Source organism: Dendrobates tinctorius, unplaced genomic scaffold (assembly GCF_039654945.1).
Source record: "Dendrobates tinctorius isolate UK_male_01 unplaced genomic scaffold, ASM3965494v1 ptg000104l, whole genome shotgun sequence".
NCBI lineage: Eukaryota > Metazoa > Chordata > Amphibia > Anura > Dendrobatidae > Dendrobates > Dendrobates tinctorius.
In genome coordinates this window covers 14,133,842-14,278,020 of record NW_027361772.1, presented here as the reverse complement: position 1 = coordinate 14,278,020, position 144,179 = coordinate 14,133,842, and the positions used below count along the sequence as shown (strand labels likewise).

At 45.7% G+C, this 144,179-nt stretch overlaps 1 protein-coding gene across 1 annotated transcript; it reads right to left on the bottom strand.

The window, feature by feature from the left end:
• Positions 1-35,966: 35,966 nt before the first annotated feature.
• NOTCH3 (notch receptor 3) lies at positions 35,967-122,502 on the bottom strand. Its single transcript, XM_073588789.1, has 34 exons — positions 122,340-122,502; positions 81,865-81,946; positions 66,590-66,732; positions 66,167-66,502; positions 65,941-66,063; positions 64,872-65,105; positions 64,365-64,520; positions 64,059-64,244; positions 63,830-63,943; positions 62,230-62,343; positions 61,530-61,763; positions 61,170-61,280; positions 53,077-53,269; positions 52,486-52,637; positions 52,246-52,359; positions 51,094-51,213; positions 50,655-50,807; positions 50,343-50,571; positions 48,237-48,438; positions 46,410-46,563; positions 46,139-46,323; positions 45,729-45,861; positions 45,251-45,502; positions 44,933-45,045; positions 44,210-44,763; positions 42,770-43,099; positions 42,493-42,656; positions 42,183-42,399; positions 42,017-42,101; positions 41,763-41,925; positions 40,152-40,450; positions 39,817-39,964; positions 39,619-39,716; positions 35,967-39,387 (listed from the first exon to the last, which is right to left on the bottom strand). Exons 1-34 carry the CDS (start codon positions 122,416-122,418, stop codon positions 38,116-38,118), a joined length of 7,242 nt encoding a protein of 2,413 aa, XP_073444890.1. The 5' UTR covers positions 122,419-122,502; the 3' UTR covers positions 35,967-38,115.
• Between the last annotated feature and the right edge of the window lie 21,677 nt (positions 122,503-144,179).

Here is a 144,179-nt window from a genome sequence, read left to right as displayed (position 1 = left end):
GTGCCAAGGGGGGTGCCTGACCAATTTAAAGCCCAGAACCAGATCTATGCTGGCTTTGCTTCTATAATCCCACAGGTGCAGATTAATAAAAATGTTGAATGGATCAATTACATATATTACAGTGAACAAAGGTTTGTCAATTTCAGCCAAGATGCCTTCCAAGGTATAGTTGAAGAATTGGGCCCTAACACTAGAATGACACTCCAAAATCGACTAGCCCTTGATATGATATTAGCTGAGAAAGGAGGAGTTTGTGGGATGGTGGGAGAGGAGTGTTGTACCTATATCCCTCAGAACGCTGGAGTGAATGGAAAAACCATGATAGCCCTTAAAAAGATAACTGGGTTAGCAGCAGAATTGAAAACTAATGCTGGAGTAGACACATCTTTCTTTTCCGGCTGGTTGGGTGGACTCAAGGGATTCCTTCAACAAGCTTGTATAGTACCGATTGCCCTCCTTGTAATTGGATCGATAACTCTTTGTTGTGTTATTCCCTTGTATAAAAAGGTTATTGCCAAAGCAACTCCGACTGGCACCTTCCTCAATCAAGAAGTAGACCCACCAGAGTACGATGGTACTGATCTAGGGGAGATCCCTAAGTATATTCCCCTCAAGAGAGTAGACAAAACCCCCCATTCTCAGATGATGTTAAGAGACTTAGTTTAGGGACAGCGGGAGAACTCCATGTGAGGTTAGTGAAGGGTTCAGCTGCCTGGAGGCCTCTCGCTAGGGGAGAGCTTCTGAGGTGTCTGGATGAAGAAATCCACCTCCCCTTTTCCCATCGCATGGACAGTCTCGAAGGATCTTTCATTAAGGGAAAAACTTAGTGTTTAGGGGGGATTGTCAAGGTGAAAATATATTTTCTTATATAACTTTTATACTGTGAAACAATAAGTTTTTCCTAATTGCTTGCTAATGCAAATGTAACTGTATTAAAGATGGCTGCCAGTGTTCACTTTCACTTAAATTTAGTGTCTAAAGAGTTAAGTTAAGTTTCATTTCTCCTAAAAAAAGATAACTCAGGAATGTGAAGAAGAAGTAACCATCGGGAGACTTTTTGACGAATCAGAGAGAGACTGGACACTAGATGTATACTGCATAAACCCCGCCTAATGCACGCCTTCCCCTAACACTCAATATAGTATTGTGTATTTGTAAATAAAGCCAGTTGTTGTACTGCTCCTGACAGGTGTGGATGCGGGACATTAGCTAAGACTGAATCAGCTGCGTGTCTGAGTCATTCTTAATTGGTACCAGATGTTTTGCGCTCGCACAATGATTTGGAATGACTGGTGAATGAGGATTTATTGTCGTTTACGACCCCGACACCGCCACCTGCAGAAGTGGGGAAAGTGTAAGGAAGTGTGTGGTAATTAGGGACCACCGTCCCCTTGCTCTTTTTTTTTTCCCCATCCCCTATCGTGTGCCATATATATGACCAACACAGTTTTTTAGGGTGGGCGTCTGGCAAGGGACAACTGCAAAGGGCGCACTCCCTGTTTTTCGCTTTACCAGAGCACTTCTTCCCCTATAGTAGGAAGAAATATAAGGGGAACACTGCATCAAGGCACATTCACGAAGATCTCTTACCCTGAGCAGTAGGCCTAGGTACCGGATCACGTGGGGGGCGAGCTGGATCCTTCAGCCTGGAGGAACTTCTGCGGCTGGATTGCCCAGTTAATTTTTTCAGCTGGGAGCTTGCCTGGGGCCTCTCTGAGGCACGTTCCTGCTGTCGGTCCAGCTGGGCCACGGGAGCTTCTGGCTCATCCATCGCTGCAAATGGGCCAAAGCAGCCCTGCAGCACTTCTGTGGCCTTTTATGGGACCTCCCCCACGGAAATCCGGGTCAGCAGGCATCATGGCCAGGGGCTCCGTTTCCCCCCTCCCGAGATGTCCATGGTCTCCCCCCTGTGCTTTGCCCCCCCCCCCGCCACCATGCTGGCACCCGCGCCGCCGCGACCGGGCGACGCACAAAAGAGAAACGCCAGCCGGCATCTGACTTCCGGCCCAGCGCCACCGGCCCCACCCCCCGCCGGCCGCGTCACTTCCGGCCTCCGTGAACGCGCAGGGATGCTCCATGCACGCCACCACGCCACTGCAGCCGGCCCAGACAGTGACCCGGACCGCAGGGCGACCGCACCAGGAGGACCAGGATTCGGGGTTCGGGGGGAAAATTTCTACTTACCTGCCGGCACTGGCCCTGGAGACGGGCATCCTCCGGACCCCGCTCCCACCTGCTCCGCACACCGCCGTGGAGCCCTGCCCGGGCCCACCGTGGAGCTTCCAGGGGATCCCGCACTGACCGAGGTAGGAGACCCCCCCGCTACCTGAGTCGGACAGCCGGCCTGGGGATTCCTCGTCCATGATTATTAATGATCTAGTGGATGGCTTACACAGTAAAATATCAGTATTTGCAGATGATACAAAACTATGTAAGGTAGTTAACACAAAGGAGTACAGTTTGCAGCTACAGACATTTGAGTAAATTGGAGAATTGGGCTGAAAAATGGCAAATGAGGTTTAACACAGATAAGTGTAAGGATATGCACATGGGAAGGAGAAACAGATGCTATAATTACTTACTAAATGCGAAACTGCTGGGGAAATCAGACATGGAAAAAGACTTAGGCATCTTAGTCAATAAGAAGCTAAATTGGAGTGCCCAGTGTCAGGCAGCTGCCACCAAAGCAAATAGGGTCATGGAATGCATTAGAAGAGGTCTGGGGACACGAGATGAAAACATAATTCTCCCTCTGTACAAATCACTCGTCAGACCACACTTGGAGTATTGTGTGCAATTTTGGACGCCGGTGCTCATGAAAGACATTACTGTACTTGAAAGGGTTCAAAGGCGGGCTACTAAAATGATAAATGGAGTTGGTTCACTACAATACCCATAAAGGTTATCAAAATTAGGTCTATTTACTCTAGAAAAGAGAAGACTTAGGGGAGACTTAATATATATGTACAAGTATATCAGAGGGCAATACAGAGATCTCTCCAATGAACTGTTTGTACCAAGGACTGTGACAAGAACAAGGGGGCATTCTCTTCGTTTGGAGGAAAGGCAATTTCTGCACCAGCATAGAAGAGGGTTCTTCACGGTAAGAGCAGTGAGGCTCTGGAATTCTCTACCTGAGGAAGTTTTATGGCCACCTCACTGAATGAATTTAAGAAAGGAATGGATGCTTTTCTTGTGAGTAACAGTATAGAAGGTTACGAATAACAGAATATTATAGGTAGATGGTTGACCCAGCTTAGGGGAAGGAATTTTTTTCCCTATGGAGAAAATTGGCTTCTACGCTGTGGGTTTTTTGCCTTCCCCAGGATCAACAATGCAGAACAGCTGCACTAAAAATAGGCTGAACTAGATGGACATAAGGTCTTCCTTCAGCCTTCAAAACTATGTTACTATGTTACTATGATGGTACGATCTGTAGGGAATCCTGTCCTCCAGGAACAGGAAACCAACTGATGTGTGGGAGAGGTGCCGCCCTCATGTATCTGTAGGATTTCCTGTTCCTGAAGGGCGGATCCCCTCTCTCAGGTGGTGCTGTCATGGACGACCGAATAAAAAGTGGTATTCCATATAAACCCCTGTTCCAACCCACGTCCTACAAGATATCTACATAGAGTGCAATGAGAAAAAGAGCACGAAAGAAAGAGGAAAAGGGGAGGGGAGGGGAAAGAGGAAAAAATAAAGTTTTACCAATATATAACCTAACGACAAATCAATCCATATATACATGGTCATTATTACAAAAATACTATAAGAAGAGATATTTCGTAATGCTGTAAAATAGCAATTAAATTTCACTTACTATATACACATTTCAGTATGATTGATATATTGTTCCAATATTTACATCTATAAAAAGTAAAAAAATCAATTCCATATTTTCATTGGTAAAGATGAAATTGCTCCATGTTTCATTGCATATGGCATACTGTAGGTCTCCAAATAGCTTCTTATTGTCCTTTTTTTTTTTCAAAACGGTTAGAGAATGTCATGAAGTGGATTTCAAAAATTGGTCTTGGACAATGTGGACATCTAAAACCTTACTCTGAGACAAAAAAATAAATGACAAGTTAAAATCAAAACACATAAAGGTGTGAATTTAAAAATTGAACACAGACGAACATTAGAGAAATGGGACAAAGCTTAGGGACTCGTTGAGTCCACGTGGGTGCATGGTTCCTAGGGTCCAAATCCATTTAGTCTCTAGGCGCGCCAAAGGGCGGCTTACCTCTCCTCCTCTTACACCCAAGACCAAACAATCAATCCCACGTACCCTTAAACCACTAGGATCACAGTGATGTTAGAGTTTGAAGTGTCTAGGCAGTGTACGTAACTGATTGATATCTACCTCTTCTCTGGCTACAGCGATATCCCGAACGTGTTCCCTGACACGTACTTTTAAGGCTCTGGTGGTCATACCTACATAGACTTTATCACATGGACAACGGGCATAGTCTATAACTGCCTTTGTTGAACATGTGATAGTTTGTGTGATTTTAAAACCCTGCGGCCATCAGATGAGGAGAACGTTGTAACTCTTTCAGTATTTGAACATCCCCATTTGGGCTTATGGGATTAAGAAAAAGGGAGAGTTTTTTGATCACTTTTGTTATAATGACTTTGGACTAAGGTGTCTTTAAGGTTCTTACTCCGTCTTGCCGTAACACTCGGTTTGGGAGGCAAATATACTCGAAGAGTATCGTCAGCCAATAGAATAGGCCAGTATTTAAAGATGGCCTTATGCATCAAATCCCATTGGGAATGATACGTAGTGACAATTCTCACCTTCTCAGTTTCTTGTCTCTTACTGCCCTTTGTGACTGGTGTGTAAATCAGGTCATGTCGATTAGACTTACGGGCTGTATTGTAGGCCAACTTAATTTGCCTATTGCTATAGCCTCGTGTTCTGAATCTCACCTTGAGTTCCTCAGATCTCTTTTCAAAATCTGCGTCTGATGAGCATATTCTCCGAACTCTCAGGAATTGCCCTATTGGCACGGATTTTATCACCTGTGCTGCTTGGGCCGATTCCGCGTGTAACACCGAATTTGTAGCGATCTCTTTGCCGAATAAATCTGTTTGTAAAACACCAAGCCCATCCCGTCTCACAGTAACATCCAGAAATTCTGTCATGTCCTGGTGAGACTTGTGTGTTAGAAGCAGATTCAGATTATTAACATTGAGGTCCTCAAAAAAAGAATCAAGCTCCACTGGACTTCCCTGCCAGATCAAAAACACATCATCAATGTACCATGCCCAAAAAAGGACACTGTCCATTGATGGGTGTCGATCTGACAAGAAGAGGTCCCTCCCACAGCCCCAGGAACAGATTGTCATAGGTAGGCGCAAAGGTCACCCCCATTGCTGTCCCCTGGAGCTGCAGGTAGAGGGACCCCCAAAAAAAGAAAAAATTGTGTTTTAGAGCAAAACCAAGAAGTTCTAAAATGAACTCAACTTCTTCCACATTGAAAGTAGACATAGATAGGAAATGGGCAACCGTTTTAAGGCCATCCTCGTGTCGAATGCTCGTATACAGAGCTTCGACATCGCAAGTAGCGAGTATTGCTCCTTTATCAATACTGAGGGAATCAATCTTTCGCAAGAAGTCCCCTGTGTCGCGAACATACGACGGCAAGGTCTCTACCAAGGGTTAAAGTTGGGCATCTATGTACTTGCATACATTCTCCAAAAAATTACCCACCCCCGAGACAATCGGCCTACCAGGGGGTTCCTACAATCCTTGGGAATTTTTGGCAATAAATATAATGTGGGTATTCGGGCTTCTGTCACAATCTGTCACGTGCCCCGTCCTGAGTGACACGACCAGCAGGCCGGTAACTGATACAGCAGGACGCGGCACGTGTAATTGTCCTATGTGACGCAGCCCGCAGGCCCGTAACTTATACAATATGACATAGGGGAAAAGGGGAAACCTGGGTAACAATAACAATGGTGGCCCTGCGATAGGGAATAGGGACGTGGAGACCTCCTGCACTCCCCTGAGTCAGTGTCTCTACACACCTAATGTTCCCTAGGCCGGTTCCACACCGGGCACCGATCAGGAACCTCAAAACCCTGACTCGCCCTGCACTTAAACCCTCACTAGGGAATTGGTCGGTGCGGAAACTAATCCCACCACTGCACTAACACACATAAGGAAAAGTGACAAAACAGGGGAAACACTACTTAGCTTTGCTCTGTTGCTTACGCTTCTAGCAACAGAGCCCACCACCTGCGTGCATCTTTTCCTCCACCGTGTCCGACATCTGGGTGCACTGTCCAGAAACAGACCTTCTCAGCATCATAATGCAGCCTTGGAGCAAACAGAGTCCACACCTGTGTGCAGCTGTCCAGAAACGGAGTCCCACAAATGAGTCCAGCTTTTCTGCCAAAAAGTCCAGCATGCTTGAGTCCAGCTCTCAGCAACCAAGTCCAGCACCGTTGAGTGCAGTTCTACACCACAACTGCCACTCCACCAAGCCATGCAGGCACTCCTTGCTGACACCATCGCTGCGACTCCACCGCGCCATGCCAGCACTCCTTGCAGACTCCATCGCTGACTCCACCAATCCACTCTAGGACTCTCTCTGAGCTGCCCGTGACTCTCCTTTAGCTCCATCCTTCACCCAGGCTTGCTTGCAAATGAATACTTTATCTCCAACAGTGATTAACACACCTGATACTTTCTTATAGAGCTATCACACCTGATACATAATTAAGTGCACAAACTAAGATAACCAGAGTGTAATGACCCTAATGGCCACCGGGGGAAAACTACAACTGAAATCACCACAGTGCAATGACCCTAATGGCCACCGGGGGCAAAACCACCTTTGGCACACAGCCAAGGGAAAAAAAAAGGTTACTTTGTGTATTTACTCTGTCAGATCCAACCTGGATCGTGACACAATCAATGCATCATGTAATTGTTTCGAAATTACCAGTTTATCATGTGCTTGATCCAGAATACCCATCAATAATTTTGAAAATGTTGTTAAAGGATTGTAGGTCAGTCTCTGGTAGCACCGTCTGTCCCGGAATTGGCGGTATGCCTCTGCCTCATAGAGTTTATAAGGCCACACAACAATGTTTCCACCCTTGTCTGCTGGTTTATAGATAACATCTCGTAGTTGTTTAAGTTTGTTGAGACTCCTCTCCTCTAATGTCAAATTATCTCGATATATATGAGATGGGATGTGTCTCAACTCCTCAGATACTAGATTAACAAACAATTCAAGATTTGGACATACGGACAAGGGTGGAAACTTACGTGACCTTTGATGTAAACTGTTATGATTGAGTCACCGTAGGAGGCAAAAACAGAAATGCTAGCTAAGTCCTGAAAACCAGAGAAGTTGGCAACTATCAGATTGCAGACCCCTGAACCTATCAACACAACTAGCAGTAGCCGTGGGGGGTTCCTACGATGACCTAGACCCCTCGATCACAGCCGGAGAGATACATAGGCTTAAAGAAGGAAAGGGGAAATCTAACTGCCCCAGAGCAGACCCCAAAGCAATAGGCAGCCCCCCACATATAATGACGGTGAAGCAAGATGAAAACACTTACACAGACAGAAAGACAGGCTGAGCAAAGACGGGGCCCAAAAACTACCTAGATAGGAACGGATAGGAAGGCTGCTGTCTGCAATCTGCCAAAACCCTATCAGAGACAAAAGCCAACAAGCTGATATAAAAATGGCCCTGAAGCAACTAAGCTTCAAAAACTAAATCAGCACTCAGGTACTTTCAGAAGACAGAGCTCACGGAACACTGCACACTCCAGCAGGGAGTGGCAGAATCCAAAAAGCAAGAAAAACAAAAAACAAATCTTAGATGCAAAAGGCAAAACAGAAAACTTAGCTTTAGGAGAGCAGGAATCAGACTGGTGTCCAAGAGTCCACAGAGAAATCACCCGCAGGGCAGAAAGGGCGTAGGTTGCCTTAAAACCAGTCAGTGACTCCACTCAGCCAATCGTCTTCATTAGTCCCAGGTGCCTGATAATCAGGCTCACTACCTTCCTTCACTAGAATAGGGAGTTCACCAGGCCTCAGTGACGGAGGGGAAAATGAACTCACAACAGTAAACACTGTGGTACCTTACCCATTTCAGCTCCTTCATGTTCCCTAGAAAGTTCCTCTAAAATTTGTAGGGCCGATTTTTCCTGACTCGTAGGGAACATCTTATGTAGTTCTTTCTTGTGGAACCATTTCTTAAACATTAAGGAGCGGCCAAAGATGTGCAAGTCCTTGATTACTGTAAAGAGGTCAAAACGTGCACTCGGTGAAAAAGTAAGACCCCTGGATAATAAAGACAAATCAAGGTTCAAAAACACATGGTCGGACAGATTAATTACCTTTAAATCATCAGTGTCCTTTTTTAGGTTGTTTTGGTTTATTACCCTTCTGGCGATTCTCCCACTGACGTACATTCTTCTTTTTGCCCCACCGGGTATTCATAGAGATCCCAGAGGGTATTGAGGCATCAGATTGTCCACTAACTGATGATAAAGATGACATGGAGACCGATCTATTTGGCATTGGATTATTGGCTACTTTCCTCCAACTATAGACTCTTTTTTGAGTATAATCCGATGTGTCCCTTATAAGTTTCTTAGATTGTGTGTCTTGAATTTGTTTCTCCCAATTATCCAGACATTTCTCCATTTCCTCATTAAAAGTAGCCAATTTCTCGCTGGACAAAGTGTCCTTGAGGCTCAAATATGACCCATCTAGTTCCTTTTCTATATCAGCAATCGCCGTTTGATTGAGTGCAATCAGCAGCTCCATAAATTTTAATGAGCTGTTGTTGCACACCTCCTCCCATTTCTGTATAAAGTTTTCATCCTCTACTGGGAAGGATGGGATGACTTGAACCCTGAGCCCACGCGGGATCATACGTTTACCCAAATAGCTCTCTAAGTATGCCTTGTTCCACCAAACTCTGCTACGCCTCTGTAATAGGCGTTTGGCATTCTCCTGTAATACAGTCACATTTCTCTGATCGTCTGAGTCAATAGGAGTCCCACTTTGAAAGACCTTGTCAAGCTTAGTACGCCAAGACACATCCCTGGCTTTATAGTCCATCAGACTGCAACAAAATTGCTGTGAAAAAAAACACAAAAAATAGTAAACCACAGATAGATTGTAGGCATACACATAAGGCACTTAAACAAACATTTGTAAAATTTGAGTGTAGTCGTGCCAAATCTCATTAGGACATCATAATTGATTTCGTAGAAAGCAATAGCATCCGAAAAGAAAATGTACACAGAAACTAGCTTTGCAAAGAAAGACATGTAAACTTTATTTAGATAATATACATAGATGAATTTAAAAAGACAGGACTCATTAAAAAGTGGGAAACCACAAAAATGGCACCATGACCCACAATGACACTATGGGGAGGCTGCACATACATCAAATATCCAAATAGTGCTATACACATGCTAGGATCTCATACCCCATTATAGAGGCTACTCACTCTAACAAGAACAGCGTATAGCTAACTAGTATATAAATAAATTCAGGTAGACCTTACCTCCCGTGGGTAGTGGTGCCAGCCCCAATGCACGTTTCGGCAAACACGCCTTCTTCCGGGGGTGGCATCACACCATGCAGGGTAAGGTTTTATAGTGCACAAAGACCAATCAGAACATGAGTGATAAAAAATAGTACACTAATTATAGTTGTGATATGTAGTTCTGGCTCCTGCCCAACCTATGTTAAAACAGAGGAGGGGTACAGAACTGCTATGCCAATAGGTCCAGAGGAATGGGGGCGTGGTATGACGCCATCTAAATAGTTGATATTAGCCTATAACAAGGCTGAACGTCAGAGGGTGGGCGTATCCAGGTCCTACTTAATCCCGCCCCTTAGTCGCCATATGTAAAAATAGATTATCTGCAGGAATCCACCCTGCTACATCTAGTTGCTTTGGCGCACATCGCGCTGACGGGTGTCCGAGGAGGACGCCGCAGCCGTGCAGCCAGGCCCGACGCCGCGGCACGGAGTAAAAACCCCGCCCACCGTAATGTGGAGGGGGCTGAATCACGTGACTGCCGCGTCATGGCCAAGTCACACCCCGAGACGCCTCCCCAAACACACAGCCCGGCGTGTGCGTTCAGCCTGGCGATCAGTGAGGAAGATAAGAGGCATCTTGCTACATCTAGTTACTTCAGCGCACATCGCGTTGACAAGTGTCCGAGGAGGACACCGCGGCCGTGCAGCCAGGTCTGACGCCGCGGCACGGAGTCAAAACCCCACCCACCGTGACCATATAACCATCATAGGTTTTTACAATCTTGGAACCAGTGAGTGGGCCTGTATAGAGGGCTACACATACTCACTGCTGTTTGGTGACATGGTGTGTATCACACTCAAAATGGAACAGAGGAAGCAAAGGAAAGAGTTGTCTCAGGAGATTAGAAAGAAAATTATAGACAAACATGTTAAAGGTAAAAGTTATAAGACCATCTCCAAGCAGCTTGATGTTCCTGTGACTACAGTTGCACATATTCAGAAATTTAAGCTCCATGGGACTGTAGCCAACCTGGACATGGCCGCAGGAGAAAAAATTGATGACGACGCGTTTTGAGGGACGCAGTCCCTCTTCTTCAAGGTCCCTCGAAACGCATCAGTTAGATTTGTCCCTAACAAGCACCCGTCCTTACTAGCTGCCAGCTACGTGACGTCATGCTCCCCTGCTTTCTGCCTCTTCTGGCTTCACAGCGGCGGTGCTTCCGGCCGTAGCCCGCCACTATCCTCTGCCTGTACGCACTCCTGCAACCTACTCTAAGTGCACCTGACATCTGCCAGCACCACAGGGGGATGCTCCGGTCCCTATGCTGCGGTCTTTTCGCTCACCAGCTTCTTGAACCCAGCACTTATCCATAGCCTGCTTATTGAAATAAGTGCCTATGTTTATTGCCATTCATTAGTTATGAGCATGAACTAGCTTACTCCAGTGCAAGATTGAGCTACATTGTTTCACATGTCGTTTTTTACCTCTCCAGGTTGTTTTAGGTTTACAAGAGTAAGCGCAGTGAAAATGTTTATCATTTGTTTTATCTTTTATGAGCTTTTAGCAGGTTTTGCACAGAACCTGTGTTTCACTTGCAGCTACCACAGATTTTATCAGCTTAGGAGCGCCAGTGTGGTTCTTATTGACATATCACAGGAGATGTTGGGACTGCAGTATATACATCACATAAGAGACCCTGCGATTGCTGTATATATATCATATAGGAGATGCTGGAGCTGCAGCATATATATCAAGTAGGAGACACTGGGACTGGAGCATCTACATCATGAGACACTGGGACTGCTCTATATACATCATATAGGAGACAGTGGGGCTGGAGCATATACATCACAGGAGATGTTGGGGCTGCAGTATATACAACACATAAGAGACCCTGGGACTGCTGTATATACATCTTATAGGATGCGCTGGAGCTTCAGCATATATCACATAGGAGAAGCTGGGGCTGCAATATCTACATTGACAAGCAAAAAGGTAATAATGTTTTGAACTTTTGAATTTCAGGCTCCATATTGCACAATCCACTACTGCTTTGAATGTTATTTTTGTATTCAGTACAAATAGGGTGTGGACCTCTTTTCACTGAGCGGGGCAGTTCATATATAGTCCTTCCAAAGCTGGGTGTCCTTTTGGGACCTGGTGACTCTCTGCCACTGTTCACACTAGGTAGGTTTTAACATTAGTGAGTGTAGTTACTGTCCCAATTGGGTATACCTTGTCGCAGTGGGACAGCTTTATGCTTTTCTTTTTTTAATCAAAAACAGTGTTTACTAAATACCCTATGTTAATTATTTAATGCACTTGTTTTTTTTACTTACCGTATTTTTCGCTTTATAAGACACACCTGATAAGATGCACCCCCAAATTTGTTGAAGAAAAAGAGGAATTTATTTATGTTAAATGGGAGGTCTGTCTTATAATGTCAGTGTCCGTCTTACAAATCATATATACAGTGGGGAAAAAAAGTATTTAGTCAGTCAGCAATAGTGCAAGTTCCACCACTTAAAAAGATGAGAGGCGTCTGTAATTTACATCATAGGTAGACCTCAACTATGGGAGACAAACTGAGAAAAAAAAATCCAGAAAATCACATTGTCTTTTTTTTTTTCATTTTATTTGCATATTATGGTGGAAAATAAGTATTTGGTCAGAAACAAGCAATCAAGATTTCTGGCTCTCACAGACCTGTAACTTCTTCTTTAAGAGTCTCCTCTTTCCTCCACTCATTACCTGTAGTAATGGCACCTGTTTAAACTTGTTATCAGTATAAAAAGACACCTGTGCACACCCTCAAACAGTCTGACTCCAAACTCCACTATGGTGAAGACCAAAGAGCTGTCAAAGGACACCAGAAACAAAATTGTAGCCCTGCACCAGGCTGGGAAGACTGAATCTGCAATAGCCAACCAGCTTGGAGTGAAGAAATCAACTGTGGGAGCAATAATTAGAAAATGGAAGACATACAAGACCACTGATAATCTCCCTCGATCTGGGGCTCCACGCAAAATCCCACCCCGTGGGGTCAGAATGATCACAAGAACGGTGAGCAAAAATCCCAGAACCACGCGGGGGGACCTAGTGAATGAACTGCAGAGCGCTGGGACCAATGTAACAAGGCCTACCATAAGTAACACACTACGCCACCATGGACTCAGATCCTGCAGTGCCAGACGTGTCCCACTGCTTAAGCCTGTACATGTCCGGGCCCGTCTGAAGTTTGCTAGAGAGCATTTGGATGGTCCAGAGGAGTTTTGGGAGAATGTCCTATGGTCTGATGAAACCAAACTGGAACTGTTTGGTAGAAACACAACTTGTCGTGTTTGGAGGAAAAAGAATACTGAGTTGCATCCATCAAACACCATACCTACTGTAAAGCATGGTGGTGGAAACATCATGCTTTGGGGCTGTTTCTCTGCAAAGGGGCCAGGACGACTGATCCGGGTACATGAAAGAATGAATGGGGCCATGTATCGTGAGATTTTGAGTGCAAACCTCCTTCCATCAGCAAGGGCATTGAAGATGAAACGTGGCTGGGTCTTTCAACATGACAATGATCCAAAGCACACCGCCAGGGCAACGAAGGAGTGGCTTCATCAGAAGCATTTCAAGGTCCTGGAGTGGCCTAGCCAGTCTCCAGATCTCAACCCTATAGAAAACCTTTGGAGGGAGTTGAAAGTCCGTGTTGCCAAGCGAAAAGCCAAAAACATCACTGCTCTAGAGGAGATCTGCATGGAGGAATGGGCCAACATACCAACAACAGTGTGTGGCAACCTTGTGAAGACTTACAGAAAACGTTTGACCTCTGTCATTGCCAACAAAGGATATATCACAAAGTATTGAGATGAAATTTTGTTTCTGACCAAATACTTATTTTCCACCATAATATGCAAATAAAATGAAAAAAAAACAGACAATGTGATTTTCTGGATTTTTTTTTCTCAGTTTGTCTCCCATAGTTGAGGTCTACCTATGATGTAAATTACAGACGCCTCTCATCTTTTTAAGTGGTGGAACTTGCACTATTGCTGACTGACTAAATACTTTTTTTCCCCACTGTATGTCCTTCATCCTGGTAGATATTAAACCCCCATCCTGGCACATTGCCCCCTTGTGCTGCTACACTGGCACATTGCCCCCTTGTGCTGCTACCCTGGCACATTGCCCCCCTGTGCTGCTGGCACGCATATGGCCCCCCCATCCCATCCTGGATATGCCCCCCTGTGCTGCTGGCACGCATATGCCCCCCCCATCCCATCCTGGATATGCCCCCCTGTGCTGCTGGCACGCACATGATAAAATAACAAACAGTTAACTCACGTGCTCCCAGCTCCCCCACGGCTCTTCCTGTGTCTGTGCTGACATTCAGGAGTTGCTCATACAGGCATTTCATTGTAGCTTTAGGACCTTCCATCACATGACCGCAGTGCTGCACACTGGGAGTCACATGACCGCAGGTCCTATTGGCACAGACAAAGGAAGAGCCAGGGGAGAGATGGGAGCACGGAGCCATCATCAGAAGGTGACTATAGTGACGGGGCAGTGGATGGAGAATGCAGGCGCATTCAATATGCGCTGCTCCCCTGTCCACCAACTCGGCACGGCTTCAGCACCGAGGTGATGGACAGCGGGTGCAGTGAATATTACATGAGCCTAATGAGCGGGAGCACTGACCACCTGCTGTCTCTGCAGCCCGCAGCCAGCCCAGCCCCCTGACACCACTCCAGAGCTGCCCCCTCCTCTACAGCACACATTCGGATTATAAGACGCACCCCCCACTTTCCTCCAAAATTTGGGGGAACAAAAGTGCGTCTTATAATCCGAAAAATTTTCATTAGGGTATATGCACACATTGTCTTTTTCTGGTTCTGCTTTGAATGTTTGTCTACAAAATGATGGTAGTCTATCATCTTGGCTATCTCATGCATAAATTTGACTTGCAACTATTTAGCATACGATTAGTAATGTAGATTCTTGTCATGTCACTGCACTGTTACTATTTTGCTCCTGGTGAAGGAAAAATCTTTTTTTATGCTGAATACTACAAAATACAAACAGTTCTCACATTCCCTAATATCAGTGTATTATTAGGCTGATTCCCAAGCGAAAGGTCACTGGTTCGAATTGAAGAGCAGCAATAAAAACGATTTCCCAAGAAAAGAGAAACATCATCATCCAGCTCCATCAATATCTAATGGCCAAGAAATTGCCAAACTGCATCATGTGAGTGCCATGACAGCTGGAAGAATCCTAAATAAAGTCCGTCCATCCATTCAAAAGCCAATAGGTAAACGTCCAGGCACTATATCGGAGTCAACAAGTCGGCTAATCCAAGGTTTATCAGTTCCGGCGCGACAAAGACGGCAATGGAGATGGCTCGTATGTTTCGTAGTAGTGAGATCACAGATATCGATGCACATAACACAAGTTTGGAATGGTGGATCAAAAAAAATGAAGAAGCCTCGACTTCATTATCATCATAAGAAGCAACCACTCGAGTTTGCAAAAAAGTATGACATGTGGATAACAGTAGAATATTGGAGATGGGTGATTTGGAGTGAAGAGATAAAAGTCAATAGACTAGGCTTTGATGGGTAAAAATGGGTCTGGGAAAGTGTCTAATGGATCAAGAAATTGAAGGAACTGTCAGGTTCCGTAGAGGAAGCCTAAATATAGGAGGTTTTTTCACAGCCAAAGGCGTTGGATATTTTACCAGGATCCATGGTAGTCTTACTGCTGAGCAATAGGCGAGTATCTTACAAGACGAGTTACTTCGTACACTCGAATACTATGGGTATGAAAAGGACGATATTGTGTAAAAGCAGGACAAAAACTTGATGAATACATCGAGACTGGCAAAAAAATGTTTCATTGACAATGAAGTAGAGGAGCTGGCCAGTATGCACCAGCTTTGGGAACATGTAGGAGACCGGAGATTAGATTTTGGTCGAGACATGTTTGAATCGGATCGAGAGCATGCCTAGAAGAGTTCGAGCAGTGTTGAATGCCAAAGGTGGATTTACAAAATACGAACAAAAATTTAAATTTCGAGTTTAGGAGCAAAACAGTAACAATGCAGTGACATGACAAGAATCTGCATAACTAATCATATGCTAAGCAGTTGCAAGGCAAATTTATGCATGAGATTTACTTAGAAACCCCAGTGTAAGCGCTTAGCGAAGAGTGCAGGATAAATGTGAGCCGAGCCTCAGGGCGCCGTCACACATAGCGATGCACCAGCGATCCCGGCAACGATATTACCTTGTCAGGATCACTGGTGTGTCGCTACAAACAGGCAGCTTCACCAGTTATCAGCACCAGCGACAAGTGGGTAACAAGCGACGCACGTCGCTTAGTTACCCACTGTGTACCTTAGTTACCAGTGCGCTGGTGCAGGGAGCTGGTAACCAAGGTACACATCGGGTTTCTAAGCTGCTGCAGCACTTAGAATCCAAATGTGTACCTTGGTCACCAGCTCTCTGCACCAGCCCACTGGTAACTAAGGTACACATTGGGTTTCTAAGCACTGCGCGCCGCTTAGAAACCCGATGTTTACCTTAGTTACCAGCGGCAGCTCGCTGGTCTCCCTCCTGTCACACACAGCGATGCATGTTGGCCAGCGGGAGACCAGTGATCAAAAAAATGTCCTGGCCATTCCAGGACAATCAGCGATACCCGGCAGGGGGCCGGTTGCTGAGAAGTGTCACACACAGCGATCTCGCTGGTGAGATCGCTGTTGCGTCACAACACTTGTGACTCAGCAGCGATCTCGCTAGCGAGATCGCTATGTGTGACGGGGTCGTTACTGCGATCTTTGGGAAGCAGAATGAACAAATCAACAGCAGTTGAAAAATTGATTTTATTTATTTTATTGACACTGTTCCCTGTGCAGTACAAGTAATTAGATGAGTTTATTCTTTGGGTAGGTGCGATTCCAGCGATACCAGATTTAGGCTACTTTCACACTTGCGGTTTTTTTGCTCTGCGCACCGTGCGCAGTGCAAACGCACATAAAAAACGCATCATGCATTTGTGTGCGTTTTTTGGTGCGTTTTTTGCGCATACGTGCGCATTACAATGTGCACATATGCGCACCCATAGACTATAATGGGTGTTTGGCTGTAAAAAAAACGCATTGCGTGCTCATGCGGTTTTTTTGAGGCAAGTCGGACGCACAAAAAATGCAACAGGATGCATTTTGTGCGTTCGAGCGCACACTACAAAAAAATGCATGCGTATACAAACGCATGTGTATGCGCACCCATGTAAAGGAAAAAAAATGCATGCTTTTTTGCGCTAAAAAACAACGCAAAAAAATCGCAAGTGTGAAACCAGCCTAAGATAGGTTTTTTACATTTGGATGCTGTCACACACTAAAAGACGCTTTTATTTTTGCAGAAACTAGTTTTTGCATCACTATATTTAGATAGCTATAATTTTTACTGACAGTCATGTTAGGGCTTGTGTTATTGAGGGACGAGGTGATGCTTTTATTGGTAACATTTTCTGGCACATTTTTTAAAATTTTACTCATTTATTTAGCGCTATTAATTCCATAGCGATTTACAGACATTATTGGCACTGTCCCCGATGGGGCTCACAATCTAAGTTCCCTATCAGTATGTGGGAGGAGACCCACGCAAACACGGGGAGAACATACAATGTTGTCCTTGGTGGGATTTGAACTCAGGACCTAACCACTGAGCCACTGTGCTGCCCTACACATTTTTTTTGTATGTTCCACATGTGGTAAAATTGGTTAGGCAGTTTTATAGTCTTCGGGTCAGTACGATTACAGCGATAACACATTGATATAATTTTCTTGTTTTGGTGCTTTTACGCAATAAAACTTGATAGAAAAAGTAATTATTTTTGCATCGCATTATTCTGAGAACTATAACTTTTATTTTTCTACTGATTAAGCTGTAAGATGGCTTGTTTCTTTGTGGGACAAGATGATCTTTTCAATTTTGGGATTTTTATTTACATCCATCCTTTTGATCGTGTTTTGTTCCACTTTTTGTTCGGCGGTATGATGGAAAAGCATTTTTTTTGTTTTTTTTAAAAAGTGGAGGGACAGTTATATAGGTTGGGTCGTTATGGACACGGCGATACTATGTGTACTTTTTTTCATAAAAATATTTATTAATGGGTATATTTTTTAATTTGTGATTTGAAAAAATAAATTTTTTCCATTTTATATGTTTTATTTTACTTTTTTACTTAGTCCCTTTATGGGACTTTCACTTTCAGCAGTCTGATGGCAGTTCTAATGCATTGCAATACACCTGCACTGCAATGCATTAGAACTGACAGTCCGCTCACACAAACTTGTTAGATCATGCACTGAGCATGATCTAACAAGTTTTCTAGAGCCTGGTAACCCAGATATCATCATGACGATATCAGGTAACCATGGCAACGATCAGGCCCCTGCGATGACGGCACGGGAGCTCTGATCGGAGAGAATCGGAGATGGCCTCCCTCTGCCTGCATTCTAAATGTTGCAATCGCATTTAGGGGGTTAAACTGCAGGGAGCGGTGTGGACCTCCTGTGGTGATCGCACACGTGCAGCCGATCGCCATGACGTACATATACTAGATTGGTCGGGAAGTTCTTCCCGACCATGACGTATATATATTGCAAATGTCGTGAAGGGGTTAAATCCTTTACTGGCTGCCTAGTAGGGCAGTCTTTAATGCCATGATGGAGCAATGACTAGCAGAAAGCTCTGTTTTTTCTTGAAATATAGACTTTTTCCTGTACCACTGCCAGAAGAAACTGTTTTCTAAAAATTGTCAGTAGGTTTGGAATATGACACCACTGGAGGATGATGGCTTCCCGGTCACTTCAAGTTAGAGTCTTCTCAAAACTTTGGCAGTTTTTCTTCATCGTTTAACTCAAAGCATTTTTTGTGGCTATTTGCAACAAAACTTTTAATCGTTCTTTGATTGCCCCAGTATTTTAGCAATTACAATGTCTAAGTCTTTTAAATATCAGCATTTCTTAAGTTTTTACACTTTTATTGACAAATCCACCAAGTTTATATAAAGACTCAATACTTGTTGCTGACCATTATTTTTCCAGGCTTCTGCCCTTCGCCCCCGGCAGCTGGATATCAACTTCTGAGCCAAATCCTGACAGATGACCCATTCTTGTCTCATCGGTGCTTTTGGTTTATCACAACTTCTGTGGTTTTGTTTGTCCTCCTGCTTTTTGAGGAACGACCACAGGTTCTCGATTGGATTGAGATCTGGGGAATTTCCTGGCCATGGACCCAAAATGTCAATCTTTTGTTCACCGAGTCACTTCGTTATCACTTTTGCCCAGCAACATGGACTCCATCATGCTGGAGAAAGCATTGTTCATCACCATATTGCTCCTGGATTGTTGGGAGAAGCTGCTCTTGGAGATTAGATCCCATTCTTTATTCCTGACAGTGTTCTTAGGTAAAATTGTGAGTGAGCCCCCTCCATGGATGAAAAGCCCCCATGCATGGATGGCCTCAGGAAGTTTTACTGTTGGATGACACAGGACTCATGGTAGCACTCACCTTTCCTTCTACATATCCCAAACAGTATGAAGGGGGTTTCACAAGAGAATCCAATTTTACCCCAATTCCCTGTACTTCCTGTTAAAGGGAATCTGTCACCCCTTTTTTCAAATATGAGCTGCCGGCACCGACATCAGGGGCTTATCTGTAATGCTGTTGATAAGCCCCTGATGTAACCTGTAAGATAAGAAAAGAGTTAGGGTACCGTTACACCTAGCGATGCACCAGCGATCCCGACCAGCGATATGACGTGGTCAGGATCGCTGGTGCATCGCTAGGTGGTTGCTAGTGAGCTGCCACACAGGCAGATCTCACCAGCGACAACGCTGGGTTCGGGGGTCGCTACTTACCTGTCAGACGCGGCGAACCTGACGTCCTCCCGCCCAGCTCCACGCGTCGCTCGTCGGCACCACAGGAAGCGCCGCAGGAAGTGGCCGACGAGGAATGGTCCAGGAGCTTCTCGCGCGATCAGCGATAACCAGCGGAGGAGCCGGTCGGAGGTATCACATGCAGCGATATCGCTAGCAATATCGCTGCAATGTCACAAAATCGGTGACTTTGCAGCGATATTGCTAGCGATATCGCAGTGTGTAACGGGGGCTTTAGATTATACTCACCCGAGGGAGGGGCGGTCCACGCCTCCCGTCTTCATGCGATGCCGTCCTCTTCTTTCCTTCCTGTCGTGGCTCCGGCGCACTGCACTGCCCTGTTGAGGGCAGAGCAGAGTCCTGCAGTGCGCAGGCATCGGTAGAGGTTCGGCTCCTGCGCACTGCAGTATTCTGCTCTGCCCTCAACAGGGCAGGGCAGTGCGCCTGTGCCAGAGCCATGACAGGAAGGAAAGAAGAGGACGGCATCGCATGAAGATGGGAGGCGCCGGACCGCGACACCCATCGGACCGGACAGCCCCCCCGGTGAGTATAATCTAACTCTTTTTTCTTATCTTTCAGGTTACATTGGGGGCTTATCTACAGCATTATAGAATGCTGTAGATAAGCCCCTGATGTCGGTGCCAGCAGCTCATATTCGAAAAAAACGGTGACAGATTCCCTTTAAGTTATTTTCTGAAAATCACATGGGTCTTATATTATAGTTTTTTTTTTAATTTAAAAAAAACTGCAAGGACAAATATCAGACCATAGATCATCACGTATGACATGTCATATGTCACTTTGTGTACATGTTGCACGGCGTAATATCACTGCAGGGAACTGGGAAGCCAGTCACTTAAAAGTGAAATAAAGGCACAATATGTTTATTTGTCAGGAAGTAATATCTGTAGGAGGACAATGCCAGGAAAGTATTTGGAATGAGTAGAAAACACTGACCGGAAGTAATCTTCTTAAGAAACTACAGGAACCAATTCATGGGAACAGGAAGAAATTATAGGGACGGTGAAGCAGCTGTTGAGTCGGGAACACGAGATCAGTGTCACAGTACAGGTTATAGTGTTTGCACAATACATCCATAACCCTTGTAGATTCAGACATGATCCGTCATCCAGTGGATAAATATGATGGGTTTTGGCGTATAAAGATGTAAAATGCTGACCAAATACAGAACGTGTGAACATGGCCTTAAGGGCAGAGACCGCCTGATATACCAATGTTTTCAGCTTCTAGTGTGAAATAGGTTTTCCATCGTTACATCCTTTTATATCTCATGAGCATGGGGAGGGTACAAATAAAAATTAAGTTATGCTCACCAGCCGCTATTTCCATTCTTGTTGACATGCTGCATTTGTTATTTCACGACTGTACTTCAGGTGAGTGCTGCAGCCAATCACTTGTCTCAGCGATCATAATTTACCTCAATTTATGAAGGTGATAAAAAGAAGCACTCGACACGTTACAGGAAGCAAAACCTAAAAAAAAAACCCCAAAAAACAGCTGGATGGTAGTGTAGTCTGTGATATATGTTGTATGGAATACTTAACCCCTGCACCCCGAAACCTGTTTGCACCTTCATGACCAGGCCAGATTTTTTTAAAATTCTGACTGCTGTCACTTTATGTCGTGATAACTCTGGAATACTTCAACTGATCCCACTGATTCTGAGAATGTTTTTTTTTTTTCATGACACACTGTACTTCATGACAGGGGTGAAAGTTCTTCAATATGACCTGCGTTTATTTGTGAAAAAAAAAACAGAAATTTGGCAAAAAAATTTTCAAATTTTGCAATTTTCAAACTTTAAATTTTTATGACCTTAAATTAGAGAGGTATGTCACACACAATAGTTAATAAATAACATTTCCCACATGTCTACTTTACATCAGCACAATTTGGAAACTTTTTTTTTTGTTAGGAAGTTATAAGGGTTAAAAGTTGACTAACGATTTCTAATTTTTATAACAAAATTTACAAAACCATTTTGACTTTGAGGGGCTTATATAGCAGAAAATACCCCAAAATGACAACTATCTGAAAACGGCACCCCTCAAGGTACTCAAAATCACATTCCTTTCACATTTATTAATCTTCAGGAGCTTCACAACAACTGAAGCAATGTTTAAGGAAAAAAATGAACATATAACTTTTTTCACAAAAATTTTACTTTAGCCCCATATTTTTTATTTTCACAAGGATATAATTGGGAGAAAATGGACCCAAAAATTATAGTGCAACTTCTTTTGAGTACACAGATATGTGGAGGAAAACATTTTGGAATGCAGACTTTGATGGAATGGTCTGCAGGCGTCATGTCACTTTTGGAGTGCCCCTGATGTGTCTAAACAGTGGAAACCCCCACTAATGACCCTATATTGGAATTGATCTAGTGTTTTCCTGGTATATGAATTTTATAATGTGGTGGCATACATGAGTTGAGTAGAGCAGGGTTCCCCAACTCCAGTCCTCAAGGCCCACCAACAGGTCATGTTTTCAGGATTTCCTTAGTATTGCCTGTACAATGCAAGGGAAATCCTGAAAACATGACCTGTTGGTGGGCCTTGATGACTGGAGTTGGGGAACCCTGGAGTAGAGTGCATCAGATGTACAAGCTAGAATTACATTTGTCTATGAATGAGTGGTAGGCCCTGAAACAGCCTTTCATTCACAGACCAGGTTTGTCAGAGCAGATGTCACACCGATAAATGGTGTCCTGTCATATCCTCCTTCTGTAACACACTTTGCACAGTTTTTAAGACTTTCCTATCTTTCCAGTTTGAGGAACCTCACCGGGGAAATGTTGCCCTGGTACTACACAGGCAGCGTCAGTTCCGGAAGTACTGGAGCCTGCTCCTTCCTGACTGCCAAATATTAGGGCCTTGATCACTACCTACTGGAACGGAAGGTACGTACCGGTCTGGTTTGCACATCGTGATAGCACGTAAGCGTTGTACATTTGCCATCTGTACGATGTGCGCGTCAAGCTTCTTGTACCACATCTTGACTTTTCTCATGGCACTGTACAACTGGAGGACTTGATCAGAGATATCCACTCCCCACATGTTCTTGTTGTAACCCAGTACTTAGTCTGGATTGTGGATCTATATAGTGGTGCCTCATACAGCAGTGGGGGTACTGCCATCACCATGTATGGTGTTCCAGAAAAGGAAGTCCCTCTTGTACTTGACCACCAGTATGTTGTCACTACATTGGGCTCTGCTCTCACCCTTTCTCAGTAACTGCACAATGAGCATCCTTGGAAAGCCTCTCTGATTTTTGCAGACAGGAAAGAAGGCTGTGGAAGCTCACGCAGAGTGGGACTTGAAGAGTGGGGATGTTGGTATAAAATTTATCTAAGTTGAGGGGATAACCTTGATCCACCAGTGGGTATTCAGAGGGTTGAATCCGGTTGTCATTACCTTCATAAACTCTACAAACTGTGTGAGAGTACCTCAGGGTACACCCACAGGTTTAGAGTTTAATTCTGTACATGGCCCTCTTACTGGGCAGGTATTGCTGGAATTTGAGCCTCCACTTGAAATGGATTAAGGACTCATGCAGCAAATGACCCTTTGGGGGTTATACACCTCAGCAAACGTGTTGCTGAAGTGGTCAGTGACCGGTGAGGACATTGTGCATTATCACTGTAATGCAAAAATTTGTGAATGGCCTCAAAGAGTGTCTGGGCCATAGAAATGCGGAACACTGGAGTGTTACACAAAATATGAACAGTCCAATATTGCCGAATTTCTGGCTTCTTCACTAACCCCATGTGAAGAACTAGGCCCCATGGCATCTACAGATGTCTAATTGGCAAATGATGAAGTCAGATTTTGGGATAAAAATTGATGGGCATACAAGTTTGTCTGCGACCCTATGTGATTAATATAATCTTCAGAGAACGTCAATGTCACGACTCTGCTGTTGGGTTTCCCAGGACCAGTGTCTCCTTTCCCGTCCCTGCCACTAGGGGCGCCCTGCTCCCCAGATAACTTCTGATGGTAAAGACGCCAGGGCCACATAACTTGCCTTAGCTTCTGAAACCGCCCTTAGTGTGTACCCTTCCTCCACCCAGAGAAGAGGGGAGTAGTAGTGTACAGTTATACACCAACCAAACTAACAAGGTAGTATGAACAGGGGTAGCGAAAAAATTGGTATTAGACATACCGGTAACGATGTTTCCAGGAGTCCATCCTGACAGCACCATGGAGGACATCCTCCTCCTCCTTACAGGGACAGGAAAGCACACGAGAGGTTAAAAGGCCCCGCCCTACCCCTTTTCCCTCAGTGATTTAACAAGTACCACAGCGTGGATAATGCAATAATTCTTTTAATGATACCATCATATTACATCATATGACATAACATAACAAACAGGGAGGGAACTACCCATGCTGTCAGGATGGACTCCTGGAAACATCATTACCGGTAGGTCTAATACCTATTTTCCATGATGTCCCCTTGACAGCACCATGGAGAGTACCAAAGCACCTCCTCAGGGTGGGATCACTGCCTGGAGAACCTTTCTCCCGAATGCAGTATGTTGGCCTGATAACACATCAAGCTTGTAGTGTTTGCAAAATGTATTAAGGCTGGCCCAGGTTGCTGCTCTACAAATTTGCTCGTCTGAGGCGCCTGCGTGCTCAGCCCAGGAGGCCGAAACTGCCCTGGTAGAGTGGGCCCATAAGGAATCTGGCGGGCTAGCGCCTTCCGACTGGTAGGCGTCCGAAATTACCGAGGTGATCCATCTTGCGATGGACGCCTTAGAGGCTTTTTTCCCCTTATTTCTACCCCCAAAGAGGATGAACAGGTTTGGGTCAATACGCCAGTCATTAGTGGCCTCTAGATAGCTTATAACTGCCTTTCTTACGTCTAGAGAGTGGAGACGTTGATCCTTCCCATTGCGGGGATTGCTGCAGAAGGATGGTAACACTATCTCCTGATTTATATTCTGGTAAGAGGCTACCTTGGGGATAAACGCCGGATCTAATCTTAAGATTATATGATCTTCTCTGATCTGGAGATATGGATCTTTGGTGGACAGGGCCTGGATCTCTCATTCTTTTGGCCGTGGTGATGGCTACAAGGAAAGCCGTCTTCCGAGTGAGAGTTGAAATGGTCATCCTTTCACTAGGGATGTAGGGGTCCCTACATAAGGATCTGAGTACCAGGCCGAGGTCCCATGGCGGGGTGAGCTCCCTAATTGTGGGGCGAAGACGCTGTGTGGCTTTTATGAATCTTACCACCCAAGGATGGGAAGCTAAAGGGTAGTCAAAGAAGGAGCTCAAGGCCGAAATCTGGACTTTTAACGTGCTGGGTTTAAGGTCCTTATTATACCCCGACTGTAGAAAGTCTAGAACACAAGGGAGGTCGAGGGTACCTGCCAGGTGGTCGGACCTTCCACCTTCCAGGCAGTATCTCTTCCATATCTTCCGGTAGATTGCGGATGTTACCGGCTTCCTGCTGGCCATTAGAGTGGATATGACCTGATCGGATAAGCCCTTTGCTCTCAAGATGTTCCTTTCAGGATCCATGCCGAAAGGTGTAGTCTTGCTGGATTTGGGTGGCGGATCGGGCCCTGATGGATGATGCCCTCCTTCAGGGGTAGCTCGACTGGGTTTCCTATTGCCATGGCCCCTAGCAGCGGAAACCAGCTCCTCCTTGCCCAGTATGGCACTATCATCATCACCGTCACGTGGTCCTCACGGATCTTCCTGAGTACCGCCGGTATAAGCGCCAGTGGTGGGAATGCGTACAGGAGAGGTTCCTTCCAGGCCTGGCTCAGGGCATCCACTCCATCCGGGTGGCACGCCGGGTTCAGGGAGTAGAATCTGGCGACCTTTGAGTTCTTCCGGTTTGCGAACAGGTCTATACTGGGGGTTCCCCAATGCTGACATAGTTGATGAAAGATCTCTCCGTTTAGTTCCCACTCTGTCGGGCAGACCTGCTGTCTGCTTAGGTAGTCTGCCACTGCGTTCTGAGAACCCTCCAGGTGGATTGCCGTTACTGAGAGGACAACCTCTTCTGCCCAAGCGAATATTCGTCCTGCTAGTGCCTGGAGTGGTCGATGTTTCGGGCCTCCCTGGTACTTCAGGAACGAGACTGCCGTTGTGTTGTCGGACAGTATTCGGATGTGTCAATTTCTCACTACCGACCGGTTCTGACGCAGGACTTCCCAGAACGCATAGAGCTCCCTGAAGTTGGAGGATCTGTTTCTGATGCTGACTGGCCATCTTCCCTGGAAAATTCTTCCTTCTACATGGGCTCCCCATCCCCACGTACTGGCGTCTGTAGTGATTACCACGTATGGCGAGGTTATCCATAGCATGCCCAACTGTAAGTTTCTGGGCTGTATCCACCACCGTAGAGATCTTTTTACCGGATCTGGCAATGATATGGGCCGGTCTAGTGAATCCTGACGTCTGTCCCATCTTGCGAGGATCTCTTTTTATAGGGGCCTCGAATGGAACTGGGCCCATCTGACGCACGGAATGCAGGCCGTCATCAGGTCCAGGACCTCCATTGCCCCTCTTATGGAGGAGCGATGTTTTAGGAGGCTCTTGGCTCTGTCCTGAATTATCCGCTGCTTTTTTTCTGGAAGCAGGGATACTCTGCTTCTTGAGTCTAGAAAGACTCCCAAGAAGATTTTCCTGCTTTCTGGCTTTAGGTCAGACTACTGTTCGTTGATAAGCCAGCCGAGATACTCCAATGTTCTGATCGTTCGGCTCCTGTCCTGAATGAGCTTCTCTTCTGATCTTGCGACTAGGAGAAAGTCGTCTAGGTATGGTATTATAGTGACCCCCTGGTTTCTCAGGTAGGCCACTACCTCTGTTACCAGCTTTGTAAATATTCGGGGTGCTGAAGCCAGCCCGAATGGAAGGCATTGGAACTGGAAGTGGCAGGTCCGGGCCGGTAGTCTGATTGCGAATCTTAGCAGGCTCTGAGATGAGGGATGGATGAGGACCTGATAATACGCACTCTTCAGGTCGAGGGTACACATAACGGCATTCCTGTCTATAAGATGAATTGCCGAACGTATTGATTCCATCCGAAACCTTTTGTATACCACCCAGGCATTTAGAGGTTTCAAGTTTATGATAGTTCTGGCCTCGCAGGATGGTTTTGTAATGGAGAACAGGGAGGAGTAGTGACCCTTTCACCTCTCCAACTGTGGAACTGGCACTATGACCTTTGACCTGAGCATGTTCTGTAGGTCTGCCCACATGGCAGAGCCTTCCGGGACTACAGTGGGGGCAATGTACCTGTCGGGGGGAGAGGAACAACATTCTATGCTGTAACCTTCTGTGATGGTTCTGAGGACCCACTGGTTGTGAGTTACCTGGCCCCACCTCTCTGCAAAGTGTCACAGTCTTCCCCCGACACCTATGGTGTCATTGCCTTCTGGACCTGGAGGTTGATGCAAAAAAAAAAAAAAAGGGCCTTTGCTTCTCCCCCCTTGGCTCTACCCTGGCTCCTAAATTCGGTCTGTCTCCGGAAAAAGGGCCCCCTCCGAAAGGACTGGGGACGCTTGGGTTTTTCCTCTGGAAACCCTTTGTTTTTGTCAGACACCTGCTCTAAGATGCTATCTAGAGCTGGTCCGAACATCCATGAGCCTGAAAAGGGGATGGAGCAAAGCTTCGCCTTTGAATCATTATCCCCCGACCAGGACTTTAGCCAAACCGCTCACCTAGCAGCATTGGAAAGGGAGCTGCTTCTGGCTGCGAATCTCACTGATTCGGCCGACGTATCTGAAAGAAACGCCGTGGCTGATTTCATCAGGGGGAGGGAAGCTAGGATCTCGGATCTAGGGGTCTTGTTGGTTAAGTGCTCTTCCAACTGCCCCACCCATAGGAACATGGACCTGGCCACCGAGGTGGCTGCTATGTTAACCCTAGTGAGGGCCGCCGCCGTTTCCCATGTTCTCTTTAACAGGACATCCGCCTTCCTGTCCATTGGGTCTCGGAGACTTGACGAGTCCTCGAAGGGGATGGCGGTCTTTTTGGTAACCTTAGCTACAGGAACATCGATCTTAGGAATTTCCTCCCACAATCGAGTTTCCTCTGGGTCAAAAGGCAGTCGGCTCTTAAAGTCCCGGGACAGCACGAGTTGACGTTCTGCCTCCTTCCACTCTTCTAGGACCATTGTCTTAATGTGCTCACTCACAGGGAACACAGTCTGTCTCCGAGCAACCAGTCCCCCAAACATCAGGTCCTGTTTCCTGCCTTGGTCCCGCCTGTCAGTCGGGATCTCTCCCTCTTCCTCGGTATCCGCGTCCCAGAGGTCTGACCCCTCAGGCGAGCTTGTTTCCGAGGCTAGCTCCATCTCCCACCTCGGCCGCTTCTAGCCTGGCCCCAGACTGGGGGACTGTGGCCGTGAGAGGCTGGATCTGGAGGCCTGTACTTCCTCCCGGATCAGGGATCGCATCTCGGCAAGGAGGGACGGTTGCTCATCTCTTACAACCCTTGAGGTGCAGGGTCCGCAGAGTTTTGACGTGGGTGTCTGGCAGCTTTACCCTGCAGACCGGGCATCTGACAGATTTAGATGTGGCCTTGGCCGGATCTTTAGCGTCTGCCGGGGGGGCTGGGGTACCCTTCTCCTGTATGATACAGAACAGGGACAGTCGGGTCAATCGTCCTGGGCTGCGGGGAAGGCCGTGTGGGGGGTGGATTGCGCCAAGCGCACTTACCCCTCTGTCGGCTGGTGCCTCTGGGTCCATAACCAGCTGCTGCTGGCGTGCGCTGAGCCTGCTGGCGTGCCCAGGCTGCTGGCGCGCTGATTCAAAGTCAGCGCGTGACATCACCGCCACGCCACGGGTCCTCCCCGAGACCACGCCTGCGGCTTCCGCTTCCTGCCCAGATCTGACGTACCCTGGTCGTTCTGTAATGGCGGTGTCCGCGCCCCTGCCTGCGGGGATCCGGCTTCCTGCGTCCTGTGAAGCCGGCACCCACTCCGCCCACTGTCTGCGGGGACTCTGCGGTACCGCCTGGAGCCTCCCTCCAGGAGCGCATCCTGCTCCTTTCTTTGGGGCAGAGGGACTCCCCACCGTGAAGTTTCGGCCCTGGGCATCCCAGCAGGGCGAAGGTTTGGACTGGCCACCTGATCCCCCTGCGCCCTCCGGTAAGCTGATATTCCTCTCGTATGTCCCTCCAAGCAGGGACAGGAAAGACACTGAGGGAAAAGGGGGGCGGGGCCTTTTAACCTCTCGTGTGCTTTCCTGTCCCTGTAAGGAGGACGTCCTTCATGGTACTGTCAGGGGGACGTCCTGGAAATACCAAATATAGTCACACATACAATAGAGGAACGCACCAGTGTGGAGAATAGAGTTAAACCGAAGTAGGAGAAGAAAAGGAATTATCACACACTCAAAACCAAGCAACAGTCACTGATAAATTCCTCAAACCCCTTCTCCAATAATAACCATTAACAACCTCCAGCCATGCAGCATAAGCTAGCTCTGACAATGAGTGCTAGCCAGGACCCAGTTTATATAGGAGCTGAGAGCCTTAATACTCCAGGAGCTCTCAACTGAGCAGAATAACCACCGCACTGCTAAAAAAAAGTGTGCCGTTTAATATAAAGGTGAAGTGCTTCTAATCAGTGCAGGAGTAGGAGAAATCAGATGCTGCGGTCTTCTGGCTCCTCTCTGTCGCAGTAAACCTGTGACAGTCAATTTCTGAGGCCAGAGGTGTCAAATTGCATTCCTTATTGCGCCACAAAAATCAGGAATTTGTGGCTCAATTTTTGGGAAGGTCCACACAGGGTCAGTAACAGCGAGCGCTGGTTCCTTTTCTGTTCTGTGGTGTCTGCGTGGGGGTTCAGTTTCACTAGAGGAAGAAGAGTGAGTCAGGAAAAATAAAGGAAACTGGGATCCTTTCCTTCACGGTCAGTGTCGGAGCAAGGAAAGCGTATGCCTCCTCAACTGAATATTGGGTTAGGGACCAGGAGGACAAAATTTTTTCACGTATGCGGTGTTTGTGTGTGTACATCAAATTTTATTCAGGTATGTATGAGAGTGCTTGGTGTAAACTTTTTTTTTTATTTAGATGCGAAAAAAATATAGCAAGAAAAATATAAAATTAGGGTAAAATAAAATAAACTTACTAAATGGACGTGAGTAAAAAAAACAAATTACTCAGCTCCCGCAACAGACACTATACCTGACTCAAGTAAAAAATACTGCAGATGTCACTGATTACTAGTGTTTTTACTGTCCCTAATCAAGTTTTCTTCATTATTTTTTCACTCAAGAAAAAAAAACAAAAAAGCACAATTGGAGGCCAATCACTGATGTGTGTCAGCGCTCAGCACTTGACGGCTGTAGGAAGCATGCACGAACGTGATTGGTTTCTGCGCTGCCACTAACCCTAACTACAAAAATACTGTAGTAGATGCTGATTACAGCAGTATATTTTTATGTTGAATCTATTTTTATTGAAAAGACAAAGATAACATACAAGACATCAAACATTGTACACCAAGCCGTGCAAGGTCACAGTATAGTCAGCCTCGTATAAGACCGAAACCTCTTCTGAGACAAGGGCTTGTAATGTCTCAGCGGGATGAATGTTGGTATAGGGTTCATATGCACTACCATGTATAAGAATCAATCCAAGTAATTGGCACTACAGGTTGATAAACTCAACTATATAAACATTCGTTATACATTACTTATGTTCAATGGAACAGGCTGGAGAGATATCATTCCTCCCCAAGTATCATCTGGTACAGTAGTAGTATATAATGGTCAGACGCAAGAAAACAATAATTGTGAACATAAATAGTAACATCTTTACAGGTATCAGCAGAGGTGTACTTCAGAAGAAGAAGGAAAGAGACAAAGAGGGGGGGAAAGAGCACGAAGGGGTATAAGGTGAGAAGATTAGGGGGGGGGAATAGGTTTTCAATCACGTGTCTGAAACCTATGAGAGGGCAGGGAAAAAAAAAAAAAAAAAAAAAAAAGGGGGGGGCGGACACCAGAGCTCCACACCAACCTCTATGAAGCATCCTCAGCCAGTTGAGGTAGCTCGGTAGTTTCCTTGAACATGATCCAAGGTTGCCACACACGGATCAAGCGGGTGTTGTCCCCTTTCATTTCAGCCATCAGTTCTTCCATACGGAAGATATCTGCGAATTCCGTTACCCATTCTGCCATAGCTGGCGGTGTTGCCGTGCGCCAATGACGTGGTATCACCATGCGTGCCGTGGTGATAGAGAACCGGAGAAGGCTCCGTTTCTGAGTGGATATGGGTCCCGGAAGGATCGACAAGATGGCAATTTGCGGGGAGGGGGGGGGGGGGACAATCTCCAGAAATTCTATGATAAGCCAAGAACACCTTCTTCCAGAAGGGTCGTATAGTGGGGCACTGCCACTATATATGGAATAGTGTGCCTCTTTCGGTTCCACACCGCCAACAGGTGTCGTCTACTGATGGGAAAATGGACTTCAGTTTGACAGGGGACAGATACCATCTGGTCAGTATCTTAACATTTTTCTGCTGTGCGTCCCCAGCCGGGAACATTTTGTGTGTGAAAAGGTAAGCTTTATCAAGATCCTCAGTAGAGAATTTATATCCCATCTCCTCTTCCCACGCTCGGATGTAACTCGGAATCGCTTCGGGTCACCAGTGTGGAATTCCTTATATAAAAGAGGAATCAGATGAGATGGAGGGTCCTGCTGTAGTAAATTGTCCAACCTTGCCATGGGGGGGCGAGAAGTGTGGTCAACCATATGTCCCCGGACAAACGACCTCAGTTGATTGTATTCGATCCAGGAGAGCCCCCTAGTGAGAAACTGTTCCCGTAAGGTTTCCAAAGATGGGATACCCCCCCCCCACCAGAACCTGTTCCAGGCATAAGTCAGTACTAATATGCCAACCCAAAAATTGGTCTCTGTGACAACCAGGAGGAAAATCTGGGTTACCAAAAATTGGTGTCAACGCGTTCAGGGCGCTGATCAATTTCTTTTTAATTTTTAAACGGTTCCAGAGCTATAGAGCTTCTCGTGCCAAAAAGCCCGTGGATCCCCCAGAGTCGACTGCAGCATAGTCATAGCGTCGGATCCATGGGAGGTGCCGTAGAAGGATATTAAAGGATGTCTGTTCCAGTTGAACCCATTGCTTGGAACGGTGGCCGAATTACCAGTCGAATAAGTGTACAAGTATGGAGGCCCGATGGTAGAGTTCTAGGTCAGGGAGGCCCGGACAGGACTTCGGGGTAGCCAGGATGGTATACTTTAGACGGGGCTTAGAAGTCTGCCAAATAAAACGGGTCAATGCAGATCTAATGGTCTGGAAGAATGCCTTCGGTGGTATAATCGGAATCGCCTGGAACAGGTATAAAAACCTGGGAAGAACATCCATCTTAAATGAGTTCATCCTGCCAAACCACGAGATGTTCTTTTGTCCGTACGCTCTCAAACGTTTCAGGGTCGATTCTAAGAGGGGAAAATAGTTTAGTTTGTAAAGGTCAGTCATGTCGGTGGGAATTTGAACACCCAGATATTGAATAGCTCCGGATTTCCAACGAAAGGGGAAATTCCCCATGGTCCTCACAAGTTCTGCCTGTCCCAGGGATATATTAAGGGCTTCGGTTTTATGAAAATTGATTTTAAAATTGCTGACTGCACCATATTTATGAAACTCTGCCATCAACGACGGGAGAGTAATGTGTGGCTGGTATACGTACAGCAGGAGGTCATCAGCATAAAGAGAGACCTTATAATGAGCACGGTCTACCCATAGACCGTGCACACTGGGATTCTTTCTAATTTCCACTGCCAAATGTTCCATAACTACTGTGTATAAAAGGAGCGACAGAGGGCAGCCTTGTCGTGTGCAGTTCCCAATGGCTATTGAGTCTGACATTGCACCGTAAATTCTAACCCTCCCCAAAGGTCCGGAAAATAGAGCCTCAATCCTATGTAGGAAATGGCTCCCCAGGCCCATCTGTCGTAAGGCCGAAAACATGAAACCCCAGTGTACACGGTCAAAGGCCTTCTCCGCGTCAATCGACAGCAAAGCCAGTGGTTTGTTTTAATTTAGCATGTGCAGTCAAAATGAGGGTCTTGCCTGTGCCATCTCTCGCCTCTCTCCCCCGCACAAACCCCACTTGGTCCGAATGTACAACTAAAGGCAGGAGGGGAGCCAACCGGTTAGCTAAAATTTTTGCGTAGAGTTTTACATCAACATTAATGAGGGATATTGGGCGATAATTAGTCACCACCGTGGGGTCTTTCCCTGGCTTCGGTATTACTGTAATAAAAGCCTCTAAGGATTGTGGGAGTCACTCGTAATGGAGTTAAAGACCAACGTCATAATGGGATTAAGTTGCTCTCGGAACATCTTGTAGAAACAGCAATATATTTTATTGTCCCTATTGTAAATTACTTTTTTTTATTAAAAAAAAAAAAAAAAAAAGCAACAACCGGCGGCCAATCACTGATGTGCCTCAGTGACCAGCGCTCAATGGCTCTGAAGGATGCACGCATGGATGCGGTGGAAAAAAAAAAAGTCCTTGCCAAAAGCGAGCACAGGTGCCAATCAGTGTTTGCGTTTGGTCAGCACCTTGGCAGCTGTAGGAAAGAAAGGTGTAAGGGGGGGGGGGTTGGAGGGACCTGGTAAAAAATGGTGAATAATTAAAAAGTTTTGGAAATCAGCAAGCAGGAATATGGACCACTGATCAGCGCGTGGACGCATGCATGGAGGTGGTGCAAAGGAAGGGGAGAAAATAGACAGGGACAAACAAAAAAAAAAAGGCGTAGAAAACTGGGAGCATGGATGTTGATCAGTGATTTGTGTCACCTAGTCTCCCCCTTCAACCTATCCTAGTAATAAACTGGTTAAATAAAAACCTAATCCCGTCCAAATGAACTGTTGTGACGTCATCACTCCTTCTGCACCAAGGCTAAGATGGCTCAGACAAAGCAGAGGGATAGCTTTCCACTACTGGATTTGGAATGGTTGGGGGATATGAGAAAGATGGCAGATCTACATGACTCAGGTAATGTGTGAGATTCTGCCTCCTTGGAGCCTGCACTGTTCAGAATACTGTTGATGTACACAAGGTAATACTAAAATTCTAATGGTTCAACACCAATATTCAGCAAAGTGTGCACCATTGTATATCTACTTGCTCATGCTTGAATCTGAGGCCACCATTGATAAATCATTCTCAAGAGATCAGTATCGTTGGGAGTTTTGTTAGCAAAAAGTTGGGAGTTTTGTTAGCACTCATAGCGATGGTTCCCTGAAGATTGTCCTAGGAGGCCAAAATAAGAAGCTGATAGAGGCTTGTTTGGCTTCTTTAGCCCCTGTTATTGCTGGGGTGTAAAGGGTTTTTCCCATCGTTCTCAAATACGTGAAGTGAACAGCCCAATAATCAGAAATGGTATTTACCCCCTCAAAATGCCTGAAGATGGTCATCACTGAAGGACCAACCTAGACACTTCGTAAAGAACGGTCAGATGCAGAGAATTCCTGGGATTCTGCAACCACCATTAAAACTAGCAGTCGCCAATACTGAAGGCTAAGTAATAGGAAGCGTGGGTTCAAGCACAAATGTTTTAGAGGGACTAGAAAGTACGTTATGAACTTGTTGGTGTAAAGCAGGGAGAAGGATATGAATTTATCACCTACAATGATACAGGAAGAGATCTCGCCTTGGTCCACTGTGCTGCCATCGCAGTGAATTCAGGCACCTTTGAGGCAAAGGTTCACAGCTTATTGACGCCTATCCTGGAATCTAACCAGGCTAGGGGCTTAGGGGATGGGTAGACCACTTTCCACATGGGCCCATCTCCCATTTGAGCCCTTTCCAGTCACTTAGATTAGGAAAGGAAACATGAATTTTCCCTGATCTTGAAGAAAGTCTTGACCTCACTTTTTCCAATCCTCTAATTTGTCCTTTGGTAATTATCCAGTAATCTTTAAAAACACATTGTAGAAATGAAGCAACATCATCCCTGTAAAAGGCAATCACACCGTAGATTTCAATGAAGATTATTTTCTAGAATGAGAAACTACTCATTATAACGGATGGCGCCATCTGGTAAATCAAGTCAGGCCAATGCTGGCTGACGGCCCCGTCCATCTGTATCAGTGACACATCATCTGTGCATAGAAATGTAAATTTATGTCAACGGGCTAAATATATTTTTAATGAATATTGGAGAATTTCATACTTTACACTGTCATATTCAGACTGGATTTCTTTGTAATTCATACACCTTGGACACAGTTCTATAGATCTTTCAGCCTTTCATATTGGTATTTAATATTTTATAGTGAGGGAGAAGAGAAAAACAGAAGGACAGATTTTTCAACCTTTCTTAGATAAGGTTGTCCAAGACTTCAATGGCCCTATTCCGCAGATAGCCCTTCACTGATTTTTGTAGATGACCTAACACCCAGCACACCAGCAGGTCTCATGGTGACATCTGAAAGTAAACAGTAAATGGGCAACCACAGCGCCATACACTGTGTAGTGGCCGTTCTCTGGTTACCGCAACCCAGGCCTAATTCACTTCAATGAGAGCCTTTGTCAAGGATTATATGTATGTGAGGTGGTCAGAAGATTTGAGCAATGTGAAACTGAGCCCCAGCACGACTAGTTCTGCATTGCTCAGATCTTCTGACCACCCCATACCTTGAGAAAGGCTTTATATGACCGAAACGTTGGCTTTTTTTTTTTCTTTTTCTGCACAGGTCAGATAAAAATAACATTATACACCAAGATTTAACCTACTTTGTGTGCCAAAGTACTTTTTCTTACTATTTTCTCTGAAATACCAGACCATATACTTTAAAAATCAAGCTAGGGACTCTAGCTGGGGAGTAGACTAGTCCGATTCCTCCCCTGGCCAACTCTTCCCAGCGCTGCTGCCGGTGATTGTCAGGTCTCTCGCTATGGGACAACTCTTCCAGGTGCCTTCCAGCCATTCGAGAAAGTTAGCAATTGTGTTTTATTATTCGCTGGTTTTACGCGTCTGATATTGATGGTTCAAGCACAGATCACAGTGTCTATACTGGCAGAGGTTCTCTATGAGGTTCTAAAATTGAGGCCAGGAGACCCCGCAGCCATTTCACCCACAGCAGTCTGAATTTTGGATATGCGAAATGGTCCTTACTGTGCTGGAACTACCATGTTGCCCACTCTATGGACAGAGTGGGGAACAGTAGCAAGGCAGAGTGGGTTTCTATGGGTCTTGAATGGCACCTAGCTATTATGGCTTATATTAGGCAATATCTGCCCACCCCATACTTTATTTCGTCCTTCAATTACACAATTAGGGCCCCATAAACTTCTATGGATTCTACATTACGGCTTCTTATAACTCATGAGCTTCTACAGACATAAGGCCATAGCTGCAATGGAAGTGCGCAGAAGTGGACCAATAAATTAAGATTTACTAAAATGGAAACTTAGACTGAAGAATTCAGCAATTTGAATAAAAAAAAGGATATTTCAATGACTACATTATTTTGTTTTTATTGAATTAGGCACTTTACATGAAGAATTCTGTACCATTATATTTACAAAGTATAAAGCTACATTTTTTTTTTTTCATTTTTTTTCCATGAATTTTTATCATTTCTTTAAAAAAAAAAAAAAAAAGGACATTATGTCAAGAGTAATAAAATATACATATTGTTGATTAATAAAAAATAACTAACAAGTTCTATAATTAAAATGAGGAAAAGGATCAGTGTAAAATAAAAAAAAAAAAAAAAAAACATTAGACTTTCTCCTTAAAAAAAAAATTTTTTTTTTTTTTTTTGGTCATGAAATAATTAAGACTGAGTGGCTTAAAAAAAAAAAAAAAAAAAAAAAAAAATAGTAACAGGTTTTTACTGAGTACACAACCCAAAGTTGCTCTGTAGCCTATGGTTTATTGGCAGTGCCCAGGATAGCTAGCTGTCAAAATTATTTATACTTTTTTTTTTTTTTTATAAATAATTTTGGGATTGTGACCTTTTACGCAAAATTAACACAGTATGCCTCTGGGTATTGCATCGGGACACATTACATTCAAATTTTAGATTTTTTTTTTTTACATTTGTGGGTGTTCAAAAAAAAAAAAAAAAAAAATATACATATATGATAAAATTTTATGAAGAGGAACAATCCCCCCCAGCGTCTAACGGTGCAGGCAGTTATCAATGCATGAAAAAAAAAAAAAAAAAAAACACATCTAACTTATTTGTAAGGCAGTGTAAAAAAAAAAAAAAAATACACAGATCATGATCTAGAGATGTGCATTTATATATGTATTTATACCACAGTATAAATAAAAAAAAAAAGTACAACTTATCTCGTATATTAACATTCCCCATGATTGGTTCAGCTGATTCCTTTACTATGTCTTTCGCTCACATTTAAAAAAAAAATAAAAAAAAGGTTAATTTCTTCTATGTATACCCAGTACACAAAAAATATATATATATTTAAAAATATATATATAGACATATATATGTGGCTACAGCCTAGCATTATACAATTTAAGTATTACAATATTGGTAACACCAAAAAAGGTTTCTTCCCCCCCATTAACCACAGGGCAATGTAAGCAGAAAAACAAAAAAAAAAACAAAAAACAAATCTTCAGCGTGAAAATTTGATGCAATTCTTAAAAAATTTGATTGAACGATGGGCAAAATTTTTCTACACCCCTTAACTTCTTGTAATTACAATCTGACAAATCAGCAAGAAACAATATAACAAGCACTGTAAAACAGATGGGAAGTCAAAAGAATTTGCAGCTTTTACCGCCTTGAAATTGATGGAAATTGTAAAAAAGAAAAAAAAAAAAAAAAAATCATAAAAAAGGTAAATGTCTAAAAATTAAAATTTCAAAATTAGAATTTTCTTCATTTTTTTTTTAAACAATAAAAAAAATGTCTAATGGCAGAGTGTAACAATTTCATTCAAATTTGAGGGGTAAAAGCCTCAAAATTGTGACTATACTACAGTAAAATTAAAAATTCTTGCTAAATTTTTGTACCGCTTCTTTGAGACACAGTCCGGGTGGAATTTCCTTTTTCTTCCAAAAAAAAGAAAAAAATATGAACAAGAGGAATTAACAGATAAAAATATTGTCTATTAAAAAGTCCATCTAAAGTCATAATTAACCCCCAAAAGTGGAGCAGCATAGGGCAGTGACTATAGCTTTGTTTTCTTAAAAAAAAAAAAAAGCAGGGAAACACCTCCTTTTAACAATTGTAACATTTTCTTTTTTTTTTTTCTGTGCACATAATAGATTTTATATCTGCGGATAAAAAATAAAAATGAAGTCTTTTCTCCTTGCAATAAAAAAAACAAAAATATTACTGTTATGAAAAGGTTTGTACAAAAAATACAAGTATATATATTTATATATATAATGGTCCCCTTGTAGAGAAGTTTTTTCTTCATGGTCCCGTCATAAAACATTCTTACAGAATCACTTGAGACTTCATTTTTTGTTTGTTTTGTAGAGTAAGAAGGAGCAAAGTAGCAGGAAAGCCACCGTCAAAGGGTGGCACATCGAGTGTGGAGCACGGAGAATTAAAAAAAAAAAAAAAAAGTCAACGCAAGGGCAAGATGTGAAGGCAACGACAAAACAACTAGGAGGTCCTGTGCAGGTCAGGCAAACACCTGCATATTGGTAGCTTGCTCTGGTAGGTGAGACGTTGGGCCTTGTGTGCCACCCACTACCACAGGGCTTGGAGTGGCGTCGGACCACTCAGATACCGAGTGAGGTGATGGGCTGGACCACTGCTCTGGCGACTCCGGAGAGGGTGTCAGGTAAGGGTGCTCACTCGGGATGTGTAGGTAGTGTTTCGGGGTTTCTTCTTGAGAAGGTGCGAAGGTCTGCTGAGACGAGGCTTGAACGGTCGGTGGCGTCTGTATGCTGCCTTCGTTAGGAACACTTTGCTGCTTAAAGAAGTTTCCTTCGCTGGGGGTAAGTGGCTGGGTTGACCTGTCGGCTACGTGCGGCATGCTCTGCTGCCTTAGATGAGTTGTGTTAGGAGGCATCTGGCACTGCTCCATCTGGATCTTCACGGGGCTTTGCATTGCTATCTGGTTCTGCAACATCAAGACCTGCTGAGCATGAAGCTGATGCAAGTTTGGGACTGATCCAGCAGGAGCCCCTGCCATTACATTGCGTGCTTGATGTGAAGGATTCAAATGGCTTTGCCAAGTAAAGGGCATGTTGCCTGAATTTAACATGCCAAGGTTTAACCCGTTGACAACGCAGCTCGGAGCTCGTTGCAGTGGTATTCTTCCTTGCAGAGCCAGCATCGCATTCCCTTGAGCATCACCTATCTCATTTAATCGTGCCAGAGACACAGCGAAAGGCCCTTCCATAAGCCCATTCACAAGAGGGGTGGAGGGCACAGAAATGGATCCAAGGTGAAATGTGCCAGGGATCTGCATGGCTGGGGATCCAGGATTGGCGCTGTATGCACGGGGTGAATCAAGGGAATCTACCGGTGAAAGGGTGACTGAGCTCTCCAGTAATCCTCCACTCCCGGAAGGGCAATCAAGAGACAACTTTTTGTTTCTGTTTTTTGCTTCCTTGGCTTCTGCTCGATTCAGGCTGGCTCCGCCAGATTTGGCACCTGACCGGCGATTCTTTTTCCCTTGTGGGGTTTGCTTGATGTTGCCCATGAAGCCATTTGGAGGGCAAAGAAGTGGTGACATGGTGTGCCCTCCCATTGTTCCCTGTGACCCTCTGACTGTGTTGTGTTCCTCCAGGAGCTGAACAATATCATGGTGTAGTCTCTCCTGTGCAATGTCACGCGGGAGTCTGTCCATGTGATCGGTAATCTCACGATTGGCGTAATGGTCAAGAAGAACTTTTGCGGCTTCGTAACTTCCCTCTCTGGCAGCCAGGAATAATGGGGTCTCCTCCTGCAGGGAAAAGCAATTATTTAGAAGAGATAATAACTTAAAGTTCTATCAGACGTGGAAAAACTAAGGTAATCGGGATGATCTCTGGCTCGGTGTGAACACCACACACACACACCAACATCTAAGGGATTTAACATTGAGTCTAGAAAACCAGAAAGGAACGGTGCTCCTTCGTATTGCTGAACCTTTTAGACTACCAGACATCACATCTAAGTACCCCCACACACTCACCTTGCTATCCTGCATATCTTTATTGGCACCATTCTTAAGCAGAGCCAAGGCCGCGTCAATATTATTGACGGCTGCTGCCCAGTGCAGAGCAGATTTTCCTGTCAAAATATACAGGCCTGATCAGATTCAAGGGAAAAAAAAAACCCAAACCCTAAAGTTGACAACCAACACATTAAAAAAAGGAAAGACAACACTAACCAAGTTCATCAACGGCATTGACATCAGCATGGCAGGCTATCAGCTCTTCCACCATGCCCTCCACAGCCAGTCGGGCAGCCAAGATTAGCGCTGTGGATCCATCACCCATTCGTGCATCCAAATCAGTGGAACGGTTTCTGATCAGGATCTGCAATGGAAAAAAAATAAACAAAAATGCTCATAGGATTGGTAATAGCAGATTTTTTTTTCTTCCAGTCAAAAATGTAGAAAAGCGGAGTGCCAATTCTTGTAAGAACAGCAGAGGTCATATGAGCGGTCATTGAAATTTTATTTTCCCCCCCGAAAAAAGAGATGGCAATTTGGCCATTACTTACCTGGAAAACTCCTTGTGCGTCAGCAGCCACGGCAGCATGCAGTGGGGTCCGGCCGGTATTATCTTGTGCGTTAGGATCTGCGCCGGCATCCAACAACCTCTTCGCAGCATCTGCTCGGGCATAACGAGCTGCGAGGTGTAGCGCCGTCTCACCGGTCCGATCTGTCTGAGCCCCCAATGATGCTCCTTGGCAAATAAGATCAGCAATAGCCGAAACCTCCCCTTCTTCCTCCTCCTCTTGTGATTCAGGCTCTAGGCCGCCTCCCAGGAAGGAAGCCAGCATAAGAGGGGTGAAACCATCTTGACAGAGGAAAAAAAAAAAAATATGTGAGCATTTACCCTGTAGTGAGTAAATAGTACTGGTACATGTCAATAACATGGGGTACTTAGTTAACACTCTTGTGAAAAAAAAAAAAAAATGTAAAAAAGTCATCCCACCGCGACAAGGTGTACCTAGTCGGAATGGTCCTATCTCTAGTATTAAATCCGCACCTTGTGTCAGCGGTCCTCAATGTAGATTTGGCAGAGCAGGACGGGGGTCCAACTGCGCATACATCTATACATGGGAAGTTCTATAGATAAATGCCTAGCTCAAAAAGGGGAAGCCATGTCCCAGTTTGTACAGAGTACAAGAAACTGCAGCAAAACTAAAAAAATGAGCTGGAACATAAAAGTTGTTCTACATAAAATATACAGGAGCATGTCCACACTGTGGCCATTTCGCAGACAAAACGCAAGAAAAAGGGCATATACCCTGAAGCAAGTAAATAGTAATAGCACATGTAAATAACATAGGCTACTTAGAGACAGGATTGTCCCAATTGGGGTACACCTTGTCGCGGTGGGATGGCTTTTATGCTTTCTTGATAAAAACTGTTAACCAAATGCCCCATGTTTTATACATGCACTATTACTGTTTATTTACAAACAGGGTATATACTCATTTTGTGTTTTTTTTTCTCTTGGGTTTTGTATTTTGTGTGGGATAAGAGTGTTAACAGCATGATTAGCCACCTGCTAACTACCTGTGTGACCATAGTTTGATTTCCCGTAAATGCATGTACTGAACCTGTCAAGTGAGGTTCTCTTTCCTATACAATGCACTGCTTCTCTTGGAAACACTGGCATGGTTTAGGATCTTTCTACTTAAGATGTTGTAGAATTAGTCATGCATATTCAGCATGACAAAACTAAGGCCGGTGATTTTCTGATGACGAGCTCTTCATGGCCCATTGTTTAAATGAGATTTTTAATGTACTTTTTGGTTCTGCGTCCAGCAGAAAAATAGTAAGTCAGTGAAAACCTTTGATATCAGCGGGGGTTTCTTAACGCTCCCTTAAAGATTAAATCAGGAGCGAGATGGATCCGGCCTGGTGGATTTCCAGTGGCCGATCCTTTTCTTCTCCCTGGAGATAAGTATTTGTAAGACGAGCCTCTCCGAGAACATAAGAATGCTCTGCCAAGCCAAATGTGTCTGTACATGGGAAATTCGAGAGAGATAGCTGCCAGACAATCATTCGGCCGGCAGTTAAGTAATGTGTATAGGGGTTGCCTTAAAAGTCGATAGATGTGTGGCAGAGTGAAGAGTAAGAAGCCTAGTTTGTGTCCTCACCTGGACCTCGTACATTGACATCCATGCCATCACTTTCATAGTCACCCTGAGGTGGTGTCAATGCTGTAGCTGGAGGAAGTCTAATATCTGCGGCTGCCAAGTGGTGTTGTGTCCAGGGACGAGGGTCAACAGGATCCTGCCGGCATGGTGAAAGCTCCTCAGTCTTCAGAATTAAAATCAAAAGTGAGTGAACTCCTTTTCTTGTTAAAGTTTGGTTCAGCCTAAAGTTTAACATCTAGAAAACTCCGCATTACCTTGAGTCTTTTCGTCTCGGGGCAGTCTGTCTCCGTCCAGTCTTCAGATGGATCTTCCATGAGACGTTCTGCTTTGGCAATGTTCCTGCAAAAACATCAACGAGATGATTATGGTATCAGAAGTGACCATAGATATGATCCATCAGATATCTTGGTCCATCCTTACTTGAGCCCAAGAGCATCTTGACCAACAGGCTCCCGGCGGTCTCTGTCCTTCTTTAAGATGAATCCTTCAGGAAACCACAGTGTACTATGTGCTCTTTTCCTGCGAGATACCAGGACACCCAATATGGCCACCACTAAAACCAGAAGTCCGGCCACTGCCACTAGTGGCAGCAGATGGAAAGCAGAGGTTTCTTCTTCTTCTTCTTCCTTTTTATGACCTGAGAAGAGAACAGGATAGTCATATAATAAAGTATATGATGGCCATTATTCCTGTCATTTCTGCATCCCCTCATCCTTGGAACAGGACTTACTGGTTACAGATATCAGTGGGTAAGGAAAATGCAGCTTGTCAACCGCGCTGAGTCCGGCCAAGTAGTCTGCCGCGCTCTCTGCATCGGGGAAGCATTCCGACATCTCCTTGTCGTCCACTTGTTTCTTACATAAGCGATTATCAATTTCCAGTGACACCTCAGATCTGTATATGGGAGGTAACAAAACAAACCCTCAAAAATGGGTTTACTCCATTTCCACATGTGATGGCAAGAACATATGTATACACCAGTCTAATAAGGGTAGCCTTGTACTCACCCTATAATATCATGATCCAGCTCTCTAACACGTCGCTGTGACGTCTGGCTTTTTCGGTAGGGTTTGATCATGTACTTCCCATTTTTGTCCAGACGGAATCGAAGACTGGTCCTCAGGATAGCACTGAGGCTCTGCAGGAAGGCCGTGCTCTGCTTCATCAGCTGCTCAGGTGGAAGCAGAACCACTACGACCAGAACGCCATCTGCTAGTTGTTCTCCATCTCGACCTCCGGCGCAGTCAAGGCCATCCCATCCGCATTCTTCAGAGTTGCATCCTTGATCACAGCGCCCGTCACCATAATGGTCCATGCAGTATTTTGCATAGACTGGGCTGAAAATAATAAAAAAAAAAAAAAAAAAATGTAAAAAGTGCACTCATGCATCATATTATCCATTGCCTGGCCAAGGTAATAATGGAATTATATAAAGTGAAATGCAAATGAGGAGTGCTGCCCTGTTCACCATTCATTTCTCCTGTATCCAAACTTCCTCCGCTATCAAATTCCTATGACCCAGCAACTATACGCTGATGAGTGACAAGAATGAGAGACAGCAGTCTACAGATGGGTGTCTATTTCTTGGAACAAGCTATTGCAGTCTTGCACTAGTGGGGTCTATCATTCATCGTGGATCTGAAGAACTAGGCGTTTCAAGAGTGTAGTTCTTCACATCTATCTTTTGGAGAAGACTCTGGTTTAGCTTAATATTTTAAGTTATGTTGTAAAAACTTGGTTACCCATTTGTGCACCCTGTCATACACGTATTGTGGATGTAGGGCAGGGCTCCCCAACTCCAGTCCTCAAGGCCCACCAACAGGTCATGTTTTCAGGATTTCCTTAGTATTGCCAAGGTGATAATTGCATCACCTGTACAATACAAGGGAAATCCTGAAAACATGATCTGTTGGTGGGCCTTGAGGACTGGAGTTGGGGGACCCTGATGTAGGGTGCATGTGGATACAGCGGAACAGGAGCTGAGCCTGCTCCATGTGTGGCAGGTGCCGACTGTGTTATACAGCCGGCACCTTCCTCTAACAACCACAATCCACGCTAGCTCAGATTAAGTGCCACTGTCACCATAATCATTTAGATCTTGTGGTGTGTAAGGAAGAGAGAGGTTCCCTATTTCCTCTCTCAATGACCCATACAGTTAAATAAAAAACAAAAAGCAAAACAGTTAAAAAAAGTTAAAAGGCATATTGCAAATTTTACCCACACAGTAAATGTTGTAAAGGAAAAAAAATATATAAAAAATAAAAAAAAGCTAGAATTATATTGGTTTTTTTTGGTCATTTCATCTTTAAAAAAAAACAAAAAAAAAAACGATCAAGTAGTCAAATGAAAATAACCACCCCCTCTCCCACCCAAATATTCCACTGTCCACCACCTGACTGCTCCTCCAACAAAGGTGCACCCCCCAACCTAGTTTTTCCATGACTTACTTGCAGCTGCGTTCGCCTCCACCTCGACAGTCGAAGTTATCGTAGAGGCATTCTGCGGTCGCACACTGGGGATCGCACTGCGAGTTGTTGAAGAGGGCCCGGCAGTCTTGTCGAGGGCAGTTCTTCCACGGGTCGTCTCTTTTAAAGATGCAGTCTCCGCCATCATATTGGCATTCCTTGGAGCTGCACTCCTTATCACAATGGCCGTCCCCTATTTTATTAATGCACTGAGGGGGGCTACATTCTGGATCCTGGGGTGGGAAATTCACTATGGGAGGTTTAATATCACATCGTGGTCCCAAAAACCCAGGAGGGCAAATGCAGTTGAAGAAAGGAAATTTGGGGGAATGGACGCACTGGGCATTGTTCTGACATGGAGAAGGGGAACAAGAAGACAGACGAGGGGCATGCGTGGTATTGAGAAGCCGACAATCTATGCCAGGCGGGCACACACAGCGGGGGCCCTGGGGCGAGGGGACACATGTGTAGCCAGAAGGGCAGGTAAGTTCTCGGCAGGACTTTACTGTATGCTCACATGAGGGGCCAGAAAAGCCCTAAAAAAAAAAAAAAAAATAAGGGAAAAAAAAAAGAAAAGCAAATGAGTGAATGTATTTTGTCAAGGATAATTGAAGGGGTAGTCTAGATTAGGCAACCATTGCCTTAATGGATCACCCACTGACTTTTACTAGTTAGGTAAGAGGGGTGTAAAAGAAAAATGCTTACCGAGGGGCAGCGACAAGTGTATCCAAGAGGGGTGTTTACAGTGACACGACACACTCCGCCATTATGGCAAGGTCGGGACTCGCAGGTGTTCACTACGCTCTGGCATCGCCGACCTGAAAAGGCCACACATACGTGTTAGATAGAATATGGCTGTCAGTACGAAAGTAGCCCAAAAGCAAATAGGGCGTCATTCTAGTAAAACTGCATGAAAATTGGCGCCAAAAAAAATATGGCCGCCATAATTGCTCACTCAAGCTTTCTGAGACTCCTGAAAGGCAATTCTAACAAGGTGAGAAGACATTTCCTCCTTCTCCTTACCGGTGTAGCCGTTCTTGCATATGCACTGATAGTCGTTGGCCATCTGGACGCAGTCGCGGGTGTTGTGGGCGACGCAAGGCGCAGACAAGCACTCATTGATGTCACCCTCGCACCTCTCTCCAGTGTAACCAGGAGGACAATTGCAGCGGTAGCCACCAACTTTGTCTACGCACGTCCCGTTGTTCAGACACTTCGGCAGTCCTGCATTAGTGAGTGAGGAACAGTCGTCCTCATTGATCTCACAAAGCACGCCTGTAAAATATGGGAAAAATGGGATGTGAGTGAACACAGTGCCAGGGAACAGGCACTGGTAATGGAGATATTATAGTGTTAGGTAGAAGCCAACTTATCAATACTTTATAAAAAAAAAATAATAGAAATAATTAACAATGTATAAATATTTATATATAATTATGAATATATAATATTTATAAATATTATTATTATATTATTTATAAATAATAATTAGTGATCTCACCAAGGGTGCCAGGAGGACAAGAGCAGATGTAGCGCCCAATCAAGTCAATACAGGAACCTCCATTTTGGCAGGGATGGGACTGGCACTCATCTATGTCAATTTCACAGTTCTTTCCTTCAAATCCAGCAGGGCACTAAATGAGGGGAAATTAAAAAAATAAATAAAAGTTAAAGTACGTAGACATATATTTAAAAATATAAGTAATTAAAATAAGATGCAATAAAAAACAAACAAATAAAACGTAATACAAGCTATGAAGATAAAATGTGATGATGAAAACCAAATAAAAAGCAACAAAATTATAAAAAACAATGAAAAAATAACATACAAAAAAACCCCATCAATGATAAAAAAATAATAATGTAAACAATCATAAAAACCTATTATAACTATTAATCACCCTTACTCACCTCGCATACATATCCACCCAGGTAACTATGACAGGATCCTCTATTCTGACATGGGTCTGGGTCACACTGATTAATGGGGGTTTCACAGTAGCTGCCAGTGTAGCCCCCTCGGCAATAACACTTGTGAGAGGTGCCGGTACTTATGCAGGTTCCCCCCGAGTGACAAAGCTGATCGAGACGAACACCTAAGGCACAAACACAGACCGATTTACAAGGAGGTGTTGCAGGTGTCAATGCTCTTCTGAACCATCTGTTGACATCTCCGTCCTACCTTTTTTACTGGCTGCCGCTTCGCACGAGACGCGGGGCACATCACAGTAAATCCCTGCCCATCCTGGAGGGCAATCGCAGTGGATAGAGGGGCCCTTCTGTATGCACCGACCACCATTTTTACAGGGATAACTCTGGCACAGATCCACTAGAATCTGAAGCAATGAATTGAATAAAGGGTTAAAAGAGGACATGATCCCCCCCCCCAAAAAAAAAGTACTGTTCAGTTCTATGATCTGATCTTTAGGGGGCAGTATTACAGCGCTTCATTTCAATAGTTTGTTTTTTTTAATTATTTTTGTGAAGAAATTAAGGCGTAAACCGTCGTTTTAACTTTTATGTCATAAATAAATCAATCGTACAAGTGAAAATAAGCAGCTTTGTAATTTATCTTAGAGAAATTTGCTTCTTTCTAGGCCAAAATTGATCAAAATTCTCAATTCGGAGGTAAAATCTGTATTTGGTGAAGACAGACTTCCCCCATTACTGACATAGAACTGTATCCATAGCAACTGGCATCTCCTCTCTCAGTAATGGGGAAGTCGGTCTTCACCGAATACAGATTTTACCTCAGAATTGAGAATTCTAATGATGACCGATCAATTTTGGTAGAGAACGAAGCAGATTACTCTGATAAGATATATTACAAAGTTGCTTATTTTCACGTGAACTATTGATTTAGGAAAAGAATATGTACAGGGATTTTCTAAGCTTTTTCCTGAAAAGCTCAATAATCTGTGGTGCAGATGTTGTCTAACTAATTCACAGGGAAGCGGGCATGGTCCGTCAGGTCACATTGGTGTAGGAAAGCTTTAACCTAGTCGACTAGTCAGAACCCTCCTTCTCCTGTTAGTACACTGCTACACACTGCTCATCTGAATGCAGAGGCTGCTGTGATCACAGGACATTATTAGAGAGTGATTTAATACCCCCCCCCCAAAAAAAAATAGATTAGATTTCTGTAGTATTATATCCGTAAAGGGAATCTGTCACCCCTTTTTTGAGATATCATATAATGATATCATTCAATTGTGTGTCACATAAGGATTCTCTTAGTACTTTTGCTTCCCCCTGACCCCGCACCTTTCATGCATAAATACCTTGTTTATATCGGTTCAGATGTATGTAAACTGCCGCTGTCCGGTCCGCTGGGCGGGGCTTATTCACCTGCTCCTCCCCTCCCTGTCTTGCTCTACACAAGAAGAAATGCATAGAGCAAGACAGGGAGGGGGGAGCAGGTGAATAAGCCCCGCCCATTGGACCGGACAGCGGCAGTTTACATACATCTGAACCAATATAAACAAGGTATTTATGCATGAAAGGTGCGGGGTCAGGGGGAAGCAAAAGTACTAAGAGAATCCTTATGTGACACACAATTGAATGATATCATTATATGATATCTCAAAAAAGGGGTGACAGATTCCCTTTAACTTGATCTTTCCCGTTCTGTTTATCTCCTGCTCCTGACATCGGCAGGGAGGAAGTAAAGGGCAGCAGTAACTTATGTCAGGTGTTACCCGGCCCCTTTAGATAGTCTAAAAAGAATAATTCAGTAGGGTATGGCCAGAGGCACAGGAAAAAGCCTCTCTCAGCTTGAAATCAGTTCACCATATCCTGAAGCATGATGGGAGTAACATTACAAATGAAGAAAATTGCAAGAGGCGCCCTGGACTACCATACTAAATAACTGATCATTTTTAGCCATGCCCACTTGGTAATGCTCCTGCCATGACCTTTACATTGGAAATTTTTGGGATTCCTAGACACATTTAGTAGCCTAATTTCTGGTTATGCCCCCAGCCATGCAAGCACAACATGGCTACCTTACCTGACATTGAGTTCCTGTGTATCCATTGGGACAGATACAGCGATAGGACTCCACCTTGTCCACACACGTGGCTCCGTTCTGGCAGGGATGGGCGTCACACTCATTTACTTCGTGCTGGCAGTGAGACCCGGTGAAGCCGAGACGGCAGATGCAGCTGTACGTGTCGACGCCATCCACACATGTACCGCCATTGAAACATGAACTGTGGGCAGACGATAGAAATGGCAAATCAACCAACAGAGAGTGTATGAGATATTGTCAAATATAAGTCTAAACTTCAGCCATTGTGAGTGCAGTTTTTTTTTTTTTTTTTGCTACGAATCTGAACTTTTGCATTTAAATTCTAAAAGTAAACGAAAAAAATAGATGTGGGAACAAATTTTTTTTTTTTTTATAAAGGATTAAACAGTTTCGATAATTTTGTATACACTATGTTGGATCTCGACATTTTATACTACATTGCTCATCCATCCCGATCTTTACAAAAAGGACCGGTCACTAGATTTTTTTTGTTTTTTAAAATTTAAACCGAGTACTTCCTTTAGTTGGCGTTGCTCCACTGATTCTGAAACCATTTTTATTTTTCTTCTGTGCCCCTCCGTTTCAAAGTTATGCCCTCCTGTAATAATGATGCAATTTCTCTCCTTCGACCAACTGGGCGTAAATCACAGAACTGAGTGGGCATCATCTCCTCTGATGCTGGCCAATCAAAACACAGCCACGCCCACAGAGAAGTTCTGTGATATACACCCAGTTGGTTATAAAGGGAAAATTTGCATCTTTATTACCGGGAGGGCATAACTCTGGAACAGAGGGGCACAGAAGAAAAACTGTTCCCAAATCAACGAGCAGCAGCAATTGGAGATACTCAGTTTAGAGAGGATATTTTACTTTTTTTTTTTTTTTTTTTAAATTAAAGGGTTATTCCCATCTTATAAAATAATAAATCACCGGGATACGTCATCATTGTATGATAGCGCTTTGGTCCTACCTACAAGAACCTGACCTAACCGTGGAACGAAAGGTGTGCAAAGTTGATGCAGCGATGTGTCACCTGGATAATGCTGCTCCTGAGGATGTGCTATGCACAGCGCTGTGGAGCTGTGCTCTAGGACCCCTGCATAGTGGCAGGCACTGCATATCACTCCATATCAAATCAAAAGGTACTGCAAATTACCCCAAAACACCATACCAACAGTGAAGTTCGGAGGTGGGAACATCATGTTGTTGGACTGTTTTTCAGCATATGGCACGGAAAAGCTTCATATGATTGAAGGAAGGATGGATGAATGGACAAATGTACCTAGACAACCTTGATAAAAATCTGCTGCTGTCTACCAGGATGTTGAAGATGAAACGAGGAAAGACCATTCAGCAAGACAACGATCCCAATCACACACCCAAGGAAACTCTCAATTGGTTTCAGAGAGAGAAAATAAAGCTGCTAGAATGGCCAAGCCAATCACCGGACCTGAATCCAATAGAAGACTTATGGAAGGAACTAAAGCTCAGAGTTCATAGAAGGAGCCCACAAGACCTTCAGGAAGTGAAGTGTGGCAGAATGGGACAAAATTACACCTGAGCAATGCCTGCGACTAGTTTCTCCATACTGGAAGCTGTCATCACTAACAAAGGCTTTTGTATGAAGTATTAAATAAATTTCAGTAAGCGTGTTCAATCCTTTTTCCCTGTGCCACTTCTCATTATTACACATAATTTATGGAATCTATGGTTTGATTACTTTCGCCTGTGTGAATTGGGTTATTGTTATTTTTTTGGGTGGGTTGTTCTTCACTCAGAAAATTGGTGACGTGTTCAAAACTTATTTCATTCGCTGTACGTGCGGCCACAAAAATAAAGTGTCAGCTACAGGAGAACCCGGCAGCGCGTCCCATGAGTGCAGAAGGATAGGACATGTTGAAATCCAACATGCTCATCTTTCTTCCCGCCATTGTCTTGACTCTCGCCCACAAGACTACCATGTATATAATAAGAAGTCTGGAACTACTGAAGTGTGTGTGTGTGTGTGTGTGTGTGGGGGGGGGGGTAAACGCAAGAGAGTGAGAAACGAACTTCAGATAAGAAAGCGACCGGTGAATCCATTACCTATCGGTGCAGTCCTGTATGTTGGCCTCACAAAATGGTCCCGAGTATCCGGGGGCACAGATACACACGTAGCTGTTCACGTAGTCCAAGCAGGTTGCGCCATTGCGACAGGGGTTACTAAGACATTCATTAATTTCATTCATGCATCTTGAGCTTGTGAATCCAGGCAGACAGGTGCAGGTGAAGGAGTTGACCCCATCTCTGCAGGTGCCGCCATTAAGGCACGGATCTAGGAAAAAGACGAGAGTTTTAAGTTGGCCGGGCACTGACGGCATCTGTCTAGTTTCGCTGTGGGATACACAAGTGACTCACTAGGTGCGCAGTCATTAATGTCGGTCTCACAGTCGGCTCCTGTGTAGCCAGGTCTGCAGGCACAGTTGTAGGATCCGGGGAGGTTGGTGCACTGGCCGCCATTTTTGCAAGGGCTGCGGCTGCATTCATTCACATCAATGTCACATGAATCACCTGTAACAAGAAAGATGTGACCGTCCGTGATACTGTTAAGAAGCTATACTGTCTCAGCCCATTTTCTTTTCTTCCAATTGAAACCATGTACCGAATACATTTTTTTTTTTTTAGATTTTATAAAAACTACAAAATATCATGTTTATGCTTTTTTTTCCATTTAATAAAAAAAATAAAATACGGTAGGTTTCCTAATGACCTGTTCCCATTAAAAGGAGCATGGCTTTTTATTTTTTATATTTCTTGATGTTATACAATGTATATTTCAGTTTTATTTTACTCTTACCATTCCAGCCAAGGGGACATTTGCAGGTGTAACTCTCATAGTCTGAGGTGGGTGTGCAGATCCCGCCATTATGACAGGGCTCATGGCTGCAGGGAGCAAGCACGGTTTCACAGGTCTGACCTTTAAAGAATATGGTTAAAAAAAATGAGGTATTTTACAAAAAAAACTTTTTGCAACACGTATAGTAAAAAATAATTTTCCACCATGGTATGTTTTAACTGCCTGTATATAAAAAAAAAAAAAGGGCGTAATCAAAGAAGACCCTTATCCTATTTCAGACCCTTATTAGAAACATGTCTGTCTATTAGGGCGCCATACACATTAGATAAATGTCAACCATTTTATCAGTAGGGAGCACTCCCAACTCTCCCTTGACAGATTAGGTCGGGGAAGGGAAGAGCCGGACTGTTAAAATTTCTTGGTTTCATGTGAGATAAGCCGGTAACAGGAGTCTGGCTGCAACTTTTTCCCTTCTGCCCACTGAAAACACAAACGGCAGAGCATTCATAATATATGAAGGAGGGGTGGAGTTGAGAGAGAAACCTGTTGGTTGAACGATAGTTTGGCAGACAGCTATCTAACGAGAATGGCCGGCTTTACACTAAAGGCCCGCTGGACACCACTTCAAATCGGACTACCTCATTAACAGGAAAATTGGTCATAGCTATAAACAAAACCCCAAGTTTCAAGGGAGGCGGGCAGGGGCAGAGGAGAGACAGAGTGTCCCAGAGGCGGAGGAGAGACAGAGTGTCCCAGAGGCGGAGGAGAGACAGAGTGTCCCAGAGGCGGAGGAGAGACAGAGTGTCCCAGAGGCGGAGGAGAGACAGAGTGTCCCAGAGGCGGAGGAGAGACAGAGTGTCCCAGAGGCGGAGGAGAGACAGAGTGTCCCAGAGGCGGAGGAGAGACAGAGTGTCCCAGAGGCGGGCAGTGGTGGAGGAGAGACAGTGTCCCAGAGGTGGGCGGGGTCGGAGGAGAGACAATGTCCCAGATAGGGGTGGGGAGTTCTGGAGGCGGGCAAGCATGGAGAGATCCAGACGTGGCAAGGGCCTGGCAGTGGATCTCATGGAGAACACTAGAATGCTCAGATGAGATATTTCCTGTGTGAGAGAGTCAATCTGATTAATGATCATTCGGTGGACAGCTCTCACATACCTGTATATGGCAGTGTGCACAGACAGCTGTATCCTGCAATGCCGTTCACACACGTCCCTCCATTCAGGCACGGAGCCGGGGCACACTCATTAATATTGGTCTCACACACGTTACCTAGAAAGAAAAAAAAAAAAAAAAAAAAAAAAACACACATTATACAAGAAAGCCAATCAAATTCTAGAAAGCCAATCACTTGTATGCTGGATTAAGCGTTCTTTAGAGTAGTCACAGCAAAAGTACCTATAAACCCATCTCTGCAGCGGCAAACTGGTACTCCCGTGTGGTCCACCATGCAGGTTCCACCGTTTTGGCAAAAAGTGCTGGAACAGCTGTCGGTGCTCCGTCTGTCACATGACCTGCCATGCCAGCCAGGGTGGCACTCACATGCATACCTGGAATTAAACAGGGTCAATGACTGTATTAATGACCAGCTCATTGAATAGAATCAGAAAAGGTTAAAGCGATATTGAACCGGTTCTATAGAGGAGACTTCATAAGTGGATATGGTAAAGAACTGCAGCAAAGGAGTGCTTATTTTCCAATGCATAGGAGAAAGCTTTGTAATATACACTTAACATTTCAAAAGTACTGTTTGCAGTCATTGAATTGAAATTAAAAAAAATTAAAAAAAGTGTTCCCATTCATTCAAAACAACCATGGATCTTGAAAATGGCACAAAACTAAAAAGCATACTGTACTGGAGAGCTGCAGACCTTCGTCACTGTATTTTAAATCCACTTTCAAGCATAAGAAAAACCCCATTTAACAGCAGCAGACTCATATTGATGGAAGAACTGGCATAAACCTATGCTTGACCTCCTCCACACTTACCCATCAGTGGATTTGTGACAAGTCCCGTGAATGCACCCGGGTATACAAGGCTGAATGGGGTTGCACAGAGAGTCACGAGGTCCGACGTCCTCTGGGCACACACATCGGAAGCCAGTTTCAACAACTTGGCATGTACCCCCGGCTTGGCAAGGGCTGGATGCACAGGGGGACACCTTTACATTACATAGCGGACCTGGGAGACAAAATTTCAAAACTTAGGTGTAAATAATCATTTTTATATACTGTATATGTTGAATAGCTTTTTTTTTTTTTATACACTGTCAGACCAAAAAATAAAATTGTCAAATAATCTGTGCACATTCTGTGTCGGCACTAATTTTATGATGCCAACCATATCTGTGCCCGGGATAAGAGAAGTGGGAACCATTCTAACAATTTACAGGAAGCTGTAAGGCAAATTTTCCATATTTCTTTCTTTACAAGAAGGTTTGAAGATCGGGGCTATTGAATAGCCGATACGGACGACCATAACTAATGTCAGCCAAGAACACGATTGAGTCAGTCAGCGACTTCGCTGATCCAACCTCTCCCACTATTACTTCCCTTTATTATCTCAGCTTCCTAAAATGTTCACTCTCTCCCAAATACCATTGCCATCTGCTCTTCATTAGGACGGGCCAGTATGTTCGCTGACCATTTATGGTCCCAAATGAAGGCTACGGTCATGGGAGAAAAATAGAAAAAAAACCTCCATCCAAAAATAGACAAAAAAATCCCGCAAAATTAATTTAGTAAAACCCAGAAAAAACAAACAAGGAACTATATACGGAAAAAGCCAACATGGGTCAGCAGTGCCAGCTGTCTGTGTGTGAACCATCCAAGTTACCCCGCCACCTGGTCGCTATATAAAGAAAACTCCCCCACCATAAAACTACAGGGGGTCGGCAGACTTTACAGTACAGATAATGACTGTAATTAGTCAGGAGGGGCATTCTGCATGTAAACAGCCTCAGAACCGTGGGATCTTATTAACATGCAGCTTTTATCCTGACCCAACCACAAAAATGGCATTTTGGGAACAGCTCCGGACGGTAGATTTAGTAGAGTAGTTATTTCGGGCACCCTGCTATTTAGTGTAAAACCACAGAGATCATGGACACGGCCATGAGGACAGGACATTGCGCTGAAGAACTTTATTTTGGCACCAGGAGCTGAAATCTTCCCACTTATCTTAATTAAGAATACTACATTAATATTATTATTAACGGCCATCAGCTCAATCTCGAGCCATGGGAACTTGATGGATGAACGCTCTGTAGGAAGATCGATCTTGGTAGGTCCACCAGGGTCTTCTCCGCCATTATCTTGATAGTCATCAGGTTGCTGATCTTCCTCTTCGCCTTGCTCTCGCTCCTTTTCTTCCGACCATGGTGTCCCTTCTCCAGTGATTACTCTCTTCTTATGATGTGTCCAAAGTAGACAAGTCGTAGCATGATGATCCTTTGGCAGCATGAATCAGACACATATTGCATTACTGAAGCTGTGTATGTCTTACTCTGAAGAGCTGCCGCTAGGATGACTAGTCCATGGTAGGTCCACCCGGCGGCTTCTCCTCACCCTTCTCCATTGGTTTGTAAATATATATTGATTGGGGGGGGGGGGGGGGGGGGTAACGCCTCAAAAAAACACTGTCTGCAAACTGAGATTCTGGACCAAGTTATATTGCAAGGCTCGTTAAAGAAGAAATATTTACTTTTAGGATCGCCGCTTCCAACAGATGGCGTTAGAGTTCTAGTCTTACTCTCTGATGAGACAATTTGCATATTTAATTTCCCAGAGGAGCTCTGAGGGGGTCCACCCAGAGCTACGCTACTGGTAACTGTATCGACGTGCGTAGCGCGGTCATACAGTTACATTCTGCGGCAGAGCAGGTAGACTTGATCTCCCTGCACTAACTCCCGGCCGCTATGGGGCCCTTGAGCAGCGTTGGGGGGCATTGCAAGTTCAACTACATCGGCTGTATGCCGATACAGTTGAAAGCACAGATGAGACAGGGAGCGTCACACTCCTCCCATCATTCCCCCTTGCCGTCTGACGTAACTGACGCAGACACTGACTGTGCAATTACATCACTACTTGGCGCCCGCTGTCTTGAGATGAACGGGTGCTTATAGCAGCAGGGGAACGAGGAGGAGAGGAGAGTATTGGATTTATTTTTAACGGTGAGTGCATTATACTATTTAGAGTCTATTTAGAGTCTGCATATGGGGGTGCATTATACTATATGGAGTCTGCCTATGTGGAGTGCATTATACTATATAGAGTCTACCTATGGGGAATGTATTGTACTATATAGAGTCTGCCTACGGTGAGAGCATTATACTATAGAGTCTGCCTATGGGGAGAGCATTATACTATTTAGAGTCTGCCTATGGGGAGAGCTTTATAGTGCATAGAGTCTGATAATGGGGAGTGCATTATGCTATACAAAGGCCTATGAGGAGCTCATTATACTGTCTAGAGGCCTATGGGGAGTGCACTTTATTATATATATAGTTTGACTGGGGAGTGCCTTATACTATATCAAGTCTGCCTCTCTAAAACCGTGCATTATACTATACAGAGTGACTATGGGGGGTGACAAACTACATATAGTGTGCCTATGGGGGTGCATTATACTATACAGAGTGTGACTATGGTGGTGCATTATACTATACAGTGTGACTATGGTGGTGCATTATACTATACAGAGTGTGACTATGGTGGTGCATTATACTATACAGAGTGTGACTATGGGGGTGCATTATACTATACAGAGTGTGACTATGGGGGTGCATTATACTATACAGAGTGTGACTATGGGGGTGCATTATACTATACAGAGTGTGACTATGGGGGTGCATTATACTATACAGAGTGTGACTATGGGGGTGCATTATACTATACAGAGTGTGACTATGGGGGTGCATTATACTATACAGAGTGTGACTATGGGGGTGCATTATACTATACAGAGTGTGACTATGGGGGTGCATTATACTATACAGAGTGTGACTATGGGGGTGCATTATACTATACAGAGTGTGACTATGGGGGTGCATTATACTATACAGAGTGTGACTATGGGGGTGCATTATACTATACAGAGTGTGACTATGGGGGTGCATTATACTATACAGAGTGTGACTATGGGGGTGCATTATACTATACAGAGTTTGCCTATGGGGAGTGAATTTTGCTATATAGAGACCTATGGTTAGTGCATTTTAATGTATGGAGGCCTTTGGTGGGTGCATTATATAGGCCTATGGGGAGTGCATTATACTATATGAAGGATATTTAAGGGGCCATCATACAGTGTGTGGGTGTTACAGTGAGGGGGCCACCATACACTGAGATAATGTGGGATCTTTGTACAGTGTGGGTCATTATAAAGTGTTGCAGCCATGAAACAGTTTGGGAGATACTAGGGGGTCAGTATACTCTGTGGACTATACAGTGAGGGGGCATTATACTGTGTATAAGAGAACATCATACTCTGTATAGGGGAGCTGTACAGGGGGGAGACTAGGGACATTATTAAATGTAAAGTGGGCACTTATTGTTATAGGGGAACTCATGTTATTGTGACTGTCAAATGGGTACACAGGGGTCATTATCACTTTCTAGAGGGCAAAATGTGGGCACTGTTTTGTAGTGCACTTGCACCCTGCATTACTATATTTTAGAGGGCTGTTTTACCAGATAGAGAAACAGCGAACCACAGAGCAGGTGCAGCGGCTCAGTATTGGGGTATCAGCAGGATAAGGCGTTTGTGCAGGTTGGAAATATATGGGGACGGTGCTGGAAATGTGAACAATTGTCTTTGTTGTCATCTCTGCAGATGAGTCCTGACTGCACAAGTTGTCATGTCGGTCTGGGCCAGATGGAATAAATGGGAAAAGTGAACGATTCCAACAGAAGGTCCGCTATAAGGTTACTTTCACACTTGCGTTTTTTTGCGCTGCGCACCGTGCGCAGTGCAAACGCACATAAACGCATCATACGTTTGTGCGGTTTTTTTCGGTTTCGCACGCTTTTTTTTTTTTTTTTTTTTAAAAACGCATGCTTTTTTTTTTTTGCACTGACGTGCGCATTAACATGTGCACGTCAGCGCACCCATACACTATAATGGGTGGTTGGGTGAAAAAAAGTCGGACCCAACCAACCCAACCACAAGTCGGACGCTCAAAAAATGCAACAAAGTGCATTTGGTGCGCTCAAGCGCACTCTACAAAAAACGCATGCACATACAAACATGTGTATGCGCACCCATGTTAAGAATAGGAAAAAAAAGCATGCCTTTTTTGCGCAAAAAAACAGCGCTAAAAAACGCAAGTGTGAAACCAGCCTTAGTCACTATATACCTGTGCTGTAATCTCTTGTATGTTCTGCAGCACTGGTATCTACCACTATATGGTCACTATGTGGCGGTATTATCAGTGTTGGTCTTTGTATAGAGATTATTTGCAGCAACAGCCTGCTCATCTAATGAGGTTCTCCTATATCCAATATTAAGGTGTGCCACCATAGTTCTAATGAGGGTCCCCTGGTTAGAGGCCCACTCAGAAGTTTCACCCCCACCCCAGAACAAGAACCCTTAGCTACGCTTGTGCTCCAATTTATTGACTACAAACCCTGATTCAATCAGTCTGTAGTGGAAATCTGGCAATTATCTAAAAAGGTCAAAATATTTGTGTGTGACTTTAGGCGATTTTTAAGTCAGTATGGGCCAACTCCTCCAAACTTTCGAAAAGTAAAATGGAGCTAGGTCAGGACTAAGTTCACCTTACAAATTAATCATAAGCTACGCCAGTTCCCGGATGGTGTAACATTTCAGGTGGAGGGACACACGGCAGTCAATGATCAGAGTAATTTAAGTGTGTAAATCCGACCAAAGGAGGGCGGTAAGTGGCTGCTAGAGACGTCTGGTCTTTTGGGGAAGAGTAGGATTGAGCAGTCTGATCCCACCAAGAAGGCGTAGCGGCTACTCTTATAGTTTGTTGGTACATCTGTGGGATCTTCCGAAACCACCCATCTGTGGCAAGCTGTACCCGTATCACCATCAGCCCCATTACATACATTTACCGCCCGGCCCCCTGCAATCAGAAGAAATCCTTGCTGCACGAGAGCGGCTGTACATGTCTTTGTTGCCATCTGTTTCCAGCTGGACAGAGATGTCCGGACTCCACCTCGACAAAGGTCTTATTGTATTCCAGAGGCCGTAAAAATCACATTAGACTACCACCGACATTCCTGACGTGTTTCTGCCCGATCCAAAGCCTATTGCTAGGCGTCTGCAGCACTGACCCACCGTATACCGCCAACCACAAAACAAACATATTTTACCGACCTGGAAGCCAGAAAGACTTGGACATCCCAGTGCAGAAAAAAAATAAACATACTATAAAAGAAAAAAAAAAAAAAAAATTTTTTTTTTAACCCTAATTAGTCAACCTAGCAGGTATTACATTTCTCAGAGGCTCAAAAATACATAAATTATAAATTAAAGGGGTTTTGCCCATTTTCAGAAATCCTCTGGACCCAAACCCAATTTTAAAAAAATAATTGGGCATAACTCATCCTCCCCAGGTCTAAGGCAAAGTCTCTGTCGCCAGAGAGCTCAGCACAATTGTTTTTTTGTTTTTACTTTATTTTTTAAACTCTGCTCTCCGCATACATACATTTTATTTTTGCCAAGCATTTATTAACCTTTTCCTTAAATACCGTATGATGATTGTCCGTATGGCAAGTGATTTTTTTTCTCAACATGCCGTATATAGGTGAGAAAATATACGCAGATCCACACTGCCTCATTGCATAACGTTGGTCCGAGTGTACTCAGATTTTTTCGTTTAGTCTTATTTTCAACTGCTCTTTCTCCCGACTAAGACACACTCACTTTTTAGCAAGATTTATTTTCTTGCTAAAAAGTACGTCATATCTATAATAATAAATGCCCTAACCAGCTTCTGGTTGTAACAACTTCCGTCCAGTTGTAACCGGTGACGTCGCCACACACACACACACACGCACACGCACATGTTAACCCTCAACACACCACACCGCCTCAACACACACTCCTCTCACCTTTCACCTCCACTCATGTCCACTCACTCTTTCACTCCACATACGTTCCTTTCTCTCACTCCGTTTCTCATACTCACACCGTCATCGTCGCTGCCCCGACATCTTCCTCCGCCGCCGCGATCCAGACGTTCTCCAGGCCGCCGACATGTTCTTGAGGGACACCATCTTGGATTTCGTGAAATCCCGCGATATTCAAGATGGCGTCGCCGCAACAACATGTCTCTGGCGTGGACGACATCGGGATCCAAAAAGATGGCGTCGGCGAAATCTCGCGAGATTACGCCGACACCATTTTGGATCCCGATGTCGCCATGCCAGCGACATGTTGTTGCGGCGACACCATCTTGAATATTGCGGGACTTCACGAAATCCAAGATGGCGTCCCGCAAGAATATGTCGCTGGCGTGGGCGACATCGGGATCCAAAATGGTGTCGGCGTAATCTCGCGAGATTTTGCCGACGCCATCTTTTTGGATCCCGATGTCGTCCACGCCAGCGACATGTTGTTGCGGCGACGCCATCTTTAATATCGCGGGATTTCACGAAATCCAAGATGGCGTCCCGCAAGAATATGTCGGCGGCCTGGAGAACGTCTGGATCCTGGATCGCGGCGGCGGAGGAAGATGTCGGGGCAGCGACGATGACGGTGTGAGTATGAGAGATGGAGTGAGAGAGAAAGGGTCGTATGTGGAGTGAAAGAGTGAGTGGATGCGAGTGGAGATGGTGAAAGGTGAGAGGAGTGTGTGTGTTGAGGGTTAATATAGCAAGAGGTGTGATGCTATCGCATCCTCCCGATGCGATAGCATCGGGCCATAATCTATGGTATATAAATGACGAAAGCCCCCATCTCACATAACGAGATCGTTCGCAAGATCGCTGAAACGTCACAGATTTTGTGACGCAACAGCGACCTTGCCGGCGATCTCACTACATGTGACATATAGCGGCGACCGGCCCCCCCCTCTGGATATCACTGATCGTGCTCAAATGTCCTGGGCCATTTTTTGATCGTTGGTGTCCCGCTGGCCAGCATGCATCGCTGTGTTTGATGCAGACGAGCGACCTCGTTGGCGACGCAGAACTCATGGACGCAGGTGTGAGTGGTCAGAAAAGCTGCTGTGTGACAAGGTCCCAACGACCGCCCAGGTCGTTATATGGATCTCCGCATCGTTCCTGCGTCGTTGAGTAGATCTGCCTGTATATATATATTATTTCTCTATCAGCAGGAAAAATAAAAGTTTTAACTGTCGAAAAGCAGAGGGGGAAAAGTGGAAAAATTTGGTTTCTCATCAAGTACATAAAAACAAAGTGGTAAGACAAGTAAATCTGTAGTAAATAGATTCAGGGGAAAAAAAACAAAACAAAAAACCAACAACTACGTCTCTAGGAGAATCATGGCAGCTTTGCCAGAAACTGATTTCATTAAGGTATTTTTAAATTTATTCTTATTTTAATTCTAGGGGAAAAAAAATAAAAAAATAATATCTCCTTCAAAAAAGAAAACTTGAGCTACTCTATAAAGTTATTACTCCACAGCAAGTGATCTATGGATGCTAATCATACATGCACATTAGCATTAATGATACGTACGGCGAGGTAATAAAAATAACTCAGAAATTCCCTAATTTGGGTTAAGGAGCTGCTGCAGTTCTCATGTTGCAGTAGAGAGCAGTATGTATAATAGGCTTCAATGCGTCACTTAAAAGAGTTGTCTTCCTTAGACAAAAAAAAATTATAAAATAAATACCCTATTAAAAATTATTTAGTTAACCAAAGGGATAGGATCCTCATCTCAAAGAGTGGTTGCAAAGAGTGTATCTGGAGGACCTATCAAACAGGCACTGTGTAATGCTTCACCTCACCTGCGGTGGTGCTGCAGGGAAACTAAACAATTGCGCCAGGTTTCTTCATAGATATATCAGCTGATCGCCGGGGGTCGCAGAAGAAAGACACTTTGCGATCGGCCTATTCTCAGGAGACTAACAAGTAAACAGTGTTTTTACCTGTAAAACCAGATTTGCACACACAGTCGTATCTGTTGATCCCATCCTTGCATTCACCGTATTCACACGGGTTGCTGGCACAGTCATCGTAATTGTATTCGCAGTTAACACCTACAATACATGACAAAAGATCATTTACAAGATGAACCGGTCATAGCAGACTCCTTGTTATGAGCTGGATATGGTCTCGCCTCATAATTCCTCCAGGTCATATGATAAGACATAACATTATTCTTTCCGAATAAGGTGACAGTGACTCAGTGTCTGGAAGACGTTAGCGAATCAGACATGGACAGGCTGAACATGGATCTGGTTCGTGGACAGATCATATCAGCCGAGCCAAGCTCCCCAAACTCTAACCTGAGGTTCCTGGCTGACAATAACAGAGGTACTTGTTGACCAGGTCAATGCATTTTCCTCCATGTAGACAAGGGTTGCTCTGGCATTCGTTAATCTGGTTCTCACAGCGATAACCGGTGTATCCAGCATCACAAGTGCAGGTGAAGCTGGCAATGCCATCACGGCACTTTCCATGGTGACATGGGTCAGGAGAGCACTCGTTAATGTTGCGTTCACAGAGAGGACCTTCAAAGCCTAAAACAAGAAAGGGACAAGTGAAAAGGGGTCAGAGAGGAATGGCAAGAAGCAGCCAGGGGTGGGAGGGAGCAGAGTCAAGCAGCACATGCCAATATGGTGGAGCCAAAAAAGCATAGGATGGCCTTCATCGGCCAAGAGCAAAAGAGGACTCATTGAAAGAGTCAAAAACGAGCAAGGCCATGGGTAAAGTCAAGGGTCAAGCACGGCCACTGGAGAAGCACAAGATGAAGAAGCATGAAGCACAGCAAGTTGGGTCCAGCTAGACCCTGCGGATTAGAGAGGAAGCGAGAAGAGCAGGCAGATGGAAAAAAAGATGGAAATCTAGAGACAGGTCAAGACTTACCTCCCTGAATATATAAAGAGACATCCAGAGAGCGTGAGAGAGAACAGGATACTGCATCAGAGACAGACCCCAGGAGTAAGGAGTTACCCTCAGTCAGTTAAGCTGGACCGCAGAACTCACCCTCCGCACAGCGACATTCGTAACCGTTGGGTCTATCCACACATTTAGCTCCGTTCTTGCAGGGCGTACTGGCGCACTCGTCAATGTCAATCTGACACATGGAGCCCGTGAAGCCTGTTAGGACAATACCGCCATTACTTTAACAGGGCCAATAGTTTAAAAGATAAAACTCGGGATTTCCGAATACGTATCCCCCCTCCTGCCTGGGTCATTATCTGGCCAGTGTCCAGGATTCACTGCAGGGCTAATGTTTTTGGTCAGGGACCATCTGGGACATCTGCTTGTGTTGCAGATAAAACCTTTTGGAATGCAGCAAGCGGCTCACATGGTCATAAATGGACTAACGAAGTCACTCCTAGACAAAAATAAAAGTCTTTGGGACCACCACCATAGCAAGAACCTCCCCCCCTCAAAAAAACCCCCCAAAACATTGCAATGGTATGACTATAGTGAAGGACAGCCTCAAACCTAGTCTTCAAGAGGGTGTAGCCTGTGACAATCCTGTAGGTCTCACCAACACTTCCATCCCAATATTGTGCAACTTTAGACAAGACCCCCACACAAAGTCCGGGTCACCATGGTCCTTGGAATAGATTTAACAGGACTGTCAGCATAGAATGACTGTTCAAGCCAAGCGCAGGCGCTCGGTGCTCCATGGCGGGGCCAAACATTTAAGTCACCTTCCTGCCTACTTGTTTTCCATCTATCTGCTTCCCCTCTATGGCTTTATAAAGCCAAAGCTGTCAAAGAAGAGAAGGGGTAGAGATAGGGGGAAATAAATAGGTGGAAGGTGCACTTAAAATGTCTGATCAAGCCAAGGGTGTACCGAGTGCCTGTGCTTGGTTTGAACAGTCATTCTATGCCGAGAGAGAAAATTTCAAAGGGATTCTACTAGTGATGAGCGAACGTGCTCGAATAAGGTGTCATCTAAGCATGCTCATGTGCTAAAAGAGTATCTTCGGCGCGCTCGAATAATATGTTTGAGTTCCCGTGGCTGCATGTCTAGCGGCTGTTAGGCAATCCCTAAATGTGTTGCAGCTGTCAAACAACCATGAGACATGCAGCCGCGGGGACACGAAGATAGTATTCGAGCACGCCAAAGTCACTCTATTAGCACATGAGCATGGTCAGATAACACCTTATCCAAGCACATTCGCTTATCAGTAGATTCTACCACAATAGGTAATACCTTGTCCCACCATTGAGGGGTGGGTCCCACAATAATGAAATTTGCAATGAGTGATAGTAGCACATGCGGACCACCCCTGTGTTCATTATGTACTGAACTGCAAGGTAAAAACAGGCACTTTTGCGGTTTACAGCTGTTCTTGAGATATGAACACTTGTTTACACCTCGTTGCCTAGGACACCGACCACCGCTGCGGTCTAGATTATAAGTATTGTGCTGACGTTGCCCGGGATTAGGAGGCTGCAGCAGGCTCCAGAGACCCTGGCCGGCCAACTTCAAAACAATACATAAAAGCCAAAAGCGCTTGTAAGCACAGCACATGTTCAGTTTAGCAGCGGTGGTCGGTCTCCAAGGCAACAAGCTGTAAAAAGCAAATATGGATATGATATATTCAGTCTCCTCATTACTTACCAGCCGGACAACTACAAGTAAATCCATTCACCACATCTTTGCAGAGGCCGCCGTTGACACACGGGCTGCTGTCGCACTCGTTGATATTGAGCTCGCAGAATGTGCCTGTAAACCCTGACAGGACACAAGATAACGGGAGAATTACACACCCAATAAAACCACGTATCACGGATAATAAGCGCGATGTCCTGGACGGAAATGGGGTTAGTAACGCCGCAGATCATCTCACCGGCCATGCAGATACAAGTGAACTCCCCAATACGGTCCAAGCAGGTGGCGTCGTTCTGACACGGGGTGGACAAACACTCATTAATGTCCGTCTCGCAGCGAGGTCCAGTGTATCCCCGACCACACTGACACTGGAAAGAACCCTGCGTATTCACACAGCGGCCAAAGTGTTCACAAGGGTTGGCACCTTAAAGAGAAACACTGTTTAGTATTGGATCGATTGGTATACACTTATTTTCAATCCATCTGCCGCATCTAAGTACAATCCACCCCAAATCATAACCAAAAATGAATCCTGGTTCGTTACCTATTGAACATTCGTCCACATCTTGGTCACAAGCTCCCCCGGTATAACCTGGAGGGCATGTACAGATGGCGCGTCCGTTCACTGGGTTGGTGTCGCACATGGCGTCCTTATGGCACGGGTTACTCACACACGCGTCCTCCAAGTGGCAAAGGAGACCTGCAAAAAATCGGGAGTGAAGTCCATCACCAGTGATACTTTCCTGCACCAAAGGACAGTAGTGATCGTTGCCAAACTAGTCTTGACTTATTAGTTGCCCAAAGAAGGGGCATCACCATTATATGGATCTCTGACTAGAGGGGGTCTAAGTTGGCATGGATGTCCAGAACCAAGCAAAAATGACCATGCTGACCTAGTACATATTGCCTTTAGGTACTCAAATTCCTCCATAGCAGTCACAATGTGCCCTGCCAGAATCCAATGCCCCCCCAGTCACCCTGTGAAGGACCACCATGAGTATTGCAGCACAGTCCCCTTACATGGACAGGATCCACCATACTCCATACTTACCAGTCTTGCCCATGGGACATTCACAGTAGAAGGAAGCCACACGATCATGGCAGGTGGCTCCATTGAAGCAGACGGCAGTGGCGCAGTCATCGATGTTCTCGCTGCAGCTTTCTCCTGTCCAGCCGTTGACACAGACGCACGTGTGCCCACCCTGGGTGTTGAAGCAGGTGCCACCGTTGTGGCAGGCGTTGGGCTGGAGCTGACATTCGTCCACATCTTCTGTACAGAACTGACCTGTGGCGAGGAAAGATCTTCAGAATTAATTTCTAGGAAATTTGGGTTCTAACATCTCGATATCCAGAAATGGGTTTTCCAGTATTGCATTGCTTCAGACCATCTAAGTTGTAGAGGGGCCGTCTGACTATTCACTAACATAGGACGTTGGCGGAGAGAAGTATCAGGCAGCGGGAACTTCAGATTTTGTTTTTCAGTTACGACAAGGTGTTTGGCTGCAGATTTCTCAGCTCTTCATGTTGAAAATACATGAATGCTCGGTCGAACAATCTGCCTGCGCCGCCACTAGCGCCATTTTACTGAAGACCACCTCCATTTTCCCACTACTGTGTAATGGCCTGATCACTGGTGCCCCGCTGATCATTAAAATGGGATTTTCCAATCCCCAAAATTACTCCTCACTGCATGACCAGGGATTTAACAGAGGGTCGGTCGAGCATGCAAAGCGCCACTCCATTCATTGTCAATGGGACTGAACTCTACCGTATCTGTCAGCCCAATGAACATAGAATGAAGCAGCATCCAGCACAAACAGCTACGCCAATCGACTGTGCCCCGATAAATAATGGGAGGATGTGGGAGGCTTGGTCTTCCCCAGAAATCAGACAGACATTCACCACCAATTGTTTGCCATTTAAATATTCTGTACGTGTGGCTACATGATAACTTTTTTTCCTTAATTTTTCTTATGCTATATTTAGTATTTTTTATTATTAATTTGTATTACTATTGTTTTTTTATAGGTTATTTTTATTATTAGTAATGTTTTTTTGGGTTAAAACGTTCTGGTGTTTGACCAAGGATGGTGCGGAGGAGAAGACCTACAGATCCTGACCTGTCCATTCTGGAGGGCACTGGCAGTTATAGGTGTTCACGCCATCCACACACGTGCCACCATTCATACATCTGTGATCGGGGCAGTCGTCAACATTTATCTCGCAGTTTGCTCCTTCGAAACCTGCAGGCCGGAGAACGACAATAATTAAACCCAACGTTGGGCAAAAGTTCAATGACTGCATGGCCAGGAAGATGAGGTTTCTCCAACAACCATCCTACCCTACCTGGCAGGCAGACGCACTGGTACGCGAGATCCCCGGTAGGTCGGCAGGTGCCTCCGTTTTGGCATTGTGATGGTGAACATGGAACGTAGGGCACGTCACATAACTGGCCGGTGAAGCTACTGGGGCAGCGGCAGCGGAAGGAACCAGGGGTGTTAATACATTGGCCTCCATTCTGGCAGAGACCAAGAGTTCGACATTCATCAATATCCACTCGGCAGCTTCGGCCTTGGTATCCCGGGGGGCATGTACAGTTATAACGCCCGTTCCAGTTGGTGCAACGAGCCCCGTTATCACATGGGTTGGAAGCACAGGCGTCGATAAGAGAGCAATCTTGCCCTGTGAGATACAAAATAAATATCAAAAGATGGATGAAGGAACAGATTAATTCCCAACCAGAACACCCCCAAGGGATAAAACATTCACCTCTGAAACCCTTGGGACAGCTACATTCATACTGCACAGTACCACCTTTGATGGAACTCTGGCAGGCGCCACCATTAACGCAAGGAGTTGGCAAACATGGGTCTTTAAATTGGCATTGTTGCCCAATCCAACCAGTTAGACATCTAGAAAGAAAAAATAAAAAGAATGAACCCTTTTAATTTAGACTTGAACCAAACCGATGAGTTACGTCTGACTTCAAGTTTCCCAAAACTACCACCATTAGAGAAAAATCACTACGTTTCCCCGAATGGCCCGCGGTTGGATTACTCTTTACAAACACTTTACTTTACCGCAGGGCATAGTTGGATATTCGAGATTCCCTTTTCTCACACAAACATTAACTTTACGTGTGCATTGAAAAAAAAGAGAGCGAGATCAATGGATCAATGACCAAAAGGAGGATTTTCTATTCTTGAAAAAGCAAACAAAGTGAGCAAACAGGGAAATAAGCAAACAGGGAAATAAATGGGAAAGAGCTAAAGCTGAAAAAAAAAAAAAAGCTCAAAAAAAAAAAGCTCAAAAAAAAAAAAAAAAACACTGCGGGGAAAATTCATAAAATGCACAAATGACAAAAGTGTGAAAAAAGACAGATTTAAGTAAACAGGAAAAAAGGAGGAGGGCGGCGGATTGAGGAACCAGACACCAAACAGCTGGGATCCATTGTAGCGCATACTGTAACCCTTTCCAGATTAGGAGGAGGCTTCACAGGAAAATATCATATACGGATGAAAAGTGATTTTTTTCTTTTTGGCCAATAATAAAAATTAAAATTTGATTATTGCAAAGTAGCAGCTTGACGAGGGAAAAAAAAAAAAAAAAAAAAAAAAGGTTTACAGCAACATTTTCTTTCCAGTCGGACAATCTCTGAGGTCTCTTAAAGGAATTGTCCACTTACATGCCCGAATAAAATAAGACATTTTTACACTCCTCCTCCCGTACTGGTGAAGTCCCAATCAGGTTGTAAGAAGCCTGGCAGTAAGTGTCAATTTTCCCTGCAGCGCCACCACAGGTGAAGCTGAAAATTACACAAGACACCTGCGTTTCTGAAGTGTAAAGTACACACCTTGACGCACGGAGCAGCTGAACCCGAACTTAAGAGCCCTATAGGACATACAGTATATAGGAGGTTGTCGAGTTTGTGCCCCGGCGGCAGGACCGTACATCGAGGTCTGCACTCTGACTGCAAAATAGCGATGGGTTAAATCGGCCTCAGTGATATAAATATTACCGATTCTTGTGTTCAGCCCCCCCGGCAGCCGGACACCCACCAAACATTCATCATCAATTCTGTAAACAAATTTTATAAAAGCCAATGTGAATTCAATTACCTTAAAGCATAAAAGCCATTTTTCATATTTTTTTTTCCAAATAAAAATCAATACATGGGAATGTAAGGAACTTTGTTCGATATTTCTTATTAGAGAAATGCGCTTTTTTTCCTCTTGGACAGAACATTCTCAAAATTCTCAATTCACAGGTAAAATCTATCTTCAGTGATTGCAGACTCTCTTATTACTGAGATGGGAGGTCACAGTTGGTGCTCGTACAGTTCCATGGAGAGCTGCAACTGTCATTCCAGGAGAACCAGCAGGAGAATATGTCTGCGTCTGGCTTCAGTGCTTCCCCCCATAGTATTTTACAAGCAACAACGCCAAATCTCTTCTCTCAGTAGTGCGAAAGAGCTGTCTTCACCAAATGCAGATTTTAGCCATAAATTAAAAGGGGTCTGTCCGGCCTTGGGATACAAGTCAGTACACTTGTGAATTCTCACAACACGTGCCCGGAATGCTGTGAGAATTCTCCGGGAGCAGGCACAGTCAGGTGATGTGATTTGCACACTTCCGGCCACATTCTGACTAGACATGTCAGGCCTTGCTCAATTCACTTGCATTGAGTGAGGCCGAGCATGTCTAGTCTGCACGTGATCGCATGTATGCAAATCGCATACTTGTGGTCACAAGCCTGCCATCGGAGAATCCTGACAGGGCACACCGAGGGTTCACAAATCTGCAGTCACATGAAGTGACTACAGACTTGTACCATAAGGCTGGATAACCCCTTTAAGAGTGAAAGCTCAATACAGGAGGAGTAAGAAGCAGATTTCTCTGTCAAGATACAGTGGGTGAAAAGCACTGAACATGTCACCAATTTTTTAAGTACAGTATATTTCTAAAGGTGCTATTGATATGAAATTCCCAGCAGATGTCGTTAACAACCCATCCAATTCACACAGGCAATTAAATCAAAACCGTATATGTCCATAAATTAAGGTGTGTGTAATAATGAGAAATTACACGAAAGTATTGATCATGCTTACTGATATTTAATATTTCGTACAAAAGCCTTTGTTGGGGATGACAGCTTCAAGACTCATCGTGTATGGAGAAACTGGTCGCAGGCATTGCTCAGATGTGATTCTGTCCATTTCTTTTACACACTCCTCACATCCTGAAGGTTCCATGGATGAACTCTGATCCTTAGGTCCTAACAAAAATTTTCTATTGGATTCAGGTCAGGTGATTGGCTGGGCCATTGTAGCAGCTTTAGCTTTTTTTCTTTGAAACCAATTGATAGTTTCCTTGGCTGTGTGATTGGGATCATTGTCTTGCTGATGTTCTCCCTCATTTCATCTTCATCATTCTGGTAGATGGCAGCAGATTTTTATCAAGAATGTCCCAGGACATTTATCCTTCATTCAATGATCTGAAGCTTGGAGGTGCCGTATACTATATAAAAATAGCCCCATATCATGATGTTCCTCCTCCAAACTTCACTGTTGGTATGTTGTTTTTGGGGTGATTTCAGTGCCTTTTGGTCTCCAAACAAGGTGTGTATAATGACATGCAAAGAGTTCCGATTTGGTCTCATCTGACCAAACTATATTCTCCCAGTATTTCAGAAGCATGTCTAAATATTGTTCAGTGAACTTTAAATGCACTTGCACATGCTTTTTGTTCAACAATGAAGCCTTGTGCAGTGAGTGTGCTTACAGCCATGGAGGTTGAGTGCATTACTTTTTGGACCTGTTGAAGCGTCCGACCGACGCAAAACGGCCGTCGTCCACCACTGTACCTGCTGCCCTGCATCCATATGCTAATTTTTTCCCTATCACAGAATAATTTTTTACCTGATCACCGAGTGCCAGCTTTTAATCTCCTTGGTTGGATTTTGTTGAGTGCGTTACTTATTGTCTTCTTTGAAACAATTGTACCTGCCGATTCCAGGTCTTTCTGAAGCTCTCCACAGGTGGTCCTTGACTCTTGTACAACTCTTCTGATAATTCTTTTCACGCCTCTGAAATCTTGCAGGGACCACATGGCCGTGGCCGGTTTATCGTGAAATGATGTTCTTTCCACTTCCAGATTATGGTCTAAATATTGCTCATTGGAACCTTCAGTTATATAGAAATTCTTCTGCAACCAGTACCATCAGTATGTTTTGCAACAATAAAGTTGTAAAGGTCTTGAGACAGCTCACTGGTTTTACCCATCATGAAATGTTACTTGTGTGGCACCTTGGTAATGAGACATAGGCTTGAACCAGCTGATATTTTTCACTTAGAGTCAAGATTGCTTTCTAATTAGGCTGGGTTCACACATAGCGGAACTCTCGCGGAGTGTGACAGGTTGGTCACACTCGTCAAACATAGTGTTTGACAAGTGTGACCAACTTTTTACTACTGAGGCCGCCTATGCGGCATCAGTAGTAAAAGAAAATGTGAAAAAAAAAAAAAGAAGGTGTTATTCTCACCTTCCGACGTCCCGCGCAGCCTTCCCGCCTCTCTCCACGCTCCCGTTCCCAGTAAGCCTTTGCGAAAATGCCCGCGATGACATATGTTCTCGCGGGATCGCGACGTCTCGCGGTAATTCGCGATGACAGCGAGACTTCGCGATCCCGCGAGAACGGACGCCATCGCGGGCATTTTCGCAAAGGATTACTGGGAACGGGAGCGTGGAGAGAGGCGGGAAGGCTTCGCGGGACGTCGGAAGGTGAGAATAACAATATTTTTTATTTTAAATTCTATTTTTTACAGGGATATGGTACCCAAAGCCCGGAGGACAGTCTCCTCTCCTCCGGACCGTGGGTACCATCCACAATTGTTTTGCTTACTTTTCGCATGGTGTGCACAGCCACATGCGGGAAGTAAGCGTAACAATGCATTCCTATGGGTGCGGGATCGCCGCGATTCCGCAAAATTAATGAGCATGCTGCGGTTTTTACCGCGAAGCGATTCCGCCGCGGTAAAAACCGCAGCATTAGCACAGCATTGCGGAATCCCATAGGAATGCATGGGATGCTTATTTTTCGCGGCAAAAACGCACGGTTAAAACTGCCGCAGAAACGCGAAAAAAACGCCACGTGTGAACTCAGCCTTACTGATAGATTTCAGTTGGTGTCATGACTTTCCATGGCATTTTGCTCCTCTCTTTATTCATGTGTTCAATACTTTTTTCACTGTGTCATTTCTTATTACTACACATAATTTATGGACCTCTATGGTTTGATTTATTTGCCTGCGTGGATTGGATGGGTTGTTACCGACATCTGGTGAGAATTTCTTAACAATAGCACCTTTAGAAACATATTTAATTTGAAAATTGGTGATGTGTTCAATACTTACTTCACCCGCTGTATATTGCTAGTACAAAGTTGCTCAGTGTCCCATGGACTATTGATTTATGGAATAAAAATTAAAAAGGTCTTTTACACTTTAAGTATCAAAAAAAGGGCAACAACGAGTTAATGGGCGAAAACGACATAATACTGAAAGAATGTGCTGCAGTCGCTCTCATAAGAGAGCAGACTTCTAATTTAAAACTAGAGAAACTTGGAAGAACGGCGAAAAAAAACAAAAACTAAAATTCTGCCAAAACCTCAAAAAAGACAAAGAACTCCCAGAATCCACTGCAACCTTGGACGGACCGAGATTGGGTTTCCACGCTCCAGGATTGGGGTGGCAATGAGTTTAATGGGCAGCGACAAAATCGAAAATACACGGCCACAAAGTGGCAAGGACAGGTGGACATAATAATCCAGATGAAAACCAGATGTTCTAGCTCTGTTCCGATTTCCCACGATCCCCAGCACGCCCCCCTTCGTGAGACAGCTGGACTTGAACATAATTCTACAAGAGGGGGATAAATATTTTAGTTTCATCCCCGTTCTTACTTTCCGGATGTGTATAAACTACTAAAAAAAAAAAAAAAAAAGAGGAAAAAAAAAATATAAGTCATCTGAGCTGCCTGGAGATGCTTATGTCAGTGCCTAGGGCCAAGCATGGCATCGTTACGGTTTGGCGTGGGTGGCTGAAACATGATCCGACTAGGTTACACCTCTAAAAACATCTAAGAATAAAGTCCTAAAAAGGCTCAAAAAAACGGAGACTATTAATAAACGCTGCAATGGGTGCGTCATTGTATAGGAAGAGGCCCGGGTGCATTATAGGGCCTAGGAGTCCTAATTAGTTGGCCATATATGATGGTTTATCTGCGCTGGCATGCGTACTGCACTCCACCCCACGCTCGCCCACACCCCTTAGCTACTAACCAGACCTGTTTGGCAAGTTCTGTTTGACGCTCGTTTCCCACGATGTTTTCTTTTTTTCAGCAGTCTCATACGGGTCTTTAAATTGTGAGATTTGTGTGTGTGTGTGTGAGCATTTGCAAACATTGACACAGTTTTTAAGATGATAGGGTCCTTGACGAACAGTGGTACAGACAAAAGGAACCTAACTCCTTAACATATAGATAGACATGAATGGGGCGCGCTCTCACGCTCTTTTCCATCTACTGTGTGGAAAAAACAACAATGTCTCAGAGGCAAAGAGATTAAAGAAAAACATTTTTTATAAAACTTACATAAAAAAAAGCAAAAAAGATATATAGTAGTATTAAAAAAAAGCCTAATTGTTAACACAAAGAGCATACCTCTAGTTGTTGCTTCGAAGGGATCATCTGTGTTTGTCCCCCTTTAGCTAGGAAATCTCCAAAATAAAAGGGCTTTGAAAAAAAAAGACTACTTTGAAGCAGCACCTCTCCAGCCCATGGAGGTTGTGCGATATTACACACCTTTACAAGTGGTGCCCACCTGGTGCCCTCGGTTTAGCCCCTCCCACCTGGTGCCCTCGGTTTAGCCCCTCCCACCTGGTGCCCTCGGTTTAGCCCCTCCCACCTGGTGCCCTCGGTTTAGCCCCTCCCACCTGGTGCCCTCGGTTTAGCCCCTCCCACCTGGTGCCCTCGGTTTGTCTACTGAAGCATCCACCGCCAAGACCGTAGGTTCTGGCGCTCCTTCATCCAAGATGGAAATCACAGCACAAGAAAGACAGGGGAGGCATGGTTTAGACTTTCCAGTACACTCCCCACACTACTCTGCAGTCCATCTTGGATGCAGGATGACCGAAACGTCAGTCTCAGAGGAGGCGGCAAACAGAAGGGCACCAGGCAGGTGGACTTTACATGAAAAATGTCTAGTCGCTTTTTTAGTAGCCGGAAAGACTGTTGCTTTACGTTGATGTTTAAATTGGATAGAACAAATTTTGGCAGGTGTCTAAAATTACATCCAATGAATACTCCACAAACAAACATGGCTGACAAGTTCATGACCGAATGCCGGCCCCTGTGAAGGGGGGGGAGGGAGAGCCAAGGCCGACCCCCTTGAGGGGGGGGGGGAGGGAGAGCCAAGGCCGACCCCCTTGAGGGGGGGGGGAAGGGAGAGCCAAGGCCGACCCCCTTGAGGGGGGGGGAAGGGAGAGCCAAGGCCGACCCCCTTGAGGGGGGGGAAGGGAGAGCCAAGGCCGACCCCCTTGAGGGGGGGGAAGGAAGAGCCAAGGCCGACCCCCTTGAGGGGGGGGAAGGGAGAGCCAAGGCCGACCCCCTTGAAGGGGGGAAGGGAGAGCCAAGGCCGACCCCCTTGAAGGGGGGAAGGGAGAGCCAAGGCCGATCCCCTTGGGGGGGGGGGAAGGGAGAGCCAAGGCCGGTCCCCTTGAGGGGGGGAAGGGAGAGCCAAGGCCGATCCCCTTAAGGGGGGGTGAGCCTAGGCCGACCCCCTTGAGGGGGGGGGGGGAGGGAGAGCCAAGGCCGACCCCCTTGAGGGGGGGGGGGAGGGAGAGCCAAGGCCGACCCCCTTGAGGAGGGGGGAGGGAGAGCCAAGGCCGACCCCCTTGAGGAGGGGGGGAGGGAGAGCCAAGGCCGACCCCCTTGAGGGGGAGGGAGAGCCAAGGCCGACCCCCTTGAGGGGGGGAGGGAAAAACCAAGGCCGGCCCCCTTGAGGGGGGGGGGGGGGGAGAGCCAAGGCCGACCCCCTTGAGGGCGGGAGGGAGAGCCAAGGCCGACCCCCTTGAGGGGGGGGGAGGGAGAGCCAAGGCCGACCCCCTTGAGGGGGGGAGGGAGCGCCAAGGCCGACCCCCTTGAGGGGGGGAGGGAGCGCCAAGGCCGACCCCCTTGAGGGGGAGGGAAAAACCAAGGCTGGCCCTCTTGAAGGGGGAGGGAAAAACCAAGGCTGGCCCCCTTGAGGGGGGGAGGGAGAGTCAAGGTCGGCCCCCTTGAGAGCAGAGGGAGTGACAAGGTCGGCGCCCGTAAAGGGAGGCGAGTACGTTGCAGTTGACTTTGCTGGAACATTGCAGAGTTGAATGATGCAACATAGACATTGTATGTCAAACACTTAATTCCTTTAATCTGGAAAATCTAATAGTTTTGCAATTCTATACTATCAAACACCTAAGGCAGTATCACCGCACGTTTTAGAAAAAGTTAATCTGGAGGCAAAAAGGTAACATTCATTGTTAACAAAATTATAAAACAAAAAAAAAAGGTGAAGACAGAGCACATGCCAGACATTGCTTAATGCAGCTTGTATTACATGGGTGGAGCCCTATGGTCGGGTCATGGCTGAATACAGGGTAAGTTGTGCTAGTTCTCACAAAAACGTGACACTGGCTGCGGGGGCCCGGAGACCGCCAAACTTAGTTTGGGTTTACAGACAGTCGTTTTACTTTACGTATATTGTGCAACTGCGATACACGTGGACATAGAAGTGCAAGTCCTAGAGGGACAGAGCTGGGAGCCAGGACTACTGCATGCGGCAGGGGTTAGTCCGTCAGCTCCCATGCTTCACACATCTGTATACCGTGTAGATTGCTCCCGCACCTTCACAGGATCTTCCAGCCTTTGTTCAGTGCACCTGTCAGGCACTCCCTGGTACTTAGCTTTCCTCCCCTCGTGCACACACCCTGAGAATACAACCGGTTCTACTCCTTCTCGGAGGTCTGCCCTGCGGTGTGCGAGTGAAACCCATCACTGATCTACAGGAATACAGAGAACAATCGGCAACTGTGCCAGCCACAGGGCCAACCGTCTCCCTGCCCACTACACCATTGCACACACTGTCTGCCACACACGATATCCAACCCTCCTCGTATACCGCTACATACAGTGTATACAGAGCACACCGCCAGCATCCTCCTCTTATAACCGCTATATACCGTGTATACAGAGCACAACGCCAGCATCCTCCTCTTATACCGCTATACAACGTGTATATAGAGCATACCGCCATATACCGTGTATACAGAGCACACCGCCAGCATCCTCCTCTTATACCGCTATACAACGTGTATATAGAGCATACCGCCATATAACGTGTATACCGAGCACACCACCAGTAACCACTGATACCGCTATATAACGTGCATACAGAGCACACCGCCAGCATCCTATTATACCACTATACGTGTATACAGAGCACACCACCAGCATCCTATTATACCGCTATACGTGTATACAGAGCACACCACCAGCATCCTCCACTTATACCGCTATATACCGTGTATACAGAGCACAACGCCAGCATCCTCCTCTTATACCGCTATACAACGTGTATATAGAGCATACCGCCATATACCGTGTATACAGAGCACACCGCCAGCATCCTCCTCTTATACCGCTATACAACGTGTATATAGAGCATACCGCCATATAACGTGTATACAGAGCACACCACCAGTAACCTATGATACCGCTATATAACGTGCATACAGAGCACACCGCCAGCATCCTATTATACCACTATACGTGTATACAGAGCACACCACCAGCATCCTATTATACCGCTATACGTGTATACAGAGCACACCACCAGCATCCTCCACTTATACCGCTATATAACGTGTATACAGAGCACACCACCAGCATCCTCCACTTATACCGCTATATAACGTGTAGACAGAGCACACCACCAGCATCCTCCACTTATACCGCTATATACCGTGTATACAGAGCACAACGCCAGCATCCTCCTCTAACCGCCGTATAACGTGTATACAGAGCACACCACCAGTAACTTCCTCTGATACCGCTATATAACGTGCATACAGAACACACCGCCAGCATCCTATTATACCACTATACGTGTATACAGAGCACACCACCAGCATCCTCCTCTTATACCGCTATATAACGTGTATACAGAGCATACCGCCAGCATCCTCCTCGTATATCGCTGTATAACGTGTAGAGCACAACGCCAGCATCCTATGATAACGCTATGTAACGTGTACAGAGCACACCGCCAGCATCCTCCTCTTATACTGCCATATAACATATATACAGAGCACACCGCCAGTATCCTCCTCTTGTACTACTATATTCAATGTACATACAGTATACCACCAGCACTTTCATCAAATTCAGCTATATAACATAGATAGAAAGTAAAATGTCAGCATCCTCCTCGCATATACACTGAACATACTACCAGCATATTTCTCATACACCGCTATATCAAATGTATAGACGATATATCAACAGCATGCTCCTCATATACTGCTATATACCATGTAAGTACAGCATACCATCAGCATTCTCATCAATTACAGCTATATAAGCCATTTATACAGAATACCATCAGGCAGCCTCCTGTTATACTGCTACATGCCACATATGCAAGAGAATATCTCAAGTATCTGCCGCATATAGTCTGTATACATGCTGTAACGTAGTTTACGAGAAAGATGCTGGGGGTATAATCTGTATGTGTGGTATATACAGTATATGAGGCGTATGCCTGGTGGTATAGTGTATGGATATGCAGGTCATATAGCAGTATACTGCATATACATGGTATGCAGGTAGTATATGAGTAGAATGCTGGCGTTATTTTTGTATACAATATATAGTAATACATGAAGATACTGACGGTATACTTTTACACATAGTATATAGCCGTCCATGAGGTGGATGCATGGCGGTACGCTCTGTACACGTTATATAGCAGCATACGTGCTGGCACACCGCGAGGTGAGTTACTAGCGATAAGACCATCCTGATTGGGATGGCTTTTACGCTCTTTTGATCAAAAAACAGTGTCATCCATTACTTTTTTTTTTTTATAAGTATAACTATTATTTATCCACTTGCTTCAGAGTAATCAATTATCGTTATTCTAGGTTTGGTCTCTCAATGCCCGCATTGTGAACGTGCACTTACACCAACAAGTACTATGGTCCTGTTTTTTGTACTGTATATACATGGTATAAAGTAGTATTATATGAGGAGGATGCCTGGTGGGATACTCTGTGAACAAGGTAAAAGTACTTTACCACCGGGCATCCTCCTCATATACTACTTTATATCATGTACATACAGAATACCGCCAGTATACTCCTCTTATACTACTATATAACATACAGTATACAGCCAGTATCCTCCTCATATACCGCTAAATAAAATGCATATACAATATATCACCAGGCATCCACTTTCCTTTATACTATGTGTACACAGTATATTGCCAGGATCCTCCTCATATACTACTATATACAGTACCACCAGCATCCCCCTCATACCTGTTATACACTGCCCCCCCCCCCAAAAAAAAAAAAACATTTATATGGATGTTGGTGGCCTGCTGGAGGTCATTTTAAGGGCCCTAGCACTGCTCCCCCTTTTTTGAGCAGTGTACATCATGTTACTACCAGGTCTCCTCCCCATATACACGTTATATACAGCATACTGCCAGGTATCCTCCCCATATACACGTTATATACAGCATACTGCCAGGTATCCTCCCCATATACACGTTATATACAGCATACTGCCAGGTATCCTCCCCATATACACGTTATATACAGCATACTGCCAGGTATCCTCCCCATATACACGTTATATACAGCATACTGCCAGGTATCCTCCCCATATACACGTTATATACAGCATACTGCCAGGTATCCTCCCCATATACACGTTATATACAGCATACTGCCAGGTATCCTCCCCATATACACGTTATATACAGCATACTGCCAGGTATCCTCCCCATATACACGTTATATACAGCATACTGCCAGGTATCCTCCCCATATACACGTTATATACAGCATACTGCCAGGTATCCTCCCCATATACACGTTATATACAGCATACTGCCAGGTACCCTCCCCATATACACATTATATACAGCATACTGCCAGGTATCCTCCCCATATACACGTTATATACAGCATACTGCCAGGTATCCTCCCCATATACATGTTATATACAGCATACTGCCAGGTATCCTCCCCATATACACGTTATATACAGCATACTGCCAGGTATCCTCCCCATATACACGTTATATACAGCATACTGCCAGGTACCCTCCCCATATACACGTTATATACAGCATACTGCCAGGTACCCTCCCCATATACACATTATATACAGCATACTGCCAGGTATCCTCCCCATATACACGTTATATACAGCATACTGCCAGGTACCCTCCCCATATACACGTTATATACAGCATACTGCCAGGTACCCTCCCCATATACACGTTATATACAGCATACTGCCAGGTATCCTCCCCATATACATGTTATATACAGCATACTGCCAGGTATCCTCCCCATATACATGTTATATACAGCATACTGCCAGGTATCCTCCCCATATACACGTTATATACAGCATACTGCCAGGTCCCCTCCCCATATACATGTTATATACAGCATAGTGCCAGGTCTCCTCCCCATATACATGTTATATACAGCATAGTGCCAGGTCTCCTCCCCATATACACGTTATATACAGCATAGTGCCAGGTCTCCTCCCCATATACATGTTATATACAGCATAGTGCCAGGTCTCCTCCCCATATACATGTTATATACAGCATAGTGCCAGGTCTCCTCCCCATATACATGTTATATACAGCATACTGCCAGGTCTCCTCCCCATATACACGTTATATACAGCATACTGCCAGGTACCCTCCCCATATACACGTTATATACAGCATACTGCCAGGTACCCTCCCCATATACATGTTATATACAGCATACTGCCAGGTACCCTCCCCATATACATGTTATATACAGCATACTGCCAGGTCTCCTCCCCATATACATGTTATATACAGCATACTGCCAGGTCTCCTCCCCATATACATGTTATATACAGCATAGTGCCAGGTCTCCTCCCCATATACACGTTATATACAGCATACTGCCAGGTACCCTCCCCATATACATGTTATATACAGCATAGTGCCAGGTCTCCTCCCCATATACATGTTATATACAGCATAGTGCCAGGTCTCCTCCCCATATACATGTTATATACAGCATAGTGCCAGGTCTCCTCCCCATATACATGTTATATACAGCATACTGCCAGGTCTCCTCCCCATATACACGTTATATACAGCATACTGCCAGGTACCCTCCCCATATACACGTTATATACAGCATACTGCCAGGTACCCTCCCCATATACACGTTATATACAGCATACTGCCAGGTACCCTCCCCATATACATGTTATATACAGCATAGTGCCAGGTCTCCTCCCCATATACACGTTATATACAGCATACTGCCAGGTACCCTCCCCATATACATGTTATATACAGCATACTGCCAGGTACCCTCCCCATATACTACTCTAGTATGTATACACCGTATACTGCCAGGATCATACATCGCTATACACCATGTACTCACTATATCACTGTCACACACAACTAAATCATACATACAGTTTACACCCAACATGCTGGGCACTGACTACTACACCCAGCGTCCTCCTCAGACACTGCTCTATAGTATACTGCCAGCTCCGACCACACACATCATGAGCACACAGTCTACCGCCATCCTCCTCACACACCACGGTTACATGTCACACACAACAAGGACAATTCTGGAGTCTTTTTAATCAAAGCTAAAATGGACAGTTGCTCATAGAAACCACAGACTGGACTACCTGCCCATAGCAACTATTCTCACTAACTGGCTGAGGAAGGAAGGCCAAGGTATACACAAAATACTAAATATATGACATGCCCAGACGTAGACCTGGGAGAAGCCATAACAGTATGAGACATGAGCAGCAGGTTACAGCAAAAGTTACAGCATATTTTTTTTTTTTTAGGGGTCCAGCTTATATAATGGATCTCTAACTTACCACCCCAGGCCTGACTATATACTTATCCTCCCCCACTACAGGGGGAAATGCTGACACCCTGACCCTGAACAAATCCTCTTTCCGTGCTTTGTGTCCAAAGCATATCTGCCCATGTCTTGTCCCCAAGTAAAGGCTATTTTTACAGGAGGGGAAAAAAAGTTTTGTTTTTTTTTTTTAAAAAAAAGGAACTCTACCTGCCCTCCACACGCAGTGCGGGGGTCTGTCACCCTCCACATGCAGTGCAGGGGATCTGTCACCCTCCACCTGCCCTCCACACGCAGTGCGGGGGATCTGTCACCTTCTACCTGCCCTCCACACGCAGTGCGGGGGTCTGTCACCCTCCACATGCAGTGCAGGGGATCTGTCACCCTCTACCTGCCCTCCACACGCAGTGCGGGGTCTGTCACCCTCCACCTGCAGTGCGGGGGATCTGTCACCCTCTACCTGCCCTCCACACGCAGTGCGGGGTCTGTCACCCTCCACCTGCAGTGCGGGGGTTCTGTCACCCTCCACCTGCCCTCCACACGCAGTGCGGGGGATCTGTCACCTTCTACCTGCCCTCCACACGCAGTGCGGGGTCTGTCACCCTCTACCTGCCATTATACTACAAATATCCTCATGTACCACTTTCCAGTATTGCAGGGGGGGGGGGGGAATCTGTCACCCTCTACCTGCCCTCCACATGCAATGCAGGGTCTGTCACCCTCCACATGCAGTGCAGGGGATCTGTCACCCTCTACCTGCCCTCCACACGCAGTGCGGGGTCTGTCACCCTCTACCTGCCCTCCACATCCAGTGAGGGATCTGTCACCCTCTACCTGCCCTCCTCTTCCTGCCCTCCACAAGCAGTGCGGGGTCCGTCGCCCTCCACACGCAGTGCGGGGTCCGTCGCCCTCCACACGCAGTGCGGGGTCCGTCGCCCTCCACACGCAGTGCGGGGTCCGTCGCCCTCCACACGCAGTGCGGGGTCCGTCGCCCTCCACACGCAGTGCGGGGTCCGTCACCCTCCACACGCAGTGCGGGGTCCGTCACCCTCCACACGCAGTGCGGGGTCTGTCACCCTCCACACGCAGTGCGGGGGTTCTGTCACCCTCCACCTGCAGTGCGGGGGTTCTGTCACCCTCCACCTGCAGTGCGGGGGTTCTGTCACCCTCTACCTGCCCTCCACATGCAGTGCGGGGTCTGTCACCCTCCACCTGCAGTGCGGGGGTTCTGTCACCCTCTACCTGCCCTCCACATGCAGTGCGGGGTCTGTCACCCTCCACCTGCAGTGCGGGGGTTCTGTCACTCTCTACCTGCCCTCCACATGCAGTGCGGGGTCTGTCACCCTCCACCTGCAGTGCAGGGGTTCTGTCACTCTCTACCTGCCCTCCACATGCAGTGCGGGGTCTGTCACCCTCCACCTGCAGTGCGGGGGTTCTGTCACTCTCTACCTGCCCTCCACATGCAGTGCGGGGTCTGTCACCCTCCACCTGCAGTGCGGGGGTTCTGTCACTCTCTACCTGCCCTCCACATGCAGTGCGGGGTCTGTCACCCTCCACCTGCAGTGCGGGGGTTCTGTCACCCTCCACCTGCCCTCCACACGCAGTGTGGGGGATCTGTCACCTTCTACCTGCCCTCCACACGCAGTGCGGGGTCTGTCACCCTCTACCTGCCATTATACTACAAATATCCTCATGTACCACTGTCCAGTATTGCAGCTCATTAACGCCGTCATGTTGGGCCCCAAAGCAGGGCCTCATAAGCTTCATAGTTGACGTGATGTCCGACTACTCAGATTTGGATTCTTCATGCCTAAAACGGTCTACTTACATGCAGGAGGCTTCTCCATTAGAATAAATCGTACATTTAGCTCCATTTTGACAGGGTCTGTAGATATCAGGACACTGGACACCTGGGAAAAACAGAAAATAACTTCAGAGAAAAAAAAAGAAAACACCAATAAACTAAGTATCGAGCACGAGCCAGAAAATATTTATCACACAAAAAAAAAAAAAAAAAAAAAAAGAAGAAGAAAGTGTACCTTTTTTCCTTTTTTTTGGGGGGGGGTGGGGGGGGGGATTGGGAACATGTATAAAAAAAACCAATCTGACAAAATAAAACTGTCTTTAATGAGACACAAATGTGGATTTTACACACATTTCAATGATCAAATGTAATTATTCTCAATAGACAACAACAACTAGCGTTGTGACTGAAACCAATCGGGCATGCTAAAAATTGGCGGTCACACTGGCCCTAATGTGGTGATCAGCATATCTAAACTGGAGGCATTCAGCTGCCAAAATACTTCATTGCACCCTCCCCACGAGAAAAAAAAAAAAAAACATGCAAAATTCTGCAATAAACTCTTCTGTATTAACATATCCAAACGGCAGTGGTCACGATTACGATCATTAAAATACAAAGACTTCCAGCAGGCACCACTAGGGGGCGCTTACTGCACTCTGTTTTGCCATGGCATTCAATATAACTATTCAAAAAAGCTCCCTCTAGTGGTGACTGGAGACAGACAATTATAGAATTTAAAAATAAACAGTCCACTAATGGACAACCCCTCGCCAAGTCACTTTAGCGCCCCATATAAAAAAAAAAGCAAATCAATAATCACCTCCCACAGTGGTGCAGTTCTTGATGCTTTTCTCAGCAACAACGTGACTTGGCCGCTGCAGCCAATCAGCGACCGCAGATCGGCTGCAGCATTTAATTTTTGGTAGTTTTTGGAAGAGAAACTCCAGGTTGAAGTTGAAGAGTGTTGAGATTTGGAGTAGGATCTAAGCTCAGTTCCTTTTCCAAAAAAAAAAAAAAACTCCACATACAACCCTCTCTGTGCACATAGCTGTAATAATGGGTCTGCGAAGACAAATTTGTCCACATCTCCATCATTATGACACGTTCTGCCCAAGCATCAGTAGACAGTGTTCAGACATCGCGACTGGGTGACTAATCTGGAGAATATCCAAAAATGTATGTGTAACCATAGAGGATGGAAAGCAGCAATAATCCTAAAAGGACAAAAGGGCTTTCCCCAAAATGGACCATTGTCACCTGTGCACAGAAGTGATCAACACCTGATCACTTGGGGTCCTACTGGTGAAGCCTCCACTGATCCAAGAATGAGGTTACCATGTTCCCAGTCTGAGGGGAGCAGTGGTAACATGTGGTGTACCCTAATATGTATTGGGAGGGGGGGCTTTACAAATTGAACCTGGCAGGATCGACCAACAGTAATGCATTTGCATCTCCCAACTCTCCCCAGACAGATGACGTTGGGGGAGAGAAGGATCCGGCCAACATCATGACTGATCCTTTTGTTCTCCAGGAAATAAACAGTGTCCAGAGGAGTCTGGTAAAAGCTCCTACATAGAGAACACTGGAGCGATCGGCTGAGAGTTACATAGTATGGGGGAGTTTTGAGAGATCCACGGAACACTCGGCCAAGCATTACTGAGTATGGGCAAGTCAGGAAAGATCTGCGGAGAGCTCGGCCAAGCATTACTGAGGTTGGGGGCAGTCAGGAGAGATCCAAGGAGTATTCGGCTGAGCATTACTGAGTATGAGGGAGTCGGAAAAGATCCGAGGAGCACTCAGCCGAGCATTACAGACTATGGGCGAGTCGGTTAAGATCTCTGGAGAGCTCAGCCGAGCATTACTGAGGTTGCGGGAGTCGGGAGAGATCCGAGGAGCACTCGGCCGAGCATGAGGGAATCGGGAGAGATCCGAGGAGCACTAGGCCGAACATTACTGAGCATGAGGGAATCGGGAGAGATCCGAGGAGCACTAGGCCGAACATTACTGAGCATGAGGGAATCGGGAGAGATCCGAGGAGCACTAGGCCGAACATTACTGAGCATGAGGGAATCGGGAGAGATCCGAGGAGCACTAGGCCGAACATTACTGAGCATGAGGGAATCGGGAGAGATCCGAGGAGCACTAGGCCGAACATTACTGAGCATGAGGGAATCGGGAGAGATCCGAGGAGCACTAGGCCGAACATTACTGAGCATGAGGGAATCGGGAGAGATCCGAGGAGCACTAGGCCGAACATTACTGAGCATGAGGGAATCGGGAGAGATCCGAGGAGCACTAGGCCGAACATTACTGAGCATGAGGGAATCGGGAGAGATCCGAGGAGCACTAGGCCGAACATTACTGAGCATGAGGGAATCGGGAGAGATCCGAGGAGCACTAGGCCGAACATTACTGAGCATGAGGGAATCGGGAGAGATCCGAGGAGCACTCGGCCAAGCATTACTGAGTATGAAGAGATGTGTTGCAGTAAAGGACTGATGGAGCTAGCTGAAAATTAGGACCCCCCCCCCCCGATGATGGTGGTGGGGGATGGGGGTGATGATGACGTTTAAGAGATTAAAACAACAAGTTTCATCAAGTCCTTAAGTTGTGACCTACAAAATCGGCAGCCAGTAAAATAAAAAATTTACTATATAAACCACATCACACCCAAAATAATGACAACCAATCTATTTTAAAGCAGTTTGTCAGCACTAATAAAACGGCAGCAGTCGTGCTGGGACAGGGTTAATGGGACAATACAGTAATAATGTCTCTGTTTTGTTTTCGGGTGGGGAACCGTGGGAATGTTACACCTCCTCAGATTATTTACGGGGATACAAAAATTACGGGTGGGGTTTCGTTTTGTGGTTTGTGTTAACCTGAAACCTTAGACACATACCTAGCATCGAGACGGGACAAAGGCTGCGTCAAGCCTATTGTGATCCTATTAGGCAGGGGTGGCGTTACTCTATCTATAGGGGTTTTCTGACACGGGGTTGTGCTTTTAGGACTGGCCTCCAGCACAAGCAAAACAAAAATCTTACTACACGAGAGACATCCAACACCGCGGCCCGCTTACTGGCAGAACAAGCCGCCAGTAATACAGACTGTCAACACAATCAACATTTGCGCCACACGACACGAAGGTAAAAAGTAAATAATGTTACCAAATTTTGTGGGAAAGTTAGGTGTTGATTCTTTATGGGTTTTACATTTCTATTTTGTTTAATGTTCTTAAAAAAAAAAAAAATCCCAAAATTCACATATTTGCATTTTTATTGCATTTTTATCACATAAAACACACAAAAATAAAAAGAAAGACACAAAAAAATAAAATGAGGTGATGAGTAAGTGATGTTGTAAAAGGAGTCAACGAGATGAAAGCTAGAAGCAAGAGGTATAGGTGTGAACACGTTTAGGTGCGCTCATGTGTGACACAAAGTTGACGAGATAAATATAAGGCAGAACTGCATTCAAGTTTTTCATCCATCTAAAAACATATGCAGAAAATTTAAAAGGGATTATCAGAGCTTTGAACCACCATGTCCTTCGGCCATGATTAGATTACATACAGGGTATCACACTGTTTGGATTTTCATCAGTAACCAGGTAAAGAGTCCAACATCAAGTGTTCAATATCTTCACAGCGCTCCTAGAGGGCAAATAAAGCATTACACAGCTTTTATTAAAATCAGGGTAGTCCTGAGCAAGACACTATCCATACAGTGTCTTAAAGGGAATCTGTTAGTAAGATCACTCCCCCCAGCCTTCAACTGCATTGAAGTCTTTGAAATGCAAACCTATCTACCCCTTTTACATCTTCTATGTGTTGCTGCATTCCTGACTAATTTGCATTTTCTTTCAGATGCAAACAAAATGTCAAGTGCACTAGGAGTGACAGAAGCACCCGAGAAACAAGTTTTTATTTCTTCATCCAGAACCAGGCTCTTTAGCTTCAATGACCATGTGATGTCAGGCACCAGGCAAAGAAATCAGGCCAAAGAGGACAGTGCTAGGTGGGGCGACAACCTCAGGAGGCAGATACTTGAGAAATGCTCTGAACACGTAATGTATCATTTACCTGAATATGAATATAATTACTCGGGAATGCAGCAACAAATAGAAGATATAAAAGGTGCCACTGGCTTTACATTTCAAAGACCTACATGCCATATATGTGGTTATGGGAGTGGGGTTGATCTTACTGACAGATTTCCCTTAAAAAAAAAAAAAATCACATCAATTTCCATTACAACAATCTAAAAGGGAAACCAAAAAAAAAGCTTGGTTGCCAAAAAAAAAAGCACAAGATACAAATTTAAAGTAGATTTTTATGTATTCGCCCCTATCAGTGGCCAAATACTTTTGACGGCCATCGGGAGTACACTGGACCTAACAAAGGGTTGTCTCTATGGGAAGTAGGACGTAAAAGTACCCAGACTAATGTCGGCCAACCGAAAGCCGATATCTACAGATTAGGCAGGAAATCTAATGTGTATGGAGGTGTCCCCTACTCACCCGACAAATGTCAGAGCGGTAAGGATCCAGAATGTCTGAATTCAGACTGACAATCCTTTTGCTTTCTGAGAGATAAGCCACTGGCAGAGATGTCTGCCAGCGGCTCGCTCATAGAGAACACAGGAGCACTCGGCAAAGTGAGTGGATCGTCAGGCGAGAGATACCTGCAGGAAGAATTAACAACACTTATCGAAAGTGTTTGGGGGACTTTAGCCAATGTCAGAACCTCTACCTGGAGAACAAAAGGATTAAGTGTTTTAATTCCCAATGGCCGATCCTTATTTTCTAGAAATCATCTGATGCAAGTCCTCCATATAAATTACCGGTAATTGACCACTCCGAATGTGCATGGTGGCCTTAAGAGCAATTATCGGTTGAGTAGGTGCACCCAACTTGGCACCTGTTCTAGTAATGTAGCACATAAAATATAGACTGGTAGTTAAGTTACATTTCAACACTAGGAAGAGCAAATGAAAGCAGAAAATGCAACAAATCACATGTGTAACATGTGGAAGCCCTGTGGTTCTACTGATTATAGGGTTCCGTGGACAATTTGGTGAGGGATCCGAGTCCTTTGTAAACTGCTTCAGTCATTCCCGTCTAAAAAGGTACCAGTTGAGCAAGTCTCGAGTTTTGAACCATGGAGACAACGCTGGGGTAAGAGGAGTCAAATTCAGTAAGAGCCATGACCCTTTTAATGGATTTGGTGCATCTTTCAGCTGCCATTTGTCAGACAGGAGTTTTCTGCCACTTTGTGGTGCGAATTATCACGTATTATGTCAGGCAGTGCTATGCCTGACCTTACCCCGTCGCCGAAAAAGTACAGATGACACCAAAATTGTGTAGCACAAAAATTTTGCAATTCTTTCATCTGAGTTTTCTGGCACAAACTGTTTGACGAGTTGGGGCCTAAAAGGGTATAAGAAAAGAAAGAAATGAAAGGGGGGGGGTTTTCAAAAGAATCAAGGCTAAGACAAAAGAGGGCAAATGTTAGAAGTCAAACAGAAGGGAAAAAAAAATATAAAAGCCAGACATAAAAGCCAGACCTTGTCTGAATGCAAAGATGTAAGTGATCATAGGGGCCAAAAGGACTTAGGCGGAGGATGGAGGGAGACCATGCAAAGTTGCAGGTGGAGGAAACCGGCAAAATCTGAGCAATGAAATTAAAAATCTCAACTTTTCAACGGAAAAAAAAAAAAAAAAAAAAAAAAAATGAAATAAGGGGATATTTCACAAAATTAGAGACAGCAGTAAAGAGAGAATTGGGAAAAAAAACTAAGTTGTGATAAATGTCTACATTTGGCCTTGGTTAGTTACATTTCCTGAGGGCTGAGACAAGACAATCGCATTCATTGGCTTTTTCTCAAAATTTCAGGAACATTGAAGCGCTTTACATTTTACCTAATTTGGACAATTTCAAAATTCTAAAAATTACAAACATATGACAAAATGTGACCAAATCTACGCCATAAACGTGGCCAACTATATACAAAATTTAATTGAAATCATCTTGAATTTTTTTTTTTTTTTTACAAAGTATACGAGGCAAAGATTAATCTGGCATCTGACATTTCAGAAACTGAGAATCTGCCTTTATAGATTATTATAAATGAAAGGTGGCATTACCAGTGTGTGTCATGTAGATCAAAAGAACAGACTGTCAATCATTACATGTCTCACACTGGTAATGCCCCTTTCATTTACAATAAGCCTTGGAGGCAGATTCTCAGGGAGATCTATGTCCGGCCCATAGATCTTAACGGCTCATTTACATATTAAGAAAAACATGGTTTTCTCTGGAATAAGATATCGGGTTGCAGATACACTACTGCTCAAAAGTTTAGGGTCACTTAGAAATTTCCTTATTTTTGAAAGCAAAGCAGCTTTTTCCAATGAAGCCAACATTAAATGATTCAGAAATACACTATACATTGTTGATATGGTAAATGACTATTCTAGCTGCAAACGTTTGGTTTGTAATTCAATAACTTCATAGGAGTATAGAGGCCCATTTCCAACAACCATCACTCCAGTGTTCTTATGGTACTTTGTGTTTGCTAACTGTGTAAGAAGGCTAATGGATGGTTAGAATACCCTTGAAAACCCTTGTGCAAGTATGTTAGCACAGCTGAAAACAGTTTGGCTGATTAGAAAAGCTATAAACCTGACCTTCCTTTGAGCTAGTTGAGAATCTGAAGCATTACACCTGTTGGTTCCATTAAACTCTCAAAATGGCCAGAAAAAAAGAACTTTCATATGAAACTCGACAGTGAATTCTTGTTCTTAGAAATGAAGGCTATTCCATGCGTGAAATTGCCAAGAAACTGAAAATTTCCTACAACGGTGTGTACCACTCCCTTCAGAGAAGAGCACAAATAGGCTCTAACCAGAGTAGAAAGAGAAGTGGAAGGCCCCGCTGCACAAATGAGCAACAAGACAAGCACAATAGAATCTGCAGTTTGTGAAATTGACGCCTCACAGGTCCTCTACTGGCAGCTTCATTGAATAGTACATGCAACACGCCAGTGTCAACATCTACAGTGAAGAGGCGACTCCGGGATGCTGGCCTTCAGGGCAGAGTGACAAAGAAAAAGCCATATCTGAGACTGGCTAATAAAAGGAAGAGATTAATATGGGCAAAAGAACACAGATATTGAACAGAGGAAGATTGATAAAAAGTGTTATGGACAGACGCATCCAAGTTTGAGGTGTTTGGATCACACAGAAGAACATTTGCGAGATGCAGAACTGAACAGCTGCTGGAAGAGTGCCTGATGCCATCTGTCAAGCATGGTGGAGGTAATGTGATGGTCTGGGGTTGCTTTGGTGCTTCTAAAGTGGGAGATTTGTACAAGGTCACAGGGATTTTGAATAAGGAAGGCTATCATTCCATTTTGCAACGCCATGCCATTCCTTGTGGACATCGCTTGGTTGGAGCCAATTTCATCCTACAACAGGACAATGACCCAAAGCACACCTCCAAATTATGCAAGAACTATTTAGGGAAGAAGCAGGCAGCTGGTATTCTATCTGTAATGGAGTGGCCAGCGCAGTCACCAGATCTCAACCCCATTGAGCTGTTGTGGGAGCAGCTTGACCGTACGGTACGCAAAAAGTGGCCATCAAGCCAACCCAACTTGTGGGAGGGGCTTCTGGAAGCATGGGGTGAAATTTCTCCAGATTACCTCAGCAAATTAACTTCTAGAATGCCAAAGGTCTGCAACGCTGGAATTGCTGCACAGGGAGCATTCTTTGACGAAAGCAAAGTTTGAAGGAGAAAATAATTATTTCAAATAAAAATCTTTTCGAACCTTGTCAATGTCTGGACTAGATTATAAATTTGTTTGGCAACTCATTTGATTAATTTTAATTTTGAGTTTTCATGAAAAACACAAAATTGTCTGGGTGACCCCAAACTTTTGAACGGTAGTGTATGAAGGTATCATTTTATTCAGCTTCTTATGACCTACATGCCCATATAGACGTGTTAGGAGGGTTGATCCTACTGACAGATTCCCTTTAAGTCAACTGTGTCGATATGACATGTTTCCACCAAGAATGTAATCATCTTAATTTATGAACTGGTTAATGTCCCAGTATCAAAGACACCCATACATATTAGGGTCGGCTGATTCACTAGTGTGTATCCTGTCTGACAAATTCTTACCCTCCCCTCCCAAACTTATTGGGGATTTGGGGTTTTGGATATTCGCTTCTTTCTTTCACCATTTAAAAAAAACAAAAAACAAACCTCAAACACTTGATACACTCCACCAATGGGTCTACGAGATAGTTTAAAAGGTGATTTTCCGGGAATATCTTGTTCCTTCCCATCGGTTTACACTAGGTTAATACATGACAGTTTGCTTGTTTTAAACAGGGAGAGAGGATTGGGTGGTGAAATTCCAACCCCCGACATCTGTCGAGGTGCAAACGTGTCATGTTGAAAATTGTATCTGAAGTGCAGGTAGGATATTATAGAGTAGGAGATGCTGATCAGATTAATATGCATTTTTATGGGAAAACTTTTCCCCTTTAAAAATTCTGGCGTTTTATTAATTGAAATCCCTGATGCTTGTATGCACTAGTCCAGTGGGCAGTCCTATTCAGTGACCAAACCCTCCATTCCTCTGTCACCCGAAATCCCCTTGGTCAGTCCCGCCCCCTTCCAACCCACAGTCGCTATCCATTGGCTACGGAGTGGGCGGAGCTATGTGGAGTGGGCGTGACTTGATAAACACAAAGTAAAATAAATTTTGGCACTCAACTTTTGAATATACGAAGAATTTTTATTTGCAGTCAACGGTAAATGTTTCGGTCAAAACCGCTGACCTTCATCAATACACAGACTGCTCCTGGACTGTGTGTACAGAGCACACGAAATATGCTACAGGGCTTACTTTCTGTGTTTGTCCCAGAATGTGTAAAAAAAAATCCTAAAGGGGTCCTCAACCCAAATTGCGTCAGGTTGTTCTGATATGTGGTATAGGTTCTGTTAAAGATATGATCTATGACCAGAATGCTGTCCATTGATTCACCTAAAATTGGCTGCAATCAAATCAACACAGGAGGAGAAAGCCTCAAAGGAACCAGTAGGCGTATGCGGCTGTCGGTGGTGGATAGTTGCGCTGTCTGCCAGGAGAACGCAGCAACCACCGTTAGTTCGCAGGCCATACACAGATTATATATCTCAAATGCAATTCTAGGATGTATTAACAGAAGCATACAGTCTAGATCACGTGAAGTCATTATTTCCCTCTACTCCTCTTTGGTCAGACCTCATCTGGAATATTGTGTCCAGTTTTGGGCACCACATTTTAAAAAAAGACATCAACAAACTGGAGCAAGTTCAGAAAAGAGCGACCAGAATGGTGACCGGTCTGCAAACCCTGTCTTATGAGGAAAGGTTGCAGGATTTGGGAATGTTTAGTTTGCAAAAGAGAAGACTGAGAGGAGACTTAATAGCTGTCTACAAATATCTCAAGGGCTGTCACATTGTAGAAGGATCAACTTTATTGTCATTTGCACAAGGAAAGACTAGAAGCAATGGGATGAAACTGAATGGGAGGAGACACAGATTAGATATTAGAAAAAACTTTTTGACAGAGTGATCAATGAGTGGAACAAGCTGCCACGAGAAGTGGTGAGTTCTCCTTCAATGGAAGTCTTCAAACAGAGGCTGGACAGACATCTGACTGGGATGATTTAGCGAATCCTGCTTTGAGCAGGGGGTTGGACCAGATGGCCCAGGAGGTCCCTTCCAACTCTACGATTCTATGTATATATATATATATATATATATATATATATATATATATATATATACACACACACACACACACACATTATATATACACATATATTTTTTTATTATGTAAAAAGTATATAATTTTTTTGTTTATATTTCAGTGTTAAATAAATATCATATTTCAAGAGTTTTATTCAGTTCTTTGCCTTACAAAGCTAATAAATGAGTACTATAGATCAGATGCAGATGAGTTGGAAAATAATAAAAAAAAATTTGCATGGTCGGCTTTGAAGGGAACCTGTCACGTTGTGCATAGATAGAGAATATATATATATATATTATATACACATACATACATACATACATACATATACTAGCTGAAGAGCTCGGCGCTGCCCGGGCATAGTAACTAACTGTGGTTAGTTATAACAAATTATAATTATCCTCCATCCCATAGTCCAGTGCCCATATACCCATCATACATATCCTCCATCCCATAGTCAACCATTGTGACATCATAATGAGCGGCGGGGCTTGATACACACTTTTTCCCCCATTATGTAGATAGGGGCAAAATTGTTTGGTAAAATTTCACTTCACAACATAGCTTAGGACGCTCTCGGGGTCCAGACGTGTGACTGTGCCAAATTTTGTAGCTGTAACTGCGACGGTGCGGATGCCAATCCCGGACATACACACACACTTGAGCTTTATATATTAGATATCTATCTATCTATACACTGTGTTCCAAATTATTATGCAAAAAATATTTCCTCCTATTTTCTCTAAATTACCTATATGAATTGCAGTCATTGTTATTTTCCAGTCATCTAATATTCTAGTATAATTGCAATGTTTTTGAACAAACTGCCTATGAAAACAGTATATTTTTAAAAATAAGAAACTCAAAATGCATGTTCCAAATTATTATGCACAGCAGAGTTTTCAAACTTTTTATTTTGAACAAAAAAATGGTCACTTGTGAAATAATAAGCATTATCAGCTTATTACAAAATGAAATCAGACAGTTTTCAAGTCAAAACTTTCTTCTAGGTGATGTTACATTTGACCCCTTGTTGGAAAGAAGCTTCTGAACTCTCTCGTCCATTGAATTTGTCAGTTTTTGGATGGTTTGTGCTTCAATTGTTTTGCATGTGGACAGAATCCCCTCCCAGAGCTGTTGCTTAGATGTGAACTGCCTCCCGCCATCATAGACACTCCTTTTGATGATGCTCCAGAGGTTCTCAATGGGGTTGAGGTCAGAGGAAGATGGTGGCCACACCATAAGTTTGTCCTCTTTTATGCCCATAGCAGCCAGAGATGCAGATGTGTTATTTGCAGCATGAGACAGTGCATTATCAGGCATGAAAATGATCTTGCTGCGGAAAGCACGGTTCTTCCTCTTGAACCATGGCAGGAAGTGCTGTTTTAGAAACTCCACATAGATTATGGAGTTCATCTTTACCCCTTCAGGGATCCTAAAGGGGCCGACAATCTCTCTCCCCATGATTCCAGCCCAAAACATTACTCCACCTCCTCCTTGTTGGCGCCTTAGCCGTGTTTTCATGGGGTGTCCATCAACCAGCCATCCTCCACTCCATCCATCTGGACCATCAAGCGTTGCACGGCACTCATCGGGGAACAAAACAGTTTGGAAGTCAGTCTTCATGTATTGTTTGGCCCACTGGAGCCATTTCTGCTTGTGTGCAGTGGATAGAGGTGGTCGACAGGATGGCTTACGCACAGCTGCAAACCTCTGAAGGACCCTGCATCTTGTTGTTCGGGGGACGTTGGAGGCACCAGCAGCTTCAAAAACCTGTCTGCTGCTATGACAAGGCATTTTTGCAGCTGCTCTTTTAACCTGACGCAATTGCCTGTTGGAAAGAGTCCTCAATTTTTCCTTATCAGCACGCACACGTGTGTGCTGGGAATCAGCGACATACTTCTTGATTGTGCGATGATCACGATGAAGTGTCTTGGCAATGTTGAATGTAGTCATGCCTTGACCTAAACACTCCACAATTTGTTGCTTCTCAGCAGCCGACACATCCTTTTTCTTTCCCATTTTGGCAAAAAAATGTAGGCTGCTTAATAATGTGGAACAGCCTTCTTATGTAGTCTTGCCTTTATTTGGACACACCTGCCTAACTAATTTGCACAGGTATCTGCAATTGCTTTCAGTGATATAAAGAGCCCTGACACACATCACCATCAATGAGATTAAATGACAAACAAAAAAATTCTAACCTTATCACTCCTAAACTCTTTTTGCATAATAATTTGGAACACTGTGTGTATATATATATATATATATATATATATATATATATATATATATATATATTTATTTTTTTTTTTCACACACAATCTGCTTTTGTTCTTACGCTGCTTAAAAGGAAACAAATGCGATTGATTTATTTTCTACAATTTTACAAGCCAACTATTGTAGGATTTTTCCACTCAAGAGTCACAAAGTAACCTTCACCACTTGAACTTCTCTCTTTCTCTGAAGTTTTTTTTTCCCTCTCCTGGATCACATTACACACCCCCATGAAATGTACCCTCAGCACTATGGAATAATTATTAATTTATTTATTTTTTAAACTGTGAAAGTTATATAGATTAATGTGTGCAACGCTGAGAGGAACAGCACAGAGAGAAGGGTGGTGTCTTCAAAGAAAGGGAAGTGAAGGTCGTGGAAGAGGAGGAGGGTGAAAAAGGCAGACTTTTTTTAAAAAAAATCCCTAAAAATAAGCCTCACTTAAAGTGCAAAAAAATGGAAAAATAAAAGTAATTTTGGTAAAAAAAATTCTCAAAGTCTAAAAAAAAAAAACAAACAAAAAAAATCAACTTTTCATTTGGTCAGAACCTCCGAGATGGCCTCAGAAAAAAAAAAAAAAAAAAGGCGAAGTTAGCAGCTTTCTTTGTCTTTTGTTGTAATGATGCCAGAGCAGAAAAAAAAAATGAAAAAGAAAAGTCCTTTTTGCAGTGTTCTTCCCCTCTGTACAACGAGAAGCGCTGTGGTTTTCAGCATCTCTGGTTCTGCCTTTTTAATATGAGTTTGTGGGTTTCAGGCCGACCATTTATGCCATACGAAAAGTTTCTCTTTTACAGAATTAACCACGTAAACTTTTTCGCTCGTCTCGGCTTTAAGTTTCCGTGAAGAATTTCCAAATTCAACTACAAGGACAGAGAAAAAAAAAAAAAAAAAAAAAAGTCACGTCCCATTCCCGCCGCCTAAGATTCATTACATCAGAAGATTATACTAGTCTCGCTATAGGATTTAGCTTTTACAGGGTTATTTTTCTCCCCCCTTCTTGACCTTTGCCACCCCATCTTGTAGATGCAGCTTGCTGCAAAAGCTCCTATTCCATCTTGGAGATTTTTTTTTCCCCCTTCTCTCGCCCACATCTCTTTCAATGGGGTCTTTTCTTTCCCCCCAAACCCAAGGTCCTCATTAAAATGCCAGAAGGGGAGAAAAGGGAAAAAAAAAAAAGCCATATATAAAAAACCATCCCCTACTCCATGAGAAATTTGAGTCCTGCTCTCCCCTCCTCCTGCTTTCCCAGACAGGCTTTTATAGGGGAGGGAAACATTCCCATAGAAGAAGGACGTGTGTATTGTTCCCTATCAGACTATAGAGGGGGGTTGGAATTAATAAGGGAATACAGCTCGGAATTATTTAACTCTACGTCTGCCAGACATATCCCATCAGGAATTTCAAGGAATGTTTTACTGCGGTGAGGTCAAGAGAAACCTACATTCATGAAGTGTTTTTTTTTTTTTTTTAAGTTCCATAGATTTAAAAAAAAAAAAAAATGCACAGTTAGCGTTTTCTTTTTTTCCCCATCAGCATAACATACTTTTGAATAAGTTTATGTTAGTTGATCAGCGAGAAATTAGGATTTGCTTTGAAAGCATGGTTGTGGTTGTAGCCGCTTAATGTTCACCAAACGTATCCTGTAGTGTGAAAGTTTGCTAAGCAGTTCTAGCCCTCCAAAAATTGTCACAAAAAAACTTACAAGGATATGTGCACACATTATTATTTTTAAACAAGTGGATCCGCTCTAAAATCTGCAGCAAAAAAAAAAAAAAAAAAAAAAAAATCGCCCAGAATCAGCATGAACCCATTATTTTCGCTCTAAAAACGACTTGGGATTCAGGTTTCCGAAGAAGCCAAGCGGTTAAAAGTGACCCAAGTATTCAAGGGGTATCCGCTCTGAAGATGTTCTATACTTTACAATACTATTCTCCAAAAAGATGCCTGGATGTTTTTTGGGCATCTTTTAGCTTCATAAGACTAATAGATCACAGACTGAGTATGAGTCAACAGTGTGATGCAGCAGCAAAAAAGGCAAATGCAATTCTAGGATGTATTAACAGAAGCATACAGTCTAGATCACGTGAAGTCATTATTGCCCTCTACTCCTCTTTGGTCAGACCTCATCTGGAATATTGTGTCCAGTTTTGGGCGCCACATTTTAAAAAAGACATCAACAAACTGGAGCAAGTTCAGAAAAGAGCGACCAGAATGGTGACTGGTCTGCAAACCCTGTCTTATGAGGAAAGGTTGCAGGATTTGGGAATGTTTAGTTTGCAAAAGAGAAGACTGAGAAGAGACTTAATAGCTGTCTACAAATATCTAAAGGGCTGTCACATTGTAGAAGGATCAACTTTATTCTCATTTGCACAAGGAAAGACTAGAAGCAATGGGATGAAACTGAAGGGGAGGAGACACAGATTAGATATTAGAAAAAACTTTGACAGTTAGAGTGATCAATGAGTGGAACAAGCTGCCACAAGAGGTGGTGAGATCTCCTTCAATGGAAGTATTCAAACAGAGGCTGGACAGACATCTGACTGGGATGATTTAGCAAATCCTGCTTTGAGCAGGGGGTTGGACCAGATGGCCCAGGAGGTCTCTTCCAACTCTACGATTCTATGAAGACACTAGTCAAACTTAATTCTTGAATGCGCTAAAAAAAAAAAAAAAAATCATAAAAAATAAAATAAAAAAAAGGGAACACCAGTGCTCCTATTAGAGTTTTGCTCTTGAAAAACATATTGGTTTACCCAGCTTGAAACAGATAGTGTACACATCTTTACAGCCGCCATACACTTTAGACTAAAGTTGGCCACACCCGCCAACATTGACAGATTCCGCTAATGTTTATGGGGCCTCAGGTTGACGGATTGTCAGGAGAGACGTCGAACAGACATGTCCGATTTTGGACTGCCGATCACATTCTTCCTGAGACAAGCTGCCGGCCAGTCTGTGGCTCTCTCACAGAGAACACAGGAGCACTGGGCCGAAAGAGTGCCGAGCCAAAGCATCACTCTACAGACAGCCATCTCATGCGTATGGCCATCTGTAGAATAGCCATCACAGGGAGGATCTTAATATATATTTGCTAAAGATCCAGTGGATGATATAAATCTGTGACTGATAAGGACATCATTTTGGGTGTGATGAAAGATTAATGGGGTAATGAAGGAACAAGAGGTCAGAAGGGTTTAAAGGTAATGTAAGGAGCAAGGCTAGGCTTCAGAAGGTCAGAGGAAGGACGAATTTATTTATTGGTCATTAGCACAACAATAGTCAAGGAGTGACCAAAGAGTAATGGAAAACAAACTCCATAGACAAGTCTCCTAAGGGCCCCGTTACACGCTTCAATGTACCAGCGATTCCACCAACGATCCAACGTGGATGGGATCGCTCGGACATAGACTCACCAGCGATCGGGACCAGCAAGCAAGCTGGTATCCAAGGTAAACAGCGGGTAACCAAGAGCCGTGCGGCTCTTGGTTACCCGCTGTTTACCCTGGATACCAGCTCCCAGTGTCGCTGATTGTTGGTCTCTCGCTGTCACACGCAGCGACTGGTGACGTTGCAACGATATCGTTCACAATATCGGTGTGTGTAATGGGGCCACTACTTTCACACTTCAGTTTTTTGACGTCAGTCACAATACGTCGGCTTGACGGATCCGTCGCAGATTGTGAAAACCTGATGCGACGGATCTGTTTTTTTGCTGGATCCGACTGCCCCACATGGCAGTTTTATATACATTTGGAGCTGTGGATATTGGAGCATGCTCAGTTTAAAAAAAAATGGAATTCGTCGCTGGATTCCGTCATTTGACGGACGGATCCAGCGCCCTTAGGCTTCCATTCTAGCAAACAACGGACGGTGCCGAATCCTTCGCAGTCCGACTTTTCGACGGAGACAAAAAACGTTACTTTGTCCATCACCTCCGGTGGTCAGCCAAACAATGTCCGACGGACCAGGCGACTGACGGATGAAACGTACGGCCATCAGTCAGAATCCATCGCTAATACAAGTCTATGAGAAAAAACCTGATCCGGCGGCATCAGTTGCCGGATCCGTTTTTTTTCCAAATTTGCGACTGATGGCAAGAAACTGAAATTTGAAAGAGGGCTAAGGCAGCACTCCCTGTGTTAGTTCTTTTTCAGCCAACAATGACCAAGCCAAAGCATATTATCGGCCAAAAATAATCCAACATGGACAATCGTTTTTTGGCACGACGACCATGGCCCCCCCCCCCCATGCACATTAGCCAAAAGTCATCCAAACCTACTAATTTCTGCTAACCACCTAATATGTATGGGGGCTCTTGGCTGCTCTTCCCTGACAGATAATGTCGGGAGAGAAAGGATCCGGCCTGCTGATATTCAAGGGCAGATCTTTAACACAACGGGATTGTTTGGCCGACAGATAATTTAATTTGTACGGGGACCAGTTCTTTTAGGGTTTTTTTCTCTAAACCTTAGCATAAATAGGAACCTTCTGTCACAGGTATAGGTCATTAGAGATTTATGCCACTAACCTGCAAGAGTAAGGATTCCAAATCCCCATTAAAAGGTTCTTTACTCAATCCTAAAAAGGACTGAAAGGACCAATAAAAAAAATAAAGTACAATCATTTTCATGGCTCTCAAATTTAAACAGAACTATTTATAAGCTTCCCATATCCTAAATTCAGCGTGATGGGTGTAAACTGTATACATAATACAAGTCATCCATTAAGTTGAGGTATGGCAGGAAGTAGCAATCAGAGTAACCAACTTTTAGCATTTTGTCTTCTCGAAGAAGCAGTTCTGGAACGTGTTTCTACATTTATCTTCATGGAAAAGTACCAGCATTATAAATGAGGTTATTTTTTACCATCCGATTGCTTGGGTGAAATTCAGCAGTAAAGAAGAAATAATGGCATGTGAGACATGCAGATATAAGAACAATTTTTTTAAGTCAGCATTCAACTTTGCTGAAATCTAATTTTTGACTACATTAATCAACCTCCAATGTTTTGTTTTTTTAAAACTATGGGATAACCATGTACCCTACTGTACACCTATACAGTGACTAGTTAGAAGCTTCCATTGGAGGTATACATCAAAGAATACTCAGAATACCAGCAAACCTCTGACATTCCCAAAATCAAGATGTGAACACTGAAGTCAAATTCTGACGTCCCCCCCATGGTTCAAGTAAGACAGTGATGTCCGAACCCGGTATGAGTTTAACACCCTCATACATGCCTACAAGTCTGTGGAGTTCGTGTGAGGAGACCAGAGGCTAGTCTGGACATCTCAGCCCATACTTTAACCGGTTTCCTGAACTCTGCCTTCGGAACAAACTCTAAGGGTATGTGCACACGCTGCGGATTCCGCTGCGTTTCCGCAGCGGTTTTGGCCGCTGCGGACCCGCAGCAGTTTTAGCTGCGGTGTACAGTACCATTCTAATGAACGGTAAAAAAAAAAAAAAAAACGCTGTGTAGACGTTGCGGAAAAATCCGCACGGATTTGCTGCGGTTTCGAAACTGCAGAAAGAAGTGACATGTCAATTCTTTCTGCGGAATCCGCAGCAGGTTCCTATCTCCACCATTGTGGAGATGGTGAATCCGCAGGACCAAACCGCAGATAATCCTCAGGTCTTTTGACCTGCGGTTTATCTGCGGTTTTTGCAAAATCCGTGCGGATTAATCCGCAGCGGATTCCGCAGCGTCTGCACACGCCCTAACATGAATTCCAGCTCTGTAAATAAAGAAAAAAAAACAAAACAAAAAAAAAACACCGGATTGGACCACAAAATTTTCAACCTAGACGTCCACGTCACTGCCCTTTAGGCCCCGAGTACACAGGGCTCCATGCACAGCTATACAAGGTCCGTCATGTGCCATATGTCAGAAATATTCTTCCATAGAAGCAAACAATGAATCTGTACTACCGCTGTGTGCATGAGGCCTCCTTAGACTGAAATCCCATCAGTGCAAACTGGCTTTTATGAAATTATGATGGAAAAAAAATACAGGGCGGTGACCACTCTAATGAGCTTCTACCAGCGACGAGTCAACAGCTGACTCATGGCTAGATCAATGTAAAAACTCAGACTAAAGAACGTTCTCAAAGCAGTCATATACGATTGATGGCTGTCAGCCGATCAATCAGCCGGCAACCATCTTGGCCAGAGCTTCAGTGTTCCTTAAGAGCGGTCGTGAGGCATGTTTGGCGACTGCTTATTTCTGGGAGGCAATACATCCACCGGTTTAAAAACAAAACAAAAAAAAAACAGGACATGCTGGATCAATATTTGCCCGACATTTAAATCTTTGCCGATCCTATCAATATAGTCTTAAGGGCATGTCACACTAAGCGATATCGCTATAACTTGTGACGTAGCAGCGATATTGCTAGCGATATCGCTGTGTCTGATACTTACCTACGACCCGCTCCCCCGCTGGTTATCGCTGATCGTGCGAGAACATCCTGGACTGTTTCGCTTCCTGCGTCGCTCGTCGTCACAGCAGGAAGCGCCGCGTGGAGCCGGGTGGGAGGACGCAGGATCGCCTGGTGTGACAGGTAAGTAGCAATCCCCGTCCCCAGCGATGTCGCTGGTGAGATCTGCCTGTGTGGCAGCTCACTAGCGACCACTTAGCGATGTACCAGCGATCCTGACCGCGTCATATCGCTGGTCGGGATCGCTGGTACATCGCTAAGTGTGACAGTACCTTAAAGGACTTGGGTATTCTGGTTTCAAGTAAGCTGAGCAGCAATACTCAATGTCAAGCAGCAGCTGCAAAAGCAAACAATATTTTTTTGTGTATAAAAAGTTAAGATCCTGCTATCCCAAAGCATTGTTAGGCTAAGTGCACACGTTGCAGAAAATTTCTGCTCAAAAACCTGAATCCCTTCCCAGAAACCGCACCTATTTTTCCAGCGGCATTTTTTGCACGGTTTTGATGCGTTTTGATGGTTTCAAACCGCATGGAAGAAGCCAAAACCACGGAAAAAATCCGCAAAATTAGCATGCTGCGGTTTTTACCGCGATGCGGTTTTTTCGCGGTAAAAACGCATCAATGTGCACAAAAAGTGCAAAATGCACAGAAATGACTGGGAAGCTTATTTTTAGCAGTTTTATAGTGAAAACCGCGGTAAAAACCGCTAAAAAAAACGCTGTGTGTGAACACAGCCTTACTCCTTTGGTGAGGCCACATCTAGAATACGGGATCCAGTTTTGGGCTCCACGTTTTAAAAAGAATATTCAGAAATAAAAGTCAGTTCAAAGGCGGAAACTAGATTGTTACAAGGGACGGAAGGCCTCTCATATGATCGAAGGTTGAAGAAGTTGGACTTGTTTAGCTTAGGAAAAAAAGTCTCGGAGGAAATCGCATTTATATGTATAAATATGTGTGGTCAGCACAAAGGACTGGCACGTGATTTTTTTTCTTTCCAGAGACCATAGTAAGGACCAGAGGACACTCATTACGGATGGAGGGAAAGGTGATTCCGGCAGCTAAATAGGAAAGTGTTTTTTTTTTCACAGTTAAGCCCCCGTCACACACAGCGATCTCGCTGCGGAGTCACAAGTTTTGTGATGCAACAGTGATCTCACCAGCGAGATCGCTGTGTGACACTTATCATGCGTGTGGCAGGCGTGAGACCAGCGATCAGCGAGCTGGCGCTGGTAACTAAGGTACACATCCGGTTTCTCAGCAGCGCTTAGAAACTCGATATATACCTTGGTTACCAGTTCCCTGCACCAGCGCGCTGGTAACTAAGGTACACAGTGGGTAACTAAACGACGTGCGTCGCTTGTTACCCGCGTGTCGCTGATCACTGGTGAAGCTGCCTGTTTGACAGCTCACCAGCGATCATGTAGCGACACACCAGCGATCCTGACAAGTTCATATCGTTGTCAGGATCGCTGGTGAGTCGCTATGTGTGACGGGGCCCTTAGAGCAGTCAAGACTGTGGAATGCCGACCACAAGAGGTAGTAATGGCCGACACTCTAACAGCTTTTATAAAGGGTCAGGATGATTTCCTCAGTACACAGAACATTGTGGATTATAGTTAATTTAGTGACACTATATAATTGGTGGAGAAAGGTTGAACTTGATGGACCTGGGTCTTTTTTCAACCTATGTAACCATGTATGTTTATGGAAGGGGCCTAAAACTGAGCAGCCTTATTGCCTACACACGATGGCATCATCCTCATCATCATCATCTTGTGGGATAAACCATTTTTTAAGGTTTCAAAAATCCGATATAGCACAATGGAGTAAAGAAAAGCGATGTGTGCATGACGATCAGTCACTTTGTGCCTTCTCCCCAGACCGTTAACCCGAGACAGGCGGGTTGCATGGGATGCGCCATCTAACAAAGACTACAGTTGTTAGACAATGTATCCATGGCAACCAATTTAAACTGATCTGCAATTCAAATCAGGGCTGGCGCTATGAGAACAGCTGCCGTATTAGTCAGATTTTTCTGAAGGCAAAGAACTAGAAATCAGAAATACTAGGCCTTATATACTTCAGCGATTTATGCTCACTACCAAGTCATTCCTTTTTTTTTTTTTTTTTTTTATCATCTCACATTCCTTTACATATGGGTCAGCCTGCCTTTAGGTGATGAATGCTCTCTGAAGAAAAAAAAAAAATGAACCACCCAGATTAATTACATGAGGCGAGTCATCAGCCAAAATGATCATCTTCCCATGCCAAAAAAATTCTTTTAACACGGCATTAACGAGACTGGATAAATCTAACGCTCTATTCTGGGAATGTCATAAAAACCCATATAAAAGTGTGTATTTTAATTTATTTTCTATAATTTAAGGGGTTTATCCAGGTAAAATGTTATCTGTTGATTGGTGTGGTCCTGACTGTTGAGAAACGTAACGATCGGCAGAGCGGGACAATTTCATACCCAGTCGAAAGGCGCTCGACCTCTACACCATTCATTCTCTATGGGGCTTCCTAATTCTACACTCATTTTTTTTTATTTTTCACAGCATCCCCCTAGAAGAATGAATGTAGCCGTGATCGAACACCTGATCTGCCACATTATTTTGTAATGGCAATAAAAGTTCCCTGTTGTGGAGAAAAATTCCCCAATCTGCAGATCGGTGTGGGTCCCAGTCGTCAGACCGCCATCAGTCATCACCTATCCTGACAGGTGACAACTTGTTTGCATGGAGAACCCCTTTAACGCAAAATCTTTTCTTGCTGCTTATGCAAAGAAATATCTGGAAGTTTTTACAAGGCGGTAGGAAACACCTGAATTTTCTAGTGGAAACAGTTTCATGAAACGCTGCTAATTTTAGGGAGATTTTGGGGGAGTTTTTCATATCCTGAAGTAGCTTTCAAAGAGTTTTTGAAGCATTTGTTGAAGCCCTTCGATTGGATAGCTCATAGCTGGCAACAGATTCCATCAAGAGACCGTTCAAGACGCGACAAGGACTTTTTCCACCAAGTGTCCACCGTGCCATGACATCTTGTAGAGAGGAAAAAAAAAAAAAATGGGTTCAGCCGGAGCTAAAAGTTTTCCTACATGCCGATCAAATTATATATATATATATATATATATATATATATATATATATATATATATATATATATATATATTATATACACATACACACACTAATCTGTAGCTTTAACTGTATTCTCGCCCACATTTTGCATTCTTCTAGAGTGCATAGCTTTACACACACAAAAAAAAAAAAAATGCAAAAAAAAAAAAAAATAGGCCTATGTCTTTGGCTCAATGTGAATTGTTCTTTTCTGCTCAGCTGTAAACCACCAGTCTGGCATCACCCTCACCCCAGATCCGCCCTCCATCTCCAAGCCGCTTTACAAAAATCCTTCACTGCTTAGGAGGTATTGCACTGACCCAAGAGACTGGCGTCCTACACAACAGTAATATAGTAAATAAGTGTATATTAAATGCAAATTTTGCGTCATAAATCACTGGCGGGGCTATTACACAATGAGGACTGACTGTAACAGGAAGGCAGCTGTTACTCAATTCTCAGCAAGCCCTTCCCCGTACTGTGACAGTCGCTGTCACGTACTGATCTGGAGTGATTAAAAATTAAATATGATGACTGGATTTCCTGACACGCCGGCTCAGAGCAATTCGTCCCCACCGACGGCCTATTTCCTCTGCAGGCAGCAGGAGGGTGCTAGGTATATAGGAAGTGATAAGCAGCGTTGAGGCCCCAAGGCAGCGCACACACCTCAGCTACGAGACTTTTACCCAAGGACACAAGTAACGTGATCTACTGAGAAACCACTGAGAGGACCAGCCAAAGATCGTATGGGAAAACGGGCAACTACAATCCTCAAGTCAGCCCGAAAGGCCAGGATTTTTGTTAAATTCCATAGAAAGATCCCCATAAACATGACAGATAAATTAATAAGTATATCACCTAAGCAATAACAAGGAAACCTTGAAAACATGACCTTTCAGAGGTAACTGAAGTACAGAATAACTTTTGTAAAAGGATGTAGAAAAATAAAACATCATAGGAAAGCCTGGTGTTTGGGGTGGTCTTAAGAAGACATCCCTTACTGTATCAAAAAGCACAATTCCTAAGCACATAAGCCCAACAGTGGGCACAAATGCAGTATGCAACTAGCCTAATTCCCATCTTGGCCAAGAAAGACAGGAATAATGCTTTATTAAAGTAAAGTATCCAAGAGATCACCTTGATCTTAACTAGATTTTTTCCTAAAAGATCTTCTTTGAGCAGATCACCCTCTAAAAGAACAGGACTAGGGTCAGGGGATCTGTACCTACCCACACACGGATTTTTACTATGTAGGACATAAACCGGGTAGTCAGTACAATACAAGTGTCCTGTTAACGGCATTTAGCCCATCCACACTCAGGTGACTTGTTCTCAACCCTATCGTGTATCTTAACTGCTCATTCGTAGAAGACCATCGTTGGCTGAACCTGCCCGACCATCCATTGTGCGTTATTTTTTTGGCCAATGCTTGTTGGGAAATTCGGGGGGGGGGGGGGGGGGGTTGAGAATGGATTGGACATGTTGACTTTCAACTTGCCTTTCTTCCCAAGGTGTGTCTTCATTGAGAATACATGCCCGCTTATCCAGATGGCATTAAAATTTTAGGATGTTAATTCGGCAATCAAGATCTAGAAAAGCTAGACAACCAATGAAGCCGTTGTTCCAACTTCAAATGTGGTGATCATCAAGAATTTCAAGACCTCTGCCGACAGGTTAATTCATAAGAGTTTACAGAACAAGTATATGAAGGTATCTATTAACAAAATTAAGCTAATTTGAAAATCTGAAGATTTAGAAGCTGGAATAATGTAATTGTCTTGGACCAATGGCAATTTGTTCCACTAGTCCTGAAAAAATTATCGCGTCTGAGAGAGTCACTGTTTTGTTAGGCGAAAGAAACCTACTGGTGACCACCTGGTGGGCTAAATATATCAGGCAGGTGCTCCTAGGGAAGCTTTATACTATGAGGAGCCCACTAAACAGCATAGTGACTGCCACGGAGTAGAGGGATATTGGGGTTAACTGTGGACAAACCTAAATTTTTAGATTTTAAAGTCAAGTTAGCCATTTTAAACTTGAGATATAGGTCCAAGAAGGAGTCAGTCAATTAAAAGGTTTATTCATGCATGTTATTGGTGTTTTCAAAAGGGCTAGCAGGAAGCAAGATTGAGTTGCCCTAGCTGAGACCAAGAAGCGCAGCCATGGAAACTAATGTTTAACGGAGCGCTCAATGAACAAAATGAAAACGTGGGGCGCCCATGCTCATCAGATGAGCTGGCACCGGGCAACAGTATGGATCCCAGCCAAGATGGTCGAATACATTACTTTTTATTCTTGCAAAAGAAAGGTTGGGGGGAAATTAGGGGAGATGTTGCACAAAGCAAACTATCCTCTGGCACATTCTGATCAATGACCGAGACAACAGCCCATAGGGCGCTTTTCTGGGAGCCCCACCATACGCCTACAGAAATTACTAGCAGGAACCTCGCAACCGATCCTCTCAGGAAATAAGCCAGCTGCTTCTTGGCATAAAAGATCTGCTTTAAGGAACATGTGCTCATAAAAAGGCGGCATATTTTACCCAGATAGGGAGGACCCTTGCTATCGCCAGTATATGTGACTTAAAAAAGCAAGGAAATGTCTTAGTATAGACATATGTCTCATCAACACGGGTCCAACTTCTGTAATCCCTGATGTTACTATGTCTTTCATCGGTTATGTTTAGCCTTCAGTGGGCGACCAAAGGGTTCAAGCAGAGCCAATGTGGCACAGAAGTTTCTAAATGTGGCTGCTAACCATATTTCCTAGCAATATGCCACCAATCCCTATCCTCTCTAAGTTTTCCTCAGGCTGCGGAGTCAGTAAGCCAAACCTCCGACTCATCAATTTCCATGACACCGACTCCACCAAAATGGGCTCCAACTTAGACTCCACAGCCCTGGTTTTCCTCTTCGAGTTATATCTCAGTCTGGGAATGATGGAATGATGAATGACACCAAATATAGCTTCCTTACAGCCTCTAAAAAGGTGTGGAAACCCAGTTTTCCTATGATCGCGAAAACCGAGTCTCACCATTCATAAAAAAAACAAAAAATGGGGTCTTTAAATTTGCTACTCAGGAATACCAAAAATATTGGCGACAGACTCCGCTAAAGAAAGTCAATTGCAATGTACTTAGGTCACCCAACTTTAATAGAAATTTAAAATACTTTGAGAATTCAGAACAAGACTTTTACAACAGGTAGAAGAAAAATTAGCAAGTAACAGGTCTTCTATTTTCTCTGACCTAAAAGTCGCTGTTCTCCCAAATCTGGAACGGTTTTTATTGTGTTCCTGCTCCTTCCTGTTCCCAAGATATGACCTTCTCTTCCTTGTATATAAATCTAGTATTTTTAGCCATTTGGGCGTAATCCTTAAGAAGACTGCCTCCGAGAAATGTGGAGGACCACGCCCACATGGATAAACAGACTATCTTTGTATACAGGGAAGAATGGGTCATATCTTAGGAAAGGAAAGGAGCAGGAACAAAATAAAAACAGCTCCAGAATCAGGGGAACAGCAACTTTTATGTCAAGTAGAAAATATAACAAGTCACAGGTCTTCTATTTTTTTCTACCTGATATAAAATTCGCTGTTCTCCTGATTCCAGTGCGGTTTTTAACTTTGTTCCTGATCCTTTCCGTTCCCAAGATATGGCCCTTTCTTCCCTGTGTATATATCTAGTCTGTTTGTCCATGTGGGCGTGGTTCTCGACTCTTCTTGAGGATTACACCCAAATGGCTAAAAATACTAGATTTATATACAAGAGAAGGCCATATCGTGGGAACAGAAAGGCGTAGGAACAAAAGAAAAACAATGCTTGAAACAGGAGAACACAGGCATTTACACCAGGTTAAAAAAAAGTATTACATATTTATAGTAAGTGACAGGTCCTGTTTAAGGAATTTAGATTTCTACAAAAGTTGGGTAACTACTAATATCATTACTATTGACTTTTTGTCACTCAACTTTCATAGGTTTATTTTAAGAATATTAAAAAAAAAGTTTAATATATATTTCATTTTTTTTAACCTGCTGTTCTCCTGAATGTGGCGCCCTTTTTCTTTTGTTCCTGCGCCTCTCCATACCTGAGTTATGGCCTTATCTTCCCTGTAAAAATAGTTTTTTTGGTTTTTTTTTTTTTTAGGCAACTGGGCTTGGTCCTTATTAAAATAGACCAAATTGGAGAACACGCCCAATTGGCTAAAAAAAAAAAAAAAATAATACTTACACACTGGGAAGAGGAGGCCATATCTTAGGAATGGAAAGGCACAGGAACAAAAGAAAAAAAACAGCACCAGACTCAGGAGAACAGTGGTATTTACACCATGTAAAAGGTTTACGGAAAGTGAGAGGTTAAAGGAGTTAAAAAAAAAAAAAATTATAATTACGAGGCTTCACAAAATTAAAGTTTGTTAGGTGGCAACTTGCCAATGGCGAAGCATCTATTAGATATTAAACCTCAGCAGTAACAGCTTTATTAGCGGAGGTAGTTCTGCTTTTTTTTTAATATACCTGTTATATACCCGTCAGTCAGAACCTGGCAAAACAAATGTATAAAAAGCCAAAATAAAATATTATTACCCCTTTATTATATTTACCAACCAAAAGGGGAAGTACCATTGCCCAACTGTTTTTTTTTCCCTCCGATACAAAGTGGCCATTTTTTTTTTTTAGAAATGCAACTCAGCTAAAAATCTCAATATTCTGGATTATAAGATGTTCTAGAACATAAAAAGAAAAGTTAAATCCAGGAAGATCATGAAGATGTAATTCAAATAGTCATGAGCGAGCGTGCTGGGATAAGGTGCTCTATGAGCATGCACGTGTGCTAATAGAGTATCTTCGACGTGCTCGAATACTATGTTCGAGTCCCCGCAGTTGCATGTATTGCCTCTTTGTTTGCAACTATCGAACAGCTGTGAGACATGCAACTGTGGGTGTGGCGCCCCTGAGGCTCAGTCGCCACAGAGGTACTGAACTTTCTCCTAAGTTGTGGTGCCCCACCACCCAGGTAAGTTGGAGGCTCCTGACCACGCTCCAACACTCGCACCCCACACAATAGAGTAGTTCAGCAAAACCACATTGCGACTCCTTGCTTAGAGCGAAGCAGAGCACCTTTGGTGGTTCCCTGCTTGGAACACTAAACGTGCTGGGAGGTGGGTGGAGTTGAGAATACATAAAAGAGCGGGATGGTTTAGGATTATAGGTCAGTCAGAGGGAGAGTAGGAGAGAGGAAGCCACTCGGAGAGGAGTGGGGATCCCTGGAAGAGGGATGGAGGAAGGAGTGCTGCAGCTGCCTCAGTGACCTGAGCCAGCTGGCACAGGAAAGGAAAGAAGGAGAAAGACATTGAACTGAAGCCTGAGCTTCCATAGGAGAGAAAGACAAGTACGGAACATAGGAGTAAAAGGGAACACAGAGGACGTGGGTTAGAGGAAGAACCCTGCCTAGAAGTTCTAAGCGCAAGGCCGGGGCCCGGTCCCCGAGGTTGTATAGACACTAATGGTTCTGCAACAGACACCGGTGGAGTAGTGGGCTGTAAATGCACTACTCCCATCTAAGACTTGAGGGCACAACAGCAACACGGATAGAGAGCCGGGACTTAGGAATAGAGAGTCCCCGAAGTGGGCTACAGCTGTCTGCTGTGCAAGTAGAGTTCTTGGGAACATCTGTCAGGATGCCAGTGTAACTCAGTACTAGGAGATCTTAACACTTAAAGGCGCTATAGAGGAGATGTTCAGAAAAGGCACATAAGTTGGCGGAGCGTGGAAGGGAGCATTCCATCTTGCCTGGAGGTTGACTGAGTCCCTGACCCGGTGGACTCGGCACAGAAGCGGGCACTACAGACTGAGTAAAGCTTTGGAACTACATGCCCTGGTGTCCTCCATTCCTTCCTGCGTCCGTCCGCCTGGCACAGCTGCATCCCCTGCGCCGGACACTACACCATCTAAGTGTCTCTTCACATATCCTGCCCTGGGACAACAGCCCTGCCTGTGGAGGGTTATAACATCATTGCTGCACTACACCATCTGTTCCAGAGGAACTGTCTGCAGCGTCGGCTTAACACCTTCCTTGCCGAACACCACAGATGGCGTCACAAACTATTCCATTAACTACATTCCACCATTCACATCTTCCTATTACTTGGGCGCCCAGGGCCACGGTCCGGGTCACCGGTGCTTTGACACATCCCCCTGACACTGGCCCGGTACCGAGTACCCCACAGCCCTGGGAGGGCGACCCATGGGGACTTGAACATGAACGAGCGTGCTCGAATATTATAACAACTCATGGGTCATCTATGTCCAGTCGTCTGTTTTCGGTCCTGTTGGATTTCACAACTTTTAGACTAAGACTGCATGTGTTATAAGTTTAAGTTGCCCATTATCCTCGGTAGGGGCACAGCCTACAGCATGGTGCCCATGTGGCCAACGAAAAGAACTTCAGTAGAACAACCAACAATGAACTTCAATAGTGAGGCACAACAACAAACTGAGAAGAATGCCAGGGTCCTACAGCAGCCCATTAGTATTCTGTGCCAGTCAACACGAAAGTAGGACAGCATCTGGCAGCTGCCTTTGTCTCTCCACCAGGCAGAAAATAATGTGCAAATTGGCTATAGATGGAAACAGTTTTTAGCTTCGATCAGACATACGTGTCAATATTTTTCACAGTTAGAATACCTAAGGAAACGGTTGAGCATACAGACCCAGACTTATCAATCACCAAAGATGGATCAATCATGGCTAAAAGGGTTCTCAACTCGGGACAACCCCCTTGTCCATGAGCTCCAGGACATCAGACAAAAAAGAACCATCACCAAAAAGGGTCTCCATCCAAGAGGACTTCACATCACGTAATAAGCTGCAATACCACATAAAACCTGGGGCCTGCGGTGGCACAGTTTTTGTCAGCAAGAAGCCATTGTTTTTCGAATAGTGAGACTCCTAATAAATAAAAAAAAAAAAAAATTTCGATAGTGCCAACATATTCCACAGCACTTTGCAATTAAGTGTGGGACATGTACAGACGATAAAAACAAATTTAGTTTAACACATTTCAACAGTTACAGGAAGAGTGAGAGCCCTGCTCGCTCGCTCGCAAGCTTACAACCTATAAATGCTATATCTATTCTAGAGCCCCACCACCCCTAAATCCACCACACCCTATCACCAGTACTGGTGGAGGACTTAAAGGGTTATTCCCAAAATCACAAGTTAAACCCTATGTGTAACTTGATAGGAGATAACTTTGCTGATCACAGGGGGGTCAGGCCACTTGGACACCCAGCGATCACGAGATTGGGGCCCTGGAACCTCGAGACTGTGGCTCAGCAGCTCTTGAATGAAGCGAAGAGTGCATGCATGATCTCTACTCATTGGACACCCAGCGATCAAGAGATCGGAGCTCTGGAACCTCGAGACTGTGGCACGGATGCCCTTGAATGAAGCGAAGGTGCGCATGCGTGACCCCTATTCATTGGACACCTAGCGATCTCGAGATCGAAGCTCTGGCACCTCGAGACTGTGGCTCAGCAGCTTTTGAACGAAGCGAAGGTGCACATGCGTGACCTCTACTCATTAGACACTCAGTGATCACGAGATCGGAGCTTTGGAACCTCTAAAATGTGGCTCGGATGCCCTTGAATGAAGCGAAGGTGCGCAAGCATAACCTATACACTCATTGTCTACGGGACTGCCAGAGAAAGCATAACGTTGTACACAGACATGTGGCAGCGCCAATTAATAGAAGGCTGAGCATGCGCTCCTCCACTCCATTTAAGAATGGCCAAGAGTAGTGATGAGCGAACGTGCCCGAATAAGGTGCTATCCAAGCAAGGCTGGGTGCTAGCTAATCGAGTGTCCTCGGCATGCTTGAATAATATGATTGAGTCCCCGCGGCTGTTTGACAAGCAGCCATGGGGACTCTAACATGCTCAGATAACACCTTATGCGAACACGTTTGCGCATCACTATTAGAGAGTTCTGTTCTTGGGGTATTTGGGGGTCTCAGTGGTCATCAAGTCATCCCCCCATCCTGTGGATAACTTGTGATTTTGGGACCAGCTGTATACAGTGGGGAAAAAAAGTATTTAGTCAGTCAGCAATAGTGCAAGTTCCACCACTTCAAAAGATGAGAGGCGTCTGTAATTTACATCATAGGTAGACCTCAACTATGGGAGACAAACTGAGAAAAAAAAAATCCAGAAAATCACATTGTCTGTTTTTTTTTCATTTTATTTGCATATTATGGTGGAAAATAAGTATTTGGTCAGAAACAAACAATCAAGATTTCTGGCTCTCACAGACCTGTAACTTCTTCTTTAAGAGTCTCCTCTTTCCTCCACTCATTACCTGTAGTAATGGCACCTGTTTAAACTTGTTATCAGTATAAAAAGACACCTGTGCACACCCTCAAACAGTCTGACTCCAAACTCCACTATGGTGAAGACCAAAGAGCTGTCAAAGGACACCAGAAACAAAATTGTAGCCCTGCACCAGGCTTGGAAGACTGAATCTGCAATAGCCAACCAGCTTGGAGTGAAGAAATCAACTGTGGGAGCAATAATTAGAAAATGGAAGACATACAAGACCACTGATAATCTCCCTCGATCTGGTGCTCCACGCAAACCCGTGGGGTCAGAATGATCACAAGAACGGTGAGCAAAAATCCCAGAACCACGCGGGGGGACCTAGTGAATGAACTGCAGAGAGCTGGGACCAATGTAACAAGGCCTACCATAAGTAACACACTACGCCACCATGGACTCAGATCCTGCAGTGCCAGACGTGTCCCACTGCTTAAGCCTGTACATGTCCGGGCCCGTCTGAAGTTTGCTAGAGAGCATTTGGATGATCCAGAGGAGTTTTGGGAGAATGTCCTATGGTCTGATGAAACCAAACTGGAACTGTTTGGTAGAAACACAACTTGTCGTGTTTGGAGGAAAAAGAATACTGAGTTGCATCCATCAAACACCATACCTACTGTAAGGCATGGTGGTGGAAACATCATGCTTTGGGGCTGTTTCTCTGCAACGGGGCCAGGACGACTGATCCGGGTACATGAAAGAATGAATGGGGCCATGTATCATGAGATTTTGAGTGCAAACCTCCTTCCATCAGCAAGGGCATTGAAGATGAAACGTGGCTGGGTCTTTCAACATGACAATGATCCAAAGCACACCGCCAGGGCAACGAAGGAGTGGCTTCGTAAGAAGCATTTCAAGGTCCTGGAGTGGCCTAGCCAGTCTCCAGATCTCAACCCTATAGAAAACCTTTGGAGGGAGTTGAAAGTCCGTGTTGCCAAGCGAAAAGCCAAAAACATCACTGCTCTAGAGGAGATCTGCATGGAGGAATGGGCCAACATACCAACAACAGTGTGTGGCAACCTTGTGAAGACTTACAGAAAACGTTTGACCTCTGTCATTGCCAACAAAGGATATATCACAAAGTATCGAGATGAAATTTTGTTTCTGACCAAATACTTATTTTCCACCATAAAATGCAAATAAAATGAAAAAAAAAAACAGACTGTGATTTTCTGGATTTTTTTTTCTCAGTTTGTCTCCCATAGTTGAGGTCTACCTATGATGTAAATTACAGACGCCTCTCATCTTTTGAAGTGGTGGAACTTGCACTATTGCTGACTGACTAAATACATTTTTCCCCACTGTAATGGGATTTCTGCATCTTCTATCTGTACTGCCCTACGAACTATGTGAGCACTACTCTCACTTTCGTGATTTATCCTGTAAAAAAACACAGCAGGTTCGACAGGTGGAGATTTAACAAGCTAGATTACTAATTTATGAGAATTGCAAAATATCTCAAGTTACTCTGACAAGATAAAAAAAATTACAAGTTGAAAAACAAAAAAAAAAAGCAGAACATTTTACAACATATATAAAATTCCCCACTGCTGAAGGAAAAAATTTTTGCCTTTTTTAACTCTGTTTCAAAACTTCTGCTATTTTTTTTTCTTTTACAAGCCTGCCCATAAAGATAAAGTAACGTCACAGCGTCTTCAGTTTAGTTCTCCTCCAGAAAACATAAGTAAATGTTACATCGGAATGTGGCAAAATGTAAAAGTTACATAAAATACAATTAAAAAACGCTTTTACTTTGCCTCCTGTACATTGTTTACAACTTATAGGAACTCATATGATACAGACAAACTATCCTGTTATGTCACCTGCCCGACAGCGGATTTCAGCTACACTGATGTCTGTTTTCGAGGGCAATCAGCAACATTCCAGAACTTGTAAGAAAGAACATAAGACACAAACTTAAATAGGTTGCCCTCTACTTAAGCCATCAATATCAGGGTCCGTTACCCCCAGCAGATCGGCTGTACGCAGCTCCGGACTGACGTAAGCCGCGTAAGGAGCCAGAACATTGGGAGCTCTGTTCACTGTGTAGTAGATATGGATGTGAGCTTAATACCAGCACATAAGCAGATTGCAAAAGATTATTCCACCCACACAAAGGGCCAACACACTGTGCATGCACCGATCCTCAGCACGTCGTCAATCAACCGACCAGACCACTTAAGACAGTCCAGAAACGCCAAGGATTGACCAGAACACTTAAGACCGTCTGGAGACGCCAAGCGGTCACTCAGGCCTTCATCAATCTACTTTTAAAAAGTTACCAGGCACTCCAATTGGGGAAAAGATAAAACTGTCAAAGGACCTTACAGGTGACAAATAGCGGTCGAAATGGGATAGAGGGGTAAAATTCTGCCAACAGACGCCCTTTACATGTATTTCAATGGTAAAACAGGTTTGGTTTGACCACAGGGACCGCCTTAATGTTATCGAGGGTCAGGGTACTGTGAGCCAGAGTTGACCAGCCATGTAACATTACTCTCCACAGCCCACATTCATGGAGTGCAAGAGTACGCTCTATATGGCTGGGTTCACAAAAGCATAAAATATATACACACGTCTCATTGAATAAAACTGGTCAGAGCATTAACCACTTTTTTTTTTTTTTTTTTTACCGTCAGTGCTCGGATAGAAAATACGCTTGTGAGAACCTACCCTGTTTAGAAATTACTAAGGGGGAGCTGTACACCTTATCTGGAGCTAGCTATTGCTAGGGCATTGTACACTCGGACAGTGGGTAGTGTACTAGTTAAGATTAGACATTCCATAAACAAGGTGCAGCTCTGGAGAAGAAGCTTTTGAAGCTATATTAAGATAAGGTCACAATCGGAATGTAGCATAGACACAGAAGCTCATCTGGACTTGAGGTCAGATGTAAGGGAAAGAATAAATAAAGTGAACTTAAAGGGGTTGTCCAGCCTGTGGGTACAAGTCTACAGTCACTCTAGACATGTGAATCCTCAAAGCGCGTGCAGTACAAGGATTCTCCGGCGTCGGGAGCTTGACTGCAAGTATGTAATTTGCATACATGCGGTCACGTGCCGACTAGACATGTGCAGCTTCACTCAATGCAAGTGCATTGTGCAAGGCTGGACAAGTCTAGTCTGAATGTGGCTGGAAGTATGTAAATCACATACTTGCGGAGGTATGACCGCCCGCTTCCGGGCAGTGAGCGAGCTGTGAGGATTCACAGAAGACTTGTACCATAAGGCCAGACAACCCCTACTGGACATTGCCCCATATAGAGTAAAAACACATACCTCTTGGACCAGTGCCACTCCAGTCTTCGTACACCACCTAAATTGGGTGTTGGTCAAAAACTCTCATACCAACGCTTCATAAACATGTACAGGCTCAGAGTGACGTCTCTTTTTGGGGGAAAATCTGGTGACTTCCCATACAAACTAGATGGCTAGCTGGGCCACTCAAAGTCATAGTTTTTCCAACATGTAGACACATTTCTAGTCTATGATCAATTTGCCCTAAAATAAGGCTAAGGCCAACACGGGTCAAAAGATTCTTAAGGCCCATTTACATTTAGCGATGCACCAGCGATCCCGACCACAATATGACCCGGTCAGGATCGCTGGTGCATCGCTAAATGGTCGCTAGTGAGCTGCCAAACAGGCAGATTTCACTACCGACGCAGCGATGCAGTAGCGGTCATTACTTGCCTTTCAGACACGGCGACCATGTCGTCCTCCGTCCGCGTCCACACGTCGCTCGTCGGCGCCAGCAGGAAGCGCCCGACGAGAAATGGAGTTGCACGATCTCACGCGATCAGCGACAGACAGCGGGGGAGCCGGTCAGAGGTAAGTATCACACATAGCGATATCGCTAGCAATATCGCTGCTGCGTCACAAAACTGTTGACGCTTTAGCGATATTGCTAGCGATATGGCTATGTGTAAAACCCCCTTTAAGCCTTACATCAATTGTCCATGAACAAAGTACAATTTAAATCAACAGATCTTTAAAAACAAGTTCTACAACTGGATGTGTTTAAAAAAAAAAAAAAAACACATTCCCATGGTGAGATAACGTTATAAATGTGCCCCTGCTGTGTACTGTGTAATAGCTGTGTCCAACCATGCATAGCTGCTCCAGTTCGTGGTCTGCACAGACCACAGCTCCTACCCAGTGGAGGACGCAAATGAGTATTCAGACAGTACAGCATGGGATCACAAAAGATTCTGTGAGGTAATACACTTCCATGCCCTTTGAAAAATGCATTTTACCTCACAGAAAAAAAAAAAAAAAAATCAACTGCGATCCCATGCCATCCTGTCTGTTCACTCTTTTGTGTCCTCAACATGGAGCAACGCTCCGAGGTTGGACACAGTCATTACACAGTATTATTTTTCTTCTTTTTTTTTGTAACACATCCAATTGTAGAACTTACCGTACTTATTTGCATTCCAACATCTATTAAAATGTACTTTGTTCTTGGGACAATCCTTTTAAAGCCCCCGTTACACACTGCGATATCGCTAGCAATATCGCTGTAAAGTCACCGATTTTGTGACGTTGCAGCAATATTGCTAGCGATATCGCTGCATGTGATACTTACCTCCGACCGGCTCCCCCGCTGGTTATTGCTGATCGCGCGAGAAGCTCCTGGACCGTTTCTCGTCGGCCACTTCCTGCTGCGCTTCCTGTGGCGCCGACGAGCGACGCGTGGAGCCGGGCGGGAGGACGCAGGATCGCCGCGTCTGACAGGTAAGTAGCGACCCCCGACCCCTGCGATGTCGCTGGTGAGATCTGCCTGTGTGGCAGCTCACTAGTGGCCACTTAGCGATGCACCAGCGATCCTGACCGCGTCATATCGCTAGTCGGGATCGCTGGTGCATCGCTAGGTGTAACGGTACCCTTAGTTCCCATTACCTCAAACAGGTCAATATGAACGGGTTTGGCCAACAGTCTAATGGGGGCTCCAGACTCTCCGTTAACATTGAGGCAGATAAGAATTCAGGATGTTGGATCCTTTTATTCTTTTAAGAGATAAGCCACCACCAGAGTGATGTCTGGCAGTGGTTCCCACACAGAACCCAGGAGCACTTGGGCAGAGAAAGCAAGCCCTCCTGTATATGGGAGAGTTGGGCAAGACAGCTGCTGGCCAAACAATCGTTCAGTTAATAGCTATGGCTGAGTGGCCAAAGTGTATGGGAGCCTTTACACACGACAAGGCTCTACATGGTGGTGGTGGGGGGAACCTACGGGTCCATGTTGTGTGTCAATACCGCCAAATACAGGACAACGATCTTACCTTCGCAAATATAAATGTTGGGTGTCCACTGTTAAACAAGACCTAACATTTCTCACCCAAAACTTTAGTAGATAAGTTTTCATAGCAGAAAAGCAAATATTGCCACAATTTTTGGACTTGGGAGGATTAGTATGGCGTTCACAAACAAGATCTCCAGCAATCGTCTCGTACCTAAAGTTAGAACAAATCTCAGTACAAGGAAAAGGGCAAACGATTCTCCTTGCTGATTGGCGTTTCCTGCTGTGGGTCAAGATAGGCTTTCTCCATACAAAGACCAGAAAATGGACAACTGCAACCATAATAAAAAAATTGACAATGAATAATTGTTTTAGCTAAGAAACTAGCCAGGAGTGGGTGATCGCTCCATCAAAGATCTTTGTATTGCCATGAAGAGCTTCACTTCTTGCCACATATTGGCCATTACTCGCCCGATGCAATGGAACACGCATGGTCAGATTGTACAACAGTGATGGCCAATACCAACTAAAATGTGTGTAACTTCTTCCAACATGATCATTCACCAGACAAAGGTTCAACTATGGGCGACGGCCGGTGTCACACTTGCAAGTGTGATGCGAGAAACTCGCACGAGTCTCTCGCACCTTTCGCTCCACATACATGTATTAAAAAAATAATAAAAAAAATAATAGTTGATCACTTGACACATCTCAGACTTTTTTCTTCCCTTTTTAAATTTCAGCAGAATGGAATCAGATGTTGAGAACTTTTTGCCAACTTTATACAATTCACAATCAGTTTAGTCAAGCGCGAGGGCGCCGGACCCACAGAGCGCCAGGGCGCCGGACCCACAGAGCGCCAGGGCGCCGGACCCACAGAGCGCCAGGGCGCCGGACCCACAGAGCGCCAGGGCGCCGGACCCACAGGGCGCCGGACCCACAGAGCGCCAGGGCGCCGGACCCACAGAGCGCCGGACCCACAGAGCGCGAGGGCGCCGGACCCACAGAGCACCAGGGCGCCGGACCCACAGAGCGCCGGACCCACAGAGCGCCAGGGCGCCGGACCCACAGAGCGCCAGGGCGCCGGACCCACAGAGAGCGAGGGCGCCTGCGGAGTCGGGAAGGACTTCCTACAGAGCAGTGGAACAGGGACTTAGCGCTAACCTGCTTTTATTTCCAGGATTATAAATGACCATTTCAGCCTTGTCTGCCTATGCAAACCATGAGTGATAAGCTTAATGTATGTGGTCATTTAAGTAAACGACAAATATAAGATAAGAAACTCTGGGAAAAGAAAAGCAGCAGCCACAGAGTCACAAGAAGTATCTGCTCCGTGATTTATCAGCACCCTAATAAGTTTATTAGGAAAATCACTAATGGCTGCACAAACAGGGGCAGGAATGCCAGGGGAGCAATAGGACCAGACCAAAGGCAAAAAATCATCAGAATCAGTGCTCTAATTGTTCCATCTCCCGTCACTCTAGACGTAAAAATAAATGAACGGTTACAGTTAAATCGCGAAGGAAATGAGCGAAAAGGATCATTTTTGGATAATACATGTGCAGAAAGTATCCCAATGGAAAGGCGAGGGCACGACTAACAAAACCAAGGGCGACCGGAAGCGGTGATGGTACCCATCAAGTCCAGAGCACAAAGAGGATGGAACTAAAGATGCAGGCCACAAAGACAAGAAAAAAACTTGAATTTAAAAAAGAATAAAAAAAGTATTTTACTATTGATGATCGGGTCCTAACCTTTCGTCAAAGACGATGGGGAATCAGGTCGATATGAGGTGGAGACATAAAGAAAAAAAAAAAAAAAAAAAAAAAGAGTAGGTGTGACTGCGACCAAGGCACACCGGCCAGTATTAATCGCTTCTCTAGACTGGGCCTTGACGAGTGATCATAATAGATAGCCAACAGTTTTCAAAAGGCTAATAAGACTAGGAATGATGGAGAAGTATCACACAATGGGTCCATAAAACAAAGATGGCCAAAAAAAAAATTACACCAAGACTGATGAAGCAGAGTTGGTGGATTCCACAAAATAGGCATACACATGAGAAAAAGGGGGCAGAGATGGAGAAGAAGAAAAAAGGAGGCAGAGATGGAGAAGAAGAAAAAAAAAGGGAGGCAGAGATGGAGAAGAAGAAGAAAAAAGGAGGCAGAGATGGAGAAGAAAAAAAAAAGGAGGCAGAGATGGAGAAGAAAAAAAAAAGGAGGCAGAGATGGAGAAGAAAAAAAAAAGGAGGCAGAGATGGAGAAGAAAAAAAAAAGGAGGCAGAGATGGAGAAGAAAAAAAAAAAAGGAGGAAGAGATGGAGAAAAAGAAAAAAAAGGGGGCAGAGATGGAGAAGAAGGGACGAGGAGTACAAGAATAAAGCCAAGTGGGCACGTCCAGACTAGAATGATGGAGGGCAGGCTGAGGGGGTCAGGGAAAGTGAGCTGCTCATTATTCTGGTACCCTCTTGGTCTTTTCTCAAAGAAGAGACACAGAATCAGAGGAGGAGAGAAAGGGAAAGTGTGAGACTAGACTACAGGAGGCAAGCAAGAGTGAGACAAGAGGGGGAGCCATGGGGGGTGCATACTGATGGATGCAGACAGTGCTGGTGGAAGGGGGGTAGTGAAGATAAGAGGGTTCCAGGAGGAGCGGGCAACTTTAAAAGGTCAAAGGGCACAAAGATGAGGTAGCCACAGGCAAAATAGTTAAAGTTAGCAACAGAGAGGAACCTGGTGGAATGGGGGGGGGGGGGAGAAGAGGGCAACAAGTAGACAGATTGAGGAGACACCTTGAGGGGCCGGTGACAATAAAAGGCGGACGTAGACGATGGAGGAGTGATCCGATCAGGTTCACAAAGAGGCCTCAGAGCCACCAACCAAAAACAAATGATCGTCGTCACCCAACGGTGGAAACTTCTTTAAAAATGTAGCTAAAAAGATCAGGAACCTGGAGTTTTGTTGCTGTACAAAATCTATAAGGATCATCGTCTAGAGAGGGAAAACAGTGACAAAGTTGGCACAAGAGACCAGGACGGCAGAGGATGGCAGCTGGGTAGCGGGGAAAGTGGGGGTGCGGTGATAAAAATGCCAAGGGAGGGGGAAACCCGAGAGCAAAAACTCTGCAAAGAAAATTGGGGTCAGAGAGGAGGCAGAGACTCAGAAGATAGACAGGCGGGCAGACAAGTATGGAGCAGCTGAGAGAGAACAAATAGGTGAGAGATGTGGCGGAGCGAGTGGGAGAAGAGAGCGGCAGGAGGTAGCAGACATTTGTGGGGGCAGTTTGGGAAGCGTCTGCCCCCCTCCCCCTTATCCCAATTGTTATCACACAAGAAAAGTCCCTTCTCTCCCTGACTAGCTGAGCCCTCCTCCCCCTCTCCTTCCCTCTGCCCTGAGGGAGAAAGAGAGGAGGGAGAGAGGACTAGAATGGGGGGGGGGGGATGGGTGGGAAAATTCAGAAAATGGGATTGAAGAGGGAAAGAAAAAAAAAAAGTTACTACCAACTGAGGAGCTGCCTCATGTACAGAGCACAAAGGATCACACACATCCAGCTGCATCCGAGCCCAGACTAAAGTCCAAAAGAAAAAAAAAAAAAAACAGGAATGGAATTATTATCCGCCTTCCCACTCCTCACCCAAAGGTATCAACACTTCCATTAGCGGATTGCAGCGATTTATCCTAAAAACCGTCCCATTGTCTCATTAGAGATTCACAACAATAGTCTTCAAAAAGGAGCAGAGATACAGCAGAGCCCCCGGGGCACAAGCAGAGCCCCCGGGGCACAAGCAGAGCCCCCGGGGCACAAGCAGAGCGCTGGGCACAAGCAGAGCGCTGGGCACAAGCAGAGCCCCAGAGACAAGCAGAGCCCCAGAGACAAGCAGAGCCCCCGGGGCACAAGCAGAGCCCCGGGGCACAAGCAGAGCCCCGGGGCACAAGCAGAGCCCCAGAGACAAGCAGAGCCCCAGAGACAAGCAGAGCCCCCGGGGCACAAGCAGAGCCCCCGGGGCACAAGCAGAGCCCCAGAGACAAGCAGAGCCCCAGAGACAAGCAGAGCCCCAGAGACAAGCAGAGCCCCGGGGCACAAGCAGAGCGCCGGGCACAAGCAGAGCCCCAGAGACAAGCAGAGCCCCGGGCACAAGCAGAGCCCCGGGCACAAGCAGAGCCCCGGGCACAAGCAGAGCCCCGGAGAAGGTTTTCTGATTTGACAAGGGACAAAAACAAAACTCACCACGAAATCTCAACCTGCTACAAACAATGGAGTTTCGGCTCGAATTCGCCCAGAACTCCTCTACACTATTCCATAAGGGGTAGACGTGGCTACAGATACAAAAAAAAAACAACACTACGGCCATGGGGTCATTCCCCGACCTCTGAGCGCACATCGTAATCGACCATTGCCCCAACAGACGCACCGAATAATACGACAGTCGCCTCCTACAAGCAGTTTGTCTATGGCCAGCACAACTTTTTTTGGGGGGGTACCAAATTCCAAAATCTGCTCCGCTACCGCATTATACAAGTCCAAAAGTCACGATATAAACGCGTTATAAACAAAAGCATATAAAATACTGCAATCATCTGCAACGTAGAACAGAAAGGGAACGAGCGGTCCTCCAAACTGGATCCAGAGTTATAAGCGCCAACACCAAAGGGTTAAAGTAGAATAGCCATAAAATAAATTATTATTAATATATCATAAACACAGGAGGGGCCACAATGATCCAACCTGCTGTCGCAGAACTAGAACTCCCAGGATGTCCTGACAGCTAAAAGCCCCCGGCGCGTGCTGGGAGTTGTAGTACCATCGGCTGGCAGTGATCCAGTGCGGCTATTTGGCACCTGTTCTAGGGGTAATGGCAGAGAGGATAATGGGGGCAGTGATGGGACGCAGGCATCGCACCCTGACACATGGGATATACATCCCGCTCCGTATATACAGCGCTTAATGACTTCCTGCCCGCGGCCGTCATCTGTGCGAGACCCTGGATGAGGGCATCCGTGCAGCAATGATGTATGCGCCCATTGTGCAGAGTCAGCACAGCGAAATGTTTTTGCTTTTTTTTTTTCTTTATTTGTGCCTAAAATTTTAATCAACGACAATCACGCAGAAAGTGGCAGAGCGACGCAGCGGAGACGTACTCGCAACATGATCACATGCGACAACAACACGGGGAGCAGCCGGACATACCAACACATGATGCTGCCGAATACGTGGCCCCTCCAGCAAACAACAGGTTAATACACACCTGCGCCATAGACACCTCCGCCTCGGCTCAGCAGCACCGCAAAGACCCACAAGAATCCATATATCCCCGGGCGCCCCATACTGCAATCCGCCCCCGGGGAGCCCTCCTGACCCGGAGCTCTTCTCCCGTCCGGTGACTGAGCCACACTAAACTGTGGGAGTGCTAGAATCTGCCGAGCGGAGACAGAACCACGCCCCCAACCAATCAGAGAGCGACGAGGGAAGACCTCTACCCAATCGCCTCGTAAAGAGAGACCGTTCAGACCACGCCTCCTTTGCGTTCCTAACTTGCGCTGGAGTGGGCGGAGCTTACAAATCACTGCCAGATTCGATTGTCCAATGAAAGCGTTTTAGATGCTGCTTCGGAATGCGGTCGATAATGGGGGGAGGGGATAGCGTCTCCTAGCAACGCGTGAGGAGGGAGCTGAGATTCCAGCGCAGCAGCACCACGTGGGGTGGCCGGTCTGTCTGCGCTGCGGCGCTGTTGTCCGCGGTTATCAGCTGTGCGCGGGCACCGGCCTCTCCCGCCATGGCTGATGCCAGCAGAAGCTTGATGATAGTGTAATGTGGCCGGAATATTGGGCTTAGGAGCCGGTTTAGGAGTGTAGTCTCTGCAAGTCAGCATCGCTAGGGTTAAATATTAATCTGCACCAGATTCCGGTGTAATATTGACCTGACCGGTTATGTCATCGCTCCGCAGGACGGATTTACCATTATTACCAGAGGTCAAGCTGCACTGGGGTGTGCAGTCTGCAGCAGAGGGTTTAAGCTTTCTACATGATGATGCTGCATCGCCCCATTTCTGGCTACATAGAACCTAATGGTGAACTTTAATTTTTTTTCTGTATCGGGGGGCGATTGGAGAAAGAGACAGAATTCTGCCATTATTCTTAATGATGGCACCGTTCAGGGGAGCGAGCCCCAAAGTGCGGCGTCCCCCCACCGCGGAAGAGAGGGTCTCTACAGATAGAACCACAGTAGGCCACTGTCGCCAACCCTAAAACAGGACGCAAAGACCAATGTTACCAAACGGACTTCTGTAAAAGACCAAAATATTACTGCTACACAATGTCCACTACACAGCGAGGGCGGAATATGGAACTATATAGTATAATTATAGTAACAATGCCCCCCCTCAGAAAAAAGGAATAATGGCCCTGAAAGCCCCAATCAAAGCTAATAATGCACCCATTTAGAACAAAAAATGTCCTGAGTGCCCCCACCAGCCCCCTATATATAGTTACATAATTACATAGGTTGAAAAAGACCTAGGTCCATCAAGTTCAGCTTTATTTCACCCTCCACCATACACTCACTGTATGATGCTCCCACAGCTCCGTATAACTGTATGTTGCCCCCACAGCTCCCCTATACACTGTATGCCCCACAGCTCCCCTATACACTGTATGTTGCCCCCACAGCTCCGTATACACTGTATGCCCCCACAGCTCCGTATACACTGTATGATGCCCCCACAGCTCCGTATACACTGTATGATGCTCCCACAGCTCCGTATACACTGTATGATGCTCCCACAGCTCCCCTATACACTGTATGATGCTCCCACAGCTCCCCTATACACTGTATGATGCTCCCACAGCTCCGTATACACTGTATGATGCTCCCACAGCTCCGTATAACTGTATGTTGCCCCCACAGCTCCGTATACACTGTATGATGCCCCCACAGCTCCCCTATACACTGTATGATGCTCCCACAGCTCCGTATAACTGTATGTTGCCCCCACAGCTCCCCTATACACTGTATGATGCCCCCACAGCTCCCCTATACACTGTATGCCCCCACAGCTCCCCTATACACTGTATGTTGCCCCCACAGCTCCGTATACACTGTATGATGCCCCCACAGCTCCCCTATACACTGTATGATGCTCCCACAGCTCCCCTATACACTGTATGTTGCCCCCACAGCTCCGTATACACTGTATGATGCCCCCACAGCTCCCCTATACACTGTATGCCCCCACAGCTCCCCTATACACTGTATGATGCCCCCACAGCTCCGTATACACTGTATGATGCTCCCACAGCTCCCCTATACACTGTATGTTGCCCCCACAGCTCCCCTATACACTGTATGATGCTCCCACAGCTCCGTATACACTGTATGTTGCCCCCACAGCTTCCTATACACTGTATGATGCCCCCACAGCTCCCCTATACACTGTATGATGCCCCCACAGCTCCGTATACACTGTATGATGGCCCCCACAGCTCCGTATACACTGTATGATGCCCCCACAGCTCCCCTATACACTGTATGTTGCCCCCACAGCTCCGTATACACTGTATGATGCCCCCACAGCTCCCCTATACACTGTATGCCCCCACAGCTCCCCTATACACTGTATGATGCCCCCACAGCTCCGTATACACTGTATGATGCTCCCACAGCTCCCCTATACACTGTATGTTGCCCCCACAGCTCCCCTATACACTGTATGATGCTCCCACAGCTCCGTATACACTGTATGTTGCCCCCACAGCTTCCTATACACTGTATGATGCCCCCACAGCTCCCCTATACACTGTATGATGCCCCCACAGCTCCGTATACACTGTATGATGGCCCCCACAGCTCCGTATACACTGTATGATGCCCCCACAGCTCCCCTATACACTGTATGTTGCCCCCACAGCTCCGTATACACTGTATGATGCCCCCACAGCTCCCCTATACACTGTATGCCCCCACAGCTCCCCTATACACTGTATGATGCCCCCACAGCTCCGTATACACTGTATGATGCTCCCACAGCTCCCCTATACACTGTATGATGCTCCCACAGCTCCGTATACACTGTATGTTGCCCCCACAGCTTCCTATACACTGTATGATGCCCCCACAGCTCCGTATACACTGTATGATGCTCCCACAGCTCCGTATACACTGTATGTTGCCCCCACAGCTCCCCTATACACTGTATGCCCCCACAGCTCCCCTATACACTGTATGTTGCCCCCACAGCTCCGTATACACTGTATGATGCCCCCACAGCTCCCCTATACACTGTATGATGCTCCCACAGCTCCCCTATACACTGTATGTTGCCCCCACAGCTCCCCTATACACTGTATGTTGCTCCCACAGCTCCGTATACACTGTATGTTGCCCCCACAGCTTCCTATACACTGTATGATGCCCCCACAGCTCCCCTATACACTGTATGATGCTCCTACAGCTCCGTATACACTGTATGTTGCCCCCACAGCTTCCTATACACTGTATGATGCTCCCACAGCTCCCCTATACACTGTATGTTGCCCCCACAGCTCCCCTATACACTGTATGATGCTCCCACAGCTCCGTATACACTGTATGTTGCCCCCACAGCTCCCTATACACTGTATGATGCTCCCACAGCTCCGTATACACTGTATGTTGCCCCAACAGCTCCCCTATACACTGTATGATGCCCCCACAGCTCCGTATACACTGTATGTTGCCCCCACAGCTTCCTATACACTGTATGATGCCCCCACAGCTCCCCTATACACTGTATGATGCTCCCACAGCTTCCTATACACTGTATGATGCTCCCACAGCTCCCTATACACTGTATGATGCCCCCACAGCTTCCTATACACTGTATGATGGCCCCCACAGCTCCCCTATACTCTGTATGATGCTCCCACAGCTCCGCATAACTGTATGATGCTCCCACAGCTCCCTATACACTGTATGATGGCCCCCACAGCTCCCCTATACTCTGTATGATGCTCCCACAGCTCCGCATAACTGTATGATGCCCCAACAGCTTCCTATACACTGATGCTCCCACAGCTCCGTATACACTGTATGTTGCCCCCACAGCTCCGTACACACTGTATGATGCTCCGATATCTCCGTATACACTGTATGTTGCCCCCAAAGCTCCCCTATACACTGTATGATGCTCCCACAACTCCGTATACACTGTATGATGCCCCCACTGCTCCCCTATACACTGTATGATGCTCCCACTGCTCCCCTATACACTGTATGATGCTCCCACAGCTCCCCTATACACTGATGCTCCCACAGCTCCGTATACACTGTATGTTGCCCCCACAGCTCCGTATACACTGTATGATGCCCCCACTGCTCCCCTATACACTGTATGATGCTCCCACTGCTCCCCTATACTCTGTATGATGCCCCAACAGCTTCCTATACACTGATGCTCCCACAGCTCCGTATACACTGTATGTTGCCCCCACAGCTCCGTACACACTGTATGATGCTCCGATATCTCCGTATACACTGTATGTTGCCCCCAAAGCTCCCCTATACACTGTATGATGCTCCCACAGCTCCGTATACACTGTATGATGCCCCCACTGCTCCCCTATACACTGTATGATGCTCCCACTGCTCCCCTATACACTGTATGATGCTCCCACAGCTCCCCTATACACTGTGGCCCCCACAGCTCCCCTATACACTGATGCTCCCACAGCTCCGTATACACTGCATGATGGCCCCCACAGCTCCCCTATACACTGTATGTTGCTCCCACAGCTCCCCTATACACTGTATGATGCTCCCACAGATCCGTATACACTGTATGATGGCCCCCACAGCTTCCTATACACTGTATGATGGCCCCCACAGCTCCCCTATACACTGTATGTTGCCCCCACAGCTCCATATACACTGTATGATGGCCCCCACAGCTCCCCTATACACTGTATGATGCTCCCACAGCTCCGTATACACTGTATGATGCCCCCACAGCTCCCCTATACACTGTATGTTGCCCCCACTGCTCCGTATGCACTGTATGATGTTCTCACAGCTCCGTATACACTGTATGATGCCCCCACTGCTCCCCTATACACTCTATGATGCTCCCACAGCTCCCCTATACACTGTATGATGGCCCCCACAGCTCCCCTATACACTGATGCTCCCACAGCTCCGTATACACTGTATGATGGCCCCCACAGCTCCGTATACACTGTATGTTGCCCCCACAGCTCCGTATGCACTGTATGATGGCCCCAACCGCTCCCCTATACACTGTATGATGGCCCCCACAGCTCCCCTATACACTGTATGATGCTCCCATAGCTCCGTATACACTGTATGATGGCCCCCACAGCTCCCCTATACACTGTATGTTGCCCCCACAGCTCCGTATACACTGTATGATGGCCCCCACAGCTCCGTATACACTGTATGATGCCCCCACTGCTCCCCTATACACTATGATGCTCCCACAGCTCCCCTATACACTGTATGATGCTCCCACAGCTCCGTATACACTGTATGATGCCCCCACTGCTCCCCTATACACTATGATGCTCCCACAGCTCCCCTATACACTGTATGATGCTCCCACAGCTCCCCTATACGCTGTATGATGCTCCCACAGCTCCGTATACACTGTATGATGGCCCCCACAGCTCCGTATACACTGTATGATGCCCCCACAGCTCCCCTATACACTGTATGTTGCCCCCACAGCTCCGTATACACTGTATGATGGCCCCCACAGCTCCCCTATACACTGTATGTTGCCCCCACAGCTCCGTATACACTGTATGATGGCCCCCCAGCTCCGTATACACTGTATGATGGCCCCTACAGCTCCCCTATACACTGTATGATGCTCCCACAGCTCCGTATACACTGTATGATGGCCCCCACAGCTCCCCTATACACTATATGTTGCCCCCACAGCTCCGTATACACTGCATGATGCTCTCACAGCTCCATATACACTGATGCTTCCACAGCTCCGTATACACTGTATGATGGCCCCCAAAGCTCCCCTATACACTGTATGTGGCCCCCCAGCTCCGTATGCACTGTATGATGCTCCCACAGCTCCCTATACACTGATGCTCCCACAGCTCCGTATACACTGTATGATTGTCCCCCACAGCTCCCCTATACACTGTATGTTGCCCCCACAGCTCCGTATACACTGTATGATGGCCCCCCAGCTCCGTATACACTGTAGGATGGCCCCAACAGCTCCCCTATACACTGTATGATGCTCCCATAGCTCCGTATACACTGTATGATGGCCCCCACAGCTCCCCTATACACTGTATGTTGCCCCCACAGCTCCCTATACACTGTATGATGGCCCCCACAGCTCCCCTATACTCTGTATGATGCTCCCACAGCTCCGTATAACTGTATGATGCCCCAACAGCTCCCTATACACTGTATGATGCTCCCACAGCTCCCTATACACTGTATGATGCTCCCATAGCTCCGTATACACTGTATGATGCCCCCACAGCTCCCTATACACTGTATGATGCTCCCATAGCTCCGTATACACTGTATGATGCTCCCACAGCTCCCTATACACTGATGCTCCCACAGCTCCATATACACTGTATGATGGCCCCCACAGCTCCCCTATACACTGTATGTTGCCCCCACAGCTCCGTATACACTGTATGATGGCCCCACAGCTCCCCTATACACTGTATGTTGCCCCCACAGCTCCGTATACACTGTATGATGCTCCCACAGCTCCCTATACACTGTATGATGCTCCCACAGCTCTGTATACACTGTATGATGCCCCCACAGCTCCCCTATACACTGTATGTTGCCCCCACAGCTCCGTATACACTGTATGATGCTCCCACAGCTCCCTATACACTGTATGATGCTCCCACAGCTCCGTATACACTGTATGTTGCCCCAACAGCTCCCCTATACACTGTATGATGCCCCCACAGCTCCGTATACACTGTATGTTGCCCCCACAGCTTCCTATACACTGTATGATGCCCCCACAGCTCCCCTATACACTGTATGATGCTCCCACAGCTTCCTATACACTGTATGATGCTCCCACAGCTTCCTATACACTGTATGATGCTCCCACAGCTCCCTATACACTGTATGATGCCCCCACAGCTCCCTATACACTGTATGATGGCCCCCACAGCTCCCCTATACTCTGTATGATGCTCCCACAGCTCCGCATAACTGTATGATGCCCCAACAGCTTCCTATACACTGATGCTCCCACAGCTCCGTATACACTGCATGATGGCCCCCACAGCTCCCCTATACACTGTATGTTGCTCCCACAGCTCCCCTATACACTGTATGATGCTCCCACAGATCCGTATACACTGTATGATGGCCCCCACAGCTTCCTATACACTGTATGATGGCCCCCACAGCTCCCCTATACACTGTATGTTGCCCCCACAGCTCCATATACACTGTATGATGGCCCCCACAGCTCCCCTATACACTGTATGATGCTCCCACAGCTCCGTATACACTGTATGATGCCCCCACAGCTCCCCTATACACTGTATGTTGCCCCCACTGCTCCGTATGCACTGTATGATGTTCTCACAGCTCCGTATACACTGTATGATGCCCCCACTGCTCCCCTATACACTCTATGATGCTCCCACAGCTCCCCTATACACTGTATGATGGCCCCCACAGCTCCCCTATACACTGATGCTCCCACAGCTCCGTATACACTGTATGATGGCCCCCACAGCTCCGTATACACTGTATGTTGCCCCCACAGCTCCGTATGCACTGTATGATGGCCCCAACCGCTCCCCTATACACTGTATGATGGCCCCCACAGCTCCCCTATACACTGTATGATGCTCCCATAGCTCCGTATACACTGTATGATGGCCCCCACAGCTCCCCTATACACTGTATGTTGCCCCCACAGCTCCGTATACACTGTATGATGGCCCCCACAGCTCCGTATACACTGTATGATGCCCCCACTGCTCCCCTATACACTATGATGCTCCCACAGCTCCCCTATACACTGTATGATGCTCCCACAGCTCCGTATACACTGTATGATGCCCCCACTGCTCCCCTATACACTATGATGCTCCCACAGCTCCCCTATACACTGTATGATGCTCCCACAGCTCCCCTATACGCTGTATGATGCTCCCACAGCTCCGTATACACTGTATGATGGCCCCCACAGCTCCGTATACACTGTATGATGCCCCCACAGCTCCCCTATACACTGTATGTTGCCCCCACAGCTCCGTATACACTGTATGATGGCCCCCACAGCTCCCCTATACACTGTATGTTGCCCCCACAGCTCCGTATACACTGTATGATGGCCCCCCAGCTCCGTATACACTGTATGATGGCCCCTACAGCTCCCCTATACACTGTATGATGCTCCCACAGCTCCGTATACACTGTATGATGGCCCCCACAGCTCCCCTATACACTATATGTTGCCCCCACAGCTCCGTATACACTGCATGATGCTCTCACAGCTCCATATACACTGATGCTTCCACAGCTCCGTATACACTGTATGATGGCCCCCAAAGCTCCCCTATACACTGTATGTGGCCCCCCAGCTCCGTATGCACTGTATGATGCTCCCACAGCTCCCTATACACTGATGCTCCCACAGCTCCGTATACACTGTATGATTGTCCCCCACAGCTCCCCTATACACTGTATGTTGCCCCCACAGCTCCGTATACACTGTATGATGGCCCCCCAGCTCCGTATACACTGTAGGATGGCCCCAACAGCTCCCCTATACACTGTATGATGCTCCCATAGCTCCGTATACACTGTATGATGGCCCCCACAGCTCCCCTATACACTGTATGTTGCCCCCACAGCTCCCTATACACTGTATGATGGCCCCCACAGCTCCCCTATACTCTGTATGATGCTCCCACAGCTCCGTATAACTGTATGATGCCCCAACAGCTCCCTATACACTGTATGATGCTCCCACAGCTCCCTATACACTGTATGATGCTCCCATAGCTCCGTATACACTGTATGATGCCCCCACAGCTCCCTATACACTGTATGATGCTCCCATAGCTCCGTATACACTGTATGATGCTCCCACAGCTCCCTATACACTGATGCTCCCACAGCTCCATATACACTGTATGATGGCCCCCACAGCTCCCCTATACACTGTATGTTGCCCCCACAGCTCCGTATACACTGTATGATGGCCCCACAGCTCCCCTATACACTGTATGTTGCCCCCACAGCTCCGTATACACTGTATGATGCTCCCACAGCTCCCTATACACTGTATGATGCTCCCACAGCTCTGTATACACTGTATGATGCCCCCACAGCTCCCCTATACACTGTATGTTGCCCCCACAGCTCCGTATACACTGTATGATGCTCCCACAGCTCCCTATACACTGTATGATGCTCCCACAGCTCCGTATACACTGTATGTTGCCCCAACAGCTCCCCTATACACTGTATGATGCCCCCACAGCTCCGTATACACTGTATGTTGCCCCCACAGCTTCCTATACACTGTATGATGCCCCCACAGCTCCCCTATACACTGTATGATGCTCCCACAGCTTCCTATACACTGTATGATGCTCCCACAGCTTCCTATACACTGTATGATGCTCCCACAGCTCCCTATACACTGTATGATGCCCCCACAGCTCCCTATACACTGTATGATGGCCCCCACAGCTCCCCTATACTCTGTATGATGCTCCCACAGCTCCGCATAACTGTATGATGCCCCAACAGCTTCCTATACACTGATGCTCCCACAGCTCCATATACACTGTATGTTGCCCCCACAGCTCCGTATACACTGTATGATGGCCCCCACAGCTCCGTATACACTGTATGTTGCCCCCACAGCTCCGTACACACTGTATGATGCTCCGATATCTCCATATACACTGTATGTTGCCCCCAAAGCTCCCCTATACACTGTATGATGCTCCCACAGCTCCGTATACACTGTATGATGCCCCCACTGCTCCCCTATACACTGTATGATGCTCCCACTGCTCCCCTATACACTGTATGATGCTCCCACAGCTCCCCTATACACTGTGGCCCCCACAGCTCCCCTATACACTGATGCTCCCACAGCTCCGTATACACTGCATGATGGCCCCCACAGCTCCCCTATACACTGTATGTTGCTCCCACAGCTCCCCTATACACTGTATGATGCTCCCACAGATCCGTATACACTGTATGATGGCCCCCACAGCTTCCTATACACTGTATGATGGCCCCCACAGCTCCCCTATACACTGTATGTTGCCCCCACAGCTCCATATACACTGTATGATGGCCCCCACAGCTCCCCTATACACTGTATGATGCTCCCACAGCTCCCCTATACACTGTATGATGTTCCCACAGCTCCGTATACACTGTATGATGCCCCCACAGCTCCCCTATACACTGTATGTTGCCCCCACTGCTCCATATGCACTGTATGATGTTCTCACAGCTCCGTATACACTGTATGATGCCCCCACTGCTCCCCTATACACTCTATGATGCTCCCACAGCTCCCCTATACACTGTATGATGGCCCCCACAGCTCCCCTATACACTGATGCTCCCACAGCTCCGTATACACTGTATGATGGCCCCCACAGCTCCGTATACACTGTATGTTGCCCCCACAGCTCCGTATGCACTGTATGATGGCCCCCACAGCTCCCCTATACACTGTATGATGCTCCCATAGCTCCGTATACACTGTATGATGGCCCCCACAGCTCCCCTATACACTGTATGTTGCCCCCACAGCTCCGTATACACTGTATGATGGCCCCCACAGCTCCGTATACACTGTATGATGCCCCCACTGCTCCCCTATACACTATGATGCTCCCACAGCTCCCCTATACACTGTATGATGCTCCCACAGCTCCGTATACACTGTATGATGCCCCCACTGCTCCCCTATACACTATGATGCTCCCACAGCTCCCCTATACACTGTATGATGCTCCCACAGCTCCCCTATACGCTGTATGATGCTCCCACAGCTCCGTATACGCTGTATGATGGCCCCCACAGCTCCGTATACACTGTATGATGCCCCCACAGCTCCCCTATACACTGTATGTTGCCCCCACAGCTCCGTATACACTGTATGATGGCCCCCACAGCTCCCCTATACACTGTATGTTGCCCCCACAGCTCCGTATACACTGTATGATGGCCCCCCAGCTCCGTATACACTGTATGATGGCCCCTACAGCTCCCCTATACACTGTATGATGCTCCCACAGCTCCGTATACACTGTATGATGGCCCCCACAGCTCCCCTATACACTATATGTTGCCCCCACAGCTCCGTATACACTGCATGATGCTCTCACAGCTCCATATACACTGATGCTTCCACAGCTCCGTATACACTGTATGATGGCCCCCACAGCTCCCCTATACACTGTATGTGGCCCCCCAGCTCCGTATGCACTGTATGATGCTCCCACAGCTCCCTATACACTGATGCTCCCACAGCTCCGTATACACTGTATGATGGCCCCCACAGCTCCCCTATACACTGTATGTTGCCCCCACAGCTCCCTATACACTGTATGATGGCCCCCCAGCTCCGTATACACTGTAGGATGGCCCCAACAGCTCCCCTATACACTGTATGATGCTCCCATAGCTCCGTATACACTGTATGATGGCCCCCACAGCTCCCCTATACACTGTATGTTGCCCGCACAGCTCCCTATACACTGTATGATGGCCCCCACAGCTCCCCTATACTCTGTATGATGCTCCCACAGCTCCGTATAACTGTATGATGCCCCAACAGCTCCCTATACACTGTATGATGCTCCCACAGCTCCCTATACACTGTATGATGCTCCCATAGCTCCGTATACACTGTATGATGCCCCCACAGCTCCCTATACACTGTATGATGCTCCCATAGCTCCGTATACACTGTATGATGCTCCCACAGCTCCCTATACACTGATGCTCCCACAGCTCCATATACACTGTATGATGGCCCCCACAGCTCCCCTATACACTGTATGTTGCCCCCACAGCTCCGTATACACTGTATGATGGCCCCCCAGCTCCGTACACACTGTATGATGCTCCCATAGCTCCGTATACACTGTATGTTGCCCCCACAGCTCCCCTATACACTGTATGATGGCCCCCACAGCTCCCCTATACACTGTATGATGCTCCCACAGCTCTGTATACACTGTATGATGCCCCCACTGCTCCCCTATACACTGTATGATGCTCCCACTGCTCCCCTATACACTGTATGATGCTCCCACAGCTCCCCTATACACTGTATGATGGCCCCCACAGCTCCCCTATACACTGTATGATGCTCCCACAGATCCGTATACACTGTATGATGGCCCCCACAGCTCCCCTATACACTGTATGTTGCTCCCACAGCTCCCCTATACACTGTATGATGCTCCCACAGATCCGTATACACTGTATGATGGCCCCCACAGCTTCCTATACACTGTATGATGGCCCCCACAGCTCCCCTATACACTGTATGTTGCCCCCACAGCTCCGTATACACTGTATGATGGCCCCCACAGCTGCCCTATACACTGTATGATGCTCCCACAGCTCCCCTATACACTGTATGATGTTCCCACAGCTCCGTATACACTGTATGATGCCCCCACAGCTCCCCTATACACTGTATGTTGCCCCCACTGCTCCGTATGCACTGTATGATGTTCTCACAGCTCCGTATACACTGTATGATGCCCCCACTGCTCCCCTATACACTGTATGATGCTCCCACAGCTCCCCTATACACTGTATGATGGCCCCCACAGCTCCCCTATACACTGATGCTCCCACAGCTCCGTATACACTGTATGATGGCCCCCACAGCTCCGTATACACTGTATGTTGCCCCCACAGCTCCGTATGCACTGTATGATGGCCCCAACCGCTCCCCTATACACTGTATGATGGCCCCCACAGCTCCCCTATACACTGTATGATGCTCCCATAGCTCCGTATACACTGTATGATGGCCCCCACAGCTCCGTATACACTGTATGATGGCCCCCACAGCTCCGCATACACTGTATGATGCCCCCACTGCTCCCCTATACACTATGATGCTCCCACAGCTCCCCTATACACTGTATGATGCTCCCACAGCTCCGTATACACTGTATGATGCCCCCACTGCTCCCCTATACACTATGATGCTCCCACAGCTCCCCTATACACTGTATGATGCTCCCACAGCTCCCCTATACGCTGTATGATGCTCCCACAGCTCCGTATACACTGTATGATGCCCCCACAGCTCCCCTATACACTGTATGTTGCCCCCACAGCTCCGTATACACTGTATGATGGCCCCCACAGCTCCCCTATACACTGTATGTTGCCCCCACAGCTCCGTATACACTGTATGATGGCCCCCCAGCTCCATATACACTGTATGATGGCCCCTACAGCTCCCCTATACACTGTATGATGCTCCCACAGCTCCGTATACACTGTATGATGGCCCCCACAGCTCCCCTATACACTGTATGTTGCCCCCACAGCTCCGTATACACTGCATGATGCTCTCACAGCTCCATATACACTGATGCTTCCACAGCTCCGTATACACTGTATGATGGCCCCCACAGCTCCCCTATACACTGTATGTGGCCCCCCAGCTCCGTATGCACTGTATGATGCTCCCACAGCTCCCTATACACTGATGCTCCCACAGCTCCATATACACTGTATGATGGCCCCCACAGCTCCCCTATACACTGTATGTTGCCCCCACAGCTCCGTATACACTGATGGCCCCCCAGCTCCGTATACACTGTAGGATGGACCCTACAGCTCCCCTATACACTGTATGATGCTCCCATAGCTCCGTATACACTGTATGATGGCCCCCACAGCTCCCCTATACACTGTATGTTGCCCCCACAGCTCCGTATACACTGTATAATGGCCCCCACAGCTCCCCTATACACTGTATGTTGCCCCCACAGCTCCGTATACACTGTATGATGGCCCCCCAGCTCCGTTTACACTGTATGATGGCCCCTACAGCTCCCCTATACACTGTATGATGCTCCCATAGCTCCGTATACACTGTATGATGGCCCCCACAGCTCCCCTATACACTGTATGTTGCCCCCACAGCTCCGTACACACTGTATGTTGCCCCCACAGCTCCGTATACACTGTATGATGGCCCCCCAGCTCCGTATACACTGTATGATGGCCCCTACAGCTCCCCTATACACTGTATGATGCTCCCACAGCTCCGTATACACTGTATGATGGCCCCCCAGCTCCGTATACACTGTATGATGGCCCCTACAGCTCCCCTATACACTGTATGATGCTCCCACAGCTCCGTACACACTGTATGTTGCCCCCACAGCTCCGTATACACTGTATGTTGCCCCCACAGCTCCGTATACATTGATGGCCCCAACAGCTCCCCTATACACTGTATGTTGCCCCCACAGCTCCCTATACACTGTATGTTGCCCCCACAGCTCCGTATACACTGTATGATGCTCCCACAGCTCCGTATACATTGTATGTTGCCCCCACAGCTCCGTATACACTGTATGATGCTCCCACAGCTCCCTATACACTGTATGTTGCCCCCACAGCTCCGTATACACTGTATGATGGCCCCCACAGCTCCCCTATACACTGTATGATGCTCCCACAGCTCTGTATACACTGTATGATGCTCCCACAGCTCCGTATACACTGTATGATGGCCCCCACAGCTCCCCTATACACTGTATGTTGCCCCTACAGCTCCGTATACACTGTATGGTGCTCCCACAGCTTCCTATACACTGTATGATGGCCCCCACAACTCCCCTATACACTGTATGATGGCCCCCACAGCTCCCCTATACACTGTATGATGGCCCCCACTGCTCCCCTATACACTGTATGATGCTCCCACAGCTCCCTATACACTGTATGATGCTCCCACAGCTCCCCTATACACTGTATGTTGCCCCCACAACTCCGTATACACTGTATGATGCTCCCACAGCTCCGTATACACTGACTGATGGCCCCCACAGCTCCCCTATACATTGTATGTTGCCCCCACAGCTCCGTATACACTGTATGATGGCCCCCACAGCTCCCCTATACACTGTATTATGCTCCCACAGCTCCCTATACACTGTATGATGGCCCCCACAGCTCCCCTATACACTGTATGTTGCCCCCACAGCTCCGTATACACTGTATGATGGCCCCCACAGCTCCCCTATACACTGTATGATGGCCCCTACAGCTCCCCTATACACTGTATGATGCTCCCACAGCTCCCCTATACACTGTATGTTGCCCCCACAGCTCCCCTATACACTGTAAGATGCCCCCACAGCTTCCTATACACTGTATGATGCCCCCACAGCTCCCCTATACACTGTATGATGCTCCCACAGCTCCCTATACACTGTATGATGGCCCCCACAGCACCCCTATACACTGTATGTTGCCCCCACAGCTCCGTATACACTGTATGATGGCTCCCATAGCTCCCTATACACTGTATGATGCTCCCACAGCTCCCCTATACACTGTATGATGCTCCCACAGCTCCGTATACACTGTATGATGCTCCCACAGCTTCCTATACACTGTATGATGGCCCCCACAGCTCCCCTATACACTGTATGATGGCCCCCACAGCTCCCCTATACACTGTATGATGGCTCCCACAGCTCCCTATACACTGTATGATGCTCCCACAGCTCCCCTATACCCTGTATGATGCTCCCACAGCTTCCTATACACTGTATGATGCCCCCACAGCTCCGTATACACTGTATGATGCCCCCACAGCTCCCTATACACTGTATGATGCCCCCACAGCTTCCTATACACTGTATGATGGCCCCCACAGCTCCCCTATACACTGTATGTTGCCCCCACAGCTCCGTATACACTGCATGATGCCGCCACAGCTCCCCTATACACTTTATGATGCTCCCACAGCTCCCTATACACTGTATGATGCTCCCACAGCTCCCCTATACACTGTATGATGCTCCCACCGCTCCGTATACACTGTATGATGCCCCCACAGCTTCCTATACACTGTATGATGCCCCCACAGCTCCCCTATACACTGTATGATGCCCCCACAGCTTCCTATACACTGTATGATGCTCCCTCAGCTTCCTATACACTGTATGATGGCCCCCACAGCTCCCCTATGCACTGTATGTTGCCCCCACAGCTCCGTATACACTGTATGATGGCCCCCACAGCTCCCCTATACACTGTATGTTGCCCCCACAGCTTCCTATACACTGTATGATGCCCCCACAGCTCCCTATACACTGTATGATGCTCCCACAGCTCCCTATACACTGTATGATGCTCCCACAGCTCCGTACACACTGAATGTTGCCCCCACAGCTCCCTATACACTGTATGATGCTCCCACAGCTCCCTATACACTGTATGATGCTCCCACAGCTTCCTATACACTGTATGATGCTCCCACAGCTTCCTATACACTGTATGATGCCCCCACAGCTCCCCTATACACTGTATGTTGCCCCCACAGCTCCGTATACACTGTATGATGCCCCCCACAGCTCCCCTATACACTGTATGTTGCCCCCACAGCTCCGTATACACTGTATGTTGCCCCCACAGCTTCCTATACACTGTATGATGCCCCCACAGCTCCCTATACACTGTATGATACTCCCACAGCTCCCTATACACTGTATGATGCCCCCACAGCTTCCTATACACTGTATGATGCTCCCACAGCTTCCTATACACTGTATGATGGCCCCCACAGCTCCGTATACACTGTATGTTGCCCCCACAGCTTCCTATACACTGTATGATGCCCCCACAGCTCCCTATACACTGTATGATGCTCCCACAGCTTCCTATACACTGTATGATGCCCCCACAGCTCCCTATATACTGTATGATGCTCCCACAGCTCTTTATACACTGTATGATGCTCCCACAGCTCCCCTATACACTGTATGTTGCCCCCACAGCTCCCCTATACACTGTATGTTGCCCCCACAGCTCCCTATACACTGTATGTTGCCCCCACAGCTCCGTATACACTGTATGATGGCCCCCACTGCTCCGTATACACTGTATGATGGCCCCCACAGCTCCGTATACACTGTATGTTGCCCCCACAGCTTCCTATACACTGTATGATGCCCCCACAGCTCCCTATACACTGTATGATGCTCCCACAGCTCCCTATACACTGTATGATGCTCCCACAGCTCCCTATACACTGTATAATGCTCCCACAGCTCCCTATACACTGTATGATGCCCCCACAGCTTCCTATACACTGTATGTTGCCCCCACAGCTCCCCTATACACTGTATGTTGCCCCCACAGCTCCCCTATACAATGTATGATGCTCCCACAGCTCCGTATACGCTGTATGATGCCCCCACAGCTTCCTATACACTGTATGTTGCCCCCACAGCTCCCCTATGCATTGTATGTTGCCCCCACAGCTCCCCTATACAATGTATGATGCTTCCTCAGCTCCATATACACTGTATGATGCTCCCACAGCTCCCTATACACTGTATGATGCTCCCACAGCTCCCTATATACTGTATGATGCCCCCACAGCTTCCTATACACTGTATGATGCTCCTACAGCTTCCTATACACTGTATGATGGCCCCCACAGCTCCGTATACACTGTATGTTGCCCCCACAGCTTCCTATACACTGTATGATGCCCCCACAGCTCCCTATACACTGTATGATGCTCCCACAGCTTCCTATACACTGTATGATGCCCCCACAGCTCCCTATACACTGTATGATGCTCCCACAGCTCCCTATACACTGTATGATGCTCCCACAGCTCCCCTATACACTGTATGTTGCCCCCACAGCTCCCCTATACACTGTATGTTGCCCCCACAGCTCCCTATACACTGTATGTTGCCTCCACAGCTCCGTATACACTGTATGATGGCCCCCACAGCTCCGTATACACTGTATGATGGCCCCCACAGCTCCGTATACACTGTATGTTGCCCCCACAGCTTCCTATACACTGTATGATGCCCCCACAGCTCCCTATACACTGTATGATGCTCCCACAGCTCCCTATACACTGTATGATGCTCCCACAGCTCCCTATACACTGTATGATGCTCCCACAGCTCCGTATACACTGTATGATGCCCCCACAGCTTCCTATACACTGTATGTTGCCCCCACAGCTCCCCTATACACTGTATGTTGCCCCCACAGCTCCCCTATACAATGTATGATGCTCCCACAGCTCCCTATACACTGTATGATGCTCCCATAGCTCCCCTATACACTGTATGTTGCCCCCACAGCTCCGCTATACACTGTATGTTGCCCCCACAGCTCCCTATACACTGTATGTTGCCTCCACAGCTCCGTATACACTGTATGATGGCCCCCACAGCTTCCTATACACTGTATGTTGCCTCCACAGCTCCGTATACACTGTATGATGGCCCCCACAGCTTCCTATACACTGTATGTTGCCCCCACAGCTCCCCTATACACTGTATGTTGCCCCCACAGCTCCCTATACACTGTATGATGCTCCCACAGCTCCCTATACACTGTATGATGCTCCCACAGCTCCCCTATACACTGTATGTTGCCCCCACAGCTCCCCTATACACTGTATGTTGCCCCCACAGCTCCCTATACACTGTATGTTGCCTCCACAGCTCCGTATACACTGTATGATGGCCCCCACAGCTCCGTATACACTGTATGATGGCCCCCACAGCTCCGTATACACTGTATGTTGCCCCCACAGCTTCCTATACACTGTATGATGCCCCCACAGCTCCCTATACACTGTATGATGCTCCCACAGCTCCCTATACACTGTATGATGCTCCCACAGCTCCCTATACACTGTATGATGCTCCCACAGCTCCGTATACACTGTATGATGCCCCCACAGCTTCCTATACACTGTATGTTGCCCCCACAGCTCCCCTATACACTGTATGTTGCCCCCACAGCTCCCCTATACAATGTATGATGCTCCCTCAGCTCCATATACACTGTATGATGCTCCCACAGCTCCGTATACACTGTATGATGCCCCCACAGCTCCGTATACACTGTATGATGCCCCCACAGCTTCCTATACACTGTATGTTGCCCCCACAGCTCCCCTATACACTGTATGTTGCCCCCACAGCTCCCTATACAATGTATGATGCCCCCACAGCTCTGTATACACTGTATGATGCTCCCACAGCTCCGTATACACTGTATGATGCCCCCACAGCTCCGTATACACTGTATGATGGCCCCCACAGCTCCCTATACACTGATGGCCCAGGGGCGGACACAGACTGCAGAGGGCCCCTGTGCAAGAAATCTTCCCAGCCCCCCCCCCCCATACTGCAACAAATTTAAGGGGAACCTTTCACCCCCCGCAGGCGTTTTTAAGTAAAAGAGCCACCTTGTGCAGCACTAATGCTGCATATTGTCAAGGTGGCTGTTTTATTTAGGGTACCTTGCAGAGACTGCGGGGCTGGGAATCTCGGGCGCAGATAACTACTGCACATGCCCAAAATTCCTGCCCCGCAGTGTGAATAAACCATAAGCGACTGCGGGGCCGGATCTCTGGCCGCCGACGTCATGACAGAGGACGGGCGACAGTAATCAAGAAGACATAGTACAGCGCAGACGCCATGATTTGAAAATAAAGATTTGGAGGCAGAGACACAATGCAGGAATACATGAGTGATGGATGTGAGGCGTCTCAGATGGGGAAACACCTGCCCCCCTGACAAATATCAGGTATGTCTGACCAATTTTAAAAACCATTATTTCTGCGGTGCAAGGTACCCTAAATAAAAGAACCACCTTGACAATATGCAGCATTAGTGCTGCACAAGGTGGCTCTTTTACTTAAAAACGCCTGCGGGGGGTGACAGGTTCCCTTTAAGTAAACATATAGGTTGTATGAGCACGGGACTATGGGATGGAGGGTGTATGATGGGTATATGGGTACGGGACTATGGGATGAAGGATGTATGATGGGTATATGGGCACGGGACTATGGGATGAAGGATAATCATTATAATTTGTTATAACTAACCACCGCTAGTTACTATGCCCGGGCAGCGCCGGGCTCTTCAGGTAATATATTTATAAACAGCATAGAATGAATTGAATTACAATGCAAAGAAGCAGTGTTATCACTCCCCAGTCTGCAAATGTTGGCTGTAATCCTGCTGTATGGAGGCAGAATGGGGTTTTAGGCCTGTAGTATAATGATCCCTGGCTTTAACTGATCAGCTTCCGCATATACAGTACAGACTAAAAGTTTGGACACACTTTCTCATTCAAAGAGTTTTCTTTATTTTCATGACTATGAAAATTGTAGATTCACTCTGAAGGCATCAAAACTATGAATTACCACATGTGGAATTATATAATTAACAAAAAAGTGTGAAACAACTGAAAATATGTCTTATATTCTAGGTTCTTCAAAGTAGCCACCTTTTGCTTTGATTACTGCTTTGCACACTCTTGGAATTCTCTTGATGAGCTTCAAGAGGTAGTCACCAGAAATGGTTTTCACTTCACAGGTGTGCCCTGTCAGGTTTAATAAGTGGGATTTCTTGCCTTATAAATGGGGTTGGGACCATCAGTTGTGTTGTGCAGAAGTCTGGTGGATACACAGCTGATAGTCCTACTGAATAGAGTGTTAGAATTTGTATTATGGCAAGGAAAAAGCAGCTAAGTAAAGAAAAACGAGCGACCATCATCACTTTAAGAAATGAAGGTCAGTGAGTCCGAAAAATTGGGAAAACTTTGAAAGTGTCCCCAAGTGCAGTGGCAAAAACCATCAAGTGCTACAAAGAAACTGGCTCACATGAGGATCGCCCCAGGAAAGGAAGACGAAGAGTCACCTCTGCTGCTGAGGATAAGTTCATCCGAGTCACCAGTCTCAGAAATCGCAGGTTAACAGCAGCTCAGATTAGAGACCAGGTCAATGCCACACAGAGTTCTAGCAGCAGACACATCTCTACTGTACAACTGTTAAGAGGAGACTTTGTGCAGCAGGCCTTCATGGTAAAATAGCTGCTAGGAAACCACTGCTAAGGACAGGCAACAAGCAGAAGAGACTTGTTTGGGCTAAAGAACACAAGGAATGGACATTAGACCAGTGGAAATCTGGGTTTTGGTCTGATAAGTACAAATTTGAGATCTTTGATTCCAACCACCGTGTCTTTGTGCAACGCAGAAAAGGTGAACAGATGGACTTTACATGCCTGGTTTCCACCATGAAGCATGGAGGAGGAGGTGTGATGATGTGGGGGTGCTTTGCTGGTGACACTGTTGGGGATTTATTCAAAATTGAAGGCATACTGAACCAGCATGGCTACCACAGCATCTTGCAGCGGCATGCTATTCCATCCGGTTTGCGTTTAGTTGGACCATCATTTATTTTTCAACAGGACAATGACCCCAAACACACCTTCAGGCTGTGTAAGGGCTATTTGACCAAGACAGAGAGTGATGGGGTGCTACGCCAGATGACCTGGCCTACACAGTCACCAGACCTGAACTCAATCGAGATGGTTTGGGGTGAGCTGGACTGCAGAGTGAAGGCAAAAGGGCCAACAAGTGCTAAGCATCTCTGGGAACTCCTTCAAGACTGTTGGAAGACCATTTCCGGTGACTACCACTTGAAGCTCATCAAGGGAATGCCAAGAGTGTGCAAAGCAGTAATCAAAGCAAAAGGTGGCTACTTTGAAGAACCTAGAATATAAGACATATTTCCAGTTGTTTCACACTTTTTGTTAATTATATAATTCCACATGTGGTAGTTCATAGTTTTGATGCCTTCAGAGTGAATCTACAATTTTTATAGTCATGAAAATAAAGAAAACTCTTTCAATGAGAAGGTGTGTCCAAACTTTTGGTCTGTACTGTATACATATATAGGGTAAGTAAAAGTCTTCACCATAGCGTATAGCATCAAGAACACAATCTGTCAAAGGACACTGTCCATTGTGTTGGAGGAAGACACGATGATGGA

Excerpts from the sequence above, each read along its gene's own strand:
- NOTCH3 (XM_073588789.1), bottom strand. The coding sequence starts at position 122,418 with ATGGGGCGCCCGGGGATATATGGATTCTTGTGGGTCTTTGCGGTGCTG. Across the intron at positions 48,439-50,342 it reads ATACAGGACTGCACCGATAG|TTCATGTTTCAATGGCGGTA; the intron begins GTAATGGATTCA and ends GTCTGCCCACAG. Across the intron at positions 42,657-42,769 it reads CTGGATCATGATATTATAGG|ATCTGAGGTGTCACTGGAAA; the intron begins GTGAGTACAAGG and ends TCCCATATACAG.